The sequence below is a fragment of the Haliotis rubra genome, unplaced genomic scaffold (assembly GCF_003918875.1).
Source record: "Haliotis rubra isolate DU_JTF1 unplaced genomic scaffold, ASM391887v1 Scf51, whole genome shotgun sequence".
Taxonomy (NCBI): domain Eukaryota; kingdom Metazoa; phylum Mollusca; class Gastropoda; order Lepetellida; family Haliotidae; genus Haliotis; species Haliotis rubra.
The window spans coordinates 2,038,410-2,182,588 of NW_025767202.1; the positions used below are offsets into that span (position 1 = coordinate 2,038,410).

At 40.1% G+C, this 144,179-nt stretch overlaps 4 protein-coding genes and 1 long non-coding RNA gene across 6 annotated transcripts in view; 3 read left to right on the top strand and 2 right to left on the bottom strand.

Moving 5' to 3' along the window:
- The first annotated feature begins 6,125 nt into the window (after positions 1–6,125).
- Positions 6,126–17,917, top strand: LOC124292197. Its single transcript, XM_046729250.1, has 3 exons — positions 6,126–6,205; positions 14,990–15,430; positions 17,628–17,917. The coding sequence occupies exons 1-3, from the start codon at positions 6,145–6,147 to the stop codon at positions 17,915–17,917; spliced, it is 792 nt and encodes a 263-aa protein (XP_046585206.1). The 5' UTR covers positions 6,126–6,144.
- A 12,440-nt stretch (positions 17,918–30,357) lies between these two features.
- On the bottom strand, positions 30,358–32,331 carry LOC124292155. Its single transcript, XR_006902377.1, has 2 exons — positions 31,260–32,331; positions 30,358–31,161 (listed from the first exon to the last, which is right to left on the bottom strand). It is a non-coding gene; the product is annotated as an uncharacterized LOC124292155 (long non-coding RNA).
- A 5,031-nt stretch (positions 32,332–37,362) lies between these two features.
- Positions 37,363–86,837, bottom strand: LOC124292153 (cystine/glutamate transporter-like). The gene is given in 12 exon segments (XM_046729202.1): positions 37,363–37,742; positions 39,873–40,047; positions 40,506–40,655; positions 42,655–42,751; positions 43,129–43,232; positions 43,885–44,008; positions 45,255–45,299; positions 46,843–46,942; positions 48,139–48,264; positions 49,121–49,181; positions 49,184–49,711; positions 86,723–86,837. Coding segments are annotated over 11 exon segments (1,482 nt in total). The 5' UTR covers positions 49,631–49,711; positions 86,723–86,837; the 3' UTR covers positions 37,363–37,689.
- Positions 86,838–89,830: 2,993 nt separating this feature from the next.
- On the top strand, positions 89,831–97,279 carry LOC124292152 (2-hydroxyacylsphingosine 1-beta-galactosyltransferase-like). Of its 2 annotated transcripts, none has more exons than XM_046729201.1 (5): positions 89,831–89,908; positions 91,737–92,626; positions 94,498–94,717; positions 95,461–95,680; positions 96,269–97,279. In XM_046729201.1, exons 2-5 carry the CDS (start codon positions 91,781–91,783, stop codon positions 96,546–96,548), a joined length of 1,566 nt encoding a protein of 521 aa, XP_046585157.1. In that variant the 5' UTR covers positions 89,831–89,908; positions 91,737–91,780; the 3' UTR covers positions 96,549–97,279. The 2 variants fall into 2 exon arrangements, with proteins under 2 accessions (XP_046585157.1, XP_046585156.1); XM_046729200.1 differs by lacking the exon at positions 89,831–89,908 and adding an exon at positions 89,922–90,112.
- Positions 97,280–142,684: 45,405 nt separating this feature from the next.
- LOC124292235 (methyltransferase-like protein 27) overlaps positions 142,685–144,179 on the top strand; it is an 8,638-nt gene continuing 7,143 nt past the window's right edge. Inside the window, exon 1 of the mRNA XM_046729290.1 lies at positions 142,685–142,887. The gene's annotated coding sequence lies outside the window, so the exon portion shown is untranslated. The remainder of the gene's footprint in view (positions 142,888–144,179) is intronic.

Here is a 144,179-nt window from a genome sequence, read left to right on the forward strand (position 1 = left end):
GCCGTACTCAGTACATGCGTTAAGGTAGAGCCATACTCATTCGGACACGTTTTGTGGTATTACCATTGAAAAAAAACAACAACAAACTAAATAAATGCATTAAGCCTTCGTGGGGAGTCATGTACAGGCAAAATGCGTTTAGTCATTCTGTTTAATCGTTCTAGATTTTCTCATTGTTCGACAGCATATACATTTACTGACAAACGTTCGTAGAGCATTGATAGTTTTTGTCTTTGGCAAAATGACCACACAAATCAAATGAATGTGTTAAATGTGAAGCCATGATTTAATCAAATACCAGACGGTTTTTGAACGGGTTCGAATCTCATTCTATGTGTTTTGTTTCAAGATGGATGATAATGCATTTTCACTGTGTCAGCATTTATTGTCCGCGCCAAGTATGTGATACTCAAGGTTGGACGCCATATGTGTACGTGTACACTATCACAACATCTGTCTTCCAGGTAATTAGCGGACCATTGATTGACCTATGTGTAATTATCACCTAGCCGCGAGATGACAATTAATACAGAGGCTGGTAAGACAGACCGAGGGGGATTATGCCCGCCGGAAACGTTCCGCTAATTATAGCATTGTTTCCGCTCGTCAAACAGACCTCCGGCAGAGTCCGCCAGTTTGTTGCATAATGTCAACATTAACACCTGTCTAAAAAGATATATCCGCACGTGGATCCGGTTTATGAAAAATGTATAGATGTCTGATTGACAGCTGTCAGGCTAGCTGGGATATATCACTTCTACTGATTGCCTTTAGAAGCCTCGGCGTCAACTGTTGTTTTATTAATGGCATATTACGTCATTTTTGAGGCAGGGTATATAAGGTGATATCCCTGACCGAGCAGTCATTGTCTGTACTATACCAGCTACCGTGCGGGCGTTATATACCAGGAAGCTGGAAGAAGTTGTTCCTTGTGCAGCAGTTGGGGAAAAAGTTCAACATGGATGTTTACACTCGTCGCAGAGTTCTAGAGTCCAATATGGCAACCTTGCAGGTGAAGGTTGCACAGCTGAAGCGGAAAGACGTCTTGCTGATCGCCCGTCAGAAACATTTACGCTTGCGTTTTTTGAAGGTCATGGCCGCTGACACCATACCAGATTCAAGTCAGACCAGAACTTCCGTTGGGGATAAAATATCGAAGGCCGATGTCAGTCACCGGACCGACAGTCTTTCCTCAAGAAGCAACAGTGTGATTAACAATCCTTCCACAAAATACAACAACCTGACTCACAAACCGTCCTCAAGATACAGTGATGTGACTAAGTCGTCCTCAAGATACAATGATTTGACTGACAAATCGTGTTCAAGATACAGTGATGTGAATAAATTGTCCTCAAGATACGATGTGACCGACAAGTTATCTTCAAGGTACAATGGTGTGACTGAAAAACCGTGTTCAAGATACAGTGATGTGACTAAATTGGCCTCAAGATACGATGTGACCGACAATTTATCTATAAGGTGCAATGATGTGACAGATAAATCGCCCTCAAGATACAGTGATGTGACTGATAAACTGTTGCCAAGATACAGCAACGCGATCCCTGAACGGTCCTCTTGCTATAGAAGGATAACCGATGCCTCATCCCAAGTGTACACCACTATGCAGAGATACAGAGATAGAACCGGCGGCAACAAAATGTTTTCAGATGAAGCTTCTAGGAGTAGCAACGTGAAGGGGTCAAGGGATCGCGGCCAGGATGCCCGTGCTTTTACATTAAAGAAATATCGCTCAACACCTGCCCTTAACCACATGTCTCAACGCGACAACAACCCCGGTAGGCCAGAACTACGCACCACCTATGACCTGCAACCTTCACATTGTATTCGCAGTCGACAGTATCATTCAATGGATAACTCATACCGGTATCCCGCGAGATCACGTGAGATAACCAATAACGCCCCTAACGCAGCCAGTGCTAGCTACGACAGCACGTCGTCTGACTCGAACTACGGTCCCTGCCCGGAAAGGGACAGCGGTGACGAATTGGAGTATGGGCATGGCTTCTTGTCTCGCAGAAGTTCGGGATACGAGAGCGACGCCACTTCAAGTAATGGAGATGACCATGCAGGTGTTCCTACGTTACGCCGAGCAGTGAGTGTGGCGTGTGTTCAAGGGAGACAACCGATTCTGAGTATTCTCCTTTCCGATCGTGTCAAGTGCAGCTGGTGCTGATATCCCTATTTTAACAATTTGTATATTGTATATATATATATATATATGAATAAATACATGTACTGAATGGTATTTGTATAATATTGTATTGTCACTATAATATGGGCCTTTACATACACGTAAAGATCCGGGTTAGAATTGATCTTCAGTAACCCATGCTTGTCGTAAGAGGCGACTAACGGGATCGGGTGGTCAGACTCGCTGACTTGGTTGACACATGTCATCGTATCCCAATTGCGTAGATCGATGCTCATGATGTTGATCACTGGATTGTCTGGTCCAGACTCGATTATTTACAGACCGTCGTCATATAGGTGGCATATTGCTGAGTGCGGCGTCAACCAACCAAACTGTACATACTACCCGTGCGCGAAAAACGCATTATGTCGTTAAATCATCATTATTAACACCCTGTGTGCATTCAAGGTCACCGATGGCGCTCTAGACGGTAAACTCATCGTCCATGGTGGGGTCAGACTTGGTGACTTGGTTTGTAGCACCCCGGCAACGTGGAATGAACTTTCTATCGATGGTTTGTCTGGACCCGCTGCACAAAGTCAATTTATAATAATAATAAATAATAGGGATATTTACCACAAGGGTGGTCGTATCCGACGTTTACATACATGTGAAATATTATTGAATGTGGCGTACAACAATGCCCCCAAATTCCTATTCCCTGATCCGATACCCGACAGTCTTTTCACTGGAACGCCGATTGCGTAACTGGGTGGCTGACCAGACAAAAATATTTTCTGTTCTATGTGTGAGTGAGTGAATTTGGTTTTACCCCGCTTTTATCAATATTCCAGCAATATCACGGCGGGGAATACCAGAAATGGGCTTCACACATTGTACCCATGTGGGGAATCGAATCCGGGCCTTCGGCGTGACGAGCCAACCCTATATTATTTATCATTTACACAGTGAGGAATTTCCTGGTTATTGTTGGTTCTGAGCACATGGAACATGTTTATTTTGCGTGTTTTCTGGCATCGGTGACCTATCTCTGAAAACCACAGTATCGTTGAAGCAGACTGAAAGTAGTCCTGGTAGAGTAGTTGAGAAATCGATTATACATTTTCAAATAAATTCAGAAAAATAATATATTGGGGGTGGAATGTAACTGATATTTTCGTGAGTGGCGTAAATTGAGAGGCCACAAGACGGCAGTATTTCGACAGGAAAACATTTGAGCGAGGTTACCCCACATTTGACCTTCATCTCTCTTTACCACACTATAGTTTCAGAACAGCGATGTCAAGCACAACACACTCTTTAGATGCTTACATACACAAGAACAAAAGTATTTCCACAATGAGCTCTGGGGGAGCCGATTTCGATTGAAGGCAATTAAACATCCGACAAATGGATCTGTTCAAGTGTTACAGAAGCAATTAGCATCTTGTTTCAAATGAGCTAGTTCCGCTGGGCGGGATCAGTTGACTAGAGACCTTTGGGAGAAGATCGAGTCAACAGTCAGGCGGCGTGGTTTGTGATCCACACAGAGCCAAGACCGTTACCCGTGCCAATACCTGTATGTAGAAAGGGGAACTTTCTTAAGGGAATGTTAACTAGTGCAGGAGTATTGAATTACGATAAAAGCAAAATATGAAATACTTGAAGGCGGAAAGCACCCACACGTGACACTGTACCACGGGTATTGTCGATGTTTCAGCTTTTATATCCTTTTGCACATCAAACGAAACCATCGATTGTTTAATTTGGTCGATCTAACCATTCACTTTGACTCATCACCGATCAAACGTGGCCATGATGATCCAGGCTGGAATTGGTCTTCGGCAGGTCATGCTTGTCGTCAGCAGTGACTAACATGAACAAATGGTCTGGTTCCATGACTTGATCGATGCTCATGATGTCAGTCACTGGATTGTCTGGTCCAGACACGACCATTTACAGACCGTTGTGAAACGGCTGGAATATTGCTGAGTTCAAACCGTCAAAAGACAATGCATCCGTGGTTATAACACTTCACCAATGACAGTTCTGACATAATGTGTGTACGTATGAAAGGGTTCGTTAGAACGAAATGGGTGTATCTTTACGTGGAACACTAGGACGCAATGTGTGCATGTTTGTAGAACATCGTTATAAGGTGATATGTGTTTTGAGCAGATCATTTAACCGTGGTATTTGTCTGTTTGAAGATGATTGTTATACGATGGTATGTGTTTGGAGCAGATCATTGTACGGTGATATTTGTCTGTTTGTAGAACATCGTTATAAGGTGGTATGTGTTGGAGCAGATCATTGTACCGTGATATCTGTCTGTTTGTAGAACATCGTTATAAGGTGGTATGTGTTGGAGCAGATCATTGTACGGTGATATTTGTCTGTTTGAAGAACATCGTTATAAGGTGGTATGTGTTGGAGCAGGTCATTGTACCGTGATATTTGTCTGTTTGTAGAACATCGTTATAAGGTGGTATGTTTGTAGAACATCGTTATAAGGTGTGTTGGAGCAGGTCATTGTACCGTGATATTTGTCTGTTTGTAGAACATCGTTATAAGGTGGTATGTGTTGGAGCAGGTCATTGTACCGTGATATTTGTCTGTTTGTAGAACATCGTTATAAGGTGGTATGTGTTGGAGCAGGTCATTGTACCGTGATATTTGTCTGTTTGTAGAACATCGTTATAAGGTGGTATGTGTTGGAGCAGGTCATTGTACCGTGATATTTGTCTGTTTGTAGAACATCGTTATAAGGTGGTATGTGTTGGAGCAGGTCATTGTACCGTGATATTTGTCTGTTTGAAGATGATCGTTCTGACAAAATGTTTGTATTTTTGATGGGAGTGAAGAAAGTCGTATCCAGACGTAATCTTGCCTCCTTAACATGAACGTCACCTGTCAACAGCGCTGACGTGTATCGTATCCAGGGACCGTTCATACCGTTCATGTATGGCTTGGGGGTGGGGGCGGATGATGATGATTTTATGGAGAAGCATGTACAAAGTGAATGACACCCCTAAAATATAGTATGACTAGAAATTATTGAGAATTTTAGGAATATGTTTAATTGGATTTCTAGTATAAACAACCTTGACCAGCTATGAAGTGCTTGGTTTCATTCAAGAGGGACAACTCCGTTAATCCTTTTTCATTAGTTTGTGAAGAGTTATCCCCCTTTGTTTACTTGTTAGCAGACGACATTTTCAGTGATCCTCAGTATGGATGATTTAGAGAAGAGGAAGTTGATTTCAGAGTATTATAACAAGGGCATCAGATCAGCTAAAGTTATTTCAAGTAGAACAGGCATCCCTTTGTCAACTGTTTATCGTGTTTTGAAAAATATTGCAATTGGATATGGCATTGAGCACCAGGGAGGCGCATGTAGGCCCAGAAAATTGACTGTCGGTGACAGGAGGCGGCTTGGTATTCTTGTTTCTAAAAACAAACGAAGGAGTTTAGAAAACTTAAGGCTGGATATGGCTGATAGAGGAACTGTGGTTGTCTGTAAGGAGACAATTAGAACTGAGCTGCATGCATTGGGTTGGCAGAAAAGTCGAGGAATTCCATCACCGATCATGAAACCTGAACAAAAGGAGCGAAGGTTGAAGACTCCAAGCAGTAACTTCGTCGTTCACAAGCACAACATTAGCAGCTTGTGACCTTGGATATTTGCCCAAGTATTCTGAATCTATTTAAAGCTGTATGTACCCGTATTCCATACTCCCTGACAGGAATCAACATCTGCCAATATTTACTCTGTCTCTAACACTACGTATGAATCTGTCACCAAGTTATTTCTCTCTGACTATTGGAGGGATGAAGTCTTGCACAACAGATCTAGACTCTCCAGGGACGACGCGTCATTTGAGTTAGTGATGTGGTTGTTCTATTATGAAGTTGGTATTTTAGCGGTGCCTACACACGCATACATACACAGTACAGTACGCTGTCAGCGAGGGAAGGTGTGGCCTTCAAGAATGGCGACGATGACAAGCCTCTGGGCAGTTCTCGTGATGTTCGTGAAGGTCGCTGATTCAGGTGAATGACATTTCCTTGCTTTAACTCAAACCATAACTTACGTTTAAAACTACCAATTGACATTAATGTCTGTGTGTAAATGGACCATGTTTCAAATATGATTGAATTAGTATTATCCTCCACGCAAGTATTATTTCAAGGACCGACCTCATGAATCAACCATTCTAAATCTGAATTTGTGCATGATTGTCACAATTTTGATACTGAACTGTTGCTTTTTTTATTTGGGTTTCGTTTCCAAGGCTTTTACCTTGGACATGAATTCAAATAAAGGCTTGGTTCGCTTCTGTCGCACATCCCATTCCATGATTATTCATCAGTATACACAGCCATGAAGCACGTTTTCTGTATGGATTTATAAAGTTTGTAATATTTCGTTGCTAAGGTAACCAATTTGTCTAAGTATGTTTTAATGCAGAAATGGCTGTTTTCCCGGAGCATTTCTCATAAACAATAACATAATGCTATTAAAACAAATAGGGAACATCCCCCTTTCGGTGATATCATTTTTGAACCAAGTTGTATCATTGTATATGGGCTCAGTAACTGGTTATTCCATTCAAAACGTGTTATGAATTTCGTGTAAACACACCAACAAGCGTTTTTCATGATGAGCACACGGAGATGGTCGGGGGAATTTACAGTGAAACGTGACAGTGTGTTAGAGTTCATTTCAATGATAAAACCAGACTGAAAGTGGTTCTGATATTTGTTTAAATTCAAGTCAACGTTATTTAACATGCGGCGTCGGTCCCGTCTTTGTCGGAGTGACATGTTGGTAGTTGGAAGAAGACAGACCATTGTGGCACGACCTCTTGATGTTTCACAGTCATTAGTTAGCCGATAACATTGACGATATCGACAGACAAATAACGCTGACAGACGTCGATCTGACGACACATGGCGTTTCGTCAGAGCGACTGTGTTGCAAAACCTCGTTCAAAATTTGACTTTTCATGGTAAATGACGTGATTGACTCTGTGACGCTTTGGTCTATCATCTAAGAAAATACTTTATGTGGTCATCTGACTTTCAAGGACAAATACAAACCCCAGTCCGGTGTCCCTGCTACAATGCTTAACTGTTCAGATAATTAAAGATATTAAATACCAATAGCTGTAACACCTTTTTATTGAACATCCCCAACTTTTTAATGGCATAGTTCAATTTCCATGATGCAGTATTCCCGCATTTTGGTCCTCCCGTGTTGAAGTACAGTCCGTTCTCTTTTTACCAAGATTTTCAGAAAGCGTCATGCGACACGTGCTCAAACGTTTGTTGTTCTGTTTATCAAGGTGGCAGAACTCAAGGCATAAGTAACATTTTCAAAAAGTTTCGGTGGTAAAACAGGTAGAAGACATTTCCAAATTTACGCTTCATTGACAATAACGACGCCGCATACAATTCACTAGTCCGACTGAAACCATATGGTTTTCAGGTGCATATTGCCAATACCTCAGACAAAACGCAGTCCGCCAGAACATACACAGAACGTAGTCAGTGACAAAGTATTCAGACAGAACGTAGTCAGACGGAGCGTAATAATCAGATAAAACGTAGTCAGATGAGAACGTAGTCAGATAGAACGTAGTCACACAGAAGGTAATCAGATAGAACGTAGTCAGATAGAACGTAGTCACACAGAACGTAGTCAGATAGAACGTAGTCACACAGAACGTAATCAGATAGAACGTAGTCAGATAGAACGTAGTCAGACAGAAAGTAGTCAGATGGAGATAGTCAAATAGAAAGTAGTCAGATGGAACGTAATAGAACGTAGTCAGACAGAACGTAGTCAGACAGAAAGTAGTCAGATGGAACATAGTCAAATAGAAATTAGTCAGATAGAACGTAATAGAACGTAGTCAGATAGAACGTAGTCAGACAGAAAGTAGTCAGATGGAACATAGTCAGACAGAAAGTAGTCAGATGGAACGTAGTCAGATAGAACATAGTCAGATAGAACGTAGTCAGATGGAACGTAATAGAACGTAGTCAGATAGAACGTAGTCAGATAGAACGTACCACATAGTCAGACAGAAAGTAGTCAGATGGAACATAGTCAGATAGAACGTAGTCAGATGGAACGTAATAGAACGTAGTCAGATAGAACGTAGTCAGACAGAAAGTAGTCAGATGGAACATAGTCAGAGAGAACGTAGTCAGATGGAACGTAATAGAACGTAGTCAGAACATAGTCAGATAGAACGTAGTCAGATGGAACGTAATAGAACGTAGTCAGATAGAACGTAGTCAGACAGAAAGTAGTCAGATGGAACATAGTCAGAGAGAACGTAGTCAGATGGAACGTAATAGAACGTAGTCAGAACATAGTCAGATAGAACGTAGTCAGATGGAACGTAATAGAACGTAGTCAGAACAGTCAGATAGAACGTAGTTAGATGGAACGTAATAGAACGTAGTCAGATAGAACGTAGTCAGATGGAACATAGTCAGAGAGAACGTAGTCAGACAGAACGTAGTCAGATAGAACGTAGTCAGACAGAACATAGTCCTATAGAACGTAATAGAACGTAGTCAGACAGAACGTAGTCAGATGGAACGTAATAGAACGTAGTCAGACAGAACGTAGTCAGATGGAACGTAATAGAATGTAGTTAGACGGAACGTAGTAAAATAGAACGTAGTCAGATGGAACGTAATAGAACGTAGTCAGACAGAACGTAGTCAGATGGAACATAGATAGAACGTAGTCAGATGGAACGTAATAGAACGTAGTCAGACACTTAATCACTCCCGAAACAGTGTTTAACATTTTCATTATTATTGAGGATAAATAATATTCGTGAATGGAATTGGTTATATTATATCTCGTGGACACTGACATAACAACGGGCACACTGTCTCTCTGTAACGTACTACCCGTAAATATAGGGTTATAATTGGTCTTCAGCAACCAACCCCAGCTCGTTGTCAGAGACGACCAAAGGGACTGGTGATCGGGCTTGGTGGTTAGGTTGATGAATGTCAACGTATCCAAACTACGTACATCGATGTTCATGAAGTTAAGACCGTCGCCATAGAGATTGAACATTGCTTTATATACGAGGCACAAAAAATAAAGGAACCCCTTCACTTCTTGAAGCATGTATAATTTAATCAGCACAACCGTACGGTAAGTATGTCAGATATACTTAATAATGAGTGTGTCCACCATGAGCAGCATACATGCACGACACCTTGCAGCCATGCTGGACACCAACCGCTGAATTGTCGCCCTTGGAATCACGTGTCACTCTTGCTGCAGTGCTCTATCTAACGCATCAAGACGTGCTGGTGCAGGCTCCCTGAGACGCACACGCCCTAACACATCCAACAGATGTTTGATAGGGGATAGATCTGGTGTTTTAGCCGGCCAGGGTAAAGTTGTAACACCTTGTTGCTGCAGCACGAGCTCTGTGAGGAGGTGGATTATCGTCCTGAAGCACAAAATTTCGACCTGCCCTGTGAGCCATTGGAACCACGTGTGGCCGTAAGATCTCGTCCGTATACCGCTGGCCTGTCAAATTACCCCGTACAAGAAACAAATCAGTCCTCCTATTGAAAGAAATTCCTCCCCAGACCACGATAGGGCCGCCTCCATAAGAATCGTGTTCCTGTACCGTGGGTCTCCCATAACGATCTCATCGGAGTCGCCACACACGCAATCTTCCATCCGTAAATTGCAAACAAAAACGGGATTCATCACTAAACATCACATGTCGCCATTGCCGGTTTCCCCTCCTCTGACGTTGCTGAGCCCACTGATAACGAAGACGTCTGTGGTTAGCTGTCATCGTCACGCCTTTGAATGGACGTCTTGACTTAAGATCTCTGCTACGGAGCCTGTTTCGTACAGTAGAGTTCGAAATCCGTGTTCCTGTGGTTCTGAAGAATTCCATCTTCAAATCCGGGTCTGTGACAAATCGATTCTTCAGAGCTATAGGTCTCAGGATGTTGCCTTGTCTGGGGATGGTTTTAGGGCGTCTTCCTCGACCGCCCCCTGTCTGACGTTAAAGGTTGATGAGACGGGAAATGACGCTTTTGGAATTCCTGAAGAACAGGGCAACACTATTCTGAGATTGTCCACCCTCTATCATGCCAATGACCTTCTATTTCTGTGCGTTTGTCAGATACTGCCGAGGTGGCATTTTCACAAGAGATAGAGGGACACGCTTACTGTCAGTTTTATAGGCTAGAATGCACGTGTGGTGCATGATGCACGTGTATCATGTAAAGGTAATATGGTGCTGACGGGCGGTGGGGTAGCCTAATGGTTAAAGCGTTGGCTCGTCACGCCGAAGACCCGGGTTCGAATCCCCACATGGGCACAATGTGTGAAGCCCATTTCTGGTGTCCCCCGCCGTGATGTTGCTGGAATATTGCTAAAAGCGGCGTAAAACCAAACTCAGTCAGTCAGTGGTGCTGACTGTCGTATCAGCCGTAAGTGATTTCCGATCTGGGTTCGAATGCAATCAGCTTGCAGCTTTTATGTAGCATTGTTTCAACTATAAATTCCACTTGGGGGTTCCCTTATTTCTTGTGCCGAGTATATATCCACAAGGTGTTTCTGTAATTAACAAATGATTAAATTACTGGTGTGACGCATATGGTAAAAGTGTGGAATCACAAGCTGGTTTCCGACTCAATTACCCTACCATAGACAACGTATTTGTTCTTAAGTAGGCTATCCAAAGATATGTTGGCAAGCATCAACTTCAGATATATGGCTTATTCGTTGACTTTGCTCAAGCCTTTGACAGAGTTCGACATGTGAAATTATGGTCAGTGCTAAAGAAAACACCTCCTAAAATGGTTAGCTGCATACAATCTATTTATACAGCGGTGAAGGCTAGCGTTAGATATAATCATATGCTCTCAGAAATGTTTCCCCCTCCACGTGGAGTCAGCCCGGGATGCATGCTTAGCCCCTCTGTTGTTCTCGTTTTTCATTTATGAGTTGGCTATTGAGATTGAACAGAACTCTGGTCCAAGTACAACTTCACCCAGATGTCACACAACTTCTATTATTTACAGGCGGCATTATCCTTATCACAGATATGAATACACAATGCCATTTTAGAAAGTGGTCTAATGTAATATATGCTATAGTTGGGATTACACTTTCTCAGTAAAGTACAGATTCTAGTACTTTTGTTGGGTTGAGTCCCATACGGGATTCGAACCCACTCGCTCAGAGTCAGGCACCTAATCGCCAGCACACAAAGTCGCAGTGACTGAGAATATATATAACATATAACATATGTTATCTCAGATAGTTTTGGAGGTCTACAGCAGCGTATCCACGTGTTTTATAGGTTCTGTCTGTATTGAGTATGGATTAGATATTAATTTAGATACAGCTAGGTTGATGGCCCTAAGAAAAGTGGAACTTTAAATTGAGGGGGTCTTATAAAGGTTTGAAATTAGACTGTTTTTTCATTATTATTTAGGTGTCACTTTTACTAGAAGTTTATCTTGGTCTGGACACTCTTTCTAAGGCTGCATGACAAGGGAAAAGACTTTGTTTTCTATCCTAAGATCCGTGGCAAAGATCAGTTGTTTAGGGTTTGACGTATTTTGAAAATGATGATATGGAAAGAGCTTCCGTGCTGGCTTGCAAGTGTTTTCTTGGAGTTAAGTCTTCCGCACCCCATACCAAATGCTGATGATGCCGGGCTTATTCGTAAATCGGAGATAAAGTATAGGAAAAATATTGCTGCGTTTACTTTAAGGTGCAAAGACAATTTCCTCTCTCTTAACATAAACAAAACAAATAAAATGATAACTGACTTCCGAAGCAAAAAGAAAAAAATGGAACCTGTTTGTATTTTTGGACAGGAAGTAGAAACAGTAGAAGAGTATAAATATCTGGACACTATCATTAATAATAACCTTTCTTGGAAATACAATTCACATCGTGTACATAGAAAAAGCACAACAGAGGCTTTTCTTTCCTCGAAAATTGCGATCTTTTAACGAAGACAGTACTACAAAATGTATCTTAAAATTATTCTACCAACCATTCATCAATAGTATTGTAACTTTCTTCTTTCATGCATGGTATGACAATCTTCCTCTTACACAGAAAAACAAACATGACAAAATTGTAAACATATCCAGCAAACTTTGCGGCTTCTCTGTCGAACCTCTTCCTTTTCAGTATGAGTCAAGAGTTAAAAAGAAAGCTCTGGCCATTCAATCGGATCCATCACACTTTTAAAATGAATGAATTTCTGCCATCTGGCCGCCGTTTCAAAATCATATGTTGCAAAACTAATATAATATAAGTCATTTGTCCCATACAGCGTAAAACTTCTAAATCTTCCTCCAAACTTGTAATAGTGAAATCAAAGATGTGGCACGAGTTTATTATTTTTTGTTATTTGATTATGATTCATCATTATATTTTGATTAGCTTGACATTGTGTATATATATACTTTAAATTATTTGTTGTTATATGCTTGTATTGGCTCTTTGAAAGCAAGACAGATTTTCCAATAAAGTTTATCTTATCTTATCTTAATATTGCTCCTGGTGAATGTGGCCGCTTTCCTTTGTATAATTATGCAAATAAAAGAGTTATAAGTTACTGGTTAAAATTAATATGTATGTCAGACAATCGCTACCCAAAGAAGTCTTATAATATGTTAATGCAGGCAGCTAGTTTTGGTAAATCTAAATTTATTCACGAACAAGACTGGCATAGTTCACTTACATAAAGGTGACAAAACCATATCCTACTCCGTTTCTGAAGTCTCCTTTAGTACAGAGCTGTACCATAGTTATGTAGCTATAAGAAACAAAATACGGTTGCCCAGTTGTGATGTTTCTCACATCAGTTAAACATTGATTGAGTGACTGACTGTGTTGTGTATGTCACAAAGGATTTGTAGAAGACGAGTATCACTTCCTGTTATAGTCAGTTACGTGAAAATTAAATACCCACAAAGTATTACTTATATCCTTCTAAATCTCTTCTTATTTCAACCAAAGATTGTACCCTAATTAAGAATCTAGCAAGTGTATTTACCATGCAATGTCAATACTAGAACACTAACATGAATGTCAACATTTGATCGAATTCTAACACCTGTATATGACATGTAGGTACACGTGTGTAGTTTTGGGCCGATGGCCGACACTAACAGAATGAAGATAGAAGCATGAAGCATCAGTATGTTTGTCATTGGAGGGCAAACTGCCGGATGAAAGACAGTATACACCTATGTGTGATGATGGAAACCAAGCATAATAGAAACCGTCATGATGGCCATGTATTTGTGCATCATAGCCGATATAACACGCACCGTATCACTGAGTATCTCGCAACATGGTAGCCTTGTTGTTTTCACAACGTTTGTAATGGTTTGGTCAAAGGCTGTTTTCAAGCATATATATTTTCCTTTCCCCAGAAGTTTAGTCAGTCGTGTTCATTATGTGGGTTTTGTCATTCTTTTGTAAAATATCGTTTGTATGCTGAAGACTGACTGACTGACTGACTGAGTTTGGTTTTACGCCGCTTTTAGCAATATTCCAGCAACATCACGGCGGGGGACACCAGAAATGGGCTTCACACATTGTGCCCATGTGGGGATTCGAACCCGGGTCTTCGGCGTGACGAGCCAACGCTTTAACCATTAGGCTACCCCACCGCCCCGTATGCTGAAGACAACCACTGAGCTGCAACCCCTGAGTTTTTAATGCATATTCCGTTAAAAAACTCGAAGTCTTCAGGGAAATTAATGTTAATTGATTGACTAGGACCAGTGTTTGCCTTCATGGATCATGCAGTTTCACTTGAGGAGGCGTATTCGGAACTCTTTATGTATGTACGCCAACTGTATGGATGAATGATGCACGGGGTTGGTGATGATGACGATAACTATTACGCAAACCATGGCCAGCTTAGTGCAATGAACCCCTTGGTGATTCCAGAACAGAATGGCTCCATTGTTGTACGATGTTGTACACAGCTTGTTCTTGTTGTACGATATCACTAAATACGGCAATGGCGACACAGGGCTTCGGTTGTTTCCATGACGTACAAGTCCATAAAACCATCTCCTTTGATAAACGGATGTGTATGAGTTATGAAGTTCAATTGAAAGTGGAACTTCAGAGGTATTCCTTTAAAAGCACCGTTGGCTCTAAAAAGTACTTGGCCCACCTATGACGTAACTTGATAACTTCCTCTTCACCTTGTAATTCCACTACAGTATATAAAAATTTAAATATACTTGTATACCAATTGATCGATAACTAATTTGCAAGTTAATTTGTAGGTTTAACAGAGAAGTGCGTCTCATCAATGCATTAACTTAATGGAGTGGGGTGGGATGCGGTGGGTTGTAATGCGCTTGTCATTAAGGTGAAAATGGCCATTGTGAAGTTAATAGTTACAAACTAGATTGATGAAACCATGTTCCTAAAATATAAAATATGTCCAAAACAATAACAAAACCACCTGGCCACAACACGGCGAGGTAGTCGGGCTGTAACCTAAAACGTGTCATGGAGTTCCCTTGCTTAAGCAGCTGGAACATTCGGGATCGGGTGGTCAGGCTCGCTGACTTGGTTGACACATGTCATCGTATCCCAATTGCGCAGATCGATGCTCATGCTGTTGAACTCTGGACTGTTTGGTCCAGACTCGATTATTTCCAGACCGCCGCCATATAGCTGGAATAATGCTGAGTGCAGCGTAAAACCAGAGACCATATGGTCTCTGGTAAAACTAAACACTATCACTCACTCACTCACTGGTGTTTCTTTACATCTAGCTATGTCCACCTCGACACGTGTAGAGCACTTCTTCTTAGACACATTCGGCCTCGGCATCATGGGGTTCTGGTCAGTCAAGTTTGAAGTGAGGGGCACTAAAAACGTACAGTTCGGCCTGTTTGGGCCGACCAGGTCAACATCCAATGGATACGCCATCACTCTGAACAATGAGACGGGTGGAGATTATTTCTCAGCAGTCCGAAAAATATGCAGTTCTTGCCCCGGGACGCCGAATGTTGAGATGAACCAGGGCGGTTCGTTCTTGGACCCGGAATATCACCCTTTCTGGATCAGCTGGGACCAGGCTACGATCAAGATGGGCAAAGGGGTGGTCGTCGGGGAGGAGATCGTCGTCAGTTGGACGGACCCAAATATCATTGAGGTCAACTACTTCACTATCGGGGCATCAGACGCAGCAACGTCCGTGTTTGTGCGCTATGGTGAGTTCTGTCGGTTGAATAATTCATGAAATATATGTATACCAGTCTGGCTATAGTTCTGTTCCAGGGTCGCGTCATACCACAAGAGACTGTCATGCCTCGCTGTTAACATTTGGGGATAGACAAGGACAATGAAGTCGGAAATACTGTGTCTGAGTAGACCTCGACAGAGTCATAGTGATTCAGAAGGCCAGCACCATAGATCCGGCGTAGGCTTGGAGTAGGACACGCTTTAGTACAAACACCTACACGCACGCACGCACACAGACACACACGCTCACATATATAGTGACAAACGCGCGGAGTGCAGGTCATCGTGCAAGGATCGTTCATCCCATTTTTGCCTGACCCGACGAGCCTTTGTTCTTCCAAGAAAAAACACCGAGCAACAATGTCCACAGTCTATACACATTTTTCATGGAATAAGGGATAGACTTATTTGATAAGAAACTAGAAATATACTAAGCAGCAAACGAAACGTCAGTTTGGAATTTTCCTTCCCAGAAACGGATAACTGTAAACTTATTTAATGTTTTGATGGTATATTTTTGACAACATCTCCAACTTTACCTGAGCAAAGACATTCCTTCCGAAACTCAGAATAGAACCAGGAAATGGTCTCAAAAGCGCAACCTGATCTCGGAGATGGTACGGTGTTGTCCATGTTTTTCATGCAACTCATGCTGCACGTTCTATTCACAAGGACCAGCCCTATAAAATGCATCCCCAAACCTGGTTGAAACATTCACATTACAACGTCAGCAGGATGCCGCGACTCACGACAGCTGAGAGGAACCAGGCGCTAGGAAGACTTGAAGCTGGCCACACTGCACAAGCCGTTGCCAATCACTTCCAGGTCAACGTTCGGACCATCTACAGGCTGCAGCAACGTTTCCGGGCCACCAACACCACAAATGATCGTCCCCGTACTGGCAGACCAAGGGTGACCACAAGACGACAAGACCGCCATGTTGTGTGATAACATGTACAGAATCCGTTCATGCAGGCATCCGAAACAGCACGCCAGACAGTGGGAACACACGGAACGTCTACAGCTTGCTCAACAACACCAAAACTGGCGATACAGGCAATGGAGAACTGTTCTGTTCACAGATGAGAGTCGGTACTGCGTATATACTGAGAATATGGCGACGACGTGGCCAGCGTTACTCAGACCAATGTGTTATGGAAAGAGACTCATGGGGAGGTGCAAGCATCATGGTATGGGGTGGAATAGGCCTGAACCAGAGAGTGGGTCCTGTGGTGTTCCAGAAGCTTGGTCCAGGGAGAGGAGGCGGCATCACAGCGGTGCGCTACATCGCCCAAGCTCTCAGACCCCACGTCATACCACATTTCGCACGTCACCGGAACAACATTTTCCAGCATGATAACGCCCGGACCCATACTGCCAGAGCTACACGGGACTTTCTACAGCAGAACGGTGTCAACATTATGCAGTGGCCAGCCTTTAGTCCTGATTTAAACCCAATTGAACATCTTTGGGATGAAATTCAGAGGAGACTGAATAATGTCATACCAAGGCCGAACACAGCCGAATTATTGCGCCAGGCCTTTCTCAGAGTGTGGTTCCAGGTGCCAATGGCCCTCATCAATCGATTGGTGCACTCCATGCATAGACGCTGTGCTGCAGTTATTGCCGCTCGTGGTGGTCACACTAGATACTGAAGTCAAGAGTCTGAATGGACTGCAAACTTTCACGTAATGTCTTGAAATTGTGCTGAATTATTCATTGATGTGTCAAGATATTGTACCTAAAAAGTGTTTTTGATCCGCTTATTATGTCCATTCCAGTAATGATTTGATTACAGTGCCTATCTAATTTTGAATTCGTACTGATGATTGTTTTGCTGCTGAGTATAGTATACAATTATAACACCGTTTACGTTAATGTTGGACTACTGCTGGACACAAAGGGTAAAACTACTTCTTGCTTGGTGTGTTAAAGCCATGATAATGGCAGCATGACACATCGTCCAATTGACAGTGGCCTTACTAACAGGTCGTGTTCATGTAACGAAACATGTCTGGTTCAGACTCGATTATTTCCCTATAGCTGCAATATTGCTGAGTGTGGCGTAAAACTAACCTCACTCACTCAGTGTAACAAACCAATGGAGTAGGAAGAAGCGTAACAATCACCCCATTCACTCACCACCTTCAATAATATTCTTTTCAGAAAAGACGTGTGCTGCTCTGAATCGCCCAGCGTTGTTCCCAGCATGCAACAAGTTCTTCTTTCAACTGTCTAATGCAGGGAAGAAGATCTGGTACTCGACAGATATCATCTCCGAGGCAGCTGGGATGACTAAGACTGATTGTATCTACAAATGTCTTGTCACCACTAACTGCATCGGGTTCACTCTCTCCACCACGGGCACCTGTAAACTGACCAACAAATGTGCGCCAACAATTGGGGCGAACGCAAATACAAATTTCTACCAACTCAAGTCCTTTAGTACTCCGTGAGAATTTGTTCATTATGAAAGATCAGTACTGAATACATCCAGTAACCATTTTCACTCTTCTTGAAGACAAGAAATCTCACTATCAAAAGTTAACTAAATAAAACGAGACAAAACAATTTCCGTGACCAGATTTAATCAAATTTGCTTCATATGTATGACAAAATAAATAAATAACAGCCACAAAGTCCATGTACATTAACACAAGAAATGCCTTTACAGTCGAACCCACTAAATGATTAGGACCATGCCATAATTATGTGTTTATGGATTTCTATGAAATATTACTTAAAGCCATTAAAAATGCAATTTGACATTCATACTTTCTTTACTCACACTAATCTCAACATATATAAACCTAACTGGCAGATATGTTTTAAGTAAACATCTGTGAATAATTTCATCTGAAAATGTCCAGTCAACAACAACATCAGTGACGCAACAACGACATCACACAAAGGAGGGGGTCACTTGCAGTCAATATCGTGTGTGTCCACCGTCCGCTGCACGACATGCTCGCAGTCTTTGGGGCATTGAAAGACACACATTTCTCAGGAACAGCTGTTGGATGGTCTGCAGCCTCTGATGGTCGCTGGTCTGATCATGACACCACCCCATCCAAAACGATCATGTTCAAGGACACAGTTTGGCGCAAGTCTTTCTCCTTTACGTCGATAAATCTGTTGACGTCCATCTGCAAAGGATAAGTAAAACCTGGATTCATCTGGAAAAAGGACATCTGGCCATGTCCTGTTTCCAAGATTGGCCCCATTTGCTGCCCATCGCTGTCTGGCAAGTCTGTGGCGATGCAATAAGGTTGGACCACGGTACGGGTGACGACACCGGATGTTGAAGGCAGCAAGGCGTCCTTGCACCTTTTTGGGCGCTGAAATGACGTTGACTTGTCCCCATTGTCCTCCTTGCCTAATCATCAGCTGTTTGGAACCGATTTCGCAAGTGTGAAACTCGGATATTGCGGTTTTGTCGAGCTGTTATCACAGGTGGTGCACCAGGTCGCGGACGATCAGCAACACTTCCGGTAGCCCAAACACGTTGTCTGAGTCGACTTACAGTGGATGGATGCACATTAAAGTGCCTGACAATCATCACACCTGAAGCACCTTGGCTGACCATACCGATAACCTGACTCCTTTCGTCTTGTGTCAAGTGTGGCATTTTCACAAAGTGATTGAGTTCCACAATTCCTTGTGCTTTTACAGGGCCTGGGTGCAGGTAATGCATGTGCACAACGTGTTTCATGAATGTGGTTGTGTTTACGAGTAATGTCAAAGGTTCAGGTTTAAGTATCAAAGTTCATGTGAGAGGAATGCTCCGGGACTCGAACTCGAAATGGGCCAGAATAACAGCCTTTTATCCCTACATCTTCTGTATCGCAGGAAAAAAATTCAATAGAACTTTTGTAAGTTTCAGGACAACAAATACAAATTGCGTTTTTAATGGCATTCAGTATAGTAATGATGCAAAAGGTTGCAAATATTAACTAATTTTGAAAGAACCAGTTTTAAAAACAATAATCTTGCCAATCAGTCTTTTCCTCCAGGTCGCCAGTAATCTATTAATTTCTTCCAGTCTTCTCCTTGTGTTAACAATCCATAAATCATTCAAACCAGGAGTAAATTTAATTCCTACCACTTGAAATTGATTTCTTTGTCATTCTATATTCAAATCTTGACAAAGTATATCTCTGCTACCTGCTTTGGAGCTAATCCAGAGTGCCCTAGTCTTATCTATGTTTGTCTTTAGCCCTGACATATTGTAAAAGTATTTCGTGTGTCTGCAGCAGCATACAAGATTTCATCTGAGCCATCCAAAATAATTCAGTATCATCCACATATTGACCTAACTTGTATTCCTGATCATCAGTTACAGTACCCCTTATGTTAGTTTGTCTCATCATACATCCTAGGATTTCAGCAACAAACAGAAATACATATGGAGATATGGGATCCCCTTGCCTACAGCCCTGTTGATTTGTTAAGAATTGAGAGAGATGTTCATTCTGAACAACACATGAAGATGTGCCATAAGTTAAGGCATTAATCTAACGTATAATCTGTGGACCAAAACCAAATTTTACTGGGACAGAATTGATAAAATCTTTGGAAACTGTGTCAAATGCTTTTTCGAAATCACACAATAACCTTGAATTTTCACTTAATGTTCTGCCAGATATCAATCCAGTCTGGTTATTATGTATCAGGGATTCAAAGGTAGTTTTAACAGATTTGCGATACAAGCATTTAATAAGGTCCCATTTTTATTAGCCTTTGGTATATAAGTGATAACTCCTCTCTTCATGGTAAGGGACATATTATTTCTTCTTGAAACATCTTTGAAAAATATAAAAATCCAAACCTTAAGTTCTTTCCAGAAGAATTTAAAGAAATCAATTTGAAATCCATCTATTCCAGGGCTTTTGTTATTTTTCATGCTTTTACTGCCAATCATATCTCATTCATGTCTATTTCCTTTTCCAATTTTGTCTCTCAGCTGGTGACTCAAGGTTGGAGTTATCACATTTTCTAAATGGGCAGCGTTCTCATAATTCTTAGAAGAAGAATAATGATGCAAAAAGTTGGCTAGCCTCTCCTGCCCCACCGGTGGCACCAATCACAGACACTAGCAAAGCCATGTCAAATGTGTTCACCCGAACAAACTTAGGAACATTTGCACCAGTAAAACCAGTAAAATCATTTTGGTATCAATTTGTATCACATCAAATTTGTCGCGTACAAGAGTAACCTGGTCTAAGCAAAGATAGCACGTGATTATAGAAGATTTGTCTGAATGTTTTAACAAACAATTAGTAATAATTGTAATGAATCGTTTCACACATGCCTTTCTTCCATTATCGAATTCATACTGGAGATTAATTTATTTATTTGTTTTTAAAAGACAGTTCGACACTATGCATGTTCAAACACATCTCATACTGTACTTCTTTCATTGCTATGGAATCCCAGAAGGGACATTTTCGCGTTGTCTCATTGTCGCATGTTGCGTTTTAGTCAATTTTTAGGTTTTTTTTAAACATCTTAGATAGGGTGACCATGCGACAACGCGACATATTTTGACCTTGAAAATTGTCCCTATGTCGCATTGTCGCCCTTTGAGGAATAGAAAAATATTATTCAAAACGCCACATGCGACATCGAGACACTGCGACAAATGGCCGAAATGTCGCGTTGTCGCATTGTCGCGCTTTGGTTAATTTTGCCTCATTTTGCTTGTATCTGAGAGGGCGACAACGCGACAATGCGACAACGCGACAATGTTCATTCCAGGATTCCATACATTGCAGTTTCTGCATCTTCATAACTTTTTGCATTTGTGTGTGTCACGTAAAGGTCAATATTTTACAACCGTTAGTGCACTGGCAAATGCAATGAAAAATATCTCTCGACATTGGAACAGCAACAGTTTTCCTTATATCCTTTGAGGTGAAATGGGGTTTTACGTCGCACTTAATAATATTTCGCTCATGTGACAACGTGCACACGTGTGTATGTGTGGCTGCTTGTACTAGCCCAGACTGAAGCTGGTTTTATAGTGCTAGCCCACTGAGATACCATGCCACAGTTAAGAATGAATACCCCACTCAGACACATTATACTTACCCCGAGCCGACCAGCCCTTGTTGTACCCATTAATGACGAGCGCCAGGCAGGGACCAACAAGTACCATATTTTAACGTCTTTTGGTATGACGCGGCCGGGTATCGAACCCATGACCTTCCGCTCTCCGGACGGACGCTCTAACCACTACACCACGGAGGCGGTCGCCTTATATCCGTCATTAAGGAAGACACATTGTTGCTTCACCTCTCACAGAATATATGCTAATGCACATTTTATGGGGATATTGCTAGTTGCCAGATATAAGTATACATACGCTTGAAATATATCGATAATCAAACTTGCGTATAAAACATTAGACTAGCATAATAGCCACAGTATGTATTTTTCTTCTGAGTGTTTTGTTAAGAATCCAACAACCACTGATTCATGTAGAACTACTTTACTTCTGAAGTGTTTTGTTAAGAATCCAACAACCACTGATTCATGTAGAACTAATTTACTTCTGAAGTGTTTTGTTAAGAATCCAACAACCACTGATTCATGTAGAACTACTTTACTTCTTAAGACTAATCCAAAATACAATATATGTTACACTTATTCAGAGACTTCAGAAAAGATATGCCCGCAGATATTGACAAACTACAGCGGATGATATGTTTGATAGCAATTTACACACCTATTGATAATTGTTTACTATTGAAGATCTACATCTAAAATTCAACCTGATCCAAAAATAATTTAAGTAAATACTTATAAATCATGTACTTTGAAACGTTCTCTTTTGAAATGTTGACAACCATATATTTTGGTACACGAATCAGAAAGGGCATAAAATCCCTGAGCATCTGCGTAAAACCAATGACATTAAAGTCTAATTAAAAACCGAGGACTGGCTTTATAAAAACGGATAAATTAACTGGAAATACTATTGTCTTTTCAACTGTTTACTCAAAATTTCTGACCAAGGCTCCCAGTGTAACGGATCCCCACTAGCTCGAGGATACAAGTTGTTTCTTGCACAACTTATCTGATGTCTTATTACTGGCTTATGTCTTGCACAAACACATTGACCGATACCATTCAAGTTGTTATTGCACGATGTTGTAATCTCATATTCTAAATGGAAGCAACAATGGATAACTTTACAATGCAGAAAAAAGACGAAAAGGAAAACTTGAGGCCATGTTAGTTTGGATCAATCTAGTTTTGACTTTAATGGATGGTGTTTCCCTGGAACAAGCAGACACGCCTCGTCATGGAGCTCAATGTGTCTTGATGTATCACAGAATGACAGGCACATCATGTAAAGCTTATACATGGTTCGACAATAAAATCACTTGCTTCACAGATTATGTGTCGGTTTTATCTGAGGAATTTCTTCAGTTGTCCGAGTTTTCATTTTAGTTTTTGTCTTGATGAGAAAACACTTAGTAACAAATCATGCATAGTTGTGTCGGCGATAAGTTAAGAACATCACATTTTTTGCCATAGATGTATTAACATGTGTGTAAATAAATCTAAATACTCAAGTGAAATGAAGCATCTGATGAAATGTCATGGAGTCTTCTCGTGAACTGACTTGTTGAAGGTGGTAAGACACATTGTGCAGACGGTTCCTGCTGTAAGTTCAGACAGTTCCTGCTGTAAGTTCAGATAACTGATGAAAGTTCATACAGCTCTTGCTGAAAGTTCAGACAGTTGCTGCTGTAAGTTCAGACAGTTGCTGCTGTAAGTTCAGACAGTTGCTGCTGTACGTTCAGACAGTTCCTGCAACTTCAGACAGTTCCTGCTGTAAGTTCAGACAGTTGCTGCTGTAAGTTCAGACAGTTGCTGCTGTAAGTTCAGACAGTTGCTGCTGTAAGTTCAGACAGTTCCTGCAGCAACTTCAGACAGTTCCTGCTGTAAGTTCAGACAGTTGCTGCTGTAAGTTCAGACAGTTCCTGCAGCAACTTCAGACAGTTCCTGCTGTAAGTTCAGACAGTTCCTGCTGTAAGTTCAGACAGTTCCTGCAGCAACTTCAGACAGTTCATGCTGTAAGTTCAGACAGTTCCTGATGTAAGTTCAGACAACTGATGAAAGTTCATACAGCTCTTGCTGAAAGTTCAGACAGTTGCTGCTGTAAGTTCAGACAGTTGCTGCTGTAAGTTCAGACAGTTCCTGCAGCAACTTCAGACAGTTCCTGCTGTAAGTTCAGACAGCTCCTGCAGCAACTTCAGACAGTTTCTGCTGTAAGTTAAGACAGTTCCTGCTGTAAGTTCAGACAGTTCCTGCTGTAAGTTCAGACAGTTCCTGCAACTTCAGACAGTTCCTGCTGTAAGTTCAGAAAGTTCCTGCTGTAAGTTCAGACAGCTCCTGCAGCAAGTTCAGATAGTTGCTGCTGTACGTTCAGACAGTCCCTGCTTAAGTTCAGACAGTTCCTGCTGTAAGTTCAGACAGTTCCTGCTGTAAGTACAAACAGTTCCTGCTGTAAGTTCAGACAGTTCCTGCTGTAAGTACAAACAGTTCCTGTCGTAAATACAGAAAAGTCCTGCCATAAGTTCAGACAGCATCTGCTGCAAGTTCGGACAACTGCTGTAAGTTCAGACATTTCCTGCTCGAACCGGAAACACCTATTAGCCACAGGGCAGCAGGCAAGAATAACAGAGGTATTCTCTCTTTACAGAATATATAAGTTACATGAGTCTAAGTATCACACGCCACACATTTGTTGAGAACCACACATTTAACCAAACGTGTATTTTAGTTCCATGCAAACCATAGAAAGGATACATTGGGCAGGACACAAACCTGATATTCCTTCACAAACCATTTGTTTTATATATCCGAAGGAGGCATAGACAATCTATACATGAAATGAAAGCTTGTGATCCGAGTATTTAGAAGAAAAAATGATGTGGTGATGTTCTGTTTTAGAGATATTAAAAAGTAATTTTGAAATTATAACAAATAGATTTATTATTATTCTACTGTATCATACCTTGAACAGCGAAAATTTTAATTTTTACCCAATTGCTTAAGCATGCAATGGAAATTTTATGTCTAAATATTGGAATCACTATTATGTTTCAATTGTACAGAGAATAGCCATTCATTTGATGGTTAATTTGTCTGATTGGGTCAATAATTTGAAAAAAGATATTTGTCAAAATTATGATTTTTTGGTGTTTTTGCCCCAAATCCAGTTTTACCAGAAAGTGTCCACACGAATATTTCCACATAGTGTCTATTATTATTTTATGGGTCTTCAGGTTTAATTTGATATATAGATCATGTATACCTCTCAGTTTGACCAAAGTACCCCCTAAAATGGGTTTGTATCACGAAAACAGAAAGTTAACAAGGTATTGGGTTTGTCTTATGTTAGGGGAGATAACTCATGTAGACAGCACTTGGAGGACCACTGGAAAAAAAGACACCACTAACCCATGGACTTGAAATCTTTTATTCAATCTAAACCTGTACATTCGGAAACATGTTTCAGGGAAAATTCAAAAATGTGTTAGAGGGATCTATTCACATGAATTAGATACTTTATGGATGACAAGTTCTTTAATATAATATGATCGAAGCATTGGTATAGATTCTTATGCTCTTGTAAAGAAAGGAAACGTTGAAGTTGCGTAATTCTGTAAAGAAGTTGTCATCCATACAGTATCTTATCTTTCTTGCTACTCACCAACTTCCAACCTGCCAATCAAACAGAATATAGAGTGAGTAAGGTTTTACGCCACTTTTACCAATATTCCAGCAATATCACAGCGATGGACACCAGAAATGGGCTTGACACATTGTACCCATGTGGGGAATCGAACCCAGGTCTTCTGCGTGACGAGCAGACACTTTAACCATTAGGCTACCCCACCACCCCAGAATATAGACTGGTGTAGGCTACTGAGTAAAGAACACAGCAAGTATTGCACTGCTAATGTCAAGACTTGATAAGATACCTACATGAACATAACTTATTTCCCTTCTCTAAAGCTAGTAACATAAAATTGATGAATTGTTTGACTGAAAATATGTTTTTGCTTTTACGTATCGTACTGAAAATTTGTTTTCGTTAACTTCTACTTATCTTAATGAAATTATGCCACCTGTATTTTATATTCGTTTCATTAATTTCATTTAATTCTTAAAGAGCTGAGTCAGGAAATAAACCTCAAAGGAACCTAGACGTTTGTGTACTTTTACTTTGCCTCTCTGCACATACATCACGGCAACTCATATACCAAGAAACTTAGTTGGTCTTGTTTTAAATGATCTCCAAGAGTTACAGAGATGGTATGGCAAGGCAAGAGTTACAGAGATGGTATGACGAGGCAAGGGTAACAGAGATGGTATGACAAGGGAAGAGTTACAGAGATGGTATGACAAGGCAAGAGTTACAGAGATGGTATGACAAGGGAAGAGTTACAGAGATGGTATGACAAGGCAAGGGTAACAGAGATGGTATGACAAGGGAAGAGTTACAGAGATGGTATGACAAGGCAAGAGTTACAGAGATGGTATGACAAGGGAAGAGTTACAGAGATGGTATGACAAGGCAAGAGTTACAGAGATGGTATGACAAGGCAAGAGTTACAGAGATGGTATGACAAGGCAAGGGTTACAGAGATGGTATGACAAGGCAAGAGTTACAGAGATGGTATGACAAGGCAAGGGTTACAGAGATGGTGGTGACAAGGGAAGAGTTACAGAGATGGTATGACAAGGGAAGAGTTACAGAGATGGTATGACAAGGGAAGAGTTACAGAGATGGTATGACAAGGCAAGAGTTACAGAGATGGTATGACAAGGCAAGAGTTACAGAGATGGTATGACAAGGCAAGGGTTACAGAGATGGTATGACAAGGCAAGAGTTACAGAGATGGTATGACAAGGCAAGAGTTACAGAGATGGTATGACAAGGCAAGAGTTACAGAGATGGTATGACAAGGCAAGAGTTACAGAGATGGTATGGCAAGGCAAGAGTTACAGAGATGGTATGACAAGGCAAGAGTTACAGAGATGGTATAATAATAATAATAATAAGTGTTCTTGTATAGCGCACAAATCAAACTGCAAGGCAATTTCTCTAGGCGCTAAAAGATAGAGTGATCTGAAGAAAGGATTAAAGTTCATAAGCTTGTTTAAAAAGGAAAGTTTTCAGTTGGGACTGGAAAGATTCCACGGACGCGGCTTGTCGGATGTGAAGAGGCAGTGAGTTCCAGAAAAGGGGAGCTGTGTAAGAGAACTGTCTATGTCCATATGACTTTAATCTGACCTTGGGGACATTCAACTGACAATTAGAACTTGATCTTAAAAGCCGTGGTGGGACATATTCACTGAGGAGATCTTTCAGATAGATTGGAGCTTTGTCATGGAGGCACTTGAAAGCGAGAGTGAGGATTTTATATTCTATTCTCTGTTTCGTGGGCAGCCAATGTAAGCGTATCAGCAATGGTGTAATGTGACTGCGCTTGTTGACTCGGCAAATCAGTCGCGCCGCAGAGTTCTGAATCCTCTGGAGCTTGGACAATAGATCTTGGCGGATATTTACAAGAAGACTGCAGCAATAATCCAAACGTGAGAGAACAAGTGAACGAACTAGGTGGTGAGCTGCATCAAATGTCAGAATATCACGAATGGAAGCAATATTTCTGAGATGAAAATAGCATGACTTACAAACAGAGTTTACGTGTGTTTCCATGGATAAATTTGAGTCTAGAAAAACACCAAGGTCTTTCACGGAATCACTGAAAGGAACTTTCTCATTACCCACTACCAACGAAGACACATCCACCTTAGCAGTGCTACTGGGTGATCCACACAGCAAAACCTCGGTCTTACTGTCATTTAATCTCAGCTTCCTTTGTATCATCCATGCTTTGGAGTCAAGGATACAGTCTTCGATTATAGACATATCGGCTGGAAGTGAGTCCGGTTTAGTGGAACGCAACAGCTGGGTGTCATCAGCATATGACTCGTACATCACAACATGATGCCGAATGATATTGCCGAGATTCTTCATATAGAGTGAAAAGAGAATGGGCCCAAGAACGGAACCTTGTGGCACTCCGTATGTAAGCTGATGCGTACACGATTTCACGTCTTGAATGACCACAGATTGTGTCCTATTATTGAGGTATGAGACAAACCATCCAAGAGCTGTGCCATGAATACCAAATTCTGTTTTCAGACACTCAGTTAGTTGAACATGGTCAATGGTATCAAAAGCCGCTGATAAATCAAGCAGCGTTAGAACTGTAACATAGCCCGCATCAGCTGCAGCAAGAAGTCTCTCCATCACATGCAGAAGTACGGTCTCTGTGGAATGATCGGAGCGATATGCAGACTGATGCACGTCATAGAGATCATTCAAGGTCAAGTGATCAACAAGGCGTACCTTGATTGCCTTCTCAAGCAATTTTGATATGAAGGATAAATTAGAGACAGGCCTATAGTTCGATAGTGTGTCAGCGTCTAAGCCAGGCTTTTTCAGGAGTGGCTTAACAACAGCGACCTTCAGACACTTGGGGACACATCCGGATGATAAACTGCTGTTTATTATCCGTGTGATCACTGGAAGCAAAACATCAATGAACTCAAGAACAAATCGTGTTGGTGCTGGATCCAACATACAAAATGTTGGTCTTGCTGTTGTTAAAAGCTTTAGGACCTCTGCTTCTGAAAATGGTGCAAAAGCACTGATGAAGTGTACTTGACCCAATGGCGTTGGTTCATGATGCGTTACAGGTATATCCAATGAATCAAGTTCATTTCGAATCTTGCAGATTTTGTCAACAAAAAAAGCTATTGAAGTTATCCACAAGTTCCCCCCAGATCAGACGTCTGTGGGAGAGCAGAATCCTTAGCCTTGCCAACTAAGCGGTTTAGGAGCTGATACATCTCTCTGCTGGATCTTACAGACTGTAGAGCTGATAGAGTGTATGCAGACTTTGCCCTCCGTACTGCCCTAGTTACACAGTTTCTAGCGGCAGTGAACATTTGACGATCCACTTCTAAACCCGACTGTCTCCATCTCCGTTCTATGACACGACGCTCTCTTTTTAAAGAAGCGATCTCTTCATTAAACCATGGTAACGACGAACGGTCGGGAATATTCTTCTCTTTAAAGGGTGCATGCCTATCAAGGAGATGGGATAGGGTGTCATTATACAATTCACATAAAGTTTCCGGATCATCAGTTTGGCTCGTGAAAAGTAGTGAGTTTAGTAAATCTGATCTAAAGTCCTCCCTATCAATTTTCTTAATATTGCGAGATTTGACAGTTTTAACAGACTTTGGCGGTTTCACTAAAGATAGGATACAGGTGATAACGTGGTGATCAGACATCTGGGAGTCCAACACAGATACATCATCCAAGATATCCCGGTCCTGTCGAGTAACAACCCAGTCAAGGGTATGTCCTGATCTATGGGTAGAAGAAGCCACATTCTGCACAAGCTCATGAGATTCCAGGAGCTTAATCCACTTTTTCGTGACAGCATCCTGTGGATTATCCCAATGAATGTTGAAATCTCCCAGAACTAATATGTTTTTCTGTGTGAGATTTGACAGAAGCAATGAGAAATCTTCAATGAAATCCTGTTGAGTAGAACCATTACGTTTGGATACAGGTGGACGATAGATGCACACACATCTCACATGAACGTTCCCATTGTACTGCACAAAGCTCAGCTGTTCGAAGCTTTTATAAGATATCTTATTGAAGCACAGTTTGAGGTTCAACTGCTCCTTAAATATCACAGCCACACCCCCACCCCTGCCAGAGAGACGTGGTTCGTGACGAAACGAATATGCCGGTGGCGTCATATCAGCAATGATGGCATCATCACCTTGTGAGTGCAGCCAAGTTTCCGTAATAAGGAATACATCAACATCATTGTCCATGATATAGTCAACAACTTCTGCTGTTTTGTTTCTAGCAGACTGTGCATTCCACAGACATACTTTGATATATCGACCTTTAATGTGATCTGACTTAACTTCGTTATTCATTGGAGTGGAGAATGGTCTGCGTGGTTTATCATCGCTACGGTGTTTACGATTTCGTAGGCCCCTCCTAGTCCGTTTCTTAGAACATATACCAAAAGATCGAAGTTGCATAAAAGTGTTCGTAGGGATAAGATTGTCTTTGCTATTAAGTAACAACAGCTCGCTAGTTGAGTAGGTCCTCATTGTCACTGAGAGCAAGCTAATTGGCTGTCTATTGTCCGTCTCTGGCCATGGGTCTATACTCATTACACCCCAAGCTGATGTTAGCTTGTCACTGAATGTGCTATATTGCAAATATAGCAATATGAACATCACAAAGTCCTCCAAATATCTCATCTTCCTTGTGGACTCATTTCAGAGAAATCACAGATATGTATCCAGGAAGTATGTGGTATCCAGTTTGCTAAAAATCAGCAAAGTTCAGACTGCAGTAGTATGATAAATAGGCAAAAACCAGGAGAGCTTTTCAAGCGTGCTGCCTCTCGACGCACAGCTTAGTACGCAGTATGGTATGACAAGGGAAGAGTTACAGAGATGGTATGACAAGGGAAGAGTTACAGAGATGGTATGACAAGGCAAGAGTTACAGAGATGGTATGACAAGGCAAGAGTTACAGAGATGGTATGGCAAGGCAAGAGTTACAGAGATGGTATGACAAGGCAAGAGTTACAGAGATGGTATGACAAGGCAAGAGTTACAGAGATGGTATCACAAGGTGCATAAGGCTTTTCTGCAATTTCTGATGTCAAAAAAAAATATTTCAAATTTTTCTTCACTTTTAAAACTGATCCATGACTTGATTTGTTGAGGAAATTTCACAATTTCCGAAATCACACAGAACATAGAGTTTGAATTTAATAATAATTGAATTGAAATAAATCTAAATTTTAACTTGAAACAAAAAAGTAATAGTTTGGTAATCTGACGGTCCTGCATGCAGCCTTTCTCAACACCAAATATACTGAGAGAAACAAATTAAGGAACACAGGAAATTCAAGCGTTCCTTAAATATTTTCCAGTTTTCATCACGAGTTGTGGGAGGAAACCTGAGAATAAATAAAGGAACACTGCCATGAAGTGGTGTTCCCTTATTTGTTTCCCTCAGTATAGCATCAATTGTTCAAAGGCTGAGGGTATGAGAGTATGGTGAGTTTAAAAGTAAGTTGTGATAAATATATAGGTCATGTGAACAGTTACTTTTGTCTGTGAGTATATATACTATAAGTATTCATAACATGCTAACATCAATGTAAAGGCAATAACAAGGAAAACATGCTGATATAATGTAAAACAAATAATCTAGGATACACTATTTAATTGAGTGTACAACATATAATCTAGTGTACAGTATATAATCATGAACAACATTGTATCTAGTGTTCAGTATATAATCATGAACAACATTATATCTGCTGTTCAGTATATAATCATGAACAGCATATAATCTAGTGTACAGTATATAATCATGAACAACATATCTAGTGTTCAGTAAATTATCATGAACAACATATAATCTAGTGTTCAGTATATAATCATGAACAACATATAATCTAGTGTACAGTATATAATCATGAACAACATATAATCTAGTGTACAGTATATAATCATGAACAACATTGTATCTAGTGTTCAGTATATAATCATGAACAATCTAGTGTACAGTATATAATCATGAACATATAATCTAGTGTACAGTATATAATCATGAACAACATTGTATCTAGTGTACAGTATATAATCATGAACAACATATAATCTAGTGTACAGTATATATTCATGAACAGCATATAATCTAGTGTACAGTATATAATCATGAACAGCATGTAATCTAGTGTACAGTATATAATCAATCCACATTCTAGTACAGTTAAATCCAACCCAAACACCCACCAACAAAAGAACATGATGATGATGATGATGATGATGATGATGATGATGATGATGATGATGATGACTACACAGTAAGACTCAGGACTGCCACAACTAACTCCCCACTCCTCCATTTTGTCATATCTCAGGCTGATTTCGATTTCATACAGATTCTCTGGATGGACATCTTGAAAATTCTACTCAAACGTTATTGCACAGAAACTTTCTTTTGAGCCTTATATGATGTTGTATACATACAGGACAACAGGTATTGCACAGAGAGTCGGCTACAACTTACATATTGAGACAGAGGCTGAGACAGGGGCTGTACCAGACACAGCAAGGCTTCTGTGTTATGTAGAACCAGTAAACATTTTGTACTAATCTGTAAGGTGTATAGTGAGTGAGATGCCGCTTTTAGCAATATTCCAGCAATATCACGGCAGGGGACACCAGAAATGGGCTTGACACATTGTACCCATGTGGGAATCGAACCTGGGTATTCTGCGTGGCTAGCAGATACTTTAACATTAGGCTCCCCTACTAGGTATATAGATGCATCAGATATTCTTACTTCAGAAATACTGTTCATCAATGATTTGGGAACAATAAAATACTCCTGTCAACATAATATGAAAAAAGTGTCTGAACATAACAGTAAACAATGTAAATAAGAAACTGACAGATGCAGTGAACTGTATTTCTTGTCCTTGTCATTACCTGTAAAAGTCTGTCAAAATGTGAATAATGAACTACAGTTAACACGAACAAAATGTGAATAATGAACTATTTTCACATGAACAAAATGTGAATAATGAACTATGGTTAACATGAACAAAATGTGAATAATGAACTACAGTTAACATGAACAAAAGGTGAATAATGAACTATGTTAACATGAACAAAATGTGAATAATGAACTACGGTTAACATGAACAAAATGTGAATAAAAAACTACCATGAACAAAATGTGAATAATGAACTATGTTAACATGAACAAAATGTGAATAATGAACTACGTTTACATGAACAAAATGTGAATAAAAAACTACCATGAACAAAATGTGTATAATGAACTATGTTAACATGAACAAAATGTGAATAATGAACTACGGTTAACATGAACAAAATGTGAATAAAAAACTACCGTGAACAAAATGTGAATAATGAACTACGGTTAACATAAACAAAATAATGAGTGGTCCCTTTGAGTTCACTTTAACCAGGGCTTATTTACCATACAACGAATGCTAGAAAACTTAACTCACGACCGGCAATCTCAACAAAGTGTTATCATGTGTCAATGAACTGAGCTGTACAATGTACAAGAAAACATACAATATGTTATCACATACATCTATATGAATACAGAAAGCTGATACTTAAATATATTCCACTTCACTATCGATGAGAACATGAAAACCACATCCAAAGCATATCCTGTAGAAAATACATAAAACAATAAGCCTTGAAGGTTTTGTGATGAGGGCACCTGCTGCATGAGTTAGTTAACAAGAATGGTATATATAGTAGGACTGCATAGTATTATCGGTATACCGCAATATGCTTTTCAAATGATATGTACAGCAATATTTTTTCTGAGAACCGGTATATTGGGTAAAGAACATATATAAAGTTTTTGTGATTATCTTTATGGCTTAAATTACAATTTACACGCTTTCATTCACAACAAATGTTTTCCTGTGTTATTTAATGACAAAACGGCATGCTGTAATACTATAAATTGTATAAAAAAGAAAATAGAATACTTGAATATGCAACCTAATTTTGTTATCAGAACTATAACATATATGTTTTAGGGACTTATAATGTAGAAAATAGGATCGACATGCACAATTAGTGTCACTCACTGTCAATATATCGCAATATGTATCACAATATGGGTGCATGAATCACAATGAAGAGTGATTTTTTATGATAAATAGAATCTCACTCATTGAAAAAAAGTAAAAATATACTCGGCAAGCCTCGGATATTTGTTACTTTATAAACTTGTGTTGATATATTTGATATCAAAAGATACTCGGGTGAGATTCTCTATACTAGTATACTAGTATTGCAATACAATTTATTTGCTAATACACAGCTGTAATGAAATAGTATATATGATGACACCACTTATCAAGTTTTCAGAAATACAAATTCATATTCATAAAGTCACAGGGTCTGGTTCCATAGCACCATGTCATGTGTAATAACATAATTACATCTATTACAAAAATACGGTCATTTGTAACTTAAATAAGTGAATTAGTTCATTAACTAGTCTTACAGTGAATCAGCCATGGAACTTGTGGCAGTAAGAAGACGGCAACTGATGCCTTACTAGAGGAACAAGAAGACAAAGTCATCAATATTCCCCGCAATGGCAAAATACTCTTCATGATTATGTCTACGAGTTATGATTATGTCAAATATTTAGGTGTGTATATAGAAAAGTGGAAGGAGAGTATTGAAAGGTTTTTAAAGTTCTGCTCCAGAAAGCAGCACTATCACCAATTTCAGGCTAAGTCAAACTTGTTGCAATGGAAATGCCAAAAATATTTTATTCAGAATTCCAAAACTACCAAAAGGCACAAGTAAACCACCAGATCTATCTATGTGCCAAGTTTGGTGAAGAAATAGTGAACAGTTTTAGAGTTCTGCTCCGGAAAAGAGCACTATCACAATTTCAGGCTGTCAAACTTGTTGCCATGGAAACGCCAAAATATTTTAATCAGAATTCCAAAACTACCAAAAGGCACCAGTACACCACCAGATCTATCTATGTGCCAAGTTTGGTGAAGAAACATTGAACGGTTTTAGAGTTCTGCTCTGGAAAAGAGCACAACCACCAATTTCAGTCTAAGTCAAACTTGTTGCCATGGAAACGCCAAAAATATTTTATTCAGAATTCCAAAACTACCAAAAGGCACCAGTACACCACCAGATCTATCTATGTGCCAAGTTTGGTGAAGAAATATTGAACAGTTTTAGAGTTCTGCTCCAGAAAAGACAAATGTGCACGGACGGACGGACGGACGGACGGAGTCCATTTGAAGGACACTGTGTCTATGTGTCATTAGTGACTTGTCCCAAATGAGGACACTGTGTCTGTGTGTCATTAGTGACTTGTCACAAATGAGGACAGTGTGTCTGTGTGTCATTAGTGACTTGTCCCAAATGAGGACACTGTGTCTATGTGTCATTAGTGCCTTGTCACAAATGAGGACACTGTGTCTGTGTGTCATTAGTGACTTGTCCCAAATGAGGACACTGTGTCTATGTGTCATTAGTGCCTTGTCACAAATGAGGACAGTGTGTCTGTGTGTCATTAGTGACTTGTCACAAATGAGGACAGTGTGTCTGTGTGTCATTAGTGACTTGTCCAAAATGAGGACACTGTGTCTGTGTGTCATTAGTGACCTGTCCCAAATGAGGACATTGTATGTGTATTGAGTAATCACAGATCTGATCACTGACTGAAATTTGTAAAAATAGCATGTGTAGATAGCAAAATCTTATAATTTATTCATATCCGAAAAATATAATATTTTATACAAATACAATGTACTCATCCACAAGCAAAATACATTCTTTGTTGATATATAGGCACAATGCTGAGGTAGTGCTGTTGAAGGCATGAGTGATAATGATGCAAAGAGCATAGCACCGCATAGTGTCAGATCCTTGTGTTTGATCACAGAGACTGACTTTCAGGTGAAATATATCACATTGATTATCCTGTTTGGGGGGCTGACTGATTAGCTGAAAAACATTATAGTGATCACAGTGTCATGCTGTGCGCAAGTGCATGGTGAATCAGGGCTCCAAATAATTTTTCATGATCAGGAGTATGTACTCCTTATTTTTTCAATATAGGAGTACTGGAAAAACTTAAGAGTACATTTCGAGTACTGAATGGAATTTAATGGGGTATCAGTAATCCTGTATTTCATGGAACAATTATGATTGTCTGAACCTTCATTGAATGTACATTAATGAAATATACATGCGGTACATATCCATAGAACTATCCCCCGTGTTCATCACAACAACTTTTAAAGGTCACTGGTCAATGTCCCAAACAGTATTTTGTGGTCAATGTCCCAAACAGTATTTTGCAATCAATGTCCCAAACAGTATTTTGTGGTCAATGTCCCAAACAGTATTTTGCGATCAATGTCCCAAACACTATTTTGTGGTCGATGTCCCAAACAGTATTTTGTGGTCAATGTCCCAAACACTATTTTGTGGTCAATGTCCCTCATGTATATTTCTGATCCATGTGCTATCAATGACTATCCAATCATAATTCAGGTGATATTTGACTAACTCTATACAAAACACAGAAAAGAAAACGATGTATACTGTAAAACCAAACTACACACCAAAGAAAACTTCAGTGCATGTGAACAACAATATATAACAATATGCAGCATCACTGACTGTCACATTTAGTCTACATGCTGAAGAGATTCTAAAGGGAGACAACTGGTTCGGAGACAGACCAACACATTTGTAACATTGCACAATGAGAGTTCAAGGTCATATGATGTCATACAACAAAAAAGGATTTCTCACAAATGTGATGTTACAAAAAGACAGATTATCCATATTACATTCTGGAGACAACTGACCAAACACAGCTCCTAATTGGATGCCAACAAAATGTCCGACAATAATTGGATCATGATTAAAAACATTAAACCTTGTAAATGTGTCATAAGAACACCATATAAGGCTACAAGATCAGAAAACTTAAGAAATAAGTAAATGTACATATTGTTTAGAAGTAACTTGATGTATTGGAGGAGCATTTAAGTCTCTTCTGAAACATGTACACATACATCAGGCATTAATGAACACAGATACTTTAATATACATTATCTGACTTTATCTGACACTTATTCAAACCAATACTTAGTCTAACTGTAGTCCCTATTCCACCCTGTCAGACCTACCTAGTCCTTATCCGACTGTACCAGTAGTGACTGTGAGGGTATCCCATGTCAGCCGCACCTAGTCAAGGACGACATCCCAACAGGCTGTAGATCAGTAGGGGAATTGATTTTATCATCCAAAACTGTGTTAGACTGGAGATATTGCTTGTGTGAGATGAAACAGAAGCTCCTATCGTTACATCATTTTGACAGTAGATTTTGTACAATGCCCTGACATCATCAATTACATGACTCACAATACTATGACATCAAAAACTTGATGATGTCACAATGCTATGACATCGCTGCACTGCAAGTCTAATGGCAGTACCATGTTGAGAGATGTACATTTTTCATTGAAAACTAATTCATCAACCATGATTCCTCAATAACAAAATACATTCTCAGTCCTGATGTCAATATAATGACCTTACAAGTACAAGTAAGCTTTATAACCATGACATGTCGCTACCTGCAAGGTATGAAACTGTTTGAGTACCACAGGGATCACAGATCAAACGTCCACTAGCCCCATGTGCTAGTTGGATTCCAGTGTGAACTTCCATCTCTGAAGTATCACAGTGAAACTATGCATAACCGATTATAGTCAATCAACTAAACCAAAACTATGCATACCAAGTAGTATACTGAGAGAAACAAATAAAGGAACACAGGAAAATTCAAGCGTTCCTTTAGTATTTTCCAGTTTTCATCACCAGCTTTGAATAGCACTGTGGGAGGAAATCTTAGAATAAATAAAGGAACACTGCCATGAAGTGGTGTTCCCTTATTTGTTTCCCTCAGTATATGTATCTAAGTAGAGGCTTGGTATGGACCAGGTCCAGTTGTCATCTTAAAGACAACTTAAAGTACTATGACAGTATATATTTAACATCATAATTAAAAACTGTGAAACAATATTGTGTATAAGAGTATTGTCATCATAAAGACAACTTAAAGTACTATAACAGTATATATTTAACATCATAATTAAAAACTGTGAAACAGTATTGTGTGTAAGAGTATTGTCATCATAAAGACAACTTAAAGTACTAGAACAGTATATATTTAACATCATAATTAAAAACTGTGAAATAATATTGTATATAAGAGTATTGTCATCATAAAGATAACTTAAAATACTATAACAGCATATATGTAACAGCCTCATTAAAAGGTGTGAAGCAATATTGTGTATAAGAGTATATTGTGATGGTTGTAATGACTGACTCTATAACTAGTGGCTTTACAAGCTACACTTTGGCCTGTTAAGATCATGGAGAGCTGTTGTCTTGGATTTAAATGCATGTATGTGCGCAGTTAAAACAATTGAACACTACATATGTTCATAAAATATATGCCGGACACTATGATGTTTTCACAACAAAAAATAACTTCTGGACGGCAACTGTGAAATTATCTGAAATGAAAAAGAAACCAATAGTAAAATGTCCTGTAAGTTCGTCTTGACAAGCCTATTTTAAAATATACACGTTATGAATTATTCCAAACTGCCAATATGTGTAATTACCTTCATATTTTGAAAAATACAGATTGCCAGCAAACTGAATTCATAATGTGCACAATATTTGACAAACCTATAGCTACTAACTGCATCCTTTGTCAAATCTTGAAAATGATTTCTTTGAGACATAGAGAATACTACACGAGGTCTCATTACATACAAATTATACGAAACGAGTGTCCTTCCTATGGTATCTGACCGAGCGAAAGCGAGGTCATATAACATAGGAAGGTCACGAGTTTCATATAATTCGTATGTAATGAGACCGAGTGTGGTATTTTATTTATTACCCACGTCTTACATGCATTAAATTGACAAAATAGCGTATTTTTGTTATGTCTTTGGTTTCAAACCGAAACCGGTTTCATAAAGAGGTTGCGGAAGAGTTTGTACTGTAGTACAATATTTGCATGACGTCACACTGTAATGACGTCACTGCCTTCGTAACCGACGTCACTATGCATGTCAGTTGTCATCGCCTCGTACAGCCTCCTACAGTAAACTACTCCTTCGCACCTTGTTTCTTGGTTTCCAGTTGCTTCATTCTGCTAACATTGCTGGTGGAAACATTGCGTTTTTCGACGGATATAATGTCTTAGTTCGACTCACAATTAAACAGCCACACGGCAACATTCGCAATGTTTACATTCCCACAATGCATTTAAGTTGTAGAATGAATTCACGTGTTTGTTATGAATGAAAAAATAGTTACGTCAGAATGTGACCTAATTGAGAGGTCATTGGCTATCCAATCAAATCGTTAGAATCTCAGGTCAAGTCGTTACGACACAGGTCAACGCGATACGACACTCGTGTGACGTACGAGATTAGTATGCAACTACCCATATGTTGACCTCGTGGGTAATAAAGAAAAGTACCAGATATGTACATAGCCACAAATATGGATATCACAATACAGGTATATCTTGATATGAAATGTGCAATACTTTGTTCATGTAATAATACGTGTATAAATATACTCAACTAAAACAAGTTAAGGACCACCCCATTATTCAATATCCAAGTATGATACGGATCATAATATAAACTATTAAATACTTTATTACTGAATATTGGGGTTGTCCTTAACTTTTTTTGAGTATATAACAGCAAAGTCCCTGCTTATAAAATACCTTAGACGTGTGTGCACCCAGAATGAAATGAATTCAGTATGAATGAATGTGCCAATGATACAATAAGGAGTGGTTGAGTGAGTGTCTTTAATATTACGCCGCTTTTATCAATATTCCAGCAATATCACAGCGGGGGACACCAGAAATGGGCTTCACACATTGTACCATTGTACCCATGTTGGGAATCAAACCCGGGTATTCGGCATGAGAAGCAAACACTTTAACCACTAGGCTAGCCCACCGCCCCTATACAATAAGGAATTCAAATAGGAATCAGTAGAAGTAAAGTGTGTTTCGTGTAATTTTTGAGAATATTATCAATGATTCGATGTATTGATTAATCATGACATCATTACACTAAACACAAATTCATTATGTCCTGTGGTTGCAAAAACTGAGCATGTTGTGAAACGCAATAGTGCAGTGGTGTGGCATCTGCCTATCACACTCAAGGCCCAGGTTCGATCCCCGGTGAAGGCACCTAGGTTCGGGTTCAGAGGTGTGCACATTTGCGTAGTAACCTTGGACAAGATACTTAGATCCACATTGTCTCAGTTCACCCAGCTGTAAAATGGGTACCCGTGAGGATGTAGCGCCATGAGCAGGCAATGTGCCTGGATATGAGCGCCATATAAGGGTTCTATTACTATTACTATTAACTTTGCTCTTACATACGGAAGACATTGTGGCAAAAAGCATAAGAACACTTCTCAACCATTTGATTCCTGCTCAACAATCCTCAAATGAATAATGATCCTCACAAAAACAAATTTTACCATTACATGTACTGTAAATATTCAATATCTACCACACGCTTATTGCAAACTGTCAATACCACAACTATCACTGTTCGTGGCCATTTTAGATATTACACAACTGAATTATTACCCACCTATAAATTTTGTCATGAATCTTGGCTTATGTGTCCAGGTGACCAAGAAGTATGTTGGCACACCTACAGACAGGATAAGCAGAGCAGTTCCCATCTCCACGGGGTTCTGATACACCGCCAGCACCAGGATGAACGGGACAACAAACACTTGTAATATAGGCACAAACAATGGCACCTGCAACAAAGGGGAGATTACTCTCAGTGGAATTAGTTAAGAAGGGCAGATAACTCTCTGTGATCAGAATCTCTCCCAGGAAGTCCGTAGGCTGTAACATTGTTTCAATCTGTATGCCACAAACAAACTGCACTGTCAGCTAATAACAATAATCGAATACTATGAAGAATATAAAGTTGAAAGATATTATCATCTTTTTTCAAATAACTACAACTCACTATGAAAATGACACTGTCACTGACACTATTTAAAGTAATGAACACACATTACTAGATTCTGATACGTTTGTCCATTTTTGGTATGAATGATAAAAGTCCATGTATATTTTTCCACATAGTCCTCAATTACGTTTACTGTTTTCTTCTACCCTCCCTAAGAGACTCATATCTTTTGGTGACTCTCCCCTGACTCCCTTTATAAATAATGACTGGCCCCTAGAGTGTGATGGCGTAACTCACCTTGTATGGGCGTGGTTCGTGGGGCTTCACCCAGCGGAGATACAGCAAGGCAACAACAACACCCAAACTCATTGCATTGGAGAACAGGGTAATGTAGCGCATCATTGTGGTGAACCCGCCAACAAACAACATCACCAGGGACCATACTGCCTGTAACAGAGATAACAGGATGTAACAGTCATACTGCCTGTAACAGAGACAACAGGATGTAACAGATGTACTGCCTGTAACAGAGATAACAGGATGTAACAGATGTACTGCCTGTAACAGAGATAACAGGATATAACAGACATACCGCCTGTAACAGAGATAACAGGATATAACAGATGTACTGCCTGTAACAGAGATAACAGGATATAACAGATGTACTACCTGTAACAGAGATAACAGGATGTAACAGATGTACTGCCTGTAACAGAGATAACAGGATGTAACAGATGTACTGCCCGTAACAGAGATAACAGGATGTAACAGATGTACTGCCTGTAACAGAGATAACAGGATGTAACAGATGTACTGCCTGTAACAGAGATAACAGGATATAACAGATGTACTGCCTGTAACAGAGATAACAGGATATAACTGACATACTGCCTGTAACAGAGATAACAGGATATAACAGACATACTGCCTGTAACAGAGAGAACAGGATATAACAGATGTACTGCCTGTAACAGAGAGAACAGGATATAACAGATGTACTGCCTGTAACAGAGATAACAGGATATAACAGATGTACTGCCTGTAACAGAGATAACAGGATATAACAGACATACTGCCTGTAACAGAGATAACAGGACATAACAGACATACTGCCTGTAACAGAGAGAACAGGATATAACAGATGTACTGCCTGTAACAGAGATAACAGGATATAACATATGTACTGCCTGTAACAGAGATAACAGGATCTAACAGATGTACTGCCTGTAACAGAGATAACAGGATCTAACAGATGTACTACCTGTAACAGAGATAACAGGATCTAACAGATGTACTGCCTGTAACAGAGATAACAGGATATAAAAGACATACTGCCTGTAACAGAGATAAAAGGATATAACAGATTATAACATCTATGAAAAACAGCATGTTATATAGGAGAGGAATACACCGAGGAACTGCATGCTAGATAAATAGAACATACAACAAACATACTGCATGTATCCATGATTAGCAGGAAGCACAACAAAGATGCAGCATCGTCAACAGGACCTTAAAGTGTCCCACATCATAACCATACCAAGACTCAAATATTTCGGCAGTGGCCAGTGGTTTCATATTGTTTTCGGCATTCAGTATCATTCAGAAATGTGTCTTCCCTTATTGCTCACAGGGGGACGGTGGGGTAGCGTAGTGGTTACGTGAAGCCCATTTCTGGTGTCCCCCGCCGTGATATTGCTGGAATATTGCTAAAAGTGGCGTAAAACTCAACTCAATCAGTCACTATTGCTTACGGTGTACTTTGTCACAGTGTTATCAAAACAACTTCTGGGCCCACAATAGCGGAACCTTCATCCCTATACGGTAAGGAACTTATCCATGCAATGCCATTGTCAACAAACAATGAATAATTATAGACAGGGTTATTAGAGCCGTAGTTTATTTTGTATATATCAACATAATAAAAAATGGATAACAAAAATTTGACATATTTCACAATGTAAATTCCAAGATTTGATCTCCAAATGATCGTATTTCACATACATATATAGTTGACAATGAAAAACATTTGACATTTGTCAAATGAAAATATGAAATCCATTTTAATTTTAAATAATTCTCTTTTTATAACCCTTATAATACTTAAAATACTTATGATACTTGACACTGGTAAATATTAGACACTGTCAGCTCCAAGTAAGTCCAGGTTTAGCCTGACACTAACGCTGCTCTACTCACACTTGAGACTGCTTACTTAATATCCAGGGAAATCCACAAATCTAAAATTGGATTTCATTATCACACGCAGCAGGTAAACACAACTGCTGTTATTGTCCATTTATACTTTCATCTTCATCCTCATCTACAGTTTCAGGGTAGATGTTAAAAACCTACATGTCAACATGTGATAGACTGAAAGTTTTAACAAAGTAATTTGTTAGATTCTGAAAAGCCAAACGTTAGAGCATGGGCGTCAGGTACGTACCAGAACCACGATGGAGGGTCCAGGGGTCAGGTACTTCTGGTGGATCATCCCAAACAAAGTTGAAGCATGCCCCACCCTGGAGCCAGCAAACAGCAGTCTGGAAGGACAACAACAACTGAGTGAGTTTAGTTTTACGCCGCACTCAGCAATATTCCTGCTATATGACGGATGTCTGTAAATAATTGAGTCTGGAACAGACAATCCTGTGGAACAGCCAATCAACAGCATGAGCATCGATTTGCACAATTGGGAACCGATGACATGTGTCAACCAAGCCAGCGACCCTGACCACCTGATCCCATTAGTCGCCTCTTACCACAAGCATGGGTTACTGAAGATTCATTCTAAGCTGGACCTTCACGGGTCCAACAATAACTGACTCTCATACTGACTACTTAGGTGTTCTGCTCCTGTGACACAATGACTCCCATGTTGTGCTTCTGTTCTAGTAATATTACCATTCCTGGCACCCACCTGGAATGTCCTAGAATCCCTGCATTCAAAGCACCGACTGTGATGGTTCCAACGAGGAATGATATCACAGGCACCAATGGCGGATACAGCCTTTCAACAAACAGCTGGAATCAAGATGAAATACATTCAGTATACATCGCACTTACCACAGGTAAGGTAAATGCTACAGCTACTGACTGACTGACTGAGTTTGGTTTTACGCCACTTTTAGCAATATTCCAGCAACATCACGGCGGGGGACACCAGAAATGGGCTTCACACATTGTACCCATGTGGGGATTCGAACCCCGGGTCTTCGGCGTGACGAGCCAACGCTTTAACCACTAGGCTACCCCACCGCCCCTCCATCACTAAACACTTTCCATTCTTGTCAGTCATTCCAAAAGTAAGGGTCAGTAAGTAAAATGCTGTATGGTCACTAGAGTGAGTGAGTGAGTTTAGTTCTTACGCCGCACTCAGCAATATTCCAGCTATATGGCGGCGGTCTGTAAATACTGGATCGGGCAATCCAGTGATCAACAGCATGAACATCGATCTACGCAATTGGGATACGATGACATGTGTAAACCAAGTCAGTAAACTTGACCACTTGAAAAATTATGGGTTACTGTAGATCAGATCTAATCTGGACCTTCCCCGGGTATATCAGCCTTGAAGATGGTGCTGTAAGTCAGTGATAGGGAGCACAACTGGTTCAACATGTGTTACACTGGATACAGAGAACGGAGCAGCGATTACCGCGGATCTTCTACATACCAGCCCAACAGCTCTGGAGGCGGCCATCTCTGCTGGAGAGATCAGTGTGAAGTAGGCGACATTGACCAGCACTGTTTTCAGGATGACGATGAAGAACGCCGAGAACACCGACAAAGGGAGAACTCTGAAACAGCAGGACGCTCATGGATACGTTCTGGTCGATCATAGCGTGGAACCACATTTAGCTGACATTAGCTGTGCAAAGTTGCCTCCCTTAGACATGCCAGGAGACTATGTTTCTATGTGTCAACACCATGGCATTATGCAATCATACCATATGCATGTTTATGGGTTTCAACAAAGTGGTAAATTACTCCAATATGTATCGCTTTGGGCTTTTCTCTCACATAAAACTGACGTGCGGTGAAATAACTGGAATACGCCAAAGAATCCCCGAATTTTCAAACTTGAAGGAGATGTTTCTGTACTTAACTCTATTGACAGGGTGTGTGACAATCAGGAAAGGGTGACATGGAACACTTTGATGTTCACATCTACTCATGGTTAGATCGGTCAATAGCCTTTTTCCATTTACCTCAGGTTTACAGATAAACTATCAATTAAAATAATGATAAAGCTCTTCAGAGCAAACAGGGTTAATTAAATGCAAAAGATGTTAGATGAATGCAATCAATTTGTTAAACAAATTGAATGTGGTTGTGGTGCTGAAAAGTCTTGTTGAAAACAAATAACAAATATTTTAATAATATGTATTTTGTATGATGTTAATTATTTTTTCAAAACCATGTGATGTGGATCCATACACCTCTCACTGTGGATCCATACACCTCTCACTGTGGATCCATACACCCCTCACTGTGGATCCATCCACCCCTCACTGCTGATCCATGCACACCTCCCTATGGATCCATGCACCCTCACTGTGGATCCATGTGCCCCTCACTGTGGATCCATACACCTCTCACTGTGGATCCATGCACCCCTCCCTGTGGATCCATGTGCCCCTCACTGCGGATCCATGCACCCCTCCCTGTGGATCCATGCACCGCTCACTGTGGATCCATGCACCCCTCACTGTGGATCCATGCACCTCTCACTACGGATCCATGCATCCTTTACTGCAGATCCATCCAACCCTCACTGTGGACCCTCCACCCCTCACTGCGGATCCATGCACCCCTCCCTGTGGATCCATGCACCGCTCACTGTGGATCCATGCACCCCTCACTGTGGATCCATGCACCTCTCACTACGGATCCATGCATCCTTTACTGCAGATCCATCCACCCCTCACTGTGGACCCTCCACCCCTCACTGTGGATCCATGCACCCCTCACTGTGGATCCATGCTCCACTCCCTGTGGATCCATGTGCCCCTCACTGTTGATCCGTCTATGACTTAGGCCTACCTTCCTGGGTTCTTCACTTCCTCAGACAGGGACAGCAGTACTTGCCTACAACAAAGTTTCTCAGATTCCTACATAACAGGATGGATGTAAGTATGAAAACACCGCAGTAAGGATCTTTAAAAATAAACATAAACTACCGACACACTACAGACAGTCTGTTTATGAGAGGCTCATAGAGTGCCCCAAGGCAGTTTGATAAACTAGATATCACACTTAGACAGCCACTATACCATTTCATTATTACCAACGACACACTCCACGTACAACAGAGGACATTAACACATTAATCAGGTTGCACTGTCAAAATACTCGCTGCACCATATCAACAAGGTTGCTACTGATAGCAGAGGAATCCTTATCAGCAGACATGGAGGATACTCAAACGACCTTCCGTGTAATGACATTTTTATTAAACGAGTTAATGATTTGGTATCAAACAAGCGAAAGCGAGTTTGATGCTAAATCTTTCCTGAGTTGAATGAAAATGGTATTTCACGGCAGCGAGTTTAGTATTCTGTTTATTACTCTCCAACATAAATTGATAGAAACAGCCAACGTAGAGTGATGACTCTTAGCTTTCCGCGAGTCAAGCAAGGTCTAATACCACTGTGACGTCATAACTGTAAAACAATTATGACGTCATACGTCTAGCGGTATTACACTAGAATAATTTTGCTGTAAACATATTACACTGCAGTATCCTACAGGGCCGAGGAACACAGAGGGACATTCATGTCCAAATCTCCAGAACTGCTCACACTACTGCATGTCTGGGGGAATTTGTTGACAGAATGTTGCTAGTTAACTGACAGTTTCATTCATAAAACATTCTTTCCCACGTGCTCAGTTTGCAAAATCAACTTGTCCACCATTACAAGTGACGTATTACACAGTGACCTCTGACCTTCCTTGATTTGTCACAAGATCATGAACATGAAGTGTGATGTAATAAGAGATTTATGATCATGAAAGCACACTTCCTTACAGTGTAGTTTTTCACTGTAGTTGATTCACCTGATACAGACCATAGGAAACACTGTATTAAATATGGGCAACTTATATCCATAAAACTGCCGATGTTATCTGCGTTGGGTGCAGCCTGAGAACTAACGTTACCCACACTAGCAATATTTTATTGCATTGGTGCCGCCTGGATATAGCAAAATCGATTGCTGCCACATTATATTAATTTAATGAAACACTCATGCACAAGATTACACAATACATACATGGACAGGCATTTATAAAAAAAATAATTACCATACTTGATGAATCAGCTTTAATGTGACCTTGACCATATATGTAGGTCACACAAGACCTTTTCAAATTGACAGTATTATTGATACAATGAACATTGGCGGATCCATCCAAGGGTGGGGTGGGGTGTGGTGGGGTGTGGTCTGGGTGGTGGGGTTGGGTGGGGGGGTGGGGTTCAAACCCATCCCTTTGAATTTTCCTGGATCTGCCTATGATGAACACACTAGACATGAATTCAGAATTTGAAAAGACTGACCATTATCCTCCAAATGAATAACCCAGATATAGTTTGAGTCTAAATCTGAATGTAATGATGATGATGCACACGTACCAGCCACCATAGCCAAACAGCGAGAAGAAGATCGCCAGTGACAAATCTCCTGCATCTGTGGATGTGTCTTCAAAGGGACTCTCAAAATATTCTGTGTTTCCTGCAATAACACATTATTCCAATCCATTATTGTATTGTTCAACACATGTCAAGTTTATCGTCACGATGTTCAAGGTATATAACACTGTCACTCTGATTGCCTCTGTACTATCTCAATGTATCGTTCAACACAAGTCAAGTTTATCAGTGGACAAACATCTATTATCTCCGCACATACTGGAGGTATTGCTTGCATATCTCCTAGATCTAACTACAGTGAAATTTGCATGGTAATGCTCAACAGATGATTGTGATGTCATCGGTTATTCTCACTAATCCCTGCCACTGACTCTGTTCCTGTTGTGCTTACACTCAAGACACTTGTAACTACAGCTTACAATGAACACACAATGTCATTTAGAAAGATGTAACACATGCTATATTTGGGATTACACTATCTCAGTATAGTATAGATATTAGCTGTGGCTGCAGTGGGTGAGTGGGTTAGATCACTGACTTTGTGTGATCCGTGACTGGGACTCAACCTAACTAAAGTACAAGAATCTGTACTTACTGAGAAAATGTAATAACAAATATGACATGTTACAGTTTACAAACTGAAAAGGTTGTAAGAATGATGTTGGATGGTGAACAGAGTCTTGCACAAATGGTTTTTCACATCAATCTATCAACACTTGCCAATAAAAGTTTATATTTTAAACAACTAACACAAAACACACCAGGTTGAGGTTGTTTAGTAACAGAAGCACTTACAAGACACATTATGGATTAGTCCTTAGGGACCGTTCATCGTTCATAATGTATGGCTGGGTGGGGTGGGGGTGATGATGATTTTTGTGGAGAAGCATGAACAATGTGAACGACCCCTCCTAAAGTTTATGTACAAAGTAAGAGACCCCCAACCCCCCATCATGTACAAAAGCAATTACCCTCCCTCCCCTTCCTATGATTTTTAAGCATATTATTTTTAATATATTCATGTACAAAATTGCTGACCCCCCTACCTACCCAGAACAAAATGGGTGACTCCCCCTTAATATCTCTTTCTCTCCCCCCAAAAAAAAAAAAAAAATAAATAAAAATAAAGAAAGAAAGAAAGAAAGAAAGAAAGAAAGAAAGAAAGAAAGAAAGAAAGAAAATAAATAAATAAATAAATAAATAAATAAATAAATAAAAAAAAAAAAAGAAGAAAAAAAAGCCATAAATCATGAGCAGCCCCTTATCATCTCTGCTCACCTTTAGCAAACATGGCAATACCTCCCGCTATGATGATAAGCAGGGCTAGCATCTTGGTGCTGGAGAGAAACGTCTGCACCCGTGTCACATACTTCATGTACACGCAGTTGAGAGTCACCAAAGTCACTGAAACAACAGCAGCAGCATAATCTCAGGATATCAGGAAGTAATCACACACACAAACAATTCAGAATCAATGGCTCTACACCCTGCTACATAGATCGTCACTCACATTGGTGTAATTGTTTCCTTGAAATACATTCTTCTTAAATTCTGAAAGTATATGACAAACGGGAAGTTTCATTTATTCCTAAACACATCAAATCTCATTCTTTAACATATATACAGCATCCTGTCACTACAGATTGTTACACTACAGACAAAGCTTGGTGGTTAAACTTCTGAATAAACAACTTCTAGCAACTTCTATGCACCATGTTTTCTCAGTAGTAACTGAATTGGCATCTCATTTCACATTACCGGGATGGTGTCATAAAGCTGTCAAGTTGGAACAAAAGAGGAGAAATGGCTGCTTCTACCATAAAACTATTCTAATAAATGGCTTTTAGCCAACAATCAAGCTTTTGTAAAAAGAATGCTTTTTTGTAGGTCATATAAAAACCATTTTTGAGGATATTCAGTTATATTACTTTCAAAAATGTCTTCCAGATAGGAACCTGTAATTCCTCAGTGAGTCTTTACAGAGTCAATAACATTAAAGTTGACTTGACACTGACAAATTATGTCTCGGCCAACTTGAACAAAACAAACTCTGATACTCAAGCATGGAATTATGACTACGATTGTTTTTGTACACATGGAACCTGATAAAAGTAAAACAAAAAACTGGCTTTGTTGCGGAGTTGTGTGTGAGATAAATGAACTAGAGAAGAACCACAACATTCCTTGTTTAAAATATATTTGGAGAGTTTCAATATCATTTCTCATATTGGGTGTGTGTTTGAAAAAACATGTCTCTTACCTATAATCCATGCTGCGAGCATTTTGATACCCCATTCCATTTCTGGAATATCACATCCCGGGGGAATATGGCCTTCACGACATACACTGCCGCTGTCTTGGACTGGAAGGCCCAGAAGGGTCCAGAAATGAGCACAATGTAACCCCAGAGAACCAGGAATCCAGGAAGAGAGCCAAATGTGCTGTAGATGAAAGCGTAAGGTCCACCAGCTTTAGGCATCATGGTGCCAAGTTCGGTAAAACACAAGGCCAGGCTGAGATTGATCAACCCTCCCACCATCCAGGCCACTAGAGACATCCCAACTGAGCCTGAAAACTTGACGATGGTCGATGGCGCAATGAAGACTGCTGAATGGCCGGTGATGGACACTAGGAGAGCTGTACAGTGAAACAGGTTCATGGACTGTTTCATCTGCACTTTGGACTCAATAACGACCTTGGGTGCATCTTTATCCCCAGGGCTTGCAACTCCGTCCTGGATGATGCTGTCAGTCTCTCTCATGTCCCCCATGGTGGTGATGGTGTGATGATCGTGGGTGTTGCAGCAACGGTACTACTCACTTCTGTCAAGTCATTATTCTGTATTTGAAACCTGCAATATCAATGTATTTCATACCTGTATAACATGATAGGAGTAATTGAAACCTGTAATAAAAAAACACATGTAAGTGAAACAAAATATGTCTTTGAAACCTATCAAAAGTAAGTCTTGTATTTGAAATTTGCCAGAAACATGTATTTGAAACCTGTCATAGACAAGCCATGTATTTGAAACCTGTCCTAGAAAAGCCATGTATTTGAAACCTTTAGTAGACAAGTCATGTATTTGAAACCTGTCATAGACAAGTCATTTATCTGACACCTGTCATAGACAAGTCATGTATTTGAAACCTGTCATAGACAAGTCATTTATCTGATACCTGTCATAGACAAGTCATGTATTTGAAACCTGTCATAGTAAAGTCATGCATCTGAAACCTGTGATATACAAGTCATGTATTTGAAACCTGTGATATACAAGTCATGTATTTGAAACCTGTCATAGACAAGTCATGTATTTGATAACTGTCATAGGCAAGTCGTAGATGGGTTGCAAAGGCCGTTTCCGATCAGCTCGACGGAATGTCCCGAGCTGATTCCGAATGTGATGATGATGACATGAACAGTGATGAAACAGACCAGGCCCCTCCTTCGTTTGCTGATGCCAATATGGCGCTTCAAACAATGAAGAACTTTCTAGTTTCACAGAAGACAACTGATATGTTTTCATTTGATTCACTTGCCGATTTGAATGAGGCTGTAGCACATATGCAGTCGGCCAAGCGTGGACAAAGTAAGAAAACAGACTTCGTAGTGACACGAATTTAACTGTCGTATGAATGAATGAATAAACTGAGTAGGAATGCATCGTACTGTACAGTATGTATTTATTGTTCTTTCAGTGGAATTTCGTGAATAGCGAACTACGGATATAACAAACTAATTTCAGTGGTCCCTTGGAGTTCGTTATAAAGGTATTTTACTGTATTTGATACCTGTCATAGACAAGTCACGCATATGAAACCTATAGTAGACAAGTCTGGTATTCTAAACCTGTCATAGACAAGTCATATATTTGATTTTGAAAGCTGTCATAAACAAGTCAGGTATTTGAAACCTGTGAAAGACACACCATGTATCTGAAAGCTGTCAAAGACAAGTCAGGTATTTGAAAGCTCTAATGCTGCATTTAAAACCTGTAACAGAACATATCGAGGATATTATATGAGTGCACATGTCATATTATTTTTATGACCCAAATGCCTAAATGTTGGAATATCCCGAGCGATCGCTTGGGATATACCGATATTTAAGCACGCTCACTATTGTAAACATAGTATGATATGGGCACGAATATAATATTCTATTTATTACCAAAGTCGTCAAATTGAGGAAAATAAACCCAAATCCACTTTCAAACATAGGGTGGCTACCCGCTGTCGCCGCATGTAGAACGCAATGTCATAGAAGAAACGTGACGTCATACCATATACCAAATACCACTAGGCTAATGCTCTGACCAGCCAGGAGGGAACATGTAGGTGAGCACTGGTTGTTCCATTAACATTGTCTGGTGAAATTGCCAACAAGAAGAATAGCAGATGTACCATAACCTGGTCTCACTTCACATCGTTGTAGAACATTAACTTGCTCTCACTTCACATCGTTGTAGAACCATAACCTGGTCTCACTTCATATCGTTGTAGAACCATAACTTGCTCTCACTTCACATCGTTGTAGAACCATAACCTGGTCTCACTTCACATCGTTGTAGAACCATAACCTGATCTCACTTCACATCGTTGTAGAACCATAACCTGGTCTCACTTCACATCGATGTAGAACCATAACCTGGTCTCACTTCACATCGTTGTAGAACCATAACCTGGTCTCACTTCACATCGATGTAGAACCATAACTTGCTCTCACTTCACATCGTTGTAGAACCATAACTTGCTCTCACTTCACATCGATGTAGAACCATAACCTGGTCTCACTTCACATCGTTGTAGAACCATAACCTGATCTCACTTCACATCGTTGTAGAACCATAACCTGGTCTCACTTCACATCGATGTAGAACCATAACCTGGTCTCACTTCACATCTTTGTAGAACCATAACCTGGTCTCACTTCACATCGTTGTAGAACCATAACCTGGTCTCACTTCACATCGTTGTAGAACCATAACCTGGTCTCACTTCACATCGATGTAGAACCATAACCTGGTCTCACTTCACATCGTTGTAGAACCATAACCTGGTCTCACTTCACATCGTTGTAGAACCATAACCTGGTCTCACTTCACATCGATGTAGAACCATAACCTGGTCTCACTTCACATCGTCCATAACCTGGTCTCACTTCACATCGATGTAGAACCATAACCTGGTCTCACTTCACATCGATGTAGAACCATAACCTGGTCTCACTTCACATCGATGTAGAACCATAACCTGGTCTCACTTCACATCGTTGTAGAACCATAACCTGGTCTCACTTCACATCGTTGTAGAACCATAACCTGGTCTCACTTCACATCGATAACCTGTCTCACTTCACATCGTTGTAGAACCATAACCTGGTCTCACTTCACATCGATGTAGAACCATAACCTGGTCTCACTTCACATCGACCATAACCTGGTCTCCCTGTAGAACCATAACCTGGTCTCACTTCACATCGATGTAGAACCATAACCTGTCTCAGAGACCATAACCTGGTCTCACTTCACATCGTTGTAGAACCATAACCTGGTCTCACTTCACATCGATGTAGAACCATAACCTGGTCTCACTTCACATCGATGTAGAACCATAACCTGGTCTCACTTCACATCGATGTAGAACCATAACCTGGTCTCACTTCACATCGTTGTAGAACCATAACCTGGTCTCACTTCACATCGATGTAGAACCATAACCTGGTCTCACTTCACATCGTTGTAGAACCATAACCTGGTCTCACTTCACATCGTTGTAGAACCATAACTTGGTCTCACTTCACATCGTTGTAGAACCATAACCTGGTCTCACTTCACATCGATGTAGAACCATAACCTGGTCTCACTTCACATCGTTGTAGAACCATAACCTGGTCTCACTTCACATCGTTGTAGAACCATAACCTGGTCTCACTTCACATCGTTGTAGAACCATAACCTGGTCTCACTTCACATCGTTGTAGAACCATAAGAATCAACAGAACAAGGACAGAACATAAAACATACCTGAAGTAGAACAGGAAGTGCACATTGATAGCATCAGAATTTAGGTGTGCATCTGCTGTAATGATATGCGTGTGGAAATGAGATGGAAATCACCTGATATAATTGCCTCTGTCAAGCAGCTGCTTTGGATGTTATGTACCACTACATGTTGCAGAACAGCATAGATTACTGGGAAACCTGTCTAACAGTAGATCTCCATGGTGTAGACCAGTATAGATTACTAGGAAACCTGCCTAACAGGAGATCTCCATGGTGTGGATAACATAGATTACTAGGAAACCTGCCTAACAGGAGATCTCCATGGTGTAGATAACATAGATTACTAGGAAACCTGCCTAACAGTAGATCTCCATGGTGTAGACCAGCATAGATTACTGGGAAACCTGTCTAACAGGAGATCTCCATGGTGTAGATAACATAGATTACTAGGAAACCTGTCTAACAGTAGATCTCCATGGTGTAGACAAGCATAGATTACTGGGAAACCTGTCTAACAGGAGATCTCCATGGTGTAGATAACATAGATTACTAGGAAACCTGTCTAACAGGAGATCTCCATGGTGTAGACAACATAGATTACTAGGAAACCTGCCTAACAGTAGATCTCCATGGTGTAGACCAGCATAGATTACTGGGAAACCTGTCTAACAGGAGATCTCCATGGTGTAGAACAGCATAGATTACTAGGAAACCTGTCTAACAGGAGATCTCCATGGTGTAGATAACATAGATTACTGGGAAACCTGTCTAACAGGAGATCTCCATGGTGTAGAACAGCATAGATTACTAGGAAACCTGTCTAACAGGAGATCTCCATGGTGTAGATAACATAGATTACTGGGAAACCTGTCTAACAGGAGATCTCCATGGTGTAGACCAGCATAGATTACTGGGAAACCTGCCTAACAGTAGATCTCCATGGTGTAGACCAGCATAGATTACTGGGAAAGCTGTCTAACAGGAGATCTCCATGGTGTAGATAACATAGATTACTAGGAAACCTGCCTAACAGGAGATCTCCATGGTGTAGACCAGCACAGATTACTGGGAAACCTGTCTAACAGGAGATCTCCATGGTGTAGATAACATAGATTACTGGGAAAGCTGTCTAACAGGAGATCTCCATGGTGTAGATAACATAGATTACTGGGAAACCTGCCTAACAGGAGATCTCCATCGTGTAGATAACACAGATTACTAGGAAACCTGTCTAACAGTAGATCTCCATGGTGTAGATAACATAGATTACTGGGAAACCTGTCTAACAGGAGATCTCCATGGTGTAGAACAGCATAGATTACTAGGAAACCTGTTAGTAACAGGAGATCTCCATGGTGTAGACCTGCATAGATTACTGGGAAACCTGCCTAACAGGAGATCTCCATGGTGTAGACAACATAGATTGCTGGGAAACCTGTCTAACAGTAGATCTCCATGGTGTAGATAACATAGATTACTAGGAAACCTGTCTAACAGGAGATCTCCATGGTGTAGATAACATAGATTACTGAGAAACCTGTCTAACAGGAGATCTCCATGGTGTAGACCAGCATAGATTACTGGGAAACCTGTCTAACAGGAGATCTCCACGGTGTAGAACAGCATAGATTACTAGGAAACCTGTCTAACAGGAGATCTCCACGGTGTAGAACAGCATAGATTACTAGGAAACCTGTCTAACAGGAGATCTCCATGGTGTAGACCAGCATAGATTACTAGGAAACCTGTTAGTAACAGGAGATCTCCATGGTGTAGAACAGCATAGATTACTGAGAAACTTGTGTAACAATAATCCCCACTTGGCCCCTTGTCAAGAGAATATGTTGTTTTCCAATGTAATATAAGCTGTACATTGATGCTGATATTGTTCCACCCTGCAAAACAAGTCTTAAGAATTTTAATTGTCTGAATCATTAGTTCTGCTTGCCAGTGAGGTAGATCATTAATTCAGTTGAAAACACTTAAACAAACAAGTATACAAATTAGTAAATTCCAGTATAATTATCATTATTACTGAACTATTCATGTGTTCATTTGTCAACTGAGGGTGTTAAGTACATGATAAGAGTTCATTACGTTAATGAAAAGTACATCAGCCTTAAACATGCATGTCCACTAGCTATATCAAAGTCTAGTTTTCACCCTTATCATGTCAAGCTGACTTTATATGCTAAGACAGCCACTATCGCTTTTCGATAGCCCAGTCAGAGTACTGTTTAACATTTATACAGCAGTGTTCCTCAACCACCTCCTGTCAAATCTACACAGAAACTATTAAATATATCGAAAGAATGCCAATATATCCTAGGTTGAACCCGAATACTGCTACATATTTGAATGCACATTTCATTGCAGGATTATTTTGAGATGCCTATGCTGAACATTTCATGTCAACACAGTGAGCTGAGGGGCTGGCTATTGATATATAGATCATACAATAAATACTAACCAATAAAAGATAGGTTGGAAGAAGTAACTTGGAGCAAAAATGCCCCCAAAAATTTCCCCTCACTGGTGACTGGTGACACATTAACACATGGATTAGTAACAAAAAACAGAGCCCTGAACAAAATATTCAGCCCATGAATACACACATGCCTTCGTGAATTGTGTGTGTAAATTAAGATTTTAGCAAATCTAAGAAGTTCTGAACAATATTTTTGAGTACACACTTTTCATATCGAGAATCTTCTTCCCAGCCCTTGTGTGATATCTGATATTTGCAACAAACGGGCGGAAGGGTAGCCCGTGGTTAAAGCGTTCACTCGTCACGCCGAAGACCCATTTCTGGTGTCCCCCGCCATGATATTGCTGAAATATTGCCAAAAGTGGTGTAAAACTAAACTCACTCACTATTTGCAACAAGCTCACAATTAAAATTTTCAGCCTACTTGCCCTTCAATCTGTCCAAATTTATACCTTCAGCAAAAAATAGACTTTGCACATTTTTCCCTTCAGATAAATTCATGTATTTGTGGTCTTGGAACACAGTGTTATCTTAGTTTTGTTTTATTCTATTTATTGACAACATAGTTGACCGAAAGGAAGACTTGAAACCCAATGCAGGAATATATACACATATAGACATATATAAGTGGGATGATCTATCCACATTTTGATATAAATTCTACCATGACTATGTGAAAACTCGAATTTTCTTGGACAATCAATTGAATTAGACACTATCAATCCTGGATTGAAAATGCGTCTGTTTTTATGACCGCTTCATTGCGCACGTATACAACACTGCCGCACTACTTCAGCCTGACCACCAACATGGCTGACGTCAACACAATAGACGTGATGGACATGTTAATAAAACATTTATTAAAACTCGAAAAATACAATTATATGATTTTTTCCTCTACATTTATTAGGGAACCTCACTATCATATTACCTTCTATCATAAAAATATTGAAACTCAATTACGATGTGCAGCCCCAACAATAAACAAACTATATTACTTATCAGAAAGGCTGCAAAAAATACATCGCTAGTTACTAAATCTACAACAAAACGTTAGTAAGATTTGCCTACCTGGTAAATGGTACCGGTATATTGGTTTCCCTTTAGAAGAGTTTACACAACAGAAGATATCTAGTAAGTTTGAAGCACTTAATATCCAAAGAACTGGCGTCACACCTTCAAACTTTTATGCAGAACTTCGCATCAAAAACTTATAAAATGTCAGTCCCCTTGACATTCTGACAAAGTTGGCATCTATCTCATATACATGGATAAGCAGGAAGCAGTTTCAATATATCTCCATCTGTTTTTCTTAAAAAAGTAATGTTTTTAGAAACAAATGTTAACATAGAAAGGTGTTATCAGATGTGTGGTAATACAAGACACAAATATGGCTGCCATTCATTGGGTGCTGAATGATAAATTGTGTGATTCTCGAAAACACTGAAGATGTTTCTAAAGTTTTGATATCATGAAATGAACATTATTGCCAGTGATTGGGATACAGAACTTTCACAATGGGCCATTTTCAGCACTATTAGCCATTTTCTGACTTTAGAATGGGCCACTGCCCTTGCATCAATAGTAAACTTCAAAATTTTAATGGGCCATTTTTTATTCTAATGTGCAAAATGGCCCATGGCCCCTGCCTTTCCCAATCCCTGAGTGCACACATAAATATCAAATATTTGAGAAAACAAATTATGAGCTATTTTCACCTCTGACCAGCATGATATACATTTAAATCTGTATGTTTGTAATCGATATATGGCTGAAATAAAGCTGATTCAACGTTAAATCTTAACTCACTTGTATGTTTTTTCTGTGTTTGTAGATCAGTCCAGAAGCGAACTCAGAAGGACCGTGAATTATAATTTGTTATACCCATAGTTCTGGAAATATATTTCAAAGTCTAAACATATACTCATGGAAACAAATATGGGAACATATATGAAAGTACATGTGTTCCTTTATTCTTTTCCAGGTTTCTACACAAGGTATGCATTGCACTGTGGGTGAAATTCTGGGAATAAATAAAGGAACACTTGTACTTCCATGCGTTCCCTTATTCATTTCCATCAGTATATATCAAATGTCTCGAACAAAATGGGTACCCGGTGGGATAAGTCATATGACTGTTAACCTTCTAGCACCTTACAGCTTAGGTTATTGGGTGTAATAATGTGTTGGCACCTCTAGCATGCACAAGTGCGTGGATACAGGCTCCTTATAAATAGCCGTTATTATTAAAACCATAGTTCTTTATATACATATCCACTAAAATATAAAGCCTATGGCTGTAACAAAACACAAACAAACCCTGATTGTTATATCCATGAGTTTGCTATAAGCATGCTTGTTATAATCATTGTCATTGTATATGGTCTCTGCTCAGTCCACCATACACTGCCAATAACACGTGTCTGTTGCTCAATCAATGACAGCTTTCCTCCTGAATACGAATATCCACAATCATTTGAGTGAAACATCACTTAATCAATTCACTGAATATTGCATAAAGCTTTGTCTCTATCATTAATACTGTTCTCTTCCCTCTAGATTCATGCCAGATGTACAATCACGTGTATAATCACAGCTCACACACTACGGCATCAGCAACAGCTGGGGCTGCATTTCATTACCTGTATTAGGCCCAAAATAATATATGTCCGTTTCCTATTAAACTGTACATGCTGTTTAAAAATAGGGTAGGTGGGTTGGTTTTATCTTCTTTTTTTTACTTATATATTTTTATTTTTTTTAGTAGCACCAGGTGAGTACCTGAGAATGTCTTCAAGGATACCATATCATGTTGTGACAATGTCTTGTGATGAAACATTGATAGATTTCTATAGCAAATCATTATTTATGTTATTTATTTGCAGGTTTTGTCAGTGAGAGCCCATTATAACAATTCAATGCAATCCATTTTAGCCCTACATACACTGAAAAACATGAATCACTGAGGATGAAACCCAATAAGGAGGTCCATTTGACATGTAAAAATATTCGAAAAAAAAAGTTTCCAAACTTGGATGATTTATGATTTATTTCATAGTATATTATATGTATGTTTTAGTTTAAAACCGATTCCTGAAAATACAGGAATGATTTAAAGTTAAAACTTGTATTCCGATTCTTATTCTGTGGACAATAACACCTGGTACATACTGAATGGTAAAATAGGGCTAAAATGTACGTTACCGGTCAGTTATAGACTTCTTATTGTACACAAAAGACACAAAAAGACCACAGAGAATTTTAAAACATTTTATTAAACAATATGAAACACATTAAATCATCAAACGTGTGGTTACACTTGTCCACCATAAACATAGAGCAGTTTAGTCGTTCCCTTCTGGAACTGACAGAATTCCACTCTGGAACTTACAGAATTGTAAATATAATGAAACATCAAAGATACTGCCATTAGCGTGTAAATTGCTTTGTAATCAAAGGTACATATGTATTAGAGAACAATATCAAAAATAGGTATCTTAGGTTACATGCATATGCTACATGTCTCTCTTAGTAGGAGGGTAACGTACATTTCAATGATTTCAACATAATGCGGTATTGCATGTTAGTAACTACTGAAGAACAGGGATCCGTTTCATATGAAATATAAACTGGATAATTACTATAATTTATGTTTTTACTTTTCATTCTTTGGGTAAAACGTCTAAACAAATCTGCAGCAATATATTTACTTTCCCAGTTGCCTGAAAGAATACATAATTGTGGACAACAACACCATTAATTAGCAACAAATAGTAAATGAAACTGTGAATCTTGAACGAAGATCTAGTCAAAACCTGACCTGCTAACAATCTCAATAAATGCTGAATAAACTTGATGTTCTCATTCATTGTCTTCACAAGGCACATCTCTCCAGGTAACGAACATTTCAAAACAGCACATGTTTTTCACTTACCTATGATATTATGTATAATCATTAATCTCCTGCAAAACATAACAGGCGAACGTTCTAACCTGGTACTAGAAACACGAGAACAATAACAGAACTACATATAGGCACAACAGTTTTAGTTATTTCCTGGTAACGCACATTTCAGTCTACCGGTACTCATGATAGTTACGTTCAATGGTTCCTAAATCATCTTGGCTAAGTTTCAGCATGCGCCCAGATTTTCCACTTGCTTGAGGAGGTTGTACTGAACATAGGATCTCTTCCTTCTTACACCAAACAATATCATTGCGTCGGGGCCACTGAAAGAGTTGTTTCTTTTTTTCCATGAATGTTATGTTGACTGTATGATCATTATTGTCAAGTTCAAGAACTCTTCCGATATACCACCTGCCATCATAGATAGCAGCTACATAAGAACCAGGAGAGTATTCATGATCAGCGGCATCTCTGGGTTCCGCTTGACCTGCTGTTTGTGCTTCCTCTGCAGGACTGGTTTGTGAATCTTGGACTTCTGTTGCTGAAGAATGTGTGACTTGTGATTCCTTTGGCTGTAGATCTTGGACAGTTAGTGCGGTTTCCAAAGATTGGATTTCTTCTGATTGGTCTGTAGATGCCAGAGACTCCTTTCTCCAAGTGTCACACAGTCCACCTGAGATGCACACACCACAGTAACAACTTACATCTCTTACACTGATGCTTGAGATCCCATGGCCAACCACAGCGTGAATTTTCATTGTCCCCTTCACACTCTTCAGTTTCAGTTGCTTCACTCTGTTCAAGATATCCTGGCACTCCTCGGAAGACACAAAAAAGAACTTCACAGACTTCATATTTGATGATCTTGCCCATGTGAAGAAACCTTTGGGATCCTGGATGACACACTTTCCACTACGGACAGCCTCATCAGCCATACGTTTAGTTGTACCTCCTAATCCATCACATGGCCCCTTGCCATGACCTGCTTCAAAATAGTTCCATCGAGCTTTCATCCCAAAAACTGTTTGATGGTTAGCCACAGTATTGAAAACAACTTTGTTCCTGTACTGACTTGTAGGACTGTCTGTCCAATAATGGATTATCTCCACATTCTCATCCAAGGCCTTAATATCAGGCATTAACTTGTGAAGTATTGCAATAACTGTAGAAGATGCATGAGATACTTCATCAGACACAGCAACAAAACTCTGATGGGTCAGCTGACCAGCATCATTCCTGTAGTAGACTACAATCGGATGAAGGGTCACTCCAACTTGGTTCCAATATGCGCTTTGGATTTCATCAACAGTTTTGCAAGAATAATTTTCTGCAAAATCCATATGACAAATCATCTGGTGTTGAGGAAGGGTCTCCTTTAACCTTCTGATTTCTGCATACTGTGTTTGTACACGACCGACATGGCATGAGAAATCTTCCACTTGTTTTTTCAGATCATCAATGAAGATATCCCTTGTCACTTGAGAATCCACAATTCTGGTGACAGATTTTGTTTTACCTTTCTCTTCTACCGTCACTCGTTTCCACTGACTTCTGATTACATGTTCTGGCATCTTTTCTACTATGATATTCAGGTCAACATGATCTTTCAAGAATGTCTCTGGATTTGGGGATACCAGAATTCCCTCCTTGCGAAGGGTTTTAAGCTGTAAAGCCATGTTCTGATGCTTTGTACATAGGCAGCTGTGTCTGGTTATGAATGATGTCAGTAGTATGTACTTTGGCCTCATACGTCTGAAGGTTTCAAGAGATAGTTTGATATCGGGGTTCTCAGCCGTGTATTTTGCATGAAGATTAGAAATATAATCTGTCAGAACTCTGGTTTGTATCTTCTGGCCATCTAATTTCTTAGAATCAGCCTTTCCAGGTTGTACTCTACTGTTGTCATCACGTTCAAGGAAAGCCAGGACACTAGATTTGTATATCTGTAGAGTCCTTGTCCTTTTTCCTTTTGTCAGCACAATGCATTTATTCCTAACGTTTGATAACTTGTGGCGACATAAACCAGTCTGGGAACTCAGCTGGTTCAAACATCGATACTTCTTGATGATTTTCCCTGAGACAATGCGATGCAGAAGAGGACGCTTTGAGGTTTTCATTTCGTCCTTAGAATGAGTAATTTCTGAAATAAGAGCATTACTAAGAAGCAAATTTTTCCTGATTTTTCTCTGTTCAATTGTGTTGAACTTGGCTTGCTTCAGCATTGCCTCAGTTTTGCTTTTCGGCGTACTTGTTGAACCAGCTGCCATTTTTACATCATGTCTTTTTACTTTTCTTTTCAGTGAGTGGTATTTCTTCGATAATTCATGCTGTCTGTCTTTGAGGTCTGCAATGGTTCTGTAGGCCTTTGCTAAAGCTTTGTTTGTTCTACGTCTAGGTCCCAATCTTCTGGCATTTGGTAAGGGCAACCGAACCACCAACTGTTGATCTGAAGCTGCACCCTGACTCTCGTAGCCACTCGTTTCTTGTTCAGGTTCATTTTCAATTGCTGCAGCCGCAAGCAATGCTTTCTTTTGAGACCTGTGTCTCTTCAAATTATCAAGATTCTTTAGGTTTCTTTTCAACAACTTGTTGCGATTTAGTTGAGACGACGGAACATAATTTTGACGCCGTCTCTGTCGTTCTTTCTCGAGATACGCCTCGCCATCCTTCAATTTCTTTCGTTCCCTATATGCTTTTTGTATTTCAGCACGTGTTTTCCCCATTATTGTCTGAAACATAACGACGAAATGTACGTTACTAGTCACTGAAATGTACGTTACCATTTCTAAATTGATAATTGAATGTTTGTTTGATTGGATATAATGTTTTGATCAACTTTGTGTGATATATACATCTTTATGTTGTAATTCTACATCAAATATCGCTATTCACTTCATCTATTTTGAGGAGATATTTTTGGTTGAACTAAGGTGATCAAACATAGAGATGTTTCGCAAAACTTGAATATCAGTAAGCATAATACGTTGTCTAACTGTGTAGTTTTCCGTTGCTAAAATCATACTTTCTTAGCTCTAGAATCTTTGATGAACAATAAAATGTATTTTACAAGAATCTAGATATATAATCCTGATTGAGTGTGGTCAAAAATTAATATATCTCGTTTCCTGAAATGTACGTTACCATTGGTAACGTACATTTCACATTACAATCACCATGAAAAAGTTTCCTTTGTGAACATATGAAGTTAAAATCAGCTTAGACATGAAACTAAGACATTTTCACACGAATAAATCGCAAATAACCTTGTAGATGAGCTTTATGAACTTTACTAAGCATAGTCATTCAAACTTACCTCAGGTTCATTGACGATTTTAGGTCTTTCAGCGTTGAAATTCAAATGGTTTGTCTTGCAATCAGTGTAACCAAGGTCAAGCAGACGACAGGAAGCACATGGTCAGCTTTGTGTAAAGCTGTATGCATTGTAGATATTAGTTTCGTATCCTTTGGTAACGTACATTTCGGTAACGTATCTTTCAAACTATGCATTTATATGAAGCAGTATGCTTATTTCAAGTAGGAACAATGAGCAACTCACTTCATTTTATTGTCTTATATCCATAAACATCCCTTTGTATAGCAAACCATTCTCTTGTCAGACCTCTAAAAACAAAAGGGAGTAACGTACATTTCATCCTTAAAATTACGGGTTGATTAGTGCATTTAGACACCTTCTTAACAGCACTGAAAGGTTTTGTTATTTCTTTAATGAGTATTTAATTCTTTTGAAAACATATTATTCTTCAATTTAAATCAATCAAACGTTTTCATATCTTCAGTAGTGGTCTACCTTGATGAGATGAAGTCTCAGTAACGTACATTTCCATGAAACTTTGGACATTCTTAGAGTGATTCATTCCTCGTCATGAAAAAATTGTGTTGAGGAATAGGGAAATATATTCTCCCCAAATCATGAAGCATTAAGTTACTCTGTCGTTTCCTATGCCCATGTAAACTATATTGTGGTTGTGCTTGAAACATGATGACCTTAAAAAAGTGTATATTGCCTTTTGGACAGTAACGTACATGTCATTTCTGCCTATATTAGGCATTATTTGAGTGGGAAGTATTTGCTTTACAAAGGTGTAACTTAGCCAAATAATTGTACTTGTGGCACACTTCAATATGCATGAATAATTATTGTGATCACACCTTTAAATATTTCTGAATAATGCTTGGACATGCTTTGGACCTCCTTATTGGGTTTCAGTGAATCCCATAGTTTTTTCGTAGTGGGTGGGCAGAAATCGTTCAAACGTTCTTGCCACCTGTCTAGTACAGCCATGCTTAAAGTTTCAAAAAGGGATTTGATATGAAGAATACGCAAAAAATCTCATTTATCAGGCTAAAAGTTATATTTTTCCTATCAGCTACGTAATGATCACTAGAATCTACAAAGTTTTATGAATAATCGCTGTTTAGTACATGGGAATACGAGACGTTGTGTTACTCCTTCTGTACTGTAAACAGTAAGTTTCAGTTTGTACTGGAAAGATGGAGCTCTGACTTATTAACATTGACTAGTGAGGATCACTGCGCAAAGATCACATTGTGCAACAACAAGGCGAAACAAACATTCCGCGAGAATAGGAAACGCCTTCATATTTGGTCAGTGACAATTTCCGTATTCAATCATACACTGTAATATCCAAGATATTTTTATGGATTAAACTTCTTTTTTAATTTTTAATTTTTTAATTTCCATAAAATTAATCCATAAAAAATATCTTGGACATCAATGTACAACTTCTAAATGCCACTGAAAGACATTACACTGTAATAGTTGATCTGAGGACATAAGTTGTAACATGTTGCCTACAAATTAGAAAGAAACTGGCCAAAACAGGATGACAAGGCAGATTATGCATTGACTGTTACACAAGTTAGCAGGTCAACAACTTGAGCGATTCTACAAAGTATTTTCTACATTATGTCAGAACAAAACGTCAAGAAAGTCTGTGAATATAGTTAAAATAACCGAGGGCACTCTATTAACCTCAGAGAAGTCATATATTCATTGTTTTTATTTTGCTTCCTCATTAACAAAAAGATCAGTTTCACAGCAAAAGATACCTTGCATCAGTTACATTTGCTATAGAATGTGTCCCTTCAAGTCTAATTTGACACTTCAGTTCAATCATCGCTTGTCGATCTCTGTCATGGGGTGAACTTCGAAATCTGAATATGATGATAAAAAACCGTGGCAAGTAGCACAGTAAACTAGACTGACTCGATGTGGTACATGGAATAGATGCATGTTACATGTTGCGTGAAGTATTCTTAATCACTTACTGTCACCCTCCCCGCCTCGGACATGATCCACAAGCGACCCTCGGGCAAAAAGTGTAAGTTCTGTCTGCCCGCTGTCAACAGCTTGTTTATCAATTCTAGGTGCACTGACCCGGATTAGAGTTCTCTCCCTTGGTGGTTATGGCGCGTGGGTCCGTCTTGCTTGTGAATGGCTTTCCCATATTTTATTGTATCTCACCTGCCCCTTTCATAAATTCATCATCACAGGAATTCATATATCCACACGTGTTATTTGTGTTCGCAACGCGATTTGGTAGCATATCAAATACACAATCACTTATAGTATATACTGCGTATAGTAATTTCGTGATTCCAAATAGAGAAAAACATATTAATAAAGTTTTCTTTCAAACAGCTGTTTTTACATAGAATCTTGCAATATGACAATGAAGTTATGATTGGCAGAAAGCATAAATGAGATATGAAATCTCCTATATTTCATATGTTGGAATTATCAGCTAAATATGTTATCTAGGAAGAAATTAAACAATATGTAGTATGTTCTAAATTTTTCTGTAAAAGGAAATGGTCAAGAGTGGTACGGGAAAAGGTCTTACAACGTGATAGAAAAGTAGCAGAGTATGCCATGCAGTCAAGGCTGTCATTGATACGGTATCAGTCAATAAGATCGGACGGTGTAAATCGACTATGGCAACTGGCGCTTGACAGACCAAGGTACTATAAACGTATTGGTTTTCTTATTAAACTGGGTTCTGTCCCCATTCAGTCGAAGGAATGTGAGTGTGGTACTGTGGCGCACGATATTTTAAAGCACCTCTTTATGACTTGTAAGATTAATATTGCTGACAGAAATGTCTTATTTGAACAAATTTGTGACTTACTTGATGTTAATGTTTGTAAAATGATGGACCTACGATGATGATGATGATGATGATGATGAATTTCTACTTGGCGGAATACCGGAAGATGTAAAGGACCAGCTAAACTATGATGTGTGGGCAAATGTTATAATATGTGTCTCAAACTCTGTATCTAAATGGAAAAATATTTATATCTGTATTTCACCTTACCACCCTGTATAAATTATTTCATGTGCATTTCTGTTGTATCATGTACCATTAATATGACTGAATAATATACATATACATTTGTAATCTTCAAACCGTGGAGGAAATAAAGAATATCTATCTATCTGTCTATCGTGATTGTTGCTGAAAAGGTTGGGCTTTGCAACCTATCGGGCTTACACGAACAAACTGGCTTGCTACGCGACTGCATGTATATCTTCAGTTTCCACGGGGTAGCTAGTACTGAACAACCCCAAGATAATTAGATCTCTATTGACGTAAGCTAGTATAATGGCTTAGAAAGTGGAACTGCCTCACCTAAACTGATACTAGATTTGATTTATAGAGGATACTAAACGACCTTCCGTGTTATACCATTTTTATTGAACGAATTAATGATTTGGTATCAAACGAGCGAAAGCGACTTTGATGCTAAATCTTTCACGAGTTTAATAAACATGGTATTTCACGGAAGCGAGTTTAGTATTCTGTTTATTACTCTCCAAAATAAACTGATAGAAACTGTCTACGTAGAGTGATGACTCTCAACTTTCTACGAGTCAAGCAAGGTCTAATACCATTGTGACAGAGGTATAAGCGTTTAGACGTCATAACTGTAACCATTATGACGTCATACGTCTAGCACTTTTACACTGCGTAAAAATATTACACTGCAGTATCTTCCACGAGCGAGTAATAAGGCATGGATATATCGCTACAAAGAAAATGCATCACAATATATGCTTTGCACACGTACCTTTGTGACGTTATCTGTTACCAGGGTGTCACAATCGCATGACATCACCATAATCTCTGCTTCACAAGATCGGGCAGTATTTATTACGCTGAAGGCAACGCTTATGACGCTTCACAATTTAAAAAAAGTTGGATGGATGAGCGGGACGGGATTTGGAAATTCAATGGTGGCTACACTGGCGCTGAGCTCGTAGATATTATATTTCAGCAAAAATAGTCTCGGTACCCAACTACGAGGCCTAGTGCTTTCTGTTGATGAGTGGCATGTAGCAGGGCGTTTGTAGCGACCAGAACTGGGATACGACCAGAACTGGGATAACTAATATGGAGAATTATACGTCTTACTGTCAACTATGTATTTAATCGACAAACAATTATTAAGATCAAAATCAGCTGCACAACTCGTGTCCTTTATTTTAACTACTGATTGCTAAAAATTCCAATGGCAGCGCTCCATAGTCGATGTCCGCCGTAATAGCTAAATATAGCAGCGCAAAAAATGTAGAAACGTGAAACTGAAACGAAATAGAATTCATTTTCATACGCTTTACTCTAATTACTCTACTAGCTTAAAATAAGTGATGTTCCTGGTTGTGGATGCTGAATTTAGGTGTCAGGTGTTTTTCATTCATTTTGTATTCATAACGGTTCTTTCATTCCCAGAAATGGTTACTGCTCAACTTGAAATATGACTTTCTTGCAATATCTAATGATATTTTAAAATATAGCTAATTATTCCTTTTAACAATATATGTGTATGCCCACAAATAGAACCAGAAAATATATGATGTGAATGGTATTGGATTTTGATTTTATAGTTTAATAATTATGCTAATATTTGTAAAAATATAGTAAGTTGTATCTAAATATCGGCCAGCCTAGTCATTTTGCACAGTGTTTTATGTAATAATACAGTAAATAGTTTCTTTTAAAGTAAGAACGGGAATAAAGAAAAATTAAATTATGTCATAATTATTTTTTAATGATGTTACATCCATTTTGATGGGTATGTAAGTATAACAATTCAAGTTTGTTTTGGGGATTTAAGACTTCTAAGTTATTTGTGTTATGCCATTTGTGAGAGTATATAAGAGATTGGTATGTTGCTTGGTCATACTTTTCAGAGAATATTTCTTTGAAATACTCGAAAAATATACAGGTTCATGTACACATTCATGACACTGTAAAAGAGTGGTGATCTATTATTTATAATGGTAGGGTGTATTCAGTAACATCACCATCACAGATAATACTACGCTGATAATGCTGAGTTAAAGGTCCAGTTAAAGTTCTCATCCCCAAAAGTTCACATGGCCCCTAAGCAGTTAGTGGCTCCCTTTTATAACATGTTTAGCCTCCAAGTAATGTTGTGTTAATATTACTGCTATTACCATATAAGATTTGCCAGTAATGATCATTTATAGCTTTCATCATTATTGTGTACATGGAAGCTGTTTGTAACAGACACCAGACATACAAGGCATAATTACTTCAGAATGAAAAAAGTGGGAGAGTTTGTGCCCCATCTCAGAAGGCTATAGTTATAACTTTGAAGAAAAATGATGGTGTAGAAATTATCCAAAAACATTTCTTTAATGTTCCTTTGAAAATCCCCTTCCTGGTCAGCTTGATATAAATGGGAAATTCACTGAGCCCTTCATAGCAGCTTGAACTTGTTATTCCATGCATTGTCATCAATAACCTTATATTTGCTGAACTAATTCGCGGTTAGAGTTGTCCCCCCTTCACTATTTGCTTGAAAGGGTCATCTGCTCATTGTGTTAGAAGGCCAAGCAGCTGAAGCTTCTTTGATGACATATTGTTACTGAGATGAAACTGTCAAGGTAAATGATGACTTCATATTTACTGTTTTGTGTGTAATTTTCCCCAGAAACCAATGCTACCTGATGTGGATATGGTTGTCAGGCTCAATGATTGCATGTGTGGATGCTTATGATCTCAATAACTGGATTGTCTGGTACAAACTCAGTTATTTACAGATATCATGTAGCTAGAATATTGTGTAGCAACAAACAACAAACTAACGAAAACAATTTATGCCAGCTTTGGATTAGGGAATTTGTGTGATAAATGTAGTCAAGGAAATTAAAACATGCAATATTGCCCCACTACTTTTTAGATTTTGCCCATAAGTATGAAGTATAAGAACCCAAAAGAAAATAATAAATTCCATTAAAATATAGATTTTAAACTTGTTCCACTTCAAACACTTTTGGTTGAGGGAATATAAGTAATACTATTAAACAAATCTCTTAAAGTTAGTACTGTAGATCAGCCCAGTGTGCTCATAAATATGAAGTGTGATTTGCTATGAGCAGCCAAAATGAAATCAGAAGATTCCATTGATTGTAATTTTATGGTGTTATCCCTCATCTGGTTGAATCTGTATGTATTATACTAATATTGTACAGATTCTCTGAAAATAAGAGATATTGTCCTGTTCAAGATTCAGCCAACAATTTTAAATGTCAGATTATTCTGTTAGTATTAGACTTAGGAGACATTATCCCTCTCCTGGTCAAAGGCATACAGGATTAAATCAAGTTAACTCTCTTAAAGTTGTACTAAGTCATGGCCTATTTGCTTTCATAGTCTGCTTTCTACATGTCTGAAATATGATCTACTATCATCAGATTTTAAAGTTGTTTTCCTTTATCTAATTAAGGGCATATGAATAGTAAAAAATAGTTTAAAATATGACTAAATACTATCAACAGCCAAGAGGAATCTTTAGATTCGATAACTGTAATGTTTTAGTCAACTTTACTCAAGCAGATATTGTCAGAACAAGGAATAAGAACGCCATAATAACTTTACCAGATAGATATAACATGAACCTAACAGTTTACACACTCACACCCATTCAGCTTGAGTCAAATAACTATCACCCTTCAAGGGCATCACACACAGCACACAGTTTAGACACAAATCAAACGTTGCACAATCACTGTTTCCCTCAAAATACTAAATGTTACTACATGCAAATCACTAATACATTAATAGTGTGCTAACAATCAACCCTTCTCATACAATACATCCAACTGTAGATTTTTAGGCATATTCCCACTCTTGGTTAAGGACATGTGAGTATCATTATTACTATTGCATTATTAATGCTATACTATTATTTCATTCAGAATTTGCTGACAAGTTGGAATTGTTATTTACCACTATAAGCTCAGATGAAATCTTGAAATTCCATAAACTGTAAGTTTTAAAGGCTTTATCCCACTTCGGGCAAAGGGCATGTCATTCATGATAACAGTTAAAAGTCTCTGAAAATAAGAACTATTGACCCAGTTCATTCATAATTTGCTCACAGGTTTGAAATGTTATTCAATATCATCAGCCAAGATACCATTTTGAAATTGAATAAACTGTAGGTTTAAAGACATTATCCTACTTCTGCTCAAAGGCACGTGATTGATAATAATAGTTGAATATCTCTGAAAATTTGAACTATTGACCCAGTACATTAATAATTTACTTGTAGGTTTGAAATACTATTTACTATCATCAGGCAAGATAACATCTTGAAATCCTTAAACTGTAGGTTTTAAAGGCATTATCCCACTTCTGGTCAAATGTATGTGATTAATAATAATAGTTAAAAATCTCTGAACATTTGTATTATAGACCCAGTACATTCATAATTTGCTTGTAAGTTTGAAATGCTATTTACAATCATCAGCCCAGATAACATCTTGAAATTCCTTCAACTGTAGGTTTTAAAGGCATTATCCCACTTCTGGTCAAATGTATGTGATAAATAATAATAGTTAAAAATCTCTGAAAATTTGAATTATTGACCCAGTCCATTAATAATTTACATGTAGGTTTGAAATGCTATTTACTATCATCAACCAAGAAAACTTCTTGAAATTCCATAAACTGTAGGTTTTAAAGGCATTATCCCACTTCTGGTCAAAGGCACGTGATTAATAATAATAGTTAAAAATATCTATAAAATAGAATTATAGACCCAGTACATTCATAATTTGCTCACAGGTTTGAAATGCTAATCTATATCATCAGCCCAGACAGCTTCTTGAAATTCCATAAACTGTAGGTTTTAAAGACATTATCCCACTTCATGGTCAAATGTATGTGATTAATAATAATAGTTAAAAATCTCTGAAAATTTGAATTAGTGACCCAGTACATTAATAATTTACTTGTAAGTTTGAAATGCTATTTCCTATCATCGGCCAAGAAAACTTCTTGAAATTCCTTAAACTGTAGGTTTTAAAGGCATTATCCCACTTCTGGTCAAATGCATGTGATTAATAAATATAGTTAAATATCTCTGAAAATTTGAACTATTGACCCAGTTCATTCATAATTTGCTCACAGGTTTGAAATACTATTTACTATCATCAGCCAAGAAAACTTCTTGAAATTCCATAAACTGTAGGTTTTAAAGGCATTATCCCATTTGTGGTCAAAGGCACGTGATTAATAATAATAGTTAAAAATCTCTGTAAAATAGAATTATTGACCTAGTACATTCATAATTTACTTGTAGGTTTGAAATGCTATTTCCTATCATCAGCCAAGAAAACTTCTTGAAATTCCATAAACTGTAGGTTTTAAAGGCATTATCCCACTTCTGGTCAAAGGCACGTGATTAATAATAATAGTTAAAAATCTCTGTAAAATAGAATTATAGACCTAGTACATTCATAAGTTGCTTGTAAGTTTGAAATGCTATTTCCTATCATCAGCCAAGATAATATCTTGAAATTCTATAAACTGTAGGTTTTAAAGGCATTATCCCATTTGTGGTCAAATGCATGTGATTAATAATAATAATAGTTAAAAATCTCTGAACATTTGAATTATTGACCCAGTACATTCATAATTTACTTGTAAGTTTGAAATGCTATTTACTATCATCAGCCAAGAAAACTTCTTGAAATTCCATAAACTGTAGGTTTTAAAGGCATTATCCCACTTCTGGTCAAAGGCATGTGATTAATAATAATAGTTAAAAATCTCTGTAAAATAGAATTATAGACCCAGTACATTCATAAGTTGCTCACATGTTGGAAATGCTATTTCCTATCATCAGCCCTGATAATATCTTGAAATTCTATAAACTGTAGATTTTAAACGCATTATCCCATTTGTGGTCAAATGCATGTGATTAATAAATATAGTTAAATATCTCTGAAAATTTGAACTATTGACCCAGTTCATTCCTAATTTGCTCACAGGTTTGAAATACTATTTACTATCATCAGCCAAGAAAACTTCTTGAAATTCCATAAACTGTAGGTTTTAAAGGCATTATCCCATTTCTGGTCAAAGGCATGTGATTAATAATAATAGTTAAAATCTCTGTAAAATTGAATTATTGACCCAGTACATTCATAATTTACTTGTAGGTTTGAAATGCTATTTCCTATCATCAGCCAAGAAAACTTCTTGAAATTCCATAAACTGTAGGTTTTAAAGGCATTATCCCACTTCTGGTCAAAGGCACGTGATTAATAATAATAGTTAAAAATCTCTGTAAAATAGAATTATTGACCCAGTACATTCATAATTTGCTTGTAGGTTTGAAATGCTATTTACTATCATCAGCCAAGAAAACTTCTTGAAATTCCATAAACTGTAGGTTTTAAAGGCATTATCCCATTTGTGGTCAAATGCATGTGATTAATAATAATAGTTAACAATCTCTGAACATTTGAATTATTGACCCAGTACATTCATAAGTTGCTTGTAAGTTTGAAATGCTATTTACTATCATCAGCCAAGAAAACTTCTTGAAATTCCATAAACTGTAGGTTTTAAAGGCATTATCCCACTTCTGGTCAAATGCATGTGATTAAATAATAATAGTTAAAAATCTCTGTAAAATAGAATTATAGACCCAGTACATTCATAAGTTGCTCACATGTTTGAAATGCTATTTCCTATCATCAGCCCTGATAATATCTTGAAATTCTATAAACTGTAGATTTTAAACGCATTATCCCATTTGTGGTCAAATGCATGTGATTAATAAATATAGTTAAATATCTCTGAAAATTTGAACTATTGACCCAGTTCATTCATAATTTGCTCACAGGTTTGAAATAAATACTATTTACTATCATCAGCCAAGAAACTTCTTGAAATTCCATAAACTGTAGGTTTTAAAGGCATTATCCCACTTCTGGTCAAAGGCACGTGATTAATAATAATAGTTAAAAATCTCTGTAAAATAGAATTATTAACCCAGTACATTCATAATTTACTTGTAGGTTTGAAATGCTATTTCCTATCATCAGCCCTGACAACTTCTTGAAATTCCATAAACTGTAGGTTTTAAAGACATTATCCCACTTCTGGTCAAAGGCACGTGATTAATAATAATAGTTAAAAATCTCTGTAAAATAGAATTATAGACCCAGTACATTCATAATTTGCTCACAGGTTTGAAATGCTAATCTATATCATCAGCCCTGATAATATCTTGAAATTCTATAAACTGTAGATTTTAAACGCATTATCCCATTTGTGGTCAAATGCATGTGATTAATAATAATAGTTAAATATCTCTGAAAATTTGAACTATTGACCCAGTTCATTCATAATTTGCTCACAGGTTTGAAATACTATTTACTATCATCAGCCAAGAAAACTTCTTGAAATTCCATAAACTGTAGGTTTTAAAGGCATTATCCCACTTCTGGTCAAAGGCACGTGATTAATAATAATAGTTAAAAATCTCTGTAAAATAGAATTATTGACCCAGTACATTCATAATTTACTTGTAGGTTTGAAATGCTATTTACTATCATCAGCCAAGAAAACTTCTTGAAATTCCATAAACTGTAGGTTTTAAAGGCATTATCCCATTTGTGGTCAAATGCATGTGATTAATAATAATAGTTAACAATCTCTGAACATTTGAATTATTGACCCAGTACATTCATAATTTACTTGTAAGTTTGAAATGCTATTTACTATCATCAGCCAAGAAAACTTCTTGAAATTCCATAAACTGTAGGTTTTAAAGGCATTATCCCACTTCTGGTCAAATGCATGTGATAAATAATAATAGTTAAAAATCTCTGTAAAATAGAATTATAGACCCAGTACATTCATAAGTTGCTCACATGTTGGAAATGCTATTTCCTATCATCAGCCCTGATAATATCTTGAAATTCTATAAACTGTAGATTTTAAACGCATTATCCCATTTGTGGTCAAATGCATGTGATTAATAAATATAGTTAAATATCTCTGAAAATTTGAACTATTGACCCAGTTCATTCATAATTTGCTCACAGGTTTGAAATACTATTTACTATCATCAGCCAAGAAAACTTCTTGAAATTCTATAAACTGTAGGTTTTAAAGGCATTATCCCACTTCTGGTCAAAGGCACGTGATTAATAATAATAGTTAAAATCTCTGTAAAATAGAATTATTGACCTAGTACATTCATAATTTACTTGTAGGTTTGAAATGCTATTTACTATCATCAGCCAAGAAAACTTCTTGAAATTCCATAAACTGTAGGTTTTAAAGGCATTATCCCATTTGTGGTCAAATGCATGTGATTAATAATAATAGTTAACAATCTCTGAACATTTGAATTATTGACCCAGTATATTCATAAGTTGCTTGTAAGTTTGAAATGCTATTTACTATCATCAGCCAAGAAAACTTCTTGAAATTCCATAAACTGTAGGTTTTAAAGGCATTATCCCATTTGTGGTCAAAGGCACGTGATTAATAATAATAGTTAAAAATCTCTGTAAAATAGAATTATTAACCCAGTACATTCATAATTTACTTGTAAGTTTGAAATGCTATTTACTATCATCAGCCAAGAAAACTTCTTGAAATTCCATAAACTGTAGGTTTTAAAGGCATTATCCCATTTGTGGTCAAATGCATGTGATTAATAATAATAGTTAAAAATCTCTGAAAATTTGAATTATTGACCCAGTACATTCATAATTTGCTTGTAAGTTTGAAATGCTATTTCCTATCATCAGCCAAGAAAACTTCTTGAAATTCCATAAACTGTAGGTTTTAAAGGCATTATCCCACTTCTGGTCAAATGCATGTGATTAATAATAATAGTTAAAAATCTCTGTAAAATAGAATTATTGACCCAGTACATTAATAATTTGCTTGTAAGTTTGAAATGCTATTTCCTATCATCAGCCAAGAAAACTTCTTGAAATTCCATAAACTGTAGGTTTTAAAGGCATTATCCCATTTCTGGTCAAATGCACGTGATTAATAATAATAGTTAAAAATCTCTGTAAAATTGAATTATTGACCCAGTACATTCATAATTTACTTGTAGGTTTGAAATGCTATTTACTATCATCAGCCAAGAAAACTTCTTGAAATTCCATAAACTGTAGGTTTTAAAGGCATTATCCCATTTGTGGTCAAATGCATGTGATTAATAATAATAGTTAACAATCTCTGAACATTTGAATTATTGACCCAGTATATTCATAATTTGCTTGTAAGTTTGAAATGCTATTTACTATCATCAGCCAAGAAAACTTCTTGAAATTCTATAAACTGTAGGTTTTAAAGGCATTATCCCATTTGTGGTCAAAGGCACGTGATTAATAATAATAGTTAAAATCTCTGAACATTTGTATTATAGACCCAGTACATTAATAATTTACTTGTAAGTTTGAAATGCTATTTCCTATCATCAACCAAGAAAACTTCTTGAAATTCCATAAACTGTAGGTTTTAAAGGCATTATCCCACTTCTGGTCAAAGGCATGTGATTAATAATAATAGTTACAAATCTCTGAAAATTTGAATTATTGACCCAGTACATCCATAACTTGCTCACATATTTGAAATGCTTTGTACTAGTATCATCAGCTAAGAGGAAATCTTGAAATTCCAGTTAAATTCTCACAAGATATACAATGAATAAAAAGAAATTCTGCTTAGTTTATGTCCATTTCTTACATGTAAATCTGCACATGGTAACTGTGAAATATAATGAAGATATGGCATCTGCAAAGCTTTAAAAGTCATTTTTTCAGTCATTCCTCCATTTACACTTTTCCAGTTACATAGTTAGAAATTAACATAAGCCTTCTTGCCCTTCTGCCCCTCTGTATCAAAACTCAATACAGTCACAAACACTTGGGATGGACTCCATTTCTGAACTTTCATTGTTGAGATGCTTGTAATTCAGGTTCTTGAATTTCTCAATCAGAAAATGACATGCTTCTTTCACTTCTTCGTACAAAGTGTGGTGTGGTGTTGCACTGTAAAGAAAACAGAAAGACATAATCAATGTACCATGTTTGCATTAACTAACTACATAAAAAAATTCACAAGAAAATGGCCACCAACATACTTAAAAACCATGGAAAGTACTTTGAATAACTTGGAATGGCAGTTGCAAAGTGAGTGGATTGAACAAGAGCGGAGTGGAGAGGAGTGGGTATGTGCAAGTGAAATGAGTGAGTACGTGGATGGGTTGGGGAATGAGTGAGTGAGTGAGTGAGTGAGAGAAGCGGAGTTGAGTTGAGTTAAGTTGAGTGGAGTTGACTTGAGAGGAGTGGGTGGTGTGAGGGAAGAGGGTGTAGTGAGAGTAGCACAGTGGGTGGAGTGACTGGAGCGGAGTGAGTGGAGCAAGGGAAGAGGGTGTAGTGAGAGTAGCGTAGTGGGTGGAGTGAGTGGAGCAAGGGAGAGAGGGTGTAGTGAGAGTAGCGTAGTGGGTGGAGTGACTGGAGCGGAGTGAGTTGAGGAGGGAAGAGGGTGTAGTGAGAGTAGCGTAGTGGGTGGAGTGACTGGAGCGGAGTGAGTTGAGGGAGGGAAGAGGGTGTAGTGAGAGTAGCGTAGTGGGTGGAGTGACTGGAGCGGGAGTGAGGGAGAGGAGAGAGTGAGTAAGAGGGTGGAGAGGGAAGAGGGTGAGGGAGTGAGTGGCGTAGTGGGTGGAGTGACTGGAGCGGAGTGAGTTGAGGGAGGGAAGAGGGTGTGAGTGAGAGTAGCGTGAGTGAGGTGGAGTGACTGGAGAAGAGGGTGTAGTGAGTAGCGTGTGGTGGGTGGAGTGACTGGAGCGGGTGAGTTGAGCGAGGGAAGAGGGTGTAGTGAGGTAGTGGGTGGTGAGAGTAGTGGAGCGAGGGAAGAGGGTGTAGTGGGAGTAGCGTAGTGGGTGGAGTGACTGGAGCGGAGTGAGTGGAGCGAGGGAAGAGGGTGTAGTGAGAGTAGCGTAGTGGGTGGAGTGACTGGGCGGGTGAGTGGAGCGGGAAGAGGGTGTAGTGAGAGTGGCGTAGTGGGTGGAGTGACTGGAGCCGGAGTGTGAGTGAGAGGAGCAGGGAAGAGGGTGTAGTGAGAGTAGCGTAGTGGGTGGAGTGACTGGAGCGGAGTGAGTTGAGCGAGGGAAGAGGGTGTAGTGAGAGTAGCGTAGTGGGTGGAGTGACTGGAGCGGAGTGAGTTGAGCGAGGGGAAGAGGGTGTAGTGAGGTAGCGTAGTGGGTGGAGTGACTGGAGCGGAGGAGTGAGTGAGCAAGGGAAGAGGGTGTAGTGAGGTAGCGTGTAGTGGGTGGAGTGACTGGAGCGGGTGAGTTGAGCGAGGGAAGAGGGTGTAGTGAGAGTAGTGGGTGGAGTGGGTGGAGTGAGGTGGAGCGGAGTGAGTGAGAGCAGCGTAGGGAAGAGGGTGTGTGAGATAGCGTAGTGGGTGGAGTGACTGGAGTGGAGTGAGGAGGAGAGGTGAGCGAGGAAGTAGGTGGAGTGAGAGTAGTGGAGCGTGGTGGTTGGAGTGGGTGGAGAGGAGGTGAGTCGAGGCGAGGAAGAGAGGTGTAGTGAGAGTAGTGTAGTGGGTGGAGGTGGGTGGAGTGGAGCGAGGGGGAGGAAGAGGGTGTGTGAGTGAGTGGAGTGTAGTGGGTGGAGCGGAGTGAGTCGAGTGAGGGAAGAGGGTGTAGTGAGAGAGTGTAGTGGGTGGGTGGAGCGAGTGAGTCGAGAGCGAGGGAAGAGGGTGTGAGTGAGGGAAGTGTAGTGGGTGGAGCAGGAGTGAGTGGAGCGAGGGAAGAGGGTATAGTGAGAGTAGTGTAGTGGGTGGAGCAGAGTGAGTCGAGTGAGGGAAGAGGGTGTAGTGAGTGAGTGTAGCGTGTAGGTGGAGTGACTGGAGAGGGTGTGAGTGAGTCGAGCGACTGAAGAAGGTGTAGTGAGAGTAGTGTAATAGCGGGTGGAGGGAATGACTGGATTTAAGTGGAGTGGGGAGGAGGGGAGAGTGGAGTGGAGTGGAGTGAGTTGATGGGAGCGGAGCGGAGCAGAGTGATTGGAGAGAAGTGAGAATTTTAGTTATATGAAACATATATTTTACCAAACTGGTATTTGGGACATACCAGTGTAACATTAAACTTAACATCTTCACTCATGCACTGTATCTTATCATTAACTATTCAGTTTCCTTTACATGTATGTAAACAGGATGCAAATCCTGCCTTTACTTCCTGATACAGATATCTCTGGAGAAACATTGTGTGACTCTCTCCGCACCCATTTCCGTGGCCACTGTAAGGAGAGTACACATTTTACATAGGCGAGGTTGAAGAAACATTGACTTACTAATTACCTCATTTCTTATAAACCATGAAAATTTGTAAGAATAAATAGGAATGGCAGTTTCATTTAGTTATGTTAACGTAAGCTATCAAAGGTGAATTATATGAATGTGCATTTAACTTTTAGGCTGTTGAGAACTTCTTGGGTTTAGTCTGTTACATAACTACACATCAATGCAGAAATCACATGGAACAAGGATATGGGAACAGGCTAGACATGTTACATTTTCTTACCAGAAGTTTCCCTTTATTAAGTTCTGTCGATACATGACAAGATTCACCTCATAGAGAAAGAACAGTGAACACTGTGTAGAAACAACTCCTATAAACTTGTGACATTATGACACTGTATAATGCTAAAAGAGTAAACAATATCTATATTGTTATTCATCTTGCGTACTTACCTTGTTCTCAAAGAATGCTCTTGGAACTTGCATAGTTTCTGAAGTTGAACACTGCTATTTTCTATACTTGAATCAAAACTTTCTTTTTAGTAGATTCAATTTCATCATATACATAGAATATTTTTCATGTCAAGGAGGATAACATTATTCAGTCTACAGTACACAGAAAATAGCTCTTAAATGTTATGCTAGATGAGTGATATATCTGTTTCTGGCACCCTTTAACTTTGGTTACTGTACTTGCAGTCTGTGCTAAAGTCTCTCAAGTTTGCTGGACTGAAAATGTAAATTGGCATTATTTTCAGCATTTTTTTGTCTCACTTTATGGACTGGAAGTTTGTGTGCTCTTACTTGATAAGAACAAATTTTACCAGACTTAGCTATTAGACTGGTGGGTAAAGTCGAGGACTGTACTTCAGTTTCTTAGGATATGTTCATAGAATTAATGAATCGTTGGATATTGTTCTCACCCCAGGAACCTTATTAGTTTTCATTAGGGTTGCTTCTAAATATTGTGTAGCGTATCATTCCTAATTTAGTTTCTTTTGATGTGAGATGTTCTTGGATATTTTTTTCTCATTCTACTATTGCATTCTATGTCATATCAGTTTTCTGTGTATCTCATCTTCTGTGTTGTTTCTCCAAGATATAGTATATATTTTTAAAGACTTGATAACATGCCTTCATTGATACTTCTAAAGTTTTCTCTAATACTGTTTTGAAATTCTGTAATAATTATTTCTTGCTCAATGAAAGTTTTCTTTAAATCGCTCAATAAATCATCAATGTATCTGAAAGGTCATTTTCCATATCACTCATATCAGGTTTGGGAACACATAATTCCTTGATAAATTTATATGTATTTTTCTTTATATTTCAAGTGTAACATTTAATGTTTCATTTCACTTCAAGCATAGTTTAGGTCATAAGATTCCAGTTCATTTAGCTTCTGGAATATTTATACAGTGTGGTAATTTCCTAAATCAGTTGAGGGGTCAAAAACTAAATTTCAAGCCCCATGTTACTACATGTATATACTATTATCAAATTCTTGAAAACACATGGGGTCATCCTTTTGAAAATATGTATACATTTGTAAGAGATAATCTCAAACCTTCAATAGATCTTCATTCCCCACCTTTGTCCTTTTTAACTGGATAATGCCAAGGATAAATCGACTTCATTGACAGAGTTTCTCATACAAATTTCATTGAAATTCCATCCATATATATAATTACGAATAACAACAATGATACATAGAATTATGATAATAAGTATACCAATAAGACTTCCTTCACAAGGAATGTATAACAGTGTGGAACAATCCAACACAAAAATTAATTGGAAAAATTGCAAGAAATGGTAAATTACAGTATTTTTATCATTGCAGGCTGATATTACAGAACAGTTCAGTCAGTGGTCATAAATCTGGTAGAATTTAAATGAAATATTAACTTACCTATATGTGTTAACATTCAGGTGAAGATGGCCATTCTTCTCTTTCTTCTTCTTTGAAGTTATTTCTATATCAGTGCCTGTACTATGACAACTGTTCATGAAGGAAACATTGTACAATCTGATAAAGGTATTGTTAAAACCTTTGGTTATAAACCCAGAGGTCAAATGTTCTTACACTCTTAATTAATTCCAACAACCCTCAACTAGTTACCAGTTAGACACTGACACTGACACTGGGGATGGGTAGAGGAGGGAGGGGGGTCTTGGCATCTGAGGGAGGAAGTGGTGCAAACAGTTCACAGCCTAATTTGGTGGCATTTTACAGCAGCTGTGATTGGGTAATTGGGAATACAGATTCATTTCTGACATGACAGTAACTGTGCAAGAATTAAGAGCAAACACAAATGTTGTTCCCATTGGGTGATCAGTTTGGTTTAGGTGTCTCATGTATATATAGGAGTTTAATTAGCTACGAAAGTCGTGTGTGTGTGTGGAATTCTTTTACATCACTTTAATACTTTGTTAATATAATCTTGAAATCGAAACATTTTAGAGTGTTTTGCCACATAACATCAGAGACCATATAATATATTATATGGTCTCTGATAACGTCAAGGTGAGATGAATATATTACATGTTACCTACTAGTATGTTAATACCGCCAACCATGCACAGTACATTTTTGGTGTATACCAAAGCATATCTGTTACACCAAACACATGCTCACCTTTTACATGTTACCTCCCCCAATAAAGAAGATGCTTTCCTTACACATGAATGCTATGTTATGTAGATGTACTATAAGAAACAGTCACATTTCATTGTGTTCAAATGAGTTCAGTTATACAATTATACAGTGTCATATCTGGGTTGTATTTCTCACTTTTGCTGCAAACATTGTAATATGTATTGCAGAAAACAAATTCCAGTATTTGAGAGATGATATGTACTATACTAGTATATCAAAGGTTGATTATAATCAATGAATTGCCATCATCTTTGGATATGAGTGTTTGTCTGTTTCTAGACTTGCTTGAACTGAATTGGTGAAAGTGGAATTGGTTAAAACTGTCTGTTAATGGCTGAATCAAGTGAATAGAGACCAGCTTGAGTTAGCACTGACTGTGCAGACTTGCCATCAACATGTCACCAGATGCTTCCCTAATTGCTACTGAGTAGCTGTCTGTTCAGATCTGCTGCTGCTCACCAGATTGTTGAAACAAGAATTCCAAGGAGGAACTGACTCTATGAAAGGTGTGAGAACCTATTGTTTATTTGAGCAAGGTGGTTATCTCTTATAGGACATTTTGTGGGAGAAATAATAATATTTGTGAAATAATTTGTAAATCTGTAAATGAATTTGGATGGGAATGTATATGGTTAGGTAATTTCTTAATTTTTGCAATGCATGTAAACAGATAATGTTGTCCTGATTTTAACCCATGTATACAATATGTTGAAAAGTTAAAGTGTGACCCATTAAGGTATTAAATATGAATTTGGATTAATATGTATACTATTGGACAAGTAAATTTAAGAAGGACTGTGGAGTAAGCTCTTACCTTGAAAAGTTTTGTTTGATAGACTGACATGTTCAGCAATCCAGTGATTTTGGTTGTTAAATTTGATAAAATGAATTAAAATATATTATATATGTGGGGTTTTATCACTTGTTTGTCAAGAACAAAGCAATGAAGAAAAATCATGAATAATATACATGTAGTTATAAGTGTGCAGTTATAACTGAAGATGGGAACGGTACGTAATTATGAAAAGTAATGCTTGCCATTTCCTAACCTATCTAACAATCTTAATACGTTATAGGAATATGCATGAAGTATTGAGCTCTTAGACTGCAGCACAAGTCTAAAGTTTCTTATATTCCATGACTATCATGACCATTAACTTCCTCATGGCTAATGGTATGACATACCTATGATGCAGCTTCCAAAACAAAACCACTTTTGAGTAGTATTTCATTGTTAAAATGAACAACAATGTCATGTACTGTGTGCTCAATCACAAACAATTAAGCAAAATTCTGGATGTTTTCTGTGGAAATAACATTCATTTCATTCTATACAATATTTTAAATGCATTCCATTCTAAAGCTGATTTCTTCAAATCTTATGTATTAAAGAACAATAAAAATAGAACAAGAACAAGAAATTTATTCAGTAACAGAGGTCATAGGCCAAGAGTACAAAGCATTGGATCACCCATGTGCACAAGGACAGGTGGGACAAATGTTATTCTATCTTAATGCAGTGAAAATGTATAGCTTTTAAGATATGGCATATTTTCGTATGTAATGCACATAATAATTAATGAAACATTAGTAGACCAGCATTATGTATTTATTGCTTACTATATTTAAGATTCTTTTTTTGTCAGATACCCTTCAAGGCTGAATATATTTGGGTATGACATGAAGCAGCATAGTGGCACATATGTTACTGATAATGAATATCTTAAGATATTCGGTAAAAGTGTAGGTCCTGGATGTGATTTTAATTGTTTCTCTTACAATATAGAAATCTATACATTGTGAAAGAATAGTGATAATGAGTAGTTCGGACTGCTTGGTATTCTTCAATAAAATATTTGTTATGCAGATCAGGAGCAGGTATGTGGAAATATATGGGATATCCAGCTTATATCCAGTGCAAATCATCAACCATAGGAATGTTCAGTAATAGATGGTAGAAAAATGCCTATAAATGGGTTCGGTCATAGAAATACCAGCACGTATATATGTCTAAAGTGAAATGGTGTGTGAGCTTGCGCTTATGATTAAGGCACTTAAGAAGAAGAGCGAGTGAGTGAGTATGGTTTTATGCCACTTTTAGCAATATTCCAGCAATATCACAGCCAACAGGGTCTTCGGCGCCTTAACCACTAGGCTACCCCACCTCGCCAGAAGAAGAAGAAGAAATTATTTTCTCAAAGTGTCACATGCTGTGGTACAAAATGTATAGATATAGTATGATACATTAAAAAGAGCACCCGGCCAGTTGGCCTACGAGACACTAATTACTTGATGGTACAAATAAAATATAAAAGTGAATAAGATAGTTATAACTACACACACACACACACGTACGCACGCACACACACACACACACACACACACACACAGTAGGTAGGTTGTGTCAAACACCAATAAATGTTGCAGGTTGTTAAGCAGCTATGAAGATATATGTGACTTGCATTTGCATGCATAATGTAGCATATCCAATACAACTAAAGAAACCATTCTCTTCCCTGCCGGCCCCCACCCATCCCACACCCAATTCACGGGGTCATGTTCACTCTCTCCGACTTGTTAAGTTATAATTAAACTTTTGAATCATGCGAGATTATGGTCTGACAAAAGTGTTCGTCATATCAGCAGATTAATGATGAAACCCTTGCCATGCCGACATTATCTTATTCTCATCTATTTTTGCAATCTTTTGCTCAGTTTCTACATTCAAATTTCTGGCTAGTGAATTATTTTGTGGGCTAGTAACTTTCAGGCATAGGTAGCCCGACTGGGTAACAAAATTTGGAAACCAGTTCGCACACTGACTTGTAATATACTCATGCCAATAATGGTTGTCACCCCCTTCAGTTTTTTTAATTGGAGAGAGGGTGTGTGTGGGGGTGGGGGTTGGGGTGGGGAGGGGGGTGACAACCATTATTGGCATGAGTATATATTAAACATGTTATGCACACCCTCCCTCACCTTCAGTCTGAATGAATAGAACATAGCCGATGTAAAACCTCTCCCGTCTTTCATTCTGTGTGGGTTAGTTTTATATCCGATATACCCTTCCCGTCTTTCATTCTGTTGGGGGTAGTTTTATATCCGATATACCCTTCTCGACTTTTATTCTGTATGGTGTAAGTTATATATCCGATATACCCTTCCCGTCTTTCATTCTGTGAGATACCCTTCCCGCCGTTCCTGTAAGTTTCATTCTGTGGGGTTAGTTTTATATCCGATATACCCTTCCCGCCTTTTATTCTGTATGGTGTAAGTTATATATCCGATATACCCTTCCCGCCTTTTATTCTGTGAGGTGTAAGTTATATATCTGATATACCCTTCCCGCCTTTTATTCTGTGATAAGTTATATATCCGATATACCCTTCCCGCCTTTTATTCTGTGAGGTGTAAGTTATATATCCGATATATCCGATAGACCCTTCCCGATATACCCTTCCCGCCTTTTATTCTGTATGGTGTAAGTTATATAACCGATATACCCTTCCCGTCTTTCATTCTGTGTGGCTTACTTTTTATATCCGATATACCCTTCCCGCCTTTCATTCTGTGAGGGGTTAGTTTTATCTGCCTTTTATTCTGTATGGTTATTATATATCCGATATACCCTTCCCGCTGTGAGGTGTAAGTTATATATCCGATATATTCTGTTCCCGCTTTTTATTCTGTGAGGTGTAAGTTATATATCCGATATACCCTTCCCGCCTTTTATTCTGTGAGGTGTAAGTTATATATCCGATATATTCTGTGAGGTGTAAGTTATATATCCGATATACCCTTCCCGACTTTTATTCTGTATGGTGTAAGTTATATAACCGATATACCCTTCCCGTCTTTCATTCTGTGTTGCTGTACTTTCTTTATCCGATATTTCCCGTCTTTCATTCTGTGGTGTAGTTTTGTATAGTTATATATATATCCGATATACCCTTCCCGCCTTTTATTCTGTGAGTGTTATATATCCGATATACCCTTTTCCTGTGTGAAGTTATATACCCTTCCGATAAGTTATACCGATATACACTTCCCGCCTTTTATTCTGTGTGGTGTAAGTTATATATCCGATGTACATGTATACCCTTCCCAACTTTCATTCTGTGTGATGTCGTATGATGACAATCAATGACTGTTTACCAACAACATTGCACACCTGTAATACTGCTGAAACAAATACATGCTCATGATATAGTCAGAATTGTACATTCGACTCTGCTTTTAGTAGAGATTACTTATGGACGTGGAAAAGGTTTGGCCTCTTCTGTTGATATATCCGATATACGCCCTTCCCTCCTTTTTTCTCTGTGATGGAAGTTATATATCCGACACATCCCCTTTGCCTTTCAGCCTGAATGATAAGCATGTGCAACGTGAATGACCCACTCCCCTTACAATTTATGTACAAAGTATGTGACACCCCCATGCAGCATGTAAAGTACAAAATCAATGACCGCCACTATTCCCATAATGTCACTAAGCATCGTTTTTAATGTCATGTACAAAACATCGTTTTTCTCTCTTTCTCTCTCATCTACTCTCTCTCTCTCTCTCTCTCTCTCTCTCTCTCTCTCTCTCTCTCTCTCTCTCTCTCTCTCTCTCTCTCTCTCTCACTCTCACCTCTCTCACTCTCTCACTCTCTCACCTCACACACACACACACACACACACACACACACACACACACACACACACACACACACACACACACACACCACCCTAGTATTTGTGTACAAAATAGATGTCCCTTCTACCTCCCCAGAACAAAATGGGTGACCCCCCTAAAATCATCATCACCCCCCGCACCCCAGCTATAAATTATAAACGGTCCCAAATGTGATTTGTTTGGCTTCAGCTTTGAGCCGTACCCAATACAGCTGAACTATGCAACCAATTTAAAGTAAAGGATCATTTAAAATGCAGCAAATTCGGTCACAAACACCTGAATACGGAAATGTTTTCACAGTTACATAGCTTATTACGACAAAAATCAGAATTATTTCAGAACACAATAGGGTGTTTGAATTATTTCCATTAACGTGGCCGATTATATGATATTTATTACGTGATGTAAATTACATGATGCTTGCATTATAAAACAACAAAGTTAATGAAAATGAAACGTCATACACCATGAGAGGTTTGCTTGAGTGGGAATTGCCACACGATATAAACGATTGAATAACTGGCGAGTACAAAAATAATTAGAAACTCTTAAGGTTCTTCCAACCTATATTGGAAAATTAAATGTGAGCTACATATTTGCAGAGGAATATGGAAATATGTAACTGATAATTTTCAGTGTCTCCTCACAAAAACATTAACTAAATCATATTCCGCGCATAGATCGCCTTAAGTTTTAGAGTTAACCGGGAGCAGTACTGCAGTAAATAGGGTTTTACGAAATTGTGGACTGTTTATCCCAGTTCTGGTCGTATCCCAGTTCTGGTCGCTAAGGATATGATACTGAGACATGCGCGCGCACCTGTGTGTGCTTGTACTTATGAAGACTAACACTGGCTTTAGTGCTAGCCCAGGGGGAAGCCATGCTGTAGTTTCACGTGGCTAATGTGACCTGATTTCAGTCTGTTTATGGCCATCTGGTTATGATAATTAACAATCAGTGAATCCCAATTCGCGACAGTTAATGTATACTGATACATCCTAGTTATATCTCCTTAATGCCTAACACCAGGCGGGGTAACAACAAGCAGCAGTCTTTTGGTATGACGTGACTTGGAATCGAACCCCGAACTTCCGCTATGAGGACAGACACCCTACCCTCTACACCACGGAGCGATAGATAAAGTTGGCAATGGGGTATAGTATAGTACGGTTATACGTGTTCACTAAGGGTACACAAGAATACTTCTTTAATCTACATACATTAACATCCCACAAGTACATCCCTCCCCACTGGATTCGCGCGAATTCTTCTTCCCCAAATGACGTTTAAACATACACCGTCCCATTTTCGCCACGACATAGGGGTTGAACTGAACAAAACGTGACGTGATTTCCTACCCACATACAGTGCGGTTTACCGCACTTGAATCCGGTTTGACAACCGGTTCACCTGCTCCTAAAGGGGTCATTTTTCGCCGCTTCTACAAAACAAATAAAGGTCAATGACCGTCGCAACTTACCTGCTATACTTAGGTCTCCGACAGCGAGTTCTTAGTTCCCGAGAACGCCTGATTGAACTGTGAGACAATTTGCTATATATTGCTGTATTGTAACTCCGTGGCTGATGCAATGTTACCACCCTCTTGCCACCACCATATAATGAACCGGAACAACGAGCTCATGAATAAACGGCGTTCTTAGAATCCCGGATGTCAGCAGAACTTTTATTTGACACCTGTCCATAAGCTGTTTTCTTTGTGTTACGTAAGGGAATAGCCATTTAATAATGGAGTAGTGGTGGTGGTGTGTTTGCGTGCGTGCGTGCGTGCGTGCGTGCGAGTGGTATTGGTGTCGCGGATATTAATATTAGGCTACATACTGCTTCATCAGCGATCTTGAACACCCATTAAACAACAAGCGTGGAACTTGTTTGAGTGGCATTTAGAAGTTGGTGTGATGAACAACGAGGAGAGTTCTATGGATATACAACTTCTTTAATATAATATGAGCGACGTTTCGGTGTAGCCACTACCACCCTCATCAAGCAAAGAGTTCTATGGATATACAACGTCTTTAACATAACATGAGCGACGTTTCGGTGTAGCTACTGACACCGTTATCAAGCATTTAATATGAAAGAAGTTGTATATCCTTAGAACTCTCCTCGTTGTTAAACAAGCGTGGAAGCTGTTTTTATGAACATGACTGTATAAAACGATTTCCAGGATTCAACACACACATTAAACAAATATATACATGTATACTACTTGTTATAAACGTTACATGTTGATGTTAACTTGTACGCAGCTTTTCGACATAATCTAGCCGTTTACTCGTCAGTGGTGGCAGTTGGATGTGTGTGGATAACATTGAATGTGAAGGCATGTAAGACATGAGGGGTGATATGCAGTGAGGTATTATTACTGGCCTATATTTACAGATCCGTAACTGTGTGTGCATGGGGGTTGTTTGTGCCACGGTGCGATGGTTGTTATAGTATGTGTGTTGGCGAGATGTGTGCTATTTTAATATCATCATGGTATTTATCCTTGTCTTATTGTGTCTAATAGGCCTAAAGAGGCCGGACTCTGTACCAGGGTGTGAAACACTGTAATAAACAATTCTTCTTCTTCTTCTTAATATCAACAACCATTTCACACACACACACACACACACACACACACACACACACACACACACACACACACACACACACACACACACACACACACACACACACACACACACACACACACTCCGCCGCACCATCTGTCTGTAGAAACCTTTGTCCCCCACCATTGTCCTCAACCTGGGACACATGTACACACATATGCACCACCCAGACTTTGTTAATTAAATGTAAGCTGAATCAAATGTTTATGTTCACTTAACCATGTACAGACCATAATTACACGTTTAGTCTCCACCGGCTGCTGACAAATTCCTATTCGATTATTACAATATTATTACATACCATTCATTCAACATGGGAAGTATGATTCGCTAAATGGTTACATTGTTGTGTCTAGTAGTTTAAACCTTAGTAAATTATTCATTTGATTAACAATACCATGTAACCTCAGATTTATGCTTGATGTAAATAGCACACATCAATGTGCGCAGATGTCGACACGTACGTGTGCCATCTGCATGACCGACATGTTTTATCTAATTAAATGCCTTTAGCCTTATATTTCATAAATAAACGGATGATAACACCATGAAGAATAACTTGTTGTATGAGCAGGTTCTTGTGCCGATTTCAGTTATATTGAAATTCTCATATAAAGTTATTCAAAAGCATATAATTGATACTTTCTGATAGAATTACTATCATGGGTAGAAAAATATGCAAATGAGGCCATGCATCAAGAACACTACTGCAGTTCCATCGCAAGATTCACCCACTTGCTGGAACAACTATACTCACGAAAACAGTAAGGGATCATTAATATGTTTTGGAAGACTCAGCAAACAATTAAAACGATAACCTTCTAAGAAATTAATGATCCCGAAGTTTTTCTCAGTATGCATTATTCACAAATAAACGACGGCTCAGTAAGCATTGTCTTTCAGTTAATTAAACATGGCACTAACTTCGCTAAACACTAAGTTTACGGTGTTTGATATGCTTAATGCATGATGTACCGTTTACGTAAATAATATCACGAAAGATGAGATATATATTATTAATGGGATTAAGGCACAGTCCTGAAGTTTATTCTGTTGTATATCAACCGAAGGGGATGACGACGATGACGGTGATGAGAACAGTGTTTGCCCTTAACCCTGAAAAGCTGCAGGCCCTAAGGACCCAGAACCATAACAAGTTGTGGGTCTTGATCAGAACGTGTAGGCCCTATGTTTTGGATATATAAGTAATTCCCAGCAAACACAACTTGTGACAACTAACAATCTGCAGTCTGCACACCAGCATATATCCTCTACCATGTTAAATGAAATGAAAGCGATACCCTGTCAGTGTATGGCGTTTGCGATGCATTCGGATAACTTGTTATAGGTTAACAGATCATATCTCAGTAATCTAAACTGCTTCCTCGAAAATGATAGTCGTTTCACTTACAAACAACAGCTGCTGATCAAGATATAAAAACTAGAAATTAGTGAATGATATTTTCTCAAAAATAATAGTCTTACTTATTGGGGATGAAAAAACTGTCAGCCATAATGACCTCCAGGAAACATAAGCTGCGGTTTTCAGTCGGCTTCGGACCGACGTTAATTTCGAACGCTGGATGAGAATGAGAAGAACAGATATAACGTCTTTTTCGATAATCACTCATTCTGACTGCTCAAGATGCACAAGCATATACGGGCGGATTGAATGACTGAATACAACACTTTTACCATTATTCTGTCAGTAGCACCGCAGTCTGCGCAGAGAAGACCAAATATTGTGTCACAGATTTTACCCATGTGGGGTACAAACCCGGACCTTCTATAGGTGACAAGCGAAAGCTTTAATCATAAGGCCACCTCCCAGCCCCTATAAGCTTACATCTGTTGCTGAAATAATGATCAAAATGATATATATATTAACAATAATAACATGACTAGGGTAGGAAATATTAACACTACCAGCTGCGTATCGACATAGGGACACCACGTGCTCTCTAAGTACACATGACCCCGTCTACCCGACTGCCTTATATAGCAATCATAGCCGATAGTCCAAGCAAGGAAAGGTACGTGTCGTAGAGATAGAATGAAGTTACTAAAGAATATTGCTGAGATTCTCATACCTTGTTTAGACATACTGTCCTGCGGTTTGGTATATACACCCAGTAAGGTGCATGGCCTGTTCTGTACGTCGTAGACTGGCGACGAGATATTGGGCCTAACTAACCTGTGCCTAACGCGGAAGTGAAGCTGCACGAGAGATTAATCAGGTAAACACCACACGCTGTTCTCGATAATTCACCCAATCCTGATGCTTTTATCTATAGCAATTCTCGGAAATAGTTGTGTTAAAATCAATCGCGATAGGCGGATGTTGGGTGGTGTGTTTGTTAAGCGGGAAAGGTACACACAACCAGTGGTCGAACACACCCTGCGAAGCTTCCGATTGCTAGGCAATACTTCCTTCATGAAGTGTGTGTCATTTAATGTAAAGTTTTAAGACCGTTTGTTAAAATATGTATTAACCAGACACAATCTTTTATATGGTTTACAAACCTAAGGTTCAGTACATGTCACCACGACCGACACTCGCGGAAATATTCTAGCAACCACTCAGTACAGGGGCTGTCCGTGAGCAACTCGTGTCAATCCGGGACAAACCGAATGTAGGTTACGGAAAGGGTCGAATGCCGACGAATGCTCGTGAGATACCTGCTAAACGGGATATCACAAGAGTCTAGTCAAATTTCTAAGAAATGTGGATTTTAAGAATGGATGAGGCATTTTTGAGTAAAAGCAAGCAAACAACATTTTCTAGGGTAGTTTTTCGTGCTGGATACGAATCTGTTGTTTGCTAAGCTCAAAAATGCCTAATTAGGTCACAAATTGGGGTCAAAGGCCAATGAGTACAAAATTCCATTTTTAAAAAAAGTGTTTTATTTATCATTCTACATCCATACAATGAACTCATTTTATAATATATTGTTTAATAATGGTACCACAGGATTTCAAAATGTTGGATTTAAGGTGACGAATTTACTCGCCTGTTGATTGTAAACACGTAGACAAAATGTCCGTACGTTTGCAAAGACGCTATTTTTCTCAAATCTTGACTTATCTCATTTATTGATAAAATTGATATCGAGTGATTCTTCATTCACTTGTAAATCTGGTTCATATGTACACATTGTTCGGAACAAAGGCTTATGTGACCACACCATGTCTCGTTAGATTGTCTGGTTCCCATATTTCTCCCAGTTTGTTCTGAATAGGAACATTTACCTGAACCCGAACCATTAACACTTGAACGTGGCCGGTAACGATTACCTTAGCTGCAACAACATGCAGCAATCACATCTAAAATCAAACACTGGTTCTGTTCCTGCCATAGACACAATGTGCTAAGTCTAATGTTTCGTGATATGGCAACAAGCCCCAAATCATAATTTGATATTTCAAAGTAAATGATTGATATTAGAAATTTAAATATATAAGTTATGCTATTTGATACATGAGATATGAGAAAATCGAAAACTGGCTGTCTTATGATATCATTATATATATTTTGTGATATCTACAATTCTTAAGTACATTTGGTATTAAGCCAACTTAATGTTATCAATGAATCAAAGTTTGGATAGCTAATAATCGAATTAGTAAAATTGGTAATTATTCAATGTGCTTATGATACAGTGAAACGTAGAAAATTGATGTAGTAAAACTAAAACACACGCTGCAGGTTTTATTGATATCTAAATTAGAATCAAGGGTATCGATAAATCATTTTTGATGCCTGAAAATATCGAATTGTGATCACCCTGAATTGTTTTTTTTATGTAAAAGAAATAAGGGAATAAATGGTAAAACAGGCCTCATAGAAATGTCCTTTTCCAGTTCGGAGGAACCAGTATCAAAGGTCCAGACCATCGACTGTCGCTATGTTGCAAACAAGCACGAGACTCGCTGTTATCCTCCTCCTCCTCGTATGTCCGAACTGTCTGGACGGAGCCAACATCCTCATGTTTCCGGGACCATTCAGCCATTTTGGGGTCATGTCTCACATTGCTAAAGAGCTGAGCAGAGAAGGTCACAAGATTACATTCATTACGTATAAAGCCCAATGGGTGAAAAAAGCCGACCATTTCGACCTGTGGACGTATAGCGATGATAATTCCGACTACGAGAAGGTGATGGAAGAGTTGTTTGCCGACTCTCTTGCAGGAAGGAGTCAATATGAAGGTGACAAGATAACCCGCGGACAGGCGGCAGTCGACAAGCAGATGAGGGATTTTTTCGAATCTGTGCCCAAATTTCGTGCTTCAGCAGAGAAAGAAAAATTCGACTTGGCTGTGGCGGATGCATTTATTGTCCACGGAATGCATTTCATTAAATCTCTCAATCTACCATTAATTGTATTCGCCTGTGGGGCGTTTGACGCCGTTCAACACGCCCGGTTGTCACAGACGCCGTCCCCGTTGGCGTATGTGCCGGTTGGATTCACACCTTTACAGTTAACGGACCGGATGTCCTTCCTGGACCGGTTGACCAACACTGGACTGTACGTCGCCAATCAGCTGGCCCTTAAGTACTACTTTGCCACCATGAATCAGTACGCCAGGAACTCTTTGCCGGAAGTGCAGCATCTGTCGTATGAAGACATCATGGCGGACGCAGAGTTGTGGTTGGCTAACACTGACTTCACTCTGGAGTTCCCGCGACCTCTCACCCCAAACGTGGTCTACGTGGGCGGTTTAACCACAAAGGATTCACAGCCTCTGCCGCAGGTAATTGACTAATATTTATTCTCTGAATATATATAATTTGTATAGAAACAAATAATTCCTTTTATGCTGAAAATGAATGAATTTAGTTTTACGCCTCACTCAGCAGTATTCCGGCTATATGGCGGCGGCCTGTAAATAAGCGAGTATGGACAATCCAGTGATCAACAGCATGAGCATTTATCTACGCAATTATGATACGATGACATGTGTCAACCAATTCAGCGAGCCGGACCACCTGATCCCGTTAGTCGCCTCTTACGACAAACATGGGTTACTGAAGATCAATTCTAACCCGGATTTGCACGGGTCCATTTACAAGGAGGTGAAGTGAAATTGGGTTTAACGTCGTGCTTGAGAATATTTCGCTCATATGACGACGTGCATGCGTGTGTATGTGTATGTGCGGCAGCTTGTACAAGCCCAGACTTAAGCTGGTTTTATAGTGCTAGCCCACTGAGATACCATGCCGCAGTGAAGCATGAATACCCCACTCAGACATATTATACTGACTCCGAGCCGACCAGTCCTTGTTGTACCCATTAATGCCGAGCACCAGGCAGGGACAAACAAGTACCATATTTCAACGTCTTTTGGTATGACGCGGTCGGGGATCGAACCCACGACCTTCCCCATTTACAAGGAGCCCCAGAGAGATGGGTGATTCAGAAACTGAGGAAATGTAGAATTGCTTCCTTTAGGGCTTTAGCATTGTAGAGAGGGTTGGACGGAAGGGATGAATCTGCTGTTCAGGGACTCTGAAACAGACTACCAAAGGTAACATCCATATGATATGGTGACCTGTTGGGGCGGTGGGGTAGCCTAATGGTTAAAGCGTTGGCTCGTCACGCCGAAGACCCGGGTTCGAATCCCCACATGGGTACAATGTGTGAAGCCCATTTCTGTCGTCCCCAGCCGTGATGTTGCTGGAATATTGCTTAAAGCGGCGTAAAACCAAACTCAGTCAGTCAGTCAGTATGGTGACCTGTTAATAAATGCCGTGTTAAAGACCACAATGACGTAACTGTATACCTTATAACTTTACTTAAGAACTCCAGTGTTATATAATTTCATCACGGAAAGGAAAGCATGTACTACAAAGCAAATCAGTACCCACAGAAAAACATTAAGTCACCAAAAACGCACAAAGTGAGGTCAAAATCAAAAAAGCGATTCTGTCGAGTTCAAAGGATGTAGAGGCGAATGGGTTTTTTATAAGTGTTCATGTACGAAAATTACTTGAGGTAAGTGTATCCATCTTCGATAAACAGGGTATTTTACCTCCATCCGTCAAATAACCCACACTCATTCCTTATCGTGGCGTTGATTTGTAAAACCGATCACAATTTCAAGGTGCTAAAATAGCATCCCATTCGTAATATCTCGCATGAGCAAGAGACAATCTGCCAAGTTATGCATTTTAGAGATAGATATAGTGATGTCACTTTCGACACGAAGGTATGGCTACGAATAGGCTCAAGACATGTATCGTAATAACAGTGAGGTATTTAACCTTAGGTGACCGAGGACGACATTATTCAAGCCCTTGCATTACGACCTGTACTCGCGTGGGCTATGGTATCAGTGAGTTTGTGATTCAGACAGTTATTGTCTGTTTACAAACCGCCATCGTCAGACGGGAGAACTGCTGTGCAGGCAACGCACACAGCATTATGAAACTATGCGAGTTGTGGGTTCTTTCCGTATGGCTGGACATGCTGACACATTTCACCCAAACCTGGAGTCATCATTAGCAGTTTTCAGTTCGTAGAATTTTCACCTTTTCGTGTTATTCACCCAATGAAATCTGTTCGTTAGATAATCGAGACTGGTTAGTCTCTGGCGTTGACGTAATATATTTTTGCCTTTGCTAGGACCTAGAGAGTTTCTTAGCAGGATCCGGAGACGCTGGCGTCATCGTCTTCAGTCTCGGCACCACCGTCAAGGATCTAGATGCAGCAACTGCTCAGGCATTTGTTGACGCCTTTAAGTCTCTGCCACAACGCGTCATCTGGCGTTACGGGGGAACCAAGGTCCCTCCAGTGCCAGACAATGTCAGGATCATGAAGTGGATACCGCAGAATGATCTACTTGGTAGTTTCTTACAATGTTTGGGTCATGAATGATATACCACCTAATGCTATACTTGGTCAGTGTTATCAATGTCAAGGTCTTGAAGTATATATCACTTAATGATCTACTTGGTCAGTTCTACCAATGTCAAGTTCTAACAATGTCGAGGTCGTGAAGTATATATCACTTAATGATCTACTTGGTCAGTTCTACCAATGTCAAGGTCGTGAAGTATATATCACTTAATGATCTACTTGGTCAGTGCTATCAATGTCAAGGTCGTGAAGTATATATCACTTAATGATCTACTTGGTCAGTTCTAACAATGTCAAGGTCATGAAGTATATATCACTTAATGATCTACTTGGTCAGTTCTAACAATGTCATGGTCATGAAGTATATATCACTTAATGATCTACTTGGTCAGTTCTAACAATGTCAAGGTCATGAAGTATATATCACTTAATGATCTACTTGGTCAGTTCTAACAATGTCAAGGTCGTGAAGGATATACAACAGAATGATCTAAATCTAACAATGTCAGCAGTCCAACTCCACACCACAGAATGATCTACATGTACATGGATAGCTTCAAACAAGAGGCAACACCTAACGGAAGTTAAGGGAAATGTTTCTCCTGGAAATGACCTCAAGTTCCAAACGACGCGTTTGTAGTGTTTGAATGCCAGATTGATGATCCTGGGAGTTACGTTACTTTGTATTGTATTTGCACATATTCATAAATCTAAGTTATTCCTTGGCAGGTCATCCTAAGGTCCGATTGTTCTTGAACCATGGAGGTATCAGTGGAGTAATGGAGGCGATATACCACGGTATTCCCATGGTGGCTATTCCGATATTCGGCGACCAGTTCGACATCGTTGCTAGGATCGTTGCTAAGGGAATGGGTCTGAGGATTGACGTCACGAATATTACGAAGGCGAGCATCTTGTCCTCTGTACAACAGGTGCTTGGGGATAGGAGGTAAGTGTGCTCGTGTGCGTGCGTGTGTGTGTGCGTGCGTGTGTTCGCTTCACTAGACACTATTAAAGCTACACAGCACAAATGTGTTGAGAATGTACACATACAAAACATGTTTAGTTCTTTACATGTCTTTGAATGAGTTTTAAATCCAAAAAGATACAGATGAAAGGGTTTTTCTGACATTTAAACCCTAATCAGTACAATTTAGCAGTTTAACACAGCTCTCAAAGCGTCAACATTTTAGGTTTGTTATTAAATTGCTTATGGCGGCGTGTAAATACTGCAAATACTTGATCATGGATTAGCCTATCCAGTGATTGATATAGTGAGCATCAGTCCGTGCCGTCGGGTTACGATGACACACTAGCAAATGCCTGATCCGATATAGGCGCTTTTCCATCCGTGATATGACAGCAAGTGCCGTCATACCTCATACCTCACACCAGAAATGGGCTTCACACATTGTACCCATGGGGGAAATCGAACCCGGGCCTTCAGCGTGATGAGCGAACACTTTAACCACTAGACTATTCAACCTGTCGTCCATTTGCATGTAGTCACCTGTCTTTTAATGTCTTGAATTTTTAGATTTTATGACACTTCGAAGAAAATGTCCGCCATCATGAAGTCACGTGAGCAGCATCCCATGAGAAGGACCGTCTACTGGATCAACTACATCCTTGACCACGGCGGGCAGCATCTACGACCGGCGTCGCGGGACCTGAACTTTCTCCAGTATTTCCTCCTCGATGTTATAACGTGTATTGTCGGTGTTGTTGTCGTATTCTTGTGGGTACTCAAATGTCTGTGTTGCTGTGGCCTTCGTTGTTGTTGTAGAAAGAGAAATACTAAACCCAAATTAGAATAGACACATGTTTTGCTTTCCAGATAATCCTTTTTGCCTTCCTCAGTCAGAAATGTGAATTGTGTGCCATTCCCCTCTCAAAAAGGACATGGAGTCAGTTATATAACAAATTTTATCACGAGAATAGCTTCGATCTAGTTGCAGTTAGATCATTGGCATCGGATCGCAATTGAGTACCTTGATGCTTCTGATGACAATGTGTATTCTGGCCCAGATTCAACGTTTCACAAACCCCTGTCTTTTATGACTGACGCGGGGAATGTTGCTGACTGCATAAACAATGAACAACGATGCGAGTTGAGTTGTCACAGAAGAGTTCGACGTTACATTCGTGACATGACGTCATCGGCGTTTCAGTGTGACATCATGCCTGTTTTCCAACTTCCAGGGAGTGCTTCAGAAAGTGACCGATAACCTTTCTGTTTTACCATGTCGATACACAGGATGTGATTTCAGATTTGCGGGGTTTATTAAGTATTTGGTGTCATTGAATGTTTACCTCAAAAGCTCGGAATGAGCAATGCCCGTCGGTCACGAAAAGAATTTGTGGGCAATAATTACTCAATAAACCCCGGAAATATGAAACATGTGACATATGTTATATTTGGGATTACACTTTCTTAGTACAGATAAAAAACAGATGAAACATGTTTCGTTTATACAGCCCAACGTAGTTCTACCTCGAATAATCAGAATTTCAGTGTAAATATTTTAATATACCTATTTTGTTGTAACGGTTGTCTGTTATTTGTCAAGGTAATATGTTTGGCGTGTTTCGTCTCTACTCGTAGTATTGATCGGTAAAAACTGGAACTACTGGTTTGTCGCGCATCTTGCTCCTACAAATATGCTAAAATTAGACAGACAGACTGCTGTAGTGAGTGAGTGAGTGATTTTAGTTTTACTTCGTTTTTAGCAATATTCCTGCAATATCACGGCGGCGGACATCAAAAATGGGCTTTACACATTGTGCCCATGTGGGGAATCGAACCCGGGTCTTCAGTGTGACGAGCAAATGCTTTAACCACGAGGTGTTTTGCCGAGGCATCGGTGTTACAGTTGCCGCTGATGCCAGCATGGCTGGGCAGCCAACGCAATATGATATCTTTTTCAACCAGTGATAAAATTTGGACTGGTGATATTTAAAAATTTCAGCTACGATTGGAATTCAATTTTTCAGAAAATATACTAAGAGGCAAAACTAACTGTGACTGACGTTTTTCTGCGTTATAACAGTTTGAAATCTGAATTTGAATTCGAACTGTACTTACATGACTGACACACATATCCAGAACACAGCCACAGCCGGTCTGCACACTCTGCTTGCTTGTTGAGAGCGTGGAGGAACATTTTTTAGAAACGCATGTACAGGATCTCTATAAAGTTGATGACTCGTTTTCACTTTCATCGTTGTCAACTCTGAAGTCATAAAAAACAAGTCAGTTTTGCATTTTGATTGCACATCAATATACCACGTTTGACTGAAAATGAGAGATGGAGAGCTATTGACATGATTGAAGCTGGTACACCTCGCACGACTCTTTAATGTCCATAGAAAGATGATATGCAATTTATGGCAACGTTATCAGCAGAATGCCAACGTTCAAGACTGTCCTTGACGGTTACGCCCACCAGTGACCACGTCTCGTAACGACAGATGGATCCTTACCACCCATCTCCGTAACAGGTCCCAACCTGCAACACACACAGGCAGTACCAGGAACAATTGGAATCTCGGCAAGGACTGTTTGAAAAAGCATGGTTGCTTATGGGATGCCTGCACGACGTCCTGCCAGAAGGCCAATTCTGGCGCAGCAACGCCAACGTTTACGACTTCAGTGGTGCCGATATCACTTGCGATGGAGAGCACATGATTGGGGAATGGATTCTACACTGACGACTCACGTTTCTCGTTTCATCGCTCTGATGGGAGGTGTCGACGTCGAGGTGAACGTTACGTTACCCCGTGTGGCATGGAAGGAGACTGTTTTGGAGGGGGGTGGCGCTATGGTATGGGGTGGGTTTAGCACACGAGGGAGGACGCCACTACACATCATTGATCGCAACATGAATGGAGCAAGGTTCAGGGAAGACATTGTGAACAGTCATGTTCTACCGTGTATACAGCAACATGGCCCAGGTTTGCTGTTTCAGTATGACAACGCCAGATCCCACGTTGCCAGGTGGTGCAGCATTTCTTCACGCAGATCAACGTCGACGTGTTGCCAAGGCCAGCGAGATCCCCAGACCTATCGCCTGTAGAGCATGTATGGGGCGAAATGGAACGGCGATTGCGACGTCTGCAGCCAACCACAATGTTACAGGAATTCCTTCAAGCGCTTCCAAGGAAATGGAAACAAATCCCCCCCCAGGACTTTCTCAGACGTTTGGTCGGTTCCATGAGGCGTAGGTGTCCGGCATGTGTTGATACAGATGGTGTACACACACGATATTGAATGTGTGACTCTGCCTGGGACCCCATCATGTTCAGTGCCCATTTTAGCGTTAAATTTTATCGTTTACTCCTTGTCAAACTAATGAGTGAGTGAGTGAGTATGGTTTTACGCCGCTTTTAGCAACATTCCAGCAATATCACGGCGGGGGACACCAGAAATGAGCTTCACACAGTGTGCCCATGTGGGGATTCGAACCCGGGTCTTCAGCGTGACGAGCGAACGCTTTAACCACTAGGCTACCCCACCGCCCTTGTTAAACTAACGACAAGTCATCCATCTGTATGTGAAAACCAACCAGTCAGATTTAATGCATTTTGTCAACCTATGAAAATGTGATGATTGCTAATCACAGTGACGTCTGTCACATATATGAAGCTTTGGCTGATTGTTCAATGTATTGTAACACTAATGATATAGCCCGAGCTTCTGCCGTAAAAATCGAGCTTCTATCAAATGGTCGTAAGACATAGTGCAGTCTTGAGTAACAGATATAGCTGATACCTTCTCATCGTCTTTTGATCCATCAGTGTAAATATTGGTATGAGAGGGATATTGATCCTTCGACGCTTGTTGGTAAAAACATTGGTTGCTTAGGTCAATAATTAATAGACGCCAGTGTGCATATATTGTCATGAGGGCATTGTTGTTTTTTAATATATGTCTGGGATGTTAGGAGATGATCAGGTTTGCATACCTTGAAGGAAATGTGTGTGTGTTTGCGTGTGCGTGTGCGTGTGCGTGTGTCTGAGTGAGAGAGAAACAGTCAGACAGAGACGGAGAGAGACAAAGAGAAAGAGATAGAGTGAGGCAGAGAGATAGAGAGAAACAGAGTCAGACGGAGAGAGAGTCAGAGAGGGACACAGAGATTCAGACAGACGATGAGAGAGAAAGAGTGAGGCAGAGAGAGAGAGAACAAGAGAGAGAGAGGCCGCGACGGAGAGAGAGAGGCCGAGAGAGACCGAGAGACAGACAGAGGGAGACAGACAGACAGACAGAAACAGAGTGAGACCGAGACGGAGAGAGAGTGAGAGACAGACATATAGAGAGTGAGAGACAGAGAGAGAGAGAGAGAGAGTGAGTCAGAAAGAGAGAGCGAGTGAGACAGAGAGAGAGAGAGCTGGTTTACCGGGATGTACGTGCACAGCTCCAGACGGAAGTGACATAGATGTGTACTTTATGATTCTTGTTTATACCTTTATCATTAAAGTGCACATTCAAGCATAACGAACTCTTGCTAGGTACGTTAAGTGGTTAAGTGCTTCAGACAATATCGACAAATAGGGCAAATGTGTATTAAGTAAAAACTACAAGTTAAGAGCATTATTCCGGCTCTTCAAACCTCTAGAGTGTACTTTTGATAAAGTGCTTCACAAACACATGCTGATATAGTGTCGGGAGGCGCTACTTCCGGTAGTAAGCTGGTTCCTGGCTCCCTTTGCGCACGCCAACTTGCGATATGCGAACGCTTTCTTCCGGTACCAGATTTATTCAAGAACCAGTTCTGGTTCCAAATTACGCGACCACCAAATATGACTTTACTAGACCGGACCAAGTGTACTACCATGCTTGGCTGTCACAGCTGTTGACAGTCGTAATAGTTGGCTAATTTGTGGATGTTAGATCGGAAATTGTTATTCCTGCAAGGTCAATAGGTTCCTTATTGTCAACTACCAACCATGAGACCATTCGAAAATGTATGAAAGGTTGTATGTCACCGGAGTGAGTGAGTGAGTTTAGTTTCACGTCGCACTCAGCAATATCCCAGCTATATGGCGGCCGGTTTGTCACCGGAAGTACAAAGGCCTCACGAAGTTCCGTGACCTACTTACGGGTCCTACTGTAGGCCGAATGCAACAGTGGAACCTGTTTTAAACAGGAATTTGTTATGATATTGTCGCTTTTATATGCACGCAATTTCTTTCTACACTGGAGGCATTTCAGACGACACAGTCCAGTCGGTTAATTCATGGCCGTTCAACTTTGTCAGTCGTAATACCGATACAGCTACATACATACCCGATCTGTTTACGATTTGTAATTGTATCGTGGTTTGTTATGCTCATTAACTAAGCTGCTAAAAAGGCACGATATGTAATTACTTGTGACTGAATTTACATATCACTTAATGCGGACAGGTAGTAAGTCTGGCTGAAGCTTGGTGTTCCAAAACATAGCAAAATAATATTGACCATAATTGTTAATTATTTTGTAGTTGCTCTGAACATTTTTGATACACAATACTTTTGAGTGTGTGTGTGTGTGTGTGTGTGTGTTTCCACCCATTTTGTTCTGGAAGGGTGGGGTGTGTCAGCAATTTTGTACACTTAAACTAGCGGGTGGGGGCAGCACTTTTGTACATAATAATATAAAAATATGCTAAAAAATATGGGAGGTCATTGATTTTGTACATGACATGCAGGTCACTTTGTACATAAATTTTAAAGCGTGTGTGTGTGTGTGTGTGTGTGTGTGTGTGTGTGTGTGTGTGTGTGTGTGTGTGTGTGTGTGTGTGTGTGTGTGTGTGTGTGTGTGTGTGTGTGTGAGTCACATTCTACATGCTTCTCCAAAACGATCATCAACAACCTCCCGAGCCATTAAGCATGAACGGTTCCTAATGTGCTTAAAAACAACATTTCGTTCGAACGATTTCTTATAAGAGGTTCTGTAAGTATTGTGCATACAGTGTAACAGATTGTTTGAGACAAGGACTTGGCCATGAGTAGACATAGATGGTCCTTGAAAATATGCTTGACAATGTCCTTGTAAATGATGTGAAACAGTGGGAAGACTGTGGCAGTGTTTTACGACCAGAAGATAAATTACGGAAGGAATATATTCATTAACTTTCCTTGAGCCTTGGGTCCAGCAAAACGTAGCTTTCGTCTGATTGCAAACTGATCAAAGCGTCTCGGTGTAAAACAATTTAATATATCTCAAATGACGACACAATACGCCTCATCGGGTAACTAATGGCAACAAATTGTTTCGATTCTTGCCATAAGAAACTGGGTGCAGTTATACCTGTTGTCAGTAAATGAAAAGTAAAGTGTTGTTTTTATCGTTATTGTGATCATCCACCAGACCAAAGAGTTCGTCAAATAGATTGCAATTTCTAGAAGAGCTTATACGATCAATACACTTCGTGTTATTTATGTTTAATAAATATCTCTTTTCTTAACATACCACCAGGCCTTCTATCGCAGAACGGGACATTATTTAGGATCAATTGTTGTGGATCAATATAAAGGTTGGTGTCAAAGAAACTGAAAGGGACACAGCTGTAGGTCAGAACTTCATTATTTCATGACAAGCACAGCGGCAGTATCATATACCAGTACAGGCCTATGGACAAGCTAACATTTGTCGTACTAATGTCTGTGTATGATATTGGATTTGTCATACCAAGTTTAACAGGTAATATGCTTTCTATTATATGTTAGAAATATGCATCAGAAAAAGTTTTTCCGAAAGTTGAGAGAAATGATATTTTCACTTCAGTGTACATGTCCATTTGGTAGAACCTCAAAAACCACGCCACAAATGATCTCCCCTTAAACGGATCTGTTATCTGCTAGAAAATATTTGACATAATAATTACGTTTCATGCACAATGACAAGGTAAATTAATAGTAGACTAAATATAGGTTCTTAACATGTTTCGTAATAAATTCTCTATGTGTCATTATACTCATCAATGGAGACCGATCAATCTGTATATTAGTATTCTGTTACTTGACCAGCATGTATTCCTTCGCTTTCAACAACCGTCTCGTAGATGTAAAAAATATGTTTTGTTTAAGTTGATTTTGTATATAACCATACCTAAATTTATGTTGAAAGGTTTTGTTGACATTAGATATTTTTTATAGTTTTATTTCACTTCTAAGCTTTCACAAACCCTTCAAATATGTCACTCGTGGCCCAGTCGTCTACAGCGCTGTGCAGAATTGTGTCACTTGGTGGTTCGAATCGCGGTCATGTTTTAAACCATATTGTTGTCGGTTTCACCAGTACAGTGTTAAACGTCGAGGACCTGCATGGCTCTGGGCTGTGATACAACCGTAATTCTAGTCGAAGCAGGGCACCTCTGAAACAAGTACTCATCAGCTACTCTAGCTATATATATAGCAGTGGTATATGCCAGAATGTATTTTATAATGATGTCTGGTTCATAAAAACGAGACCCGTGAAGGTCCGGGGTAGAGTGAACCTTCAGTAACCCATGCATGTCGTAAGACGCGACTAACGGGATCGGGTGGTCAGACTCGCTGGCTTGGTTGACACATGTCATCGGTTCCCAATTGCGCAGATCGATTGCTGGAATATTGCTGAGTGCGGCGTAAAACTAAACTCACTCACTCACTAAGATGGACTCTGAAGCTTAGTGCGTCTATAAGGACAAGCTTTGCACTATCTGCTACCGGGGCCTTGATCACCAATAGATCTGAGGTTGAACCTATCCTTTTAACAAGTTTATGGGTATATTCTCATGGCGTTACGCCCACTTTCTTTATTGACTCTCTCCTAAGTTTTAAATTGACAATATAAAAAATATTGATAAATCGATGTTGCAAAATATTGTTCCGCTATTTGATCTTTCAGAGGTCTTTGATCTAGTTCCACAGAAAAGATTGATTTAAAGAAGATATTGCTCTTTGAGAATTTCCATGCTGCTTTTACAATATCTTTTGTCTGTTCCCCATGGGCTGAGGCTTGTTGCTGATTGATGGGGTCACTCCTGGATCGTCAATCCTTGTGAGGAATGATGCTATCCACATCCACGTTACACTCACAATAAATCTCTAAACCATTGCAGTGCGACTTACGTTGCATGTTGCACTCTGTGCCATTGTACATTCGGCCTTCACCAGCTCTTTAGCTAACTAATCTGCACGCTCTTTTTCATTAACTTTCTAAACCCTGTGTGATCATATGTGATTTACCTGGTCACAACCAACTCTTGCGTTTTGCAACCACAAACGCTAACGGGAAAATTCTGGAAGATTTTATTTAAAATAGCGACTTATCCATATACAATGACAGTTCAGACACATACTTACATCCCGACACAGGAACATATACAATGATGGTTCAGACACATACTTGCATCCCGACACAGGAACATATACAATGATGGTTCAGACACATACTTACATCCCGACACAGGAACATATACAATGATGGTTCAGACACATACTTACATCCCGACACAGGAACATATACAATGATGGTTCAGACACATACTTACATCCCGACACAGGAACATATACAATGATGGTTCAGACACATACTTACATCCCGACACAGGAACATATACAATGATGGTTCAGACACATACTTACATCCCGACACAGGAACATATACAATGATGGTTCAGACACATACTTACATCCCGACACAGGAACATATACAATGATGGTTCAGACACATACTTACATCCCGACACAGGAACATATACAATGATGGTTCAGACACATACTTACATCCCGACACAGGGACATATACAATGATGGTTCAGACACATACTTACATCCCGACACAGGAACATATACAATGATGGTTCAGACACATACTTACATCCCGACACAGGAACATATACAATGATGGTTCAGACACATACTTACATCCCGACACAGGAACATATACAATGATGGTTCAGACACATACTTACATCCCGACACAGGAACATATACAATGATGGTTCAGACACATACTTACATCCCGACACAGGAACATATACAATGATGGTTCAGACACATACTTACATCCCGACACAGGAACATATACAATGATGGTTCAGACACATACTTACATCCCGACACAGGAACATATACAATGATGGTTCAGACACATACTTACATCCCGACACAGGAACATATACAATGATGGTTCAGACACATACTTACATCCCGACACAGGAACATATACAATGATGGTTCAGACACATACTTACATCCCGACACAGGAACATATACAATGATGGTTCAGACACATACCTACATCCCGACACAGGAACATATACAATGATGGTTCAGACACATACTTACATCCCGACACAGGAACATATACAGCTTTTGATTTGTCAATTACAGACAACCTCCTCCGTGGTGGAGTGGTTAGAACGTCCACCTGGAGAGCGAAGGGTCACGGGTTCGATCCCCGACCGCGTCATACCAAAAGACGTTAAAAAATAGTACTTGTTGGTCCCTGCCTGGCGCTCGGCATGAATGGGTACAACAAGGACTGGTCGGCTCGGAGTCAGTATAATGTGTCTAAGTGGGGTATTCATGCTTCACTGCGGCATGGTATCTCAGTGGGCTAGCACTATAAAATCAGCTTAAGTCGAGATGAATGCATAGTTCGCAATACGGAACGAGATCGGATAATTTCGTTCCTGTCACGGTGGTTTCCGGTGGTATGTCGTTCGACGACGTAAACCCGAGCGATTTAGCCAACCGCTTACTGAGTCTCAAGTCGTTTTTTCCGTTGTTGGCTCACATGACTGTGCCGTTCTAGTCGTTCATTTGAGTTCGGCTCCAACGGGTTTGAAGATTCTTCGTTGAGCGAGCACACGCTGTAGTATCCATCCCTTATTTGGTTGCGGGTGTTATTGACAAACAGCCTGTTGTTTTTACCGCTGATGTTGGTCCATCGCGGGTAGTAAGTGATGTCGCAGAGCACGACTTCGAGCTGACCAGACGTGTTATCGATCGCGTGCAGCAGATGAACGGACTCGCCGCTCGTTATTCCCGGAAGCGTCATGTACATATTGAAAAAAGTAGATATGTATACTATATATAACAATTCAAATATGTACAAACCGGGAATGTTTTATTCTAAAAGTTATAATATAAGTGCTACCTATCTCACGCAACCGAGTATTGTGGTCGATGCAAAAGATGGTTTCGGGTTTCAGGGTTCGGTTCATCTACGTGTTTTTGGTCACGAATGTGAAAACGGTACACGCTGGGTTCCACAACCCGATGCAGTTCTGGCAGAATCAATTCAATTTCGCCTCGTGGTGCGCGACGACCGGGTGCGGCGTGACGTTGAACGACACTCGTCGTGATGTGCTGAGTTGGTCTGTATTCTCGCTTCACGTGTACTACCAGATCAGACGTATCCTGAAAGAAATCAGCGCCCCGATTCCGCAGGACAAGGCGTGGAATGCCGTAAACAATCCATACGATCGACGTGCGTACGAACGCTTTTGCGATGAATTCGAACTAGATCCGAAGACTTTCGATTGGCGTTTGCCGGGTCCGAACCACGGTTTGGGCATTCCCAACGTTCACAGCATGTCTCTCGAGGAAGCCAGCAAACAGCTGGTGAAAGATTGGGGTTACAAGTCGTATCATTACCTAAAGGCGAACGAGTGGAACGACGATTACATGGCTTTCGACGACAGCAAGGATTACCACGTTTGGAGGTTTGAGCAGGGACCTGCGGACGATTGGAAAATGTTCATGCTGGACACTTCGAAAGGGTTTACTCATGCCGGTGTCATCAGACTGAACGATTCGATTCGAACATACGTGTGGGTCGTGCTGGCCGCTCAGACGCAAACGCGTTCCAGCATCGTGGGTTGTGAAGGGACGGCTTACGACGCGCAGAAACAGTTTGTGGCTAACGTCGCGGATGCCATTGCTAGACCAGTCGATCTACCGAGTGCCATCGAACGCTATGAAAACGCGCTGGAAAACGCCCGGTCGAAAGTCGACTACGTGTTCGGCGCGAGACTGTACATGGCTCCGAGCGACATGCGACTAAGGGTGAACAGAGTGGTGGGCTGAGTGGTGGGCTACAACAACGAAATCGTCATCACAACAGCTGATCAAAAGCTGGGTTTGAATCAGGACGTCAATAACGCGAGTCGAGTCGAGCGAAACGGGCATCGTGGCACCGACACACGGAAGTGGAAGTAGCACCACAACAACAGCAGCAGCTGCTGTCTCTGCACGTGCAGGCAAACAATCAGCGGCACGTCGATCGTAAAACGGCTCTGGTGGTTGGGGGGATCGCTGTCGGACTGTGTCTCATTTGGTTAAAACATTCTTACACCAGACCCACCACCGCGACGACGAAAGCCCACAGGTTTTGACCGAGCCACGTGACAGTTTTCGACAGGAAGCCTAACAACCAGGAAACGATGCATCCGTGGATTATTATTGTTGTGGTGCTTGGCTAAACCACCTTTCTACCGGCGGCGACTTGGTGGTGGTGACTTGTTGTATCGTTGCTTCCTCCTCCATCGGTGGGTACGGATCCATGTTGTTGTATTTTATTATCATTATTATTTTTTTCATCTTTAAATCGACAATGCTTTGCCGTGATGATCGCCGCGGTCACCGGAGCTAAAAACATGCCGTATCTGTGGTATAGCACGCAGCTGACGGCGCTCAAGAGATCTTCCCACAGGTAAAGTCGACGTTCCGGCGGAATGGGAAGGAAGTACGACGCGAAGCCGGCGTAGACTTGCGTTATGACAGACCCTATGGTTTTCGTCATTTCGGCGCCGAGTCTGGCTTCGTATCTCGCGTACAGCTTGTCGATTTCTTCGGCTGACATTTTGTGAATTTTATCGGGGTAGTGGTCGCTCCCACCACCCAAGTATTGTTTGGATTTGCCACTGACCGCGAGCGCCACCAGTTTCTCTCGCTTGTCGTTTTTATTATTATTATCGTCATCCAACATTTGTTTGAACAGTTCGTCACACTCCATCTTATAATGTAACAAACGATTTTTAAGTCTAATAAAATAAAATGCGATGCACGCGAAACACAGCGAGATGAAAGTCAAGTTGCACACAACCAGAATTTCGAACATTTGCTCGAATTTTGCTTGAATTTTGCTAGAATTTTGCTTAGCAGACTTTATCCGCCACGGGTTGGTCGGGTTTCAACAGGAGTTTGGCGTGTTTCGTTTCGGCGAGCTGTTTCTTCAGTCGTTCTCGTTCTTGTTTGGTTGGGATCATGTCGTTTTCTCGCAAGCAGTCCTCGAACGAATCCCTGTCCTTGCAGTGAAACAGTGCGACCCATCGCGTCTGTTCCCGTAAATCTTTCAGCACCGAATTGAATTTCTGCGTCAAAACCCAAACGCTGTGCTTCGTGTGTCGGCCCGAGAAGGCCAGTTCTGACAACGCGTCTCGTTTATTAACCATCTCCTTGTTGGCTGCAGTTGTCCGAGATGAACAGTGTCGATTCTTCTTTCAGTTTGTCGCGGTAAGCGCGCAACCAGCCCTGCAGACGAAGTTCCCGGATCAATTTTGTGCACGTCCGGGTCCATCATCACCCACGGTCTCTCCGTGTACGTCTTGTTCACCCGTCAAGTCGGGCAGAGAATGACGATGTGGTAGAACACGTGATAGTACCCTTCCAGCATGTCCAGCACGAATGCAGTCTTGCCGCACTAAGTCTGACCGCACAGGATGGCGCAATGGGGATCGCGAGGTAAATCAATAAATGGCTTGCACGAATCTTCTATTGTCTATATTGAGTTGCGCGTCCATAATCACATACAAATATAATTTTAACTTGCCGGCCGGATTTTGAGCTTTTTTAGTGATTTGGATGGTGATCCCCTCGCTGCCGTTGTCAATGTGACGTCCGTTGCCGTGTAGTCTGTCGTCGTCAGTGGATCGCATGTCCAGCCACAGCGTGTAATACTTATACAGGTACTTATAGAGCGTCACGTAGGTGAAACCCAGGTCTTTGACGACGTCGTTGACTTCCGGCGAGTGTCGCTTTATGGCCGATAATTTTTTTATCTCGTCCCACTGCTGGTAAGCTCGCATGCCTTGACTGAACAGCTGGTTAGGCACGCCCTCGACGGTCACTTCCACTTTCGTGATCTCTGGATTCCAAGTGAGTTCGCTGTCTCTTCGAAACAGCTCGTATTGCGCCACGGGAATGATCACAATGCCTTTCATCGATAGAGCCGGCACGTTCAGGTTGATGTTCCACAACGTGTTGCTCTTGTTCTTAATGATCGTCCAGTGTCACAGCACGCGGTCGTACAGGATGGACAGCTTTCCAGAGTACTGGGTGCGAATCTGCCGTGCCAGTTCCGTGCTCGTGACCATGTCGAACTCCAGCGAGATGTTCTCAATGACGTAGCTGGCCTCGGTGTCATGCGGCGTTAAGATAACTTTGCCGTAGTCGTTGAACGTGAGTTCGTATTCCAGCCTGTCGCCCAGCGCGGCCTGGTAAAACGGCTTTTGCCCCTCAAGCAGCTCAAACTTGAGCGGTATGCAAAACCGATTCCCGTACGCCTCGGCGGCGGCTTTTTCTCCTTTCGTTATTTGGTGTGACGTGTAAACTTTTCCCACACGTAGGTCATTCGATTGGTCGTTATCACCACCAATTCCTTGATACACCATTTCATTGCGTTCTTCCGAGGTTCTCCAGAGGTCCATGTAACAGTAAAACACGTTGCTGTCTTTGATGCACAGCACCTCGTTCACGCTGATTTTGATGGTGGTGTTCTTGACGATGGCACGACCCAGGTTGTTCACGATCGTGCGTTTGTCCTCCGCGGACTTCAACTTGATGTGAAAAGCCAGTCTAGTCGTCCCGGGGACAATGACGTCGTTCGCGCCTAGGTTGGGGAATCGAACCAGCAGCGTTTGGTATTGATCGATCGTGCTCGGATTGTTGGTGATGGTCACCGACTGACGCACGGCTTTGATACCGAGCGGCTCTCGGAAAGGATCTAGCTTTCGTCCATAACGCGACGTTGTTTATATTGAAATTATGTATATTATAAGTTTAATATAAAAAAATGTCTGACTATATTCACATGGATGATTTAGACGTACACCAGCTGAACGACGACGATGATGCAGCAGCAGACATGGACACCTCGTTCATAAGTGACACCGTGGGCAACGAACTTTTAAAGCAGGCTGTGGACGAATATTACATCGCTTTAAAGCACGATAAACATTAGGTCGAACCATTGGGTCGCAACTATCCGAAGTTCAAAATCGGTAATGAAGGGACTCTGCGATTTAAAGCTCATCCGGAGGTCGCTCTCATGAACAAACACACTAGAAAACTTCTTGCCCTGTCGACGGTAGCCAGTCGCCGTGGCGGCAGTCAAATGATACGCAACAAACTAAACCTGCGAGATTACGGCGGCGCACAACCTAAACAACTTCCACCGAAGATCCGAGATCTGCAAAATGTAAGGACCGAACTCGGTGGTGGTGCCGATCCGAGAGTAATGCCCCAGCGCGCCAAAGAAGCGTTGGACAAAATCGAAAAAATATTGGTCACGTACTCGAACGAACCCTTGCCCGGTTTCAAATTTCCTCTTAGAGAACTTCGAGGTCTAGACGAAGCCTTGAAAAACGTGCGCGGAGAACAACATGGGTAAACTGAACAAAATCAACGAGCACATTGCTCGCGAGAAAAGAAAACTCAGGATCGTGGACGACAATGAAGCCATGAAAACAATCATCGAGAAAAGATTGCGCGACCTGGAAGACGAGAGACGGACCCGATTGGAAGCCGCTCCCTCCAACCGGGAAGCCTTCCTATCGCAAATCAACCACGTGAGCGAAACCATCGACCGAGTCTTGAACCAGGACACCACGTTGGCAGACAGGATCCGAATTCTCTTCCGGGAACAAGGAATCACCATCGCCAGCATTCTGACGGGTTTGGGCTTCATCATATCGACCCTGGTCGTATCGCTGATGGGCGGTGGTGGTATAACACCACCAAGCCCATCATCAGGAGACGACGACAGAGACTGGAAAACCACGCCGTTCAAACGTTCAAGAACGTCGACGACGCCATGCGAGAATACTACCTGCTCACAGGCATACGACTCGAAACTCGGGGCGACAAACCCCCTACCCTCTCGCAGTTTTACACGCCTTCCCCGAAACAAAAAGACTGGGAACTGATTTTCATGGTGCTGGGTCTAGCGGCGACTGTGTTGATCGCCAAACAATTAGACAAAAATATATTTAGGTATGTATACATAAAGATGGGAAGGCGTGCACCGTATATGACTGCAAGTACGTGCTACTAGGAAAAACAGAAACCTGCAGCAGGAAATGCAGCACCAATTATTGCGGCATACACATGATCTCCATACGAAAGGGTTTCGTGAATTACATGTGCAAAATGTGCGGCATTGGCGTGAAATGCCATTATCGTCGTTGCAAAGCCCATGGAGCGGACATGGTATGAGGCCATCTCATCTACTTGATGAAAAGAGACAACCTCAACGAAAGCAACCGACTGCTCAGAATAAAAATGTGACAGAGTTAGCGAACAACCTATTACAGTCTTGACTTCGCACCTGACTATAGCGAAAAAAGACTATTAGAGATTTGACTTCACATGTAAAAAAAACTATTAGAGATTTGACTTCGCATCTGAATATAATTATTTTTCATTTTTCTCCGACCCGCTGGAAGTGCACGGGGAGGATTGTTGAGGCGTAGGACAGACGGTTGTCCGAATCGACATGCCCAACAAAGAGAAAAACACTCTAAAATTCGTCAACCACCAACATCAAATGCCCGTGCCCTAAGTCATCTAAGCCGACTTCGAAGCCCGCATCAAAAACGTCGTCACCGAAGTTGCTCCGTCCCCGGAAAAAAGTTTCACGCATATAACTCAAGAACACAAAGCCTGCGGGTTCGGGTACAAGGTCTTTCGATGCGATGCGAAAACGAACTCTCCCGTGGTCTACCGAGGTCCCAACGCAGCCGAACAATTTCTCGCGTGTTTGCGACTCGAAGAGAGAAAAATCAGGGAAGCTTTATCGAACCCTGCTCTCATGCGTATGACACGATGGGACAGGTTCCTACTTACACGAGCTATATATTGCCACTTGTGCCAGGGACGTCTTAAAGACGACGATACTGTTCGAGATCATTGTCACATCACCCGTAAGTACAGATGCGCTGCCCACAACGCTTGCAACTTGAAGCTCAAAATCAATCCCAAACCATCAAAATCCCCGTCGTGCTTCACAACCATTGCGGTTACGATTCCCACCTGATCATGCAGGCTATCGCGAAGGTTAACGGTAAAATAACGTGCATCCCCAACAACATGGAAAAATACATGTCGTTCTCTTTAGATGGTCTGAGATTTATCGACAGTATTCAGTTCCTGTCATCGTCTTTAGACAGTTTGGTCAAAGCCAACAACCCGAACGACTTCCACATCACCAACAGATACACCGACACCGAGACTCGACCTCTGCTGCTGAGGAAGTGCGTCTATCCCTACGAATGCATGGACGACTGTTCCAAATTTGACGAGAGGTCCCTACCTCCTCGCGAATGTTTTTACAGCAGTTTGGTCGATACCCACATCTCCAAAGAAGATTACGTGCACGCGCAAAAAGTGTGGAACGCATTCCACTGCAAAATGATGGGCGATTACCACAACCTGTACTTGAAAACCGACGTGCTGCAGCTGGCCAACGTGTTCGAAATATTCAGAAAAACATGCTCGAAACAGCATAGATGCCGCGTGGTATATCTCCTCCCCGCGTCTCCCTTGCGACGCCTTGTTGAAAAAGACCGGAGTTGAATTGGAATTGTTAACGAATTACGACATGCACCTTTTCATGGAGAAAGGTTTGCGAGGCGGGATTTTGATGGCATCCAAACAATATGCGAAAGCCAACAACCAATACGTGAAAGGCTATGACTCGAGCAAACCGACCAAACACATCCTCTATCTCGATGCCAACAACCTGTATGGCTGGGCCATGAGTCAGTATCTCCCCACCGCAGGATTCAAATGGTTGGACCCGTCCGATACCAACGTGATTACCATCGAGTCGTTGGGCATGAAGCTGAAAAAAGTACATCGCGCACTCACATTCTGTCAAAGTCCCTGGATGAAACCATACATCCAGCTGAACACAGAGCTGAGAAAAAAGGCCACGAGCGACTTCGACAAAAACTGCTACAAGAGCGTGAACAACTCGGTGTTTGGCAAAACCATGGAAAATTTGAGAAAACACATGAACGTGAAGCTAGTCAGATCCAGCGAGGAAGAAACACATAGCCAGCCCGGCGTTCAACTGAAGCAAAATATTCGACGAAGATTTGGCAGCGCTGCACATGAACAAAACCCACATCAGATTCAATCGACCCGTTATCATGGGGATGGTCATCCTCCAGATATACAAATTCTTGATGTACGATTTCGTCTACAAGCACATGAAAAAACAGTACGGCGACAATTGTGAAGTCCTGTACACAGACTCGGATTCCCTACTGATGGAAATTCACACCGAGGAAGTGTACGAAGACATGAAGAAAAACATGCACCTGTATGGCACCAGCGACTACCCCAAAGATCACCCTATACACAGTTAAGTGCGCATCAACAAAATAGTACTCGGCAAGATGAAGGTTGATTGTGCTGGCACGCCGATCGCCGAGTACGTCGGCTTGAGACCCAAGATGTATTCCATCAAGAAAGCGGACGACAACGAAATCAGAAAGGCGAAAGGCTTGAAAAAACACGTGGTGAAAAAACACATCAAGCACGCCAGATTCAAGGAAGCCCTGTTCAAGAATATAAGGTTCAAACACCAGCTGTCTCCCATAGCCTTGAAAAGATGGATCGCCATCGACTGAGTCACCACTTACGCTTACGGACACACGCACATATTAAATAAGTAACACGCAGGCAATACATACATATTGGAGAAATTTATTACAGCCCGCTCGGGTACTGGAAAGGCGCGGACGTCAACCCGAAACTCACCAAAGCAGCTCGAGTCTCGGAAGAGAAAGCCAAAGCCTGGCTAAAAAAACAAGCCATCTGGCAAGTCTACCTACCGTCGCCTCGGTACATCCCGAGAAGAAAATTCGACATTCCAACGCCGAATCGCGTGCACCAAGCCAACCTCCTGTTTCTCCCTCACGACAGGGTGAGACTTGAAACCTACAAGTATGCTCTGACAGTCGTCGACATTACCAGTCGCTACAAGAAAGCCGAACCGTTGATGACCAAAGATTCGAACGAAGTCGCCAAAGCCTTAGAACGCATCTACAAATACAAACGCAGTCGCTTGACATGGACTACTGTATTGCAAATCGATCCTGGGCGTGAGTTCATGGGAGCCGTGTTGCAGCTGCTGGCCAAACACAAAGTCCAAGTGAGAAGAGGTATAGCGGGAGCTCACCGTAGCCAAGCCATCGTGGAGAGATTCAATCGCACCTTAGCCGAACGCCTGTTCTCACACCAATACTCGCAGGATTTAATGGAACCCGGAAACAGAAACACGGAATGGGTTGTACGCTTACCGCGAGTGGTGGATGCCATCAACAGTGAAGTCACCAGACTCGTGGGCAATAGACCCGTCGAAGCCATCAAAATGGAATCTGTTAACAACACCAAATCGGCAGCAGCACATCGCGATAAAATGGAGAAAACATTACCAGATCGGGTCAGAGTTAGATACTTGTACGAGCCTGGTCAATACGAGGGAGACAGCAGAAAACGCGCCACCGATCCGATATGGTCAATGAAAACGTACAACGTCGACCTGGTCGACATCAAAGACGGCGAACCGAACTTGTACTACTTGGAAGACAAGCCGCCGAGAGCATTCGTCAGAGAGGAGTTAATGATCGTACCTCATAACACAGTCCCTTTTCGATCGCTCACTGAATGATAATTGTCATCATTGTGTGTGTGTGTGTGTGTGTGTGTGTGAATCAAAGGCCTTGATTTTTCCTGACCGACCCCATTGTCACTTAAAAGTCAAATATTTCAGAAACTATTTGACCGATTTTCGTCAAATTTTGCTCACCAAAATTTTCCTACGCGACAACATACATCTCATGGGTTTGAAGTGCACGTCCGAGGAATTATCCGATCACCAATTGAAAACCATTTCGTAATTTTATTTAAAACTACCGATGAACAAACATCATCCCAATGTAATGCTAGCCGATCTCGGGGACACTCGGGGATTCGATCTGCCCGGCGAGGAAAACACCTTGTACGTCCTGCACTTAAAAGACAACGTATACAAGCGGGTGTCACTAGCAGACTTCAAGCAGCCAGACTGGTTGATCGACATGAACCTCACCTCACCCCACATATCTTTTAAAAACAATAGTTACGAACAACGGGATCCTTCTCACGTTTTTCACTCCAGAGTTTGATGTACAAGTTTTACGAATACCAGGTCACACAGGCAACATGTCAGCTTCAAACGACGTGGCTTCATATTTACGGTTTGACCTACCCGATTACCAACGGGATATTTTCGATTCAAATTTGACTATTAAATCACACACAATTAAATATTATTGTATTATGTACCCAGTCGTTGATGAAGTAGCCAACACACTGTAAACCGTAGACGTGTAAATAGCCGAGACATACACATTGCGACTTGATCACAGCGCTCGCTCGGTTATACCGAGACGACGACCCGGGGAGAAAACTGCCGAGAGATGCGTTTCATTCACTTTCAGACATCTGTAGCCTAGCTAGTCAGCCTGCCGGTGCATACCTTGTCTGCGAGCCAACCAGTCGTCTGTACAAGCCAAGCCAAGCCACACACTGCGACTCGCCCACAGCGCTCGCTCTGTGATACCTAGACGACGACCCGGGGAGAAAACTGCGTTTCATTCACTTTCAGATATCTGTAACCTCGCTAGTCAGCCTGCCGTGCATCATCATCATCATAACCGAGCCGAGAGACACACACACGCATACTTATCCACAGCGCTCGCTCAAAGCAACCCCGAGACGGTAGCGAGGTGATGACTTCCGAGACCTGCGTTTCATTCAGCTAAAAACACCTCTCGCCTCGATAATATATAGCAAGTACGACAATAGGTTGGATAGTTAGACTTTCGCCAAACCGACCTCATGCCCACTAAAAAGTGATTATTTCCTAAACTATTTGACCGATTTTCGGGACATTTTGCATGCATCTCGGCAGATGGTTACGCTATAGCAAAACGGCATTTGGAACACTCTCGATGACTTCATTACATTAATTAAGACTTAATTACGACAAAAAGTTGAACATTTTACCTTTTCCCGACCGACCCCATGCTCACTTAAAAGTAGCCCCATTGTGTATACTACTGGGCTAGTACAAGCAGCCGAACATACAAATACACACGCATGCACACGTCGTCATATGAGCGAAATATTCTCAAGTACGACGTTAAACCCAATTTCACCTCACCTCACCTCAATTACAGACTTAAACTAACTGAATGAATTTGAAAGGGTAGTCCACGACGAACTCATGTTCCTACAATACTAAAACGTGTGAACCCATCTGATGTCCCCCCATCATCATGATGAAATGTTAAAAATGCTAACTGACATTGATATCAAAATCTTGGTTCTAATAAGTTTAAACCTGAACCCTGTGTGGACGTCCCTGGTGCTATGGAATGTCTCTGTTTGATTAAATAAAGAAAATATATAACAAGTGTATTCCAAAGTCCTCATCAGTCCCACACATTTGATAACCATGTTTCAATGATGACTGCAAACAAGGCAAGGAAAAAAGGCTGAACATTATTTCAGTCGACATCCTAGGATGTACGATTTGAATAAATTCAAGATTGTAAAAGATAAATAGTAAATGCCAATCGTGGCTAAATTATGTAGCAAGAATTAATTCATGTACACCGATATCAAAGGTAAGGAAACATGATTCAGACAAAGGCTCTCACTCTGCCATTCACCATCTCGACCATTTATTCACTTATGCATCAGATATAACAAATAAACTTCGTCAAACTTTCTTCCCTATCTACTATGTACCTCAGTTCCAAAATTCTCAAATTCCGGAAGAAATGAAAACTGTTAATTTTAGAACAATTCCAAAATTATCAAAATCAGCAAGAAAAGAAAAATATTAATTTCAGTTCAGATAGTATGGAGGATTACTAGGAAATATTTCCCTTTCTTGAGCTCCTTACTGCTCCTTTACAACCAGAATCATGTTTAGAGACCATTGTAAACATTTTTGATGACATTTGGACGTCGGGGATTTTTTCTTCTTCCAAATACCTAAACGGTGGACAAGAAAAATGTTAATTTCAGTTCAGATAGTATGGAGGATTACTAGGAAATATTTCCCTTTCTTGAGCTCCTTACTGCTCCTTTACAACCAGAATCATGTTTAGAGACCATTGTAAACATTTTTGATGACATTTGGACGTCGGGGATTTTTTCTTCTTCCAAATACCTAAACGGTGGACAAGAAAAATGTTAATTTCAGTTCAGATAGTATGGAGGATTACTAGGAAATATTTCCCTTTCTTGAGCTCCTTACTGCTCCTTTACAACCAGAATCATGTTTAGAGACCATTGTAAACATTTTTGATGACATTTGGACGTCGGGGATTTTTTCTTCTTCCAAATACCTAAACGGTGGACATGCTCTTACTGATTCTTCAAATTATCGACCAAGATGAGTTTGAACAACTTTGGAATGCATGATCAGTAATCGAATAGTTTGGCACTTGGAAACCACACTGTACTTACTGATATACAATGGGTTTTCATAAAAACAGAAGTAAGATCGATCATTTATTGCGGATATAATCATCCGTTAAAATTGCCATAATGGATATACAACTTGCAGTGCCATCTGCTTCCATCTCGACAAAACATAGACACTACGTGGAAGTATGGGATTTTGAAACATTTATGACACTTTGGGAGTGAGTGAGTGAATATGGTTTTACACCGCTTTTAGCAGTATTCCAGCAATATCACGGCAGGGAACACCAGAAATTACGAGACTTTGGATTGTGAAATTTTAAATGACAGGTAATTTAGAGTCCACCTGGGTTCTACAGTGTCTGAATATTACAATCATGATCAGGAGGTCCTTCAAAGCAGTATTTTGTCTGTAACAGTATAAAAATTTAGCGAAAAACGATCAACAGTTTATCGTTATGAATGATTCAATAGATTGATTGTTCTCTCGTGGTGTTGATTTTTCTTGTAATGGTAAAAACCACAGACCAGTGAAACGCATCCACATAAACTTCGAAACAAATTACATCCACTTCTGTACAAAATTAAAAAAAAACCCACCAAAACAACTCGTACCATAGAGACGAGTCAATAGCCAGGTATCCATAGGGTTCACGCAACAAAATCTTCCTTGTCTAAGAGCTTATCTGTCGCTGTCATTGCAGCTGAAAACCTGGGATCCTGAGGCTGATAGCGAGGTCACATTGGGCATGTCATCAAAGGGGTCTCTCTTGCCGAACAGTAGTCGGTATCCCTCTTTGATGAGCATGAGAGTATACTGGTCGGTCATTATGATCTTCCAATTTTCTGAAAACGTTGGTAAACGGCCGCCCACTGGACCCTGGAAGACCTTATCCGGAACAGCAAGCATCAGTCTCCGATATGGGATATGTGTTTTGGCTATTGCTGCCTGAGAGAGAACTGGGAAGTCAACTAGACTTAGGCCCAGGTTTGAGAAACATCCAGGATGGGAAGTCTCTGGCTGGCGTCTTTGGCCTCTGATGTCTTGCCTGATTCTCTCCCCAAACCTCTTTTTGGGGCCCCGCGTGGCCCTGCTTGGCTGGAACCTTAATTGCAAAGAGGAAACTGTATTTCAAGAACGATGGAAACTTCCTATCCTCTTCTGACTTTAGAACTTTCAGCACTTCCTCACACTTGCCATTAAATACCTGACTGTCAAATGGCTGAGAGTAGAACATGTTGTGCATTCCCGGAGGCACTGCTGAGCGTAGCTGATGGAGGTTGTGATCTCTTCTTAAGAGTGTCAACTGTGTAGAGAGGTTTGCCAGCATACATTGTTAGTCAAACACTGTTTTGGCCATGTACCCTTGTAGCATTTGGGATGTGCCACCGTCAATCTCCGACTCTTCACCTGTATCAGGCTCCGTTGTAGAGGGTAGCATCTTTCCCACGCCAGTAATAAACCAGTAACATAGCCGTTGAATGTTGTTGATGAAATGGACAGTCTCTTCAAACTGTCTCGGCGACCCCTTTGCTCAGCGAGGGAGATTTCAATGGTAAATCTCTGTTGTCAGCTGTATATGACTCTTTACCCTGTAGTGTCAAGGGTCCGAGACGATCTCGATATTTCAAGGAGTTGCTGCCCTGATTCAAGTCTTTCTGTCGCAAAATTGGACGTTGGCAGCATTTATTGGTGCACATGGATGAGTTGAGATCAGATGGTTCAAGTAATGACACCAGCTCCTCTCCTCTAACATCGACAATGTTGTAAGACAATATCTGACAAGTTACAGTCCAAACTATGTGCGTGTCCAGTGCTGGTAGCAACTTTGTGTTAAGATCAGTCTCTAAGATCCGAGCTGAAAGTACAATTTCTGCAGCCTGTGTGGTCTGTGGGGACGATGTGGCCGGTAGAAAAAAGGTTGCTCTCTAATCATACTAGTTGAATTCCCTCTATTAAAAAGACCCGTGCGGTCTGTGCTGTCTGTGATAATAGTGTGAGACGATCGGCTGGACCTGGCAGATTGCTCAGCAACCCCGTTCGTGTGCCCTTTGCTGGTGTGATCTTCGCTGAATTCAGGTTGCAAGGGCAGAAAGTCGTGAGGCAAGACTTGTGCTGACAACAGTTTATCAAGTTTGATAGCTGTCAAAGGACGTGAGGCACGTGTTGCTGCGGTGATCGGGAGACTGAACTTCCAAGACTAAGTCACTGGACCTTGGTGACTTCCCCACTGCTGAGTTGAAGTCTAGGGTGCCCGGGTACTCCTCCGCCGAGGTGAAAGGTGCTGGCCTCGACTTAGGCTCCAGACGAGCTCGTTTACTTGCAGACGACAACTCTTCTCTCTCAGCGATGGCTGTCAGAATGTCTGAAAAACTCTTGATGTGCGCTCGGAAGGGCTTCAGGGCTCCTGAAAGCCTTTTTCTGTGACATACATCGATTTCGGGATCGTGGGTCGAGGTCTAGTCTGATCAGGACGGACAGGGAAGATGACATGTTTCCCCGAATGTCGGCTGATCATCTTTGATGATCACCTTCTCTTCCCCCTTGTTACTGCCAGGGCATACCTCTCGAAGCCAGTTGGAGCTACGGCGCGACAGATATCACATCTGGATACACCACACTCCCAGTACTAGGCATGATCGAAGGGAGACACAAGTTTAACACATAACAAACATTTTTGGCTCCTGAGACCTACGATGAAAGGATATTTACTACCTTTATATGTGTATATATATATCTCAAAATAGAATAAAATATGTAAAACTGGGAAATTTGGAAACTTTAACAGAGAAAGTAAACGCACATGTGCTTATGTGTGCCATAGGAAACATTATGAAGTTCCTGCTTACCTCAGGGGGAGATAACCCAGGGGAGACAACCCAAGATGATGGCTGTTTAAAATGTTATTAAAGTTAACCCTGTGGATCACTTATTTATAAGAAATAAGCCAATGAAGTGTTGGAGGGACGTATTCGTAAGAATTATTACATTGATGATGTGTAAGAAATGATATATACTCATGCCAATAATGGTTGTCACCCCCTTCAAGTTTTTTAATTGGAGAGGGGTGGGGGTGTGAGGTCTGTGTGGGGTTGGGGTGGGGAGGGGGGGTGACAACCATTATTGGCATGAGTATATTTGTGATTGCACAATAGTCATTCTCATCACAGTACAAATTATAGTACTTTTGGGGTTTGACTTCAAACCAGATAATCACAGACCTTCGTGATATAGTTTCAAGATTGCAGAATCTGTCAACATAAAATTTATAAGTATTGTTTGTTTGTTCAGGGAGCTCATGGTCAAGCTCATGGACAAGCTCAAGCGGCTCAAGCTCAATTCGAAGATCGTCCTCAACAACTGTTATAAGTGGTACAATTTAATATGTTTATGTTTGAAAATGTATCTGCTGTCCTATGCACTTTGCCTAACTGTGTTTGTGGGTCTGATGCCCGTCTAGGATCTCCGGTAACTGACATATCAATGTGAACTAGATACATAAAGGTAAACTCTTTGCCACATTGAATTAAATCGAACAGAATGTGAAAATGCCTTTACATAATATTGGTAGTTTTCTTATAATTTTCGATTAAATGTCTTCAGCTGACCTTGTGTAGTGGAAGGATAGTCTGCTCAACGAGTGAAGGGACATTGGTACAAACACAGATAAATATATTTTGTTAAACACTTTTCACAATAGACGTAAACACACTTACTCCTTCGCTGTTGTAACTATGTCAACAATCTGAAACTTTAGAAAATGTCTTGTGTTATCCTGTGCCTCTTAAATTGTGTCATGATCCATTTCTGTAGAAAATAAAAATCCTTACACAGACCTAGAAATAACTTCAGATGGCAACCCCTTAAAAGTTTTAGCCAAGTTCCTGGGTAATATCTTTTCCATGAACATAAATTATATGATATTTTGAAAATAAACTCGAACCCATCAAGTTCTCAGACTTTGCATTGGATCTTCTGTCTTTACGTCTCCTACTGCTGATCTATCAAATTATCCATACAATAATGGTACCACAAAACTAGATTCTAACGAGTACATCCCTGCATACAGCTGCTGTTATTTTAATGCTGTTTATGAGGATCTATAATGTTCTCTCATTCAGCCTTTAGAAATATGACTTTAACCACTGGTGGATCTGACCTCATCCACATTTTTAAAAATCTGTCTTTAAACAATTACAATATCAAAGATGATATAATCAGTTAGGAAACACATATATTACTTTAAAATCTGTATTTACAGATGGATTCAAGGATGGTGAAGCTGTATCAGTGCCACCATCTTTGGATCCTGGACTGTATCACCAAGATTTCCTGATATCTCTTCCCTTTCTGCAGCCGAATCAAAGGCAATATTACCAGCACTAGAGTATATTAGTAAACACACAAAACACAGATGATTCGTAACTTTTTCAGGATCTCTTTCATGTCTTCAGAAATAAAACATCAATCAATCAAAAATCCACTTTAAATCAATATTCCTGAATTTCAAGAAATTAAACCAACTGTTGGTTACACCTACTCAGGTTGTAAGCCAAAATTTGAGATCATTACAGATGTTACATTGACCAATCGTGACATACATGATATTTTATTCTCTTATATTTCTTACTTTATTTCACGGCTATATTTGTCTATAATCACTAGCATTAAAAGGCATAGTGTAAATTCAGCTAGGGTCCATGCAAATATGTACAGTAAGTCCCCATGCTCTCTAGTTTTAGAGGTAATTCTGTGCTATTATATTTATTTTACTGTCTTTTGGATGCAACTCAAACAGTACGTTCCCGAATTATTTCAGGTGAACAAATGACTAAACTGATGTGCAGAACAAAGTACACAGGTTGTGTTTCTTCCAATAAGATAAAAATAACAAAACCTTTCGATGAAATGGAAAATGTATGTTGAAGCACACTGCAATACACGTGTTTTATCAGCAAAATGACATTGTAACAATACACAGCGATGTAGTGATGACCACTGCAGACGGTTCCTACGATGCTGGAAGGTCAAGGCCATTCCACGCAGCGGTCGGTAGGCCCATACATGCCAGCAGGACGAAGTCGTCTTGTCACTGTGAATCGGCTTACGCGATGATCCAATGATGTGGATGCTGATGACGTCACCGTCAACATCCAGTTGCGTAGGTGAATAACCCGCAGATAGCGATCCTCTGGGGTGTTGTGACTCTGGAACGTCCACTTCTGGGTCGATCACTTGTCTGGCCTGTCGTACTGAAACGGTTAAACAGCCGAATTATGGTTTGTCTTGTGCAAGCAAATGTCCTTGCAATATCGCTGTTGAAAGCACCCATTTGTGTCATTCCTTTGGCCCGTTCTCGTTGCGCCGACGTCAATCTTGGCATTTCCTGGTGAGATTTCTGTCAAGTGATTGTTCAGTCTTCACGACAAACAGGTTTTATACTCTCTGTCAGAAAAGTGCTGGTGCATGGGACAATAATCACAATTTTGCAAAAATTCATGCAAAACACGTACAAATGTTTTAGGTTGCATTTTGGCAAATGAAACATGATAGTTGCATTCTATACAATCAATGTTTTTCAATAATTTTATCAGTTAGAACGCATATTTAGGATTGCAACAACAATTACACCTGTGTACTTTCTTTTGCTCGTCAGTTTAGATTTACCGGTCACCGGCGGGGGCGCAGGGTAGGCTCACCTGGTATCATCAGTAGTTTATAGTGATTCATACACGCATGCTCTGTCATCGTATCTCATGGTGACAATCACTGGATTGTCTGGTTCAGACCCGATTAGTTTGCAAACAACATCATTCAGCTGTAATACTGCTGAAACAAATATTTACTCATGATTTACTAATGATATCATCACAATTGTACAATCGACTATGATTTTGGAAGAGATTTTTTTATGATTGCGGAAAGGAGTGAATGAGTGAGTGAGTTTAGTTTTACGCCGCACTCAGCAATATTCCAGCTATATGGCGGCTGTCTGTAAATAAACGAGTCTGGACCAGACAATCAAGGGATCAACAGCATGAACATCAGTCTATGAATATCAATATGCCAACTATGAATGCACAATGCCATTAGAAAGTGGTCAAATGTAACAAAAATGGAAGTCGGATAACTGGTAGTCTAGACTACGGACTTTGTGTACCCCTCTGATAAGTGTAAGTTGGCACGGCTCCCACGGCTGAAATCTATGAATGCACAATGCCATTTAGGCGTCTGACTGTGTGTGCTGCCGATTAGTTGCCTGACTCTGAGGATGGGACTCAACCCAACAAAAGTACTAGGATCGGTACTTTACTAAGAAAGTGTAATCCCAAATATTACATACATGTATGTTACATATAGGGGAACCCATAAACAATCGTGCCAGACCCACGCGTACGTACAGGTTGATAACTATCAAGAGACGTGAAGTCTCTACTGCCACATCCAAGTCATGGCGAGTGGGAGATTTACGACAGGAGTTAATCCATCATTGTCCTTTTTTCACTGCCTCTTTCTAAGAGAGAAAGTGAATTATATTTGATACTTTTACCTTTACCTATCTTAGAATAGAATAAAATATATAAACCTGGAAAATGTAGAACATTTAACAGAAGACAAGTGAAAAAAACATGTGCTCATGTGTGCCACAAGGAAGATTATGAAGTTCCCGCCCATGTAACTCCACAGAGAGTGCTAGACCACTAGAAAGTAAGACAACCTCAAGATTATGGATGTTTAATTTTTTTATTCAAGTTAAACCTGTGGATCAGAAACATATTTCAGGAAATAGAGCAATGAAATGTTAGACGGACGTATTTGTAAGAATTATTACAGTCAACATACAAGGTATACGTCGATGATATATGACAAATTATATAATTGGGATTACACATTCTCAGTGAAGTAATATAGGGGTTGACTTCCAAATCATAGTTTCAGATTGTTTCAAGATTGCAGAATGTGTCAACCACTAACTATAAGTACTGTTTGTTTGTTTCAGGGAGCTCAGGCTCAAGCTCCTGGTCAAGTTCAGTGTCATTTAGTAGTAGCTCCTCGAAGACTGTCATATCAACAACTAGTAAGAAAGGTATAACTTAATTAATTTATATGGTTAGAAGGTATCTGCTGTTCGCCATGTTCTATGTACCCTTGCCTCACTATGGTTGGAGTCCATTGCCTACCAGAATATCCGGTTACTGGCATATCTGTATGAACTAGATGCACAGAGGAAACCCCTTTACCACATCGACATAAATCAAACAAAATCTAATAACGCCTTTACATAATACTGATAATTTTCTCATAAAAGACAATTAAATGTCTATAGCTGACCGTCTCGTCTAGTGGTGCAAGATGCAAACACAGATTTGTTTTCGTTACATGCAAAAACACTTCTCACAATAAAAGTAAACAGACCTGCGTTGTATTCCTTCTAACGACACGCACTTCGTACCTTTATATCGTCATCCACGTCGTACCTTTATATCGTCATCCACGTCTAACCTTTATATCGTCATACAAATCGTACCGTTATATCTTCATACACGTCGTACCTTTATTTCGTCATCCACGTCGTACCTTTATATCGTCATACACGTCGTACCTTTATTTCGTCATACACGTCGTACTTTTATATCGTCACACACGTCGTACCTTTATATCGTCATCCACGTCGTACCTTTATATCGTCATCCACGTCGTACATTTATATCTTCACACTTTATATCGTCATCCACGTGGTACCTTTATATCGTCACACACGTGGTTAGGCCTCAAGTTTAGGCCTCAAGTTGACCTAACATTGACGACATTTAAAAAATCCGAAACTAATGAATTACAGTATAAACAAGAATTTAGTCAGTGGAAAAACACTTCTCACAATAAAAGTAAACATACCTGCGTTGTATTCCTTCTGACGACACGCACTTCGTACCTTTATATCGTCATCCACGTCGTACTTTTATATCGTCATCCACGTCGTACCTTTATTTCGTCATCCACGTCGTACCTTTATTTCGTAATCCACGTCGTACCTTTATATCGTCATACACGTCGTACCTTTATATCGTCATACACGTCGTACCTTTATATCGTCATCCACGTCGTACCTTTATATCGTCATCCTCGTCGTACCTTTATTTCGTCATCCACGTCGTACCTTTATATCGTCATCCACGTCGTACCTTTATATCGGCACACACGTCGTACCTTTATATCGTCATCCACGTCGTACCTTTATATCGTCATACACGTCGTACCTTTATATCTAGGCATTTCTGGGAACACAATGGCCGATCGTGCTGCTAGGGCAGCACTCAACAAGTCTGTGACACCACTTCTTCTTCCTTACTCTGATTACAAATCTTGCATTAGAACTTACATCCGTGATCTGATGCAGAAGAAGTGGGACACCCAAGTAGGTATCAATAAATTACATGAAATAAAACCTTATATTGGTTACACCTACTTGGGTTGTCAGTCCAGATTTGAGGAGGTCATTATGCGACGACGTCGTATTGGGCACACAAGATATACTCATGAGTACCTATTGAAAGGTGAGGATCCTCGTTTTGTATCCCTTGTGATGAGAGAACCACGGTCAATCATGTCCTGCTTGACTGTGTTGAATTCTCCATCATTAGGGATAAATATTTCAATATCAAAACAGTAAAGGACCTTTTTAATAAAGTTAATTATCTTTTAATCATTGATTTTTTAAAAGAGATAGATTTGTTAAATGAATTTTGATAATTTTGTAAATAGATAAAGTTTTATAATTGGTAGTTCAGATTATCAACTTAGATTGTTAGTGGCTGTATCCTCAAAGGGGGTTGAAGTAGCGTAAAATTATTGTCCTGAGAGGGTACGTAAGTCCCAAAAACTTTCAAAAATACATTTTCAGGTACCAAGTTTTTAAACGGAGTATTTTTGTTCCTTTAAATTTCGGCTAAATTATCCTACAATCGCCAGCGGCTGAAGGGATGGTGTAAATCCAGCTAGGGTCCATGCAGGTAGCAAGAGTAATGTAAGTCCCCATGGTTCCTAGTATGGTGATCTACCTTCATATGCTGGCGATCTATAGCCCGTGTTTTATATTGTATTGTCTTCTTTAATTACACTGTTTTAGTTTAACATGCTAGTTTTATGTTCATATCTTTGATACTTTAGTATTTTTACTGTCCATCGTCGACAGGTTTAACTCTTCATACTGTTATCATTTTTGTATTATATAAATTGTTTTCGTCACGATATGACTGAGATATTGCCGATGTGACGTTAAATATTAACCCACTCACTCGTCACACACGTCGTACTTTTATATCGTTATACACGTCGTACCTTTGCTGTCGTAACTGTGACAACGGGTTACAATCTGAAAATGTCTTGTGTTAGCGTGTGCCCCATAATAAAAATAAAGTCATAGTAAATTAAAGATATGCAAATTATTAGAACATTCAGAGAACCGAAGAACCTCATTATTTTTGTTTATTATCATTCCCCAGCATCCTCGACAGCTATCGGCCCCTCGCCTTGTTCAACGTCGTCTGCAGTAGTCAGTTCGGCAAACGCCACCGTGGACCGCCCACCCCCGGAGAACATCAACGTGGATTTTGTCCTACAATCTGGAAACGCCGAACTGTTTGACATTTCCAAGATGGCGGGAAGTATCGGAACGTGCGCCAGTCAGTGCACGGAGCTGACAACTTGTGTCTCGTTCGTCTTGGGCCAGAATGGAACCTGTTATGATGGGACCAGCTGTAATCCTGTCGTGCTACCGGATACCGTATTGTATTATGAAATGAGCGTGTTTCATTAACGTGCTATGTTCTTTCTTACTCATATCCGAAGTTGATGGAATCGAAAGTAATATACGTCTTTTCGCAGACGACACATCACTCTGTGTAATAATCGATGATCCCCATACGAGTGCGTTTACTCTTAACTCAGATATAGACAGAATATCTAAATGGGCGGAAACCTGGTAAGTAAAATTTATTCCAAACAAAACTGAAACTATCCAAATTCCACGCAAAACCAAACCTTCTATGAAACCTACTGTCTCGATGAACGGTAGCCGTGTAAAGAAGTGCAGATTCATAAACATTTAGGCATTACTTTACAGGAAAACCTCCTTTGGCATTCCCACATTGATTAAATGATAAGAAAAATTAGCCCTATGAGTAATTGCCTTCGTAGTTTTAAATACAAACTATCACGCAAAATTCTCGAAACAATGTATAAATCCTTTATCTTACCTTTATTTGACTATTGCTGTCATCTCTGGGACAATTGTACAAACAAAGATTCCTTGTCACTAGAGGGGCTGTGGGGTAGCCTAGTGGTTAAAGCGTTGGCTCGTCACGCCATAGACCCGGGTTCGAATCCCCACATGGGTACAATGTGTGAAGCCCATTTCTGGTGTCCCCCGCCGTGATGTTGCTGGAATATTGCTAAAAGCGGTGTAAAACCAAACTCAGTCAGTCAGTCAGTCCTTGTCACTAGAACACCTTCACTTGGATGCCGTACGCACAATATGCGGTGCAGTTAGAGGTATACGAGCCATGCGAAACTATATCATGAGACAAGCCTGACTACCTTAGCGAAACAGACAGAAATTTCTAAATTATCGTTATTTTACAAAATGGAAAACTACATGGTTCCTGACTATCTTTGTGATCTTGCTCCAGGGAATGTTTCTGATAACAGTAACTGCAATCTGGGGAATAATGAAAATCATCTGACTATAAGATGCAAATCTACTAATTATGCCAAATCGGTTTTGCCCGATACAATTAAACTGTGGAATGACCTACCTACAAATGCGACAAACGCTTTTTCTCTGTTGGACAGTTTAAGAATTTAATCACACCACAAGTTAATACCAACACAATGTTCGATCTAAATTTTGGTAGTCGATTCTGTCAAATAATACACTGCCGCCTTAGATTGGGATGCAGTGACTTAAACATTGATAAGTATAATCGCTTCATTTCTGATAATGCTTCTAGTTCCTGCTCACAAGATTTGAGGATGTATTCCACTATATTTTCATGTGTCCTAAATATGATAGTATTCGACACCAATCTTATTTCTATGTAAAAGGTTTCTCCCTGCGGGATGTGCTAAATGTTAATAACTCAGTATCACATCAGACGAACATGGATATTCTACGGTCAGTCCATCAATTCATTATTACACCAAAACGATTTGATTTATAAAAGTTTTTGTAGTTTCTATTATTTTCCTATTTGCATCAACTGGCCACGAAACAAAACCAAGATAAATTGTTGATATCCAAGATTGTTATTATTCAGAGATCACTTGTTATAACTATTATAAAAATTTACAACATTACACATAAATGTGAAACTTCACATGTATTATGGAGCGGCATTAATATACGAAAATTAGGCTTGTTTGTCAATCCTTTTCTTTCTTCTTGAATGGAATAAAATATGTTTAAACCATATCCGAAGTTTTGCCTCTAGACTTTCTACAGTCTGATGTCTGATGCATTTCCATATTTGGACTGGTATCGTATGTTCCCGTGTTTTGGTTTTCACTGGAACAACTGATTTGCCACCCGCCTTTAACCATCTGATGGTGATTCGTAAGCCCATCTTATGTGTAGACAGAATTGTACAGCTGAAGTTTAGCAAATGTTTCTTAAGATAATGGTAAGGATTTCGTCGCAGATACCGAACTTTATCTCTTTATATTCTGAATAAACACGTTTTTCCGATTTCTTGCTGAACAAGTGTTTTAGGAAGACATTTCTTACTCATATATCTGTGTTGTTCGTTCGTTGATCCCTCTTGTTGTGGTATTGTGGTTAAGTGAATATGCCTTAAGTCTCTTTTAGCAATATTTCTGAAATATCATGGCGAGGAACACCAGGATGTGGCTTCAAACATAGCACCCATGTTGTGAATCGAACTGGGTCTGAGGCGTGACGAGCGAACGCCACCACTGCGACTGTACTTACCGACTACTGTCGTTTACAAACGACATCATGGTATTGGGGGAGAACCAATTGTTTGATCAGCATTATAGACGTGAGTGAGTCAATAATAAAACATACGACTTCGTGAAGAACAACTTCTTGTTTTTTGTATAGAGCGACGATTCTTACACCGTTATTGAGCTACAAGTGACGACAACCAAGTGTTGAAAAGTATATATACATAGTATGTTGTGACAAACATCGATCACAAACACCGATATCTCCGTTGGGGCTAGCAATGTATGCACCGTGTTTGACGGTTGCTAATGAAACAAACTCGCACTGGTTATCAAATATGCATTTAACATGTGATCATGAGTGTGTTTTGGACATTTTGTTTCCGGTACTTGACACCAAGTTCAAATTCCAAGTGCATACTTTCTTTTCCCTTACAGTTTAGAAGCCCAGCATATCACATAATAACATGATTGTAAACACAGACAAGATCGAGACACGGGTAGTATTCTAACATGAAGTTACCTTGGTATTCTTGCTTCGTTTAAGGGGCGGTGGAGTAGCTTGGTGGTTAAAGTGTTCGCTCGTGACGCCGAGGACTGGGGTTCGATTCTCCAACTTTGTACAAAGTATGAAGCGCATCTCTGGAGTCCTTCGGCGTCATATTGCTAGAATATTGTTAAAGCGCTGTAAAACCTTACTGACTAACTAATACCATTCCAGTTCACACACGATTGTAAAAGATGTAAAGGAGATGATTTTACAGCCGCATCCGACACTTTTTATCAGGTAAGATATTGTAAGGTGTGTCGGCTTCATGTCGGGGGCGATCTCAGAGTTGCCGGTATTGTGAAATACTGCAACTGCTCACAAAGAGCAAGGCTATATGTCGAACGAGCTGCTAGACGATCTTGGTTTGGTGAAAACGTGCAACTCTGCACAACACATTTTGGTGTCGGTACACCTAAAATGTGCATAATCATATTTTAACTAAAGACGACCTTTCTCAATAGTCTATCGCATACTGGTGACGTCCAAACCGTCAAACTCACTCTAACGCGTTCGGCTTTAAATGGCTTGTATCGGTCCTAGATCACAAGCTAAAGCATCGCAAACACGAAAACACAACAGCTTCATCGCCTAATTCATCGTTAATGTGTCTGAAAGCTTTAAGCAAGCGTGCAGCCATGCTTCTTGAACCAGCTAATAAAAGAACGGCGTCATCATAACACGGATACCATCCAATTTAAATTGCACACTTGAAAACGGACACTTTTAATAACACTTTGACAACGTTTGACACTACACAGTCTAGATATTCAGTTGTTCGGGTGAAGAAGATGAACTGCTCCTGTGTGGTATTTCCTGAGAACATGCAATGAACGAATGAACATTGCCTTTCCGTTTGCACTATTTTAATATTGAAGTTGACTTCACAAACTATGTTAAATATTACTTCGAAAACCCATAGTCAAACGACAAAATATTTATTAGAAACAAATATCTTCTGGATATCGGCGGAACTGATTCTTAGTGTTTCGATACCCTGCGTAGTTACATCCCTTTGACCTGCTAGGATCAGCTTTGAATACAGTTCCTCATTTGACTATGATCGTGTATCGGCCACAACGTGTCAATTCTCATTCAGAAATGATCCGCCACGACATCAACAGAATAAGGTTCTTATGTCCATTAAAGTTTTAAGAATTGAATGTTTTCAAGCTTCCAAGATGGCTAGTCACCTGTCCAATTTAGTATTCACTTACGCCTCTCCCATGCTTGTCGTAAGTCGTAAGAGGCGACTAACGGGATCGGGTGGTCAGGCTCGCTTACTTGGTTGACACATGTCATCGGTTCACAATTGCGCAGATCGATGCTCATGCTGTTAATCACTGGATTGTCTGGTACAGCCTCGATTATTTACAGACTGCCGCCATATAGCTGGAATATTGCTGAGTGCTGCGTAAAACTAAACTCACTAACCCATTGTCGTAAGCGTCGACTAACGGGATCGGGCGGTCAGCTGTCATAGTATCAGTTGACACCAACAACCTATAACAAGCAACCGCCCACGCGCCTCCAAGAGTCCTACTGTCCATCTCCGTCACCTCCCACCTACTAGAAACTATCATTAATAATAGATTAACACATGAAGTCTCCAGTAAGTGCCTAATTAAAATGGGCGAGAGTGGCTTTACTCCTGACGCCTCACACAACACATGAACACCCCACATTCAAAACCTGTTCAATCTCTGTCAAACAGATGGAAACTCAATAAGAGCTGCCAGTGGCACGAAACACTGACACCTCCCCTGCTCAACGTACACATTGTGTAGAGGGAGACTTATGCTGTTGATCACTGGATTGTTTGGTCCAGACTCGATTAGTTACAGACCGCTACCATAGAGACGGAATAATGCTGAGTTAAACAAACAAACAAACCAACAAACAAACAAACAAACAAACAAACAAACACTCCCCCTGAACAAACATCATAACCAAATACACGAAGGAGACCTGGTTGTCCCAGACATAGGCAGGCACAGGCACACATGTACAACAAAACCAACCAATGGCCACCAACTTGCACTGAACCAACCACACCTCTACATACACTGCAGAATTACAAGAAGCCATTAATGACATCTTCAACACCAGCCTCCTATTCCACCCCCACCACACAAATATGCAGCACAATCCCACAAAGCACAGACACTCTCCCTCCCATCTTCAAAACACCATTTACATCTTAACAAGTAAACGCCACATAACAACAACAATTGTATAAACACAGCCACCAGGATCAGGGTCGAAATTCAGAGCAGGACTGTGTCCGTATTTCATTTAATATTATTTCAGCATTCAGCACTGTCTGTCATGTTCATCAATGTCACACGGATCACTGCATTATTTATATTTAGCTTGGGAATGGTTGTAAAGTACATTTTCATTGTTCTTATGTTTCCCTTGTTTCCGATGGGTGTTGTGATATTGCTTGTCATAAATCGACATTCATAGTGAAACCAAGGTTTATATTTCTTCCTATTCATGCGTTTTGGTGTCCCTTCACATATTCTGTTACACACAACTGTGACTATACAATATTCTTCATAGGAACGTAACATATGTATATAATTTGAACCCGAGCAGGATAACTTTCACTCAGCCGTCGATTTGATAAAACTATACGCACAATGTAAATCAGACATAAAGATGGATCTATATTCTATATTGTTACCCTGTATGGAAATAGAACACGGTCTGCCTGGCATGGCGTCAATGTAAGGTGTCTAAGTAGAGTATCAACATACAACTTCGGCATTGATTCGCCACTAATAGAACACAGTCTGTCTGCCATGGCGTCAATGTAAGGTGTCTAAGTAGAGTATGAACATACAACTTCGGCATTGATTCACCACGAATAGAACACGGTCTGTCTGCCATGGCGTCAATGTAAGGTGTCTAAGTGGAGTATCAAGATACAACTTGGGCATTGATTTACCACGAATAGAACACGGTCTGTCTGCCATGGCGTCAATGTAAGGTGTCTAAGTGGAGTATCAAGATACAACTTGGGCATTGATTCACCACGAATAGAACACGGTCTGTCTGCCATGGCGTCAATTTAAGGTGTCTAAGTGGAGTATCAACATACAACTTGGGCATTGATTTACCACGAATAGAACACGGTCTGTCTGCCATGGCGTCAATGTAAGGTGTCTAAGTGGAGTATCAACATACAACTTGGGCATTGATTCACCACGAATAGAACACGGTCTGTCTGCCATGGCGTCAATGTAAGGTGTCTAAGTGGAGTATCAACATACAACTTGGGCATTGATTTACCACGAATAGAACACGGTCTGTCTGCCATGGCGTCAATGTAAGGTGTCTAAGTAGAGTATAAACATACAAGTTGGGCATTGATTCACCACGAATAGAACACGGTCTGCCTGCCATGGCGTCAATGTAAGGTGTCTAAGCGGAGTATCAACATACAACTTGGGCATTGATTCACCACGAATAGAACACGGTCTGTCTGCCATGGCGTCAATTTAAGGTGTCTAAGAAGAGTATCAAGATACAACTTGGGCATTGATTCGCCACGAATAGAACACGGTCTGCCTGCCATGGCGTCAATGTAAGGTGTCTAAGTAGAGTATCAACATACAACTTGGGCATTGATTCACCACGAATAGAACACGGTCTGCCTGCCATGGCGTCAATGTAAGGTGTCTAAGTAGAGTATCAACATACAACTTGGGCATTGATTCACCACGAATAGAACACGGTATGTCTGTCAATGTAAGGTGTCTAAGTGGAGTATCAACGTACAATGGTGGCAGTGTTTTACTACGAAATCCATTAAATCAATCAGCATTATTCAAACGACAGATGTGAATAAAATCTGTTTCGAATTCGCGATAGGCAGGATATGTTCATAGCCATCGAATCTGAGAGCAGAATCACTCGATACAGTCCTGAATGCGATGTTCCGGGGATCTATTAGTACTGACCTATTTCCTTTCCATCTTTTGACAGATTTCCCTATTTCATTTAATATTATTTCAGCATTCAGCACTGTTTGACTCAGTCATCATGTATGTCTACCTCCGGCAATCCATTCTCTGTAGCGTCATTTTAATTTTCATTCAAATGTTTAAGAAAAGTAAAAGAAATCACAAGAAATGGAACATTTGCACAGTCTCCTGCATTTCTTTAGTTAAGCATGTCCTAGAACTCTTGTACTTTTGACTGTGTCATTTTGTTCTAGATAGGTTAGTGTGTTTATCACTGCATTATTAATATTTAGCTGAATGGTTGTAAAGTACATTTTCATTGTCCTTGTGTTTCCCTTGTTTCCGATGGATGTTGTGATATTGCTTCTCGTAAATCGACATTCGTAGTGAAACCAGGGTTTATATATGTTCCTATTCATGCATTTTAGTGTGATTTTCACAACCCTCAAATATCACGTTCTAGCCTCCTGGTTTAAGCGCCCACTCGTCACACCGAAGTCCCGGGTGCGATTTTCCACATGGGTACAATGTGTGAAGCCCATTTCTGGTGTTCTCCGCCGTGATATTGCTGGAATATTGCTAAAAGCGGCTTAAAAACATACTCATTCATTCACTCACTCAATATGAGGGGATAAGATCATGCATTTCAAGGTCTGAAAACAGACACCTAAGATATGAAGGTGAACTGATTACATATTCTATTTGACTCGTGTAGTTGTGCTTATGTATTTATCCAGTGCCATCAACCCTCCCGTTCCCTACGTTCTAGAAGTGCCCAGTTACTAGTTGTGCCACGTACGAGGACAAAGACATTTGGAGGCCCAAAGCAGGCCCTATGCTTTGGAACAACATCCCATTGGACATTAAAAGTGCAGAGAAAATATGTGCATTTAAGAGAATGTTGAAAACATTCTTCTTCAAATCATGTTACAGTTCCGAGTGACTCTTTCCTTGTCAGACTCATACGAAAGCGCCTTTGAGCAGGACTCATCTGGATATTGGCGCTATATAAATCTCTATATATCATTATTATTATTACGTATTTGACCAACTTACCATACTCAGATTTCTGCTGTATAATTTGGTTTTACCGTCGTCCTCCGAAAGTCTGTCTCTTGGGTTGACATTAGTAGATACTGTGTTTATTTGTGCTTGCATTTCAACATTTAAAACTGTTTCTTCTATCAATATAGACATGTAGTCACAATCACAAACATTCGGGTTGACAAGTACACAATACCTAAATGTACAAGTTTACCTATGCTTAAAAATTATATTCATTTGAAATACTAATGTGTAAGATGTAGTCGTTACTATGCTCGGATACTGTGGTATGATGTGCACACCTGTCCCTAACTGGAAACGCTATACCTACTAAAAGCCTGTGCCCTATACGCCAATGTTTGATATGAAATGTAAAACCATCAATATGTAGATCTAAAACATATGTATCTGTTTCTTGGAAACAAAAACTCCCCAGTTTTGATCAAATTAATAAATTAGGTGTAATGGAATCCACAAACATTGAAATTGATAAATACCTTTACTTGAATGCGTGCTAGAGAGATTTGCTGCGTTCCACTCTTTAGGATATAAATGGGGCAGGTTAAAGTTGGGTTAAAAGTAACAAAACTAGGCTTCTACCTAGTTGTGACAACGCCTGTAGAACTGAAGTCACGTACTAAGGTGTTACGTTGTCTCCAGAAATTAAGTCAGTAGGTGTCTTCCTGTAACTGCTCGTAGATGCAAATCTTGTGAATGATAGGTTCAGTATGTTGTCTCGCAGTATCATCAAGCAGGGACGAGTGAGATACATATGTACTGTATGTAGCAGCCTGTAAAACACATTAGTTTCAAAGTCCCAACTAACAGGCAGCTCGCAGTTCTGTGCAGGTAAGCATACACTGGGCTTGTCACAGTGAAGGGGAAGTACCTCATGCCCACCTACTGCCTTTCTTCCACACTCGACTGTTTGTAATACATGTTTTATAGCCATTGAATCTGGGACCAGTATCACTAGGTACAGTCTTGAATGTGATGTTCCGGGCATCTATATTAGTGGTGCAGTGTGATGACAACCTTTGTCTCCTCTTTATCTATCAATTTTAAGCATCTCTTTAACCCAATTCTTTGAAATTGTCTGTAGTCCTCGATTTTCTTTTAGCCTGACTGTCTCTACCTGTGCTGTGTACCTAGTCACGGGTGACACATTCGACGTTCATAAACTCTCATGCTACACTAGGTTTTACTTGCTGATATCACAGTCAAGAGCTGGCGAAACACCGTTCAACAGGATCGGTTAGATCTTGCCCAGCATAAACCTTTCATGCATATAGAATAATTAAATACATGTTTAAAAACGATCTTTAACATATAGTCTGTTTCATAGCTGCAAATGTTGGCTTAAATGACAGTCATATTGTTCATGTTGCAGTATGTGCGGGGATTGTACCCTAATGACAGTCATATTGTTCATGTTGCAGTTTGTGCGGGGATTGTACCCTAATGACAGTCATATTGTTCATGTTGCAGCATGTGCGGGGATTGTACCCTAATGACAGTCATATTGTTCATGTTGCAGTTTGTGCGGGGATTGTACCCTAATGACAGTCATATTGTTCATGTTGCAGTATGAGCGGGGATTGTACCCTAATGACAGTCATATTGTTCATGTTGCAGTATGAGCGGGGATTGTACCCTAATGACAGTCATATCGTTAATGTTGCAGTATGTTGCGTTGCAGTATGGATTGTACCCTAATGACTGTCATATTGTTCATGTTGCAGTATGTGCGGGGATTGTACCCTAATGACAGTCATATTGTTAATGTTGCAGTATGTGCGGGGATTGTACCCTAATGACAGTCATATTGTTAATGTTGCAGTATGTGCGGGGATTGTACCCTAATGACTGTCATATTGTTCATGTTGCAGTATGAGCGGGGATTGTACCCTAATGACAGTCATATTGTTCATGTTGCAGTTTGAGCGGGGATTGTACCCTAATGACAGTCATATTGTTAATGTTGCAGTATGTGCGGGGATTGTACCCTAATGACTGTCATATTGTTCATGTTGCAGCATGTGCGGAGATTGTACCCTCATGACTGTCATATTGTTCATGTTGCAGTATGTGCGGGGATTGTACCCTAATGACAGTCATATTGTTCATGTTGCAGTATGTGCGGGGATTGTACCCTAATGACAGTCATATTGTTAATGTTGCAGTATGTGCGGGGATTGTACCCTAATGACAGTCATATTGTTCATGTTGCAGTATGTGCGGGGATTGTACCCTAATGACAGTCATATTGTTAATGTTGCAGTATGTGCGGGGATTGTACCCTAATGACAGTCATATTGTTAATGTTGCAGTATGTGCGGGGATTGTACCCTAATGACAGTCATATTGTTCATGTTGCAGTATGTGCGGGATTGTACCCTAATGACAGTCATATTGTTCATGTTGCAGTATGTGCGGGGATTGTACCCTAATGACAGTCATATTGTTGAATTGTTGACAGCAGTTGTTCATGTTGCAGTATGAGCGGGGATTGTACCCTAATGACAGTCATATTGTTAATGTTGCAGTATGTGCGGGGATTGTACCCTAATGACAGTCATATTGTTCATGTTGCAGTATGAGCGGGGATTGTACCCTAATGACAGTCATATTGTTCATGTTTGCAGTATGAGCGGGATGCAGTATGTTAGCGGGAGCGGGATTGTACCCTGAATGTTACATGTTGTACCCTAATGATTGTTAAGCATGTTGACAGTATATTGTTAGCGTTGCAGTATGGCGGGGATTGTACCCTAATGACAGTCATATTGTTAATGTTGCAGTATGTGCGGGATTGTACCCTAATGGTTAATGAGTTGTACCCTAATGACAGTCATATTGTTCATGTTGCAGTATGTGCGGGGATTGTACCCTAATGACAGTCATATTGTTAATGTTGCAGTATTGTACCCTAATGACAGTCATATTGTTAATGTTGCAGTATGTGCGGGGATTGTACCCTAATGACAGTCATATTGTTCATGTTGCAGTATGAGCGGGGATTGTACCCTAATGACAGTCATATTGTTCATGTTGCAGTATGAGCGGGGATTGTACCCTAATGACAGTCATATTGTTAATGTTGCAGTATGAGCGGGGATTGTACCCTAATGACAGTCATATTGTTAATGTTGCAGTATGAGCGGGGATTGTACCCTAATGACAGTCATATTGTTCATGTTGCAGTATGAGCGGGGATTGTACCCTAATGACAGTCATATTGTTAATGTGCAGCAGTATGCGCGGGATTGTACCCTAATGACAGTCATATTGTTCATGTTGCAGTATGAGCGGGATTGTACCCTAATGACAGTCATATTGTTCATGTTGCAGTATGAGCCCTAATGACAGTCATATTGTTCATGTTGAGCATGGGATTGTACCCTAATGACAGTCATATTGTTCATGTTGCAGTATGAGCAGGGATTGTACCCTAATGACAGTCATATTGTTAATGTTGCAGTATGTTTGTACCCTAATGACAGTCATATTGTTCATGTTGCAGTATGAGCGGGGATTGTACCCTAATGACAGTCATATTGTTAATGTTGCAGTATGTGCGGGGATTGTACCCTAATGACAGTCATATTGTTCATGTTGCAGTATGTGCGGGGATTGTACCCTAATGACAGTCATACTGTTAATGTTGCAGTTTGTGCGTTGTATAATGACAGTCATATTGTTCATGTTGCAGTATGGGCGGGGATTGTACCCTAATGACAGTCATATTGTTCATGTTGCAGTATGTGCGGGGATTGTACCCTAATGACAGTCATATTGTTCATGCTGCAGTATGTGCGGGGATTGTACCCTAATGACAGTCATATTGTTAATGTTGCAGTATGAGCGGGGATTGTACCCTAATGACACGCTTTCTGTTCGAATAGCAAGGAACGCATCGTTGTGGTGAAGGCGTTAGTTTTGAAGATCACTCACAAGTTTCATATCACCAGTTATTAAGATAATAACTGTCTATGTAATACAACGCTGGTGAGGGTCCATGTTGACGGCATTTTGATTGGTTTATTTGTTTAGTATGGCATATAAACGGTAGTGTTGAGAGGCATATATATACAGATATGAAGTGATTTTGTACCCTGACCAATCTATCACAAATCCATGCAAAATCAAGTAAACTGTTCCCCCAAATACAGAGGAACATATGGTACGTCTAATAAGGAACTATACTCTCCCTAAATAGAAGCGAAAAGGTGATATTGATATATGAAATTTCAAATACTTTTCCAAATTAGTGTTTGATTGTTATGATTTCGCCATCATAAAGCTGTTGTTTGTACTTCCAATGAATGCACAGCGCAAAAACGAACCTTCGGAAACTTTATTTTCACGTTTATGTTCGAAAGTGTCAACTTGCATGAAAATGCCATTAAGAAAATGGACGTTCAGTTCTGAGGAACCGTGAGCAAGGATATTGCTAATTTATGACCGGTTATTGGTATTTCTATCTACATTAAGGAATACAGTTATGCCGCTGTAAATTGAAACATTGCCATTGGACGTCTGGAGGCTGGGGAGTCTAAAACTGCCTTTGCACTACACGTCAATGTTCACCAGCGTGCCATCTGCCATTTATTGGACCGATATCAGCAAACCAAACCAGCGCAGGATAGGTACATCCGGGTACTTCATTTTGCAGATTCGAACTGTCACAGCAACTGCATCTACAATAGCAATGTCTGGTTTGAGGAGCGTGTCGGCGCACCACTCGAAATCTTTTACCTGGACTTCGCGCCAGAAGACCCTATTTTGGCCCTGCGCTGCTACGACTACATCGACGTTGAGGGGTCCAGTGGTGCAATAACGTTCTATTCTAGAATCTACAAAACTTGCTACGTGTATGGTTAAGTGACGTGACGGAAGAGCACGTGTCTATCACGTCGAAATGTACCTGTCTCGCTCAGGTTGACCGATATGGTGGTGAGAGTGTCATTATGTGGAGAGCCACATCCCACACGCACAAAGCTAAATTGTGCCCTCAAGCCAATTCAGCTGCTATTCGGTCCAGAGACGAAAATGGCAATCACATCCTTTAGCACCGATAGCACCTAAACCTCACTGAAGTTGCATAAAAAAGTTTGCAAGTTGCCTTCCGGCGCACATGGGATTATTTATAGCCGCTACGAATTGCCATTATTTCTGGACTTACCGATGCACAACATTTAATGCCGGGTACAATCGGCCGAACTGGAAGGTCATGGGAGCTGTTTTAAGTGTGTCCAGGTAAACGTTGGTTGTTACTAATATAATGGGCAAGGCAGACACATTTGACTGATTTCGGAGGAGTTTACCGAGATCACCTAATCGTCCTGCCTAACCCTCTCCCACATCACCAACTTCCACAGAGCCCTTATTACCTAACATCTGTAATTACTGAACTGTCTCATTGGAGCCGGCTAAGTCCTCAGGTAGAACAATATGTCACTAGGTCAACACAGCTTATGCGATCATGAGATTAACCTGGAGCAGGATATGTGGCAATATGTAAGTACATGAATTATTTTTATCTACTCTCTCCCTTTTATTTATCTACTCTCTCCTGTTATTTATCTACTCTCTCCTGTTTACTTTTCACTGTTTTTTCATCCTCAGCCGCGGAAAAAGTGTGTTAGATCAGCTAATTTTTCTTTAGAAATTATTGCCTTTTGATAAATCATATTCTTGGGGTTTATTTGAAACATAGTCTGTTGTAAGAGTTTGTCTTTACGTGCCAGTGAATTTATTTTTACCTGTGTTGCCATAGCAAACAAATATATTCAGATTTCTGCATAGAACAGTGAGCTTTTGAATGCATAATTTGGCTTAACCGTCCTCCTTCGAAAGTGTTTGGGTACATCAATGTTAACGAAATTAGATTCTACGTTTGATTCTGTAGCCGTCAAATATGTAAATTCGGTGTAAACATTAAAATGAATAAATGATAACTTTTTATAAAGCAGGCTCGAGACATTTGTCGAGTAATGCCTCCGTTAGAGTTAAGTTCGAATTTCGTTTGTTTGTTTGTTTGTTTGCTTGTTTATTGTTTAACGCCGCTCTCAGAAATGTTCCAGCAATATGACGGTGGTCAATAAATAATCAAGTCTGGACAAGACAATGCAGTGATTGACATCAGCATCCATCTACGCAACTGGGATACGATGACATGTGTCAACCAAGTCAGCGAGCCTGACCATCTACATATTTGCGAGTAGGGAGAGCTAGTACATTCTTGAATATTCTTGATAAGAAGGCATTGTTTAAATTCTGATGAATAATGTAGTCTCAAACTGCCAAATGACAGTGATTTACTCGTTGTAAAGCTTTTCAACATAATTAACAGGAATCATTATTTGGATCCCTTATCCATGCAAGACGATATACTGTCCTCGAGTTGTGTCTACATCCAAAGCTACAAAACAATACAAACGTACTTGTGTAGTAGCTACGAATGTGCATCACGTCTGTATACCTGATATGCATAACCACAACAATATACATGGCATGCATGTTAAACTAAGTATAATCATGATAATTGTATTTATCCCTGTGACTTACGTAGGCAGTGCAATTCAGAACACATTGATTGATTGCTGTTTAACGCCGTACTCAGCAATATTCGATCTATATGGCGGCGGTCTGTAAATAATCGAGTCTGGACCAGACAATCCAGTGATCAACGGCATGAGGATTCATCTACGAAATTGGGAACCGATGACATGTGTCAACCAAGTCAGCGAGCCTGACCACCTGATCCCGTTAGTCGCCTCTTACGACAAGCATGGGTTACTGAAGATCGATTCTAACCCTGATCTTCACGGGATCGTTCATGTCACCTATAACGCGAGAAACGTAATTCGGGATGAGTGAGTAATGACATCCCTTCTAGGTTGTCACGTACTTACACCCTACTGTGTCTATACGATATTCTCGACAGGAACATAACATATATAAGTCTAACCTAAGCATCAGATCTTTAACTCTGTCGGTGGTTCGTGTAACAACGCATCCTGCAATGAAAATCAGCCATAAAGATGGTAGTATGTTGTTATCCTGTGTTGTAATAGAACAAGGCTTGGCTGGCATGGCGTCAACGTAAGGTGTCTAACCGAGAAATTAACCCGATCGTTGGCCTGGCAGTACCCCCTTAAGTGGAGTATCAACGTACAACTGGCATTGGTTCACCACGAAATCCATCAAATCAATCAGCATTTTTCAAACGGCAGATGTGAATGAAATCTGATTCGAATTCATGATTAGCAATGTATTAACTTACAGTCGTTGAATCTCGTATCTCTCGATACAGTCGTGAATGTGCTCGTCTTGGTAGCTGCGATTTTTTTCATTCTGTTTGATGCACAGTGTGATGACAACCTTTGTCTGTTCGTTATATTATTTATTCAGCATCTCGGATACTCAAAACTTTTAAACTGTCTATAGCCATCGATTTGCAGTTAGTTTCTCCGTCTATACATGTCCTTGGTAATTACTCACGGTTGACAAATTCAATTTTGATTAATTTTATCCTGTTTTTACTTGCTTACCTCTCAGCCATGGTCTTGAGAACACTGCTTTACTGTAATCAATGCACGAGTTCGTCATGATCCAGCCAAGCATGACCCTTTTATGCGTTTAGATTAACGTACCTGTAAAAACCAGCATTAGCATATAGTCTGTTTCATAGTTACATGCAATGGAGAACGTGGCAGTTGTTGTTTGTTAGTATGTGCGGGGATTACCATGAATAGACTCTGATGAAACGCTTGTATTTCGAATAGGAGCTGTCAAGATCGTTACTGTGACGGACATCACAAGGTCCTGTCAGTCTGAAATAACAGGTTGTGTGAAAATACCGATCGGGTATCCAGCTCAGGTTTTAAGGTAAGTTGATGTTGATGTTTTGCCACGCACAACGTTCTACCTCCAATAAGTATCGGTGTGTCGTTCTATTGCCTGCATGTCACAGTGACCCGGTAAGACGAGTGTTCTTCTTTGTGAAGCAGAGCGTGATATAGTGTTGGCGGTCATACTCGTTGTATGATTTATTTTTGTTTGAAACATTTCGCATATTCAGATTCGATTAAATGTTTATACCAGTGTTAATCCTTGTTGTATTCGCTGTTGCCTGTGAGATTAAGTCAGTGGGGGTGGGGGTAGGGGTCGGGTGGGGGTTGAAACCAGCCAAGCGCAACAATAGTTCCCGATGCCCGCAGAGTCCACACTAATGTTAGGTGGTAAATCTTCATTTGTCGACTTCCCGGGCTTGAACAGTGTTGGCGTAGCTGAACGTATTTATACGTGTGTTAGTATAAGCGTTTGTACATTTAGTTTTGTTTATTGTTCAAACCCGAAATCAGCAATATCCACGTTATATAGCGGCGTGACTTTGAGAGAGCATAATAGATTCATTATTTGGAATATTATAAAACATATATTCATCCAGTGCACAATTCTATAACAGAACATGCCCTCCAATTGTTGAAATTGTTGATACTGATGTCATCAAAAGTTTCATATTATTAAATTCTGGACGTCTACATAGATAGCGTCCATGTGAACATGTAAGATATATATTTATTGATAGATATGAACTGGAGTTTCTGGTTGGTTTTGGAGATATCAAAACATATGACGTCCACTTGATTATCCACAGTATATTTCAGAGAATCGTGCAGAAAGATTCCACGTGGTCAAAGTAACAAGACGCCTGACAGTGTATACCAATGGAGAAAAACACCAACGTTTCATGTTCAACGAAGTCCAGCATTTCACATATGGTATGTTCAGCACACTTCAGATGACATGTGCGTGTATTTGTAGCAGATTGTACTGAATCTGTGAAGATAACTGTAATTTGTTTTACATGTTGATTCGCTAGTCAAAACTAAAACGTCAACTGAGAAGCAGTACAACAAACACACAACACAGAAATATGTTGAAATTAACAACTTTATTTTAAAATTAAATTAAAAGTTGACAAATCAATAATAATCACTACTAAGGTATAACTATGGCAGTAAGAGAGTTACAGTACAAGTTCAAAGGTAATATAAAGAGCAGTGATAAGCAAGTGAGCATCAAATGGTGTGATGGTGATATTCACCTGTCAACGACAGTGATGCAGCTTGCAACATAGACCTAACAGGACATTATGATCGTTACACACTGA

Excerpts from the sequence above, each read along its gene's own strand:
- LOC124292197 (XM_046729250.1), top strand. The coding sequence starts at position 6,145 with ATGGCGACGATGACAAGCCTCTGGGCAGTTCTCGTGATGTTCGTGAAG. Across the intron at positions 6,206-14,989 it reads CGTGAAGGTCGCTGATTCAG|CTATGTCCACCTCGACACGT; the intron begins GTGAATGACATT and ends CTTTACATCTAG. Across the intron at positions 15,431-17,627 it reads GTCCGTGTTTGTGCGCTATG|AAAAGACGTGTGCTGCTCTG; the intron begins GTGAGTTCTGTC and ends TATTCTTTTCAG.
- LOC124292152 (XM_046729201.1), top strand. The coding sequence starts at position 91,781 with ATGTTGCAAACAAGCACGAGACTCGCTGTTATCCTCCTCCTCCTCGTA. Across the intron at positions 92,627-94,497 it reads ATTCACAGCCTCTGCCGCAG|GACCTAGAGAGTTTCTTAGC; the intron begins GTAATTGACTAA and ends TGCCTTTGCTAG. Across the intron at positions 95,681-96,268 it reads CAGGTGCTTGGGGATAGGAG|ATTTTATGACACTTCGAAGA; the intron begins GTAAGTGTGCTC and ends TTGAATTTTTAG.